General features: G+C 57.8%; 5 protein-coding genes across 14 annotated transcripts; 3 read left to right on the forward strand and 2 right to left on the reverse strand.

The window, feature by feature from the left end:
• The first annotated feature begins 2,679 nt into the window (after positions 1 to 2,679).
• TRIM3 (tripartite motif containing 3) lies at positions 2,680 to 26,262 on the forward strand. Of its 7 annotated transcripts, none has more exons than XM_053310088.1 (13): positions 2,680 to 2,791; positions 3,657 to 3,734; positions 6,233 to 6,411; positions 9,802 to 10,045; positions 10,344 to 10,495; positions 10,588 to 10,768; positions 12,739 to 13,462; positions 13,735 to 13,838; positions 13,921 to 14,088; positions 18,107 to 18,287; positions 19,216 to 19,286; positions 23,315 to 23,455; positions 24,688 to 26,262. In XM_053310088.1, exons 3-13 carry the CDS (start codon positions 6,281 to 6,283, stop codon positions 24,838 to 24,840), a joined length of 2,250 nt encoding a protein of 749 aa, XP_053166063.1. In that variant the 5' UTR covers positions 2,680 to 2,791; positions 3,657 to 3,734; positions 6,233 to 6,280; the 3' UTR covers positions 24,841 to 26,262. The 7 variants fall into 7 exon arrangements, with proteins under 7 accessions (XP_053166063.1, XP_053166064.1, XP_053166060.1 ...); XM_053310089.1 differs by having other exon boundaries at positions 6,236 to 6,411; XM_053310085.1 differs by lacking the exons at positions 2,680 to 2,791; positions 3,657 to 3,734 and adding an exon at positions 5,098 to 5,560.
• Positions 26,263 to 31,854: 5,592 nt separating this feature from the next.
• On the forward strand, positions 31,855 to 40,399 carry HPX (hemopexin). 2 transcript variants are annotated; one of them, XM_053307996.1, is made up of 10 exons: positions 31,997 to 32,148; positions 32,602 to 32,678; positions 34,028 to 34,108; positions 34,487 to 34,632; positions 34,779 to 34,932; positions 37,390 to 37,602; positions 37,806 to 37,922; positions 38,213 to 38,343; positions 39,146 to 39,290; positions 40,035 to 40,399. In XM_053307996.1, exons 1-10 carry the CDS (start codon positions 32,081 to 32,083, stop codon positions 40,316 to 40,318), a joined length of 1,416 nt encoding a protein of 471 aa, XP_053163971.1. In that variant the 5' UTR covers positions 31,997 to 32,080; the 3' UTR covers positions 40,319 to 40,399. The 2 variants fall into 2 exon arrangements, with proteins under 2 accessions (XP_053163972.1, XP_053163971.1); XM_053307997.1 differs by lacking the exons at positions 32,602 to 32,678; positions 34,487 to 34,632 and having other exon boundaries at positions 31,855 to 32,148.
• A 191-nt stretch (positions 40,400 to 40,590) lies between these two features.
• Positions 40,591 to 44,652, reverse strand: LOC128350186 (uncharacterized). Its single transcript, XM_053307998.1, has 2 exons — positions 44,550 to 44,652; positions 40,591 to 41,776 (listed from the first exon to the last, which is right to left on the reverse strand). Exon 2 carries the CDS (start codon positions 41,766 to 41,768, stop codon positions 40,644 to 40,646), a length of 1,125 nt encoding a protein of 374 aa, XP_053163973.1. The 5' UTR covers positions 41,769 to 41,776; positions 44,550 to 44,652; the 3' UTR covers positions 40,591 to 40,643.
• Positions 44,653 to 63,244: 18,592 nt separating this feature from the next.
• Positions 63,245 to 75,586, forward strand: APBB1 (amyloid beta precursor protein binding family B member 1). Of its 3 annotated transcripts, none has more exons than XM_053307992.1 (15): positions 63,245 to 63,370; positions 64,221 to 64,307; positions 66,281 to 66,867; positions 69,375 to 69,556; positions 70,387 to 70,443; positions 70,802 to 70,875; positions 71,147 to 71,213; positions 71,447 to 71,584; positions 71,795 to 71,922; positions 72,395 to 72,509; positions 73,201 to 73,285; positions 73,586 to 73,669; positions 73,996 to 74,111; positions 74,474 to 74,650; positions 74,903 to 75,586. In XM_053307992.1, exons 3-15 carry the CDS (start codon positions 66,285 to 66,287, stop codon positions 75,068 to 75,070), a joined length of 1,974 nt encoding a protein of 657 aa, XP_053163967.1. In that variant the 5' UTR covers positions 63,245 to 63,370; positions 64,221 to 64,307; positions 66,281 to 66,284; the 3' UTR covers positions 75,071 to 75,586. The 3 variants fall into 3 exon arrangements, with proteins under 3 accessions (XP_053163967.1, XP_053163968.1, XP_053163970.1); XM_053307993.1 differs by lacking the exon at positions 63,245 to 63,370 and adding an exon at positions 63,398 to 63,545 and having other exon boundaries at positions 74,903 to 75,584; XM_053307995.1 differs by lacking the exons at positions 63,245 to 63,370; positions 64,221 to 64,307; positions 66,281 to 66,867 and adding an exon at positions 67,857 to 67,998 and having other exon boundaries at positions 74,903 to 75,577.
• Positions 75,587 to 76,700: 1,114 nt separating this feature from the next.
• Positions 76,701 to 85,702, reverse strand: SMPD1 (sphingomyelin phosphodiesterase 1). The gene is made up of 6 exons (XM_053312404.1): positions 85,231 to 85,702; positions 80,104 to 80,864; positions 78,892 to 79,063; positions 78,609 to 78,685; positions 77,919 to 78,064; positions 76,701 to 77,685 (listed from the first exon to the last, which is right to left on the reverse strand). The coding sequence occupies exons 1-6, from the start codon at positions 85,462 to 85,464 to the stop codon at positions 77,270 to 77,272; spliced, it is 1,806 nt and encodes a 601-aa protein (XP_053168379.1). The 5' UTR covers positions 85,465 to 85,702; the 3' UTR covers positions 76,701 to 77,269.
• Between the last annotated feature and the right edge of the window lie 50,908 nt (positions 85,703 to 136,610).

Consider the following 136,610-nt stretch of genomic DNA (forward strand, 5'->3'; position numbering starts at 1 on the left):
GCGGCATGCGCGCAGGCGCTCCTCCCTGCCTGCCGCCGCCGCCGCCTCCCCTCCCCGGCCGCGCCGTCTGCTTAAGTGGAGCACTGCTCGGCTGCTGGGCTTGCCCTCCTTGCCCGGTTCCCGCCCGCTTTTCCCTTTCCCCATCGCGCGCTGCTGCACGAGCCGGCGAGCCAATCGCTGCCTGAGAGGAGTTCCTCGCGTCGCCGGCTTCCGTTCGCCGCAGGCACTGCACTGGCCGGCTCCTAGCACCGACGCAGAGATGCTGCCTGCTGCAACGCGTCCCTGGTGCGCACCCGCGTACCGTGGGCTGCCAAGCAAGGCGCGCGAGAGACGACCCCGTGAGACTGACAGGCAGGCAGAGACGGATGGTGCTCCTTTCCGACCCATTCGGACCACGGGCGGAGTCTCACAAACGTCCTTGCAAAGTACAGACGATTAAGCGAACGCGACTCCCTTCGAAGTGCCTTTCGTGTCGTGCTTTTCTTTCGGGGCCCAGTTTCCCTTTTTCTCTTTTTGCGCATAACATACCTTTTCCAGAAAAGCATGTTTGTTTTGTCTTTTAAAAGTATGTTCTGCTTTTGTCATGGGGGGCAGGATTCCCCCTCTAGAAAAACATTGTAAAAGTAAGTAGTTATAAGTATTAAGTGCATTTTGATACACTTTTCGTGTGATTTAGGGCAATATTTTTTTATATGTGTTTAGTTCCCTTAGATCCTGTCATTTTATTGATGATAAATAACAAATATTGTCTTTTGGAAAAGTTAACCACCTCTAGAAGTGCAGGCATATTTGCTTCTGGTAGCATTCTATTAGTGATGATCATCAAAGCATTGCAGAACAAGGATCAAAGTTTTATCCTGTGCACTTGCCTTGTAAAACTGTTGTGCTGAGGGCTAATCAGCAGCACAATCACTAATAAATAAACAAGATGATGGCTAAATAAAGAGAATCACCACATTAAAAGTTGCCTCTTTGCCCAGTTAGCAGGGGATTCAGCAATGCATTTTCCACTGATCCCAAAAATTAATATCCATACTGCATTCAACACATGGGACAGGATTTCTTACACTATGTGTGAGTAATTTGGATTTTTGCCCATTTTAATGTCAAAAACTGAGGGGCAATGATACAGCTAACCTCATGGCTTGAGTGGACCTGGATGTTCATCTGCTATGATACAGTAATGTAGGCCTGAGATCTACCATGAAGTTGCCATCTCACATTCTGATTCTGATGTTTGGGACACAATTCTGATGTTTGGGACACAAGCCTACTTCACAGGGTTGTTGTGAGGAAAAACCTAAATAAGTAAATTGAAATACTAAAAATAAATACTATTTTCTCTCAAAAAACAATAATAGCACCTCTGCTGACTGGAAGAACTGCAGGCACAACCAACCACAAACCAGTGCTTTGTAACAAGCCTTCTAATGTAAGTAAAGCACACATTTCTAACTCAAATGCAATTTGATGTTAAGCAGTGTGATTTATTGTAAATGAATTAATGGAAACACTTCAATCATGTCTTTCTCGAGTACTATTAATTGACTTGCATCATCCACAATTTAATAAACCTTAAAAAAAAAAAATTTAGGATGATGTTATATTGTGGTTTTCAGAAACATGTGTGTCAGATATTGGCGGGGGGAGCGGGGGGGGGCACAATTTCAGTGCTTGCCCTGGGCGCCGTTTTCCCTAGTTACGCCTCTTCGCCCGTCCTGCTGCTGCTGCTACCGATGCTCCACGTCTGCCCGAGCCCAGCACCCACCCTGCAGGGCTCGAGAGGCAGGAGTCCGTCCTGGTTGTGGCGCCTCCTCCTCTCTCCCTGCAGGGGAAGGGACCAGGGCAGAAGCCGCAGCCACCGAGGAGAGTGGGCCGGGCCGCCCCCCCCCCCGCTTCTCCTCGAAACTAAGCAGCAGCAAGCAGGCCCAGCGAGCCGCGTTTCCTTCGAGGGCGGGGGCGGCTCTGGTTGTCCCGGCTCGGCCTCTTTGGGGCTGGGATCCCGCAGGCAGGCTGGGCGAGACAGGACGTCACGTCGCCCAGCATTTCTCGCCGCTGTTGCGCAGGTGATGGGCCCGGCTTGGGGGAACTGCCTGGCTGGCGTTGAGAGGGTGTGTGGGGGAAAGGATGCGGCCCCGCGGCGAGCAATGGAGCCGCCAGCAGGGCCGCCTGTGTGAGCTTGCCGAGGAGGAGGAGGAGCAGCAGCCGCCCAGGAAAGTTGGCCCGCCGTCGTGTCTCCGAGGCCGAGCTGCTGCGGGTTTGCCAGGCAGCTTTCGGGCTACACAGAGCTCTTCGGAGGAGCCCCTGCTTGGCCTTCGCAAGGTCCCAGCCTCAGTCGCCTCCGGCAGCAGCATCCCGGTAGCAGTAGGAGGGCTGCCCGAGAGGGGTCCCCGGAGAGCCGTAGGTGCCCGCCAGTCTCGACGACAGACCGCGGTGCAACCGGCCGCCGGGGACCTCCTGCACCGGCAGCAGGGCCAGCTCCGAAGATGCCAGGCGGCGGCGGCGGCTCTCAAGTGCCCCAGCTGCGGCTGGACGGATCGCGGTGGAGGAGCGCGGCGCGCCCGCCCGCGAGGAGAGCGCCCCTGCTCAGGCAGGCAGCCCGCCAAGCGGGCGGAGCGAGGCAGGCGGGCGGGCGGGCGGGCGACATTCCTCCGCCAAGCCTGGGCCGGGACACCTGTGGGCGGAGGTCGAGCTGGTCCCGCCGCCGCGCAGGGAGGCTCCTCCCCCGCCCCCGCCCTCGCCTCTGCTGCCTCTTCCTCCGCCGCGGCTGCTGCGGGCCGGCCGACCTCTGGTGAGAGCGGGGGCGGCGTCGGCGGGCCAGCCGCCCGCCTGTTTGCTGCTTGGCCCGCTGCGGAAACCGGGGCGGGGAGGCCGCGGTCTTGACTGCACCCTCCCTGCCTTCCTCGGATGCAGGGAGCGCGGGGTGGGGCGCCGGCTCTGGGTAGGCCATAGGGGCAGGAGGCGCTGCCTTATCCCGAGTCAGACCTTGGGGCCATCGCGGGGAGTGTTGTCCACACGGACTGGCAGCGGCGGCAGGGTTTCGGGCAGGGGTCGTCCCCAGCTTCATCATCGGGAGACGCCGCTGCCTGCTTGCCAGGGTTGGAGGACCTCGGGCCGCCTTCCCCGACTACAACTACTTACATACCGCTTTCCAGCCAAAGTTCGCACCTCCCTGCACGCCAAGCAGAGGCGCCTCTGCCCCCCCCCCGTGATGGCTGTCTACACTGGCTGGCAGCGGCTCTCCTCAGGGTTTCGGGCAGGAGTCTTTCCCAGGCCTGTCTGGAGATGCCGCCGTGGATGGAATCTGGAACCTTCTGAATGCAAAGCGGATTCTACCACTGAGCTTTACAGGGGGCTAGACACATTCATGGAGATGAACTGACAGTCTCCATGATCACTAAATGGAACCCCCACAGTCAAGAGCAGTCTACACGAACACCAATTGCTGGGAGGGAACAGTGGGAGAGACCTGTTAGCATCCCTCTCGAGCTTCCTGGAGTCATCTGATTGGCCACTGTGGGAAACAAGAGTGCTGAACTCGATGGGCTCACCTTTTCATGGGAGGAGGAGCAGCGAGGGAAAGTCTCCTCAGGGGCTGCCCCACACACCGCTAGGGTACATGTAGCAGTGCAGTATTCTGTGCTTCTGCCATTCAGGTTCCAGCCCCATGGCTGTGGGGCAGAAGCAACAGGAGCCCTGACCCAGAGAGCACAACATGGTCCTGCTATGACAAGGTAAGGCTATGGGGCGGAAGCGGGGGAGGCGGGTGACGCCCAGGGGATTCGGCAGGCCCTGGCTTGAGGCCCCGCGCGGAGCCTGGTCGTCGTCTCCTCCTCCTCCTCCTGTGCAGGGGACTGGGACACCTGGGTTCTCTCCAGACAGCAGGGAGGGCGGCTGCAGGGAGCAGGTGAGGATGACTCACGATCCTTTCTATGCCAGGAGTTCCTTCCAGAGGAGCAACCTGGCCCTTCCCCTTTCCACGTCTCACCTGGTCTGTGAGTCCCCGTGAACATCGGAGTCCTGGGGGCGGGGGGGGGCGCAAATTCTGCCAAGGGAACATGGCTCTGAGGTGGGGGAGAGCTAGGCAGCGTTGGAGAGGTGCCGGGAGTGGGACATTTCCTGGCATGGTGCCTCTGCCTCCAAGACGCTCGGAACAGTGTACATGGCTATTTGTCCTCACAACAACCCTGTGTCGTAGGTCAGGCTGAGAGGGAAGGGTCGCCCAGTCCGTTTCATGGCGGAAGCGGGATTTGAACGGGGGTCTCCCTGGCCCGACATTCCAACCACCACACCCTGCAGGGAGGCTTTTGTAAGATGGCCGGTCATAAAAAGTCCACCCTTAGCTATCGATGATGGGCGGTCGAGAGCGGAGGGTCACCCAGGGAGGCTGATGGGCGAGAGCTTCCCCGGGAGAGCGAGAAGAGAGAACCCGGCCCGGGCAAAGGGCGCCGCTGGGGGCGCTGTTGCGGGATGCGGTCATCCCGGGAAGGCAATGGGGCGGACTCCTGGAGGCGGAGAGGGCTCGCCCTGGCTCATAGGCAGCGTGGCCTAGTGGAGCCTGTCCAGGGACAGCCCAGCTCCGCAGCATACCGAGTGCTGGGCGGCGGGGGGCGGGGGGAGGGCACAATAGCGAAGGCTCCTTGTCTTCCAGGCTCCTGTCCTGAGCTTCCAGAAGCTTCTGCTGGTTGGTCTCTGGGGCACGGAGTGGGGCACGCGGCTTTGACCTAATCCAGGAAGGCAGTTTTAATGGAATAGTTTCCTAGGCGAGGATAACTGCTTATGCAGTGGCTGACGCACTCTCCTGTTGCAATGAGTTCCGTAGGTTGCTGCTTTGCGGTGTAGACCTTCTACTTAAAGGAGGGGTGATAGTGAGAGGACCCTTCGTGGTGCAGAGAGGACCCCTCCCTCCTGCCACTCCCCTCTCCCTGCAGTATCCTCCAAAGCTACCCTAGCCTGGATGCAGTTCCCATGGCAACCACCATCACTGGTACCTTCAGCCCCCCACCGGGCTGGGGCAGGCCCTGCCCCCTCGCCCTCCGCCCACCCGGATCTCTCGGCGGAGGATCGCCCCCCCTGCGCTCCGCCAGTGCCAGCCCCCCCGCCCACCCCGCGCTCGGGCACTGCGGTGGAGCCGCAGCTGCTGCTGCATCTCTGAAGCGCCTCGGCGCGGTGGGCGCAACCATTTCGGCGCGGGGGGAGTAGGGGCGGAGACCATTTCCCCGATCGTCCTTCAGCAGGGGGCTTGTGCTGGCCAGGCGCTTCGGCAGGGGACTGCGTGAGGAGGAGAAGGGGGGAGCTGGGCCGCCAGTCTCCTCGGAGGGCTGCTGGGCTGGGCATCCCGGCCAATCCTCCCCGACCCCAAGCCTGCACTGGTACGCTCCGGCCCCGGCGGCGGCGGCAGCAGCAGCAGCAGCGGCGGCGGGGATGCGGTGAGCGGGGCGAGCCGCCCAGCTGAGCCGGAGCCCCCGCCTGCTGCAGCCGCAGCCAGAGGAGGAGAGCCCGGGGCGCAGCGGGCCCCCACGCGGGCCCCCGCCGGCGCAGCCCCCGCCCGGCAGCTGAGGTGAGTGACGCCCCCGCCGCGGGCGGCGCTGCGGCCGGGGAAGAAGCCCGTGCTGCAGGGCCAGAGAGGCAGTCGGCCTGGCCCGGCCCCGCCGCGGACCCCTGGCTGGCTGGCTGGCTGGCTGGCTGCCCGACCCTCGGGGTGCTGGAGCTGCTGCTGCTGCTGCTGCTCGGGGCGGCTTCCTGCCAGGCCCCCGCCCGGCCGCCTGCTGCCTCTGGCGCGCAGCTGCCCGTGCCCCCCTCCGCGCGCGGTGGCCTTCCAGGGGAAGGGGAGGAGCCGGCGGCTCCCGTCGCCCGGCCCGGCTCGGCGCGCCCTGCGCTGCGGAAGCCGGAAGGTCGTCCGGCGGGCGCTGGCCGGGCGGCTGCTGCTGGAGCGAAGAGTCGGACCCCGACGGGGCCCGCAGACGCTCGGTGTCGGTGAGCGCCCCGCCTGGTCTGCCGGGCCGGGCAGCGCCTCCATGCTGGCTCCGAGGGCGAGGCGGGCGGGGGGCCGCCCCCGCCACCTGGGCGGGCAGCTTACGCCGAGCCGGCGGGGCAGGGCCAGCGGCCGCTCGCTGCCTTGCTTGGGGAGGCGGCGGCGGCGGCGGGTGGCATCCTGCTGCTGCCCGCTCTAGTCCCCTGGCCGGGCGGAGCCTCCTTCCTGGGGCCCCCCCTGAGCTCTCCTTCCTCGCAGCAGGCCGGCAGCAGAGGGTGCCGCTCGGGCCGCGGGCCGGCCGGCGCCATGGCGAAGCGCGAGTCCAGCTCCAGCCCGGTGGTGCGGCAGATCGACAAGCAGTTCCTCGTGTGCAGCATCTGCCTGGACCGCTACCACAACCCCAAGGTGCTGCCCTGCCTGCACACCTTCTGCGAGAGGTAAGGAGAGGCCGCCGCCGCCGCCGCCGCCGCCGCGGCACCGGCCAGCCCCGGAGGGAGCGGAGCCTTTTGCTTTTCTGGAGTGAGGCCTGGAGGGCTTCGGGGTGGGAGCCCCGCTCCCCCCCCCCGCCAGGTGTCTCTTGCAGACCCTCTTCCTTGCCCCCACTTTTACCCTGGGGACTGCCATTCCCAGGCCCCCCCCCAGACTGCAGGGTGCTGCTGGCCAGGCCTGCGTTGCCCCTCCTCTGCTTGTGGGTGTGTCGTCTGAATGTGGGGTGGCCTTGAGCTGCATGAGTGGCTGGGCTAGCCATGGAAGAGACGCAGGCGCTGCAGGCTGTTTCCTGCCCGGGAGGGCTGCGCGCTCCGTGCTCCTGTCCCCAGTGTCTGGGCAGAGGCTGGCAGCAGCCATTGTCAGACCTGTTCCCTGCGAGGCCGGAGGCTGTTGCTGCATCCTCTGCGGTGGGGCGTGTGGAAATGCCGCCCCATCTCTTGGTCTCTGGCATTCCACCTCCCCCAAAGGTGATTGGATGCCTCCCCCTTCAAGAAGCTCTGGAGGAGGGACTAGGGATGAGCGTGGCACCGCCAGGGGCTGGTTCAGAGGCGGGGTGGTGGGTGGGGGGAGGTTAACTTCCAAGGGTGGAGGGGTGCTCACACCCCCCCGCTGCATTTCCCCTACTGGTGCTCTCTGTAAAACCAGTCCAGCAGGGCGGCAGTGTACCTCCCTGCTGCCCCGTCCTCTCCTTGGAGTGGAAGTAACCCATGTGCATGCACACGTTGTGCTCGTTTGTGCGCACATGCGTGGGTTACTTCCGGTCACTTCCAGTCCGAGTAGAGGAGGGAGAAACGCTGCCGCCCCGCCGGCCTGGTTTTGCAGGGGAGGGTCAGTGAGGACACCCTCCCCCCCCACTGCCTTGAACTGGCCGAACAGTTCACGGTGTCCGAACCCCTTGGGAGGCCTGAGAAAGGGCCTCTGGACAGGTCTGTGCCCACCCCTAGGAGGGCCCCCTTCTGACCTGGCGGGATTGAGGCTCCGGCCTGGTCCCCCTACGGGGGCGGCTCGCTCTGCCTCCACCCTGGCAAGGAGCGTGTCCGGCTCTTCTTTTGCTCTGGGCCCCACGTTGACCTCCAGATGATCTCCGGAGAAGCCGGGCACCCCTTCTGCTGGCAATGCTGCCGCCCCCCCCCCCCCGCCACAGGTTCTGGTTCTCCCAGCCGCTCGGGCTGGGCAGAGAAGGCCTGGCAGGCGTCCTGGGACCGGTGATGCTGAGGCTACAGCCCTCCCCCCAGGGAGCTGCAGAATTCCCAGAGCGTGGGTGCTGATGCCCCAGGCAGGGGCCGTGGGGGGGGGGTTGTGTCACAAGGGAGCTGTGAGCCCACTGAGCCTTGCTGTGTCGGTCTGGTTGGTGATCAGCTGGGAGGAAGCGGAGGGGCTCCTTCTGCCCAGATCCTTGCTGGGGGAGTTTGGGGAGGAACTCCTGCCCAGGCAGTGGGCAGTGGGTGCTGCCCCAAGGAGCCGCCGGGGGTGTGTGTGTGGCGTAGAAAGGTGCCAGGCAGCTGCACTGGGAGGTTGGGGGGAAGTGGGGCTGGAGTCTTCTTGCCTGGGGTGGGGACGCCCCGTGAGCACGCCTGCTGCAGGGAAGGTCCCTACCCGTTGGACCTGTGCGTGGAAACAAGCTGGGGGGGGGGGCGTTTGCCCGGAGGGAGAGCCGGTGGCGGCCTTGGAGGATCCGTGCTGGAGGAGCTGGAGAAGAGCTGCTGGGCGCTGCTGGGCGGGCCGTGGGTGTGGAGGGACCCCCGAGAATGGGCTGGGGCCCCTGCTCTGGGGCAGACCCCTGCTGCTGCTGCTGCTCTGTGCACAGGCTTGGGCCCTAGCGCGTTGGCTCCCTGGCAGCATCTCTCGGGGGGGGGCTGGGCGGGCCCTCCACTCCCTGGCCAAGGGCGCTCTGCCAGTCAGTGTTGGCCGGGGGGGGGGGCTGACTGGCAGAAGCTTGCTTGCTGGGCCCACCTCTCTTCACCGGAGGGGGGCGGGGTGGATGCCCGAGGGGGTCCCTTCTCTTGGTGGCTTGCAAAGGAGGAGAAATGGCTTCCTGATTCTCTCTCCCTCTCTCTCTCGGGGGGGGGGGGGGCAAGAGGCTCTCTGGCTTCAGACCCTGGGGAGGGAGCGAGCCATTCAGTGCAGCCTCCCCCCCCTCCCCGGCCCCGGGGTTGGGCCTGGAGAGTGGACCGTGCTCTGGACACATCTCCTCCGCGAGCCCAGCCGTGGCAGGGGAAGCATTGGGGTTCTTGCCCTGCAGAGTTGGCAGGAGGACTCCCTGCTCCTCCTGCTGCTTCCTTGTGCTGAATGAGGGCCGGGTGGGGGGGGGCAGTGGCTCCTCCTGTTCTCTACTCCCCTATCCAGGCAGCAAGAGAGTGGGGGGGGGTTGCGATTGGGGTGTCTGCCCCCCCCCCGTTGTGGAGTCTTTTCCGGAGACCCGCCAGGGGAGGTGGGATGGGGTCCTGGATCAAGCCTCTCTTGAGCAGGCTGTTAGGCATCCTGCAGTTTGGGGGAGGGAGGGGCTTCAAGGCAAATAAATGCCCCCCCTGCCCGGTCCCTGAAGAGGGAGGGGAGGAGATGCCCCAGGAAGTGGCGGGAGCTCCAGGGCTGGCTGGCCGGCCGGCTCCCAGGCAGGGCAGTGATGGGAGGGCAAAGGAGGCGTTCAGACCTTTGCCCGCCACCTGCCTCTGCATGGTCCGCGTGGTCTTCTCTGGGGCGCCCGTACGGCCTCGCAGGGCCACTTGCCTTTAGCAGCTGAAGCGGTGACCTCTTTGGGCCGGGGCGGGGAGGCATTTGCGGGGCGGGGGCTCTTGCGCGTTGGGTGGGCAGCTTTGCCTCCAAGGTGGGGAGTGGGTGTCTGCAGTGCCAGAGCCAAAGGGGGGTGGGACAGGACAGAGCCCCCCCCGAGCAAGCTGCCTCTACTCTGGGCCCCTCCTGCAGCGGAGCTGCTGGGATCGGCTCCCCCGCCGAGGGGGGTGAGCCAGGGTGAGGCCTGAGCGGGAAGTGCCTCCTGAGAACGTGTGGAGGGCAGGGCAGGGTTCTCTGGACCGCAGGCCCAAGGCGGAGCTCTGCAGGGAGAGCGCTGGGGGGGGGCTAGAAGACAGCACAGCTCTCTGAAGCCCCCAACCCTTTGTTTCCTGTCTGTCTCTCCCTCCGCCCCCCACCCTCTTGCCGGGTCCAGTTCAGAGACCGCCTCGCCCCCGTGTCTGCTGCCCCCCCGCCCCTTTGCAAGGCCGACGCTGGCTTGCCCCGCAGCCCAGCCCCCCCTGCTTCCTGCCCCCTTCCAGGACCAGCTGCCCCTTGGTCTCTGCTTGGCCCCCTGACCCCTTTGTCTCGTCTTGCCTGCTCTGCGCCAGGTGTCTCCAGAACTATATCCCGCCCCAGAGCCTGACCCTGTCCTGCCCCGTCTGCCGCCAGACCTCCATCCTGCCCGAGAAGGGGGTGGCCGCCCTGCAGAACAACTTTTTCATCACCAACCTCATGGAAGTGCTCCAGCGCCAGCCCGACAGCGCCAGCCACGAGGACGCCGCTGCCGCCATGCTGGACTCGGCCAGCGCCGTGCCTGGACAGCCGCTCTCCTGCCCCAACCACGAGGGGAAGGTGGGTGCCTCAGAGGGGCGGGGCGGGGCGGGGGGGAGGGCGGCAGAGGGGGCCCGCTCTCCTGGAGCCCCCGCCCAGGCCCAGCTCTGGCTCCTCCGGAAGCGGGGCGGGAGGGGGCCGGGCTGCGGCTGTGGCTGCTGCCCCCCGCCGGAGGTCCCCGTTGCCATCCGTGGCGGCGGCAGTGGCAGCGGCGGCAGCAGCGTCTCTAGGCCGGGCTCTCCAGAGGCCCAGCCAGCCAGCCAGCCAGCCCCGCTTGGGCCAGGCGGGGGACTCGCTCCTCTCCTCCCGCTCCCCCCAGATGATGGAGTACTACTGTGAGTCCTGCGAGACGGCCATGTGCCACGAGTGCACGGCAGCCGAGCACCGGGAGCACGTGACGGTGCCCTTGCGCGACGTGGTGGAGCAGCACAAGGCCTCCCTGCGGCAGCAGCTGGAAGCCATCAAGAGCCGGTAGGGAGGCCCCGGGGGGGGTGGGGGGTGGGGTGGGGGGGTGCGCCTGGCCCGGCCGGTCAGGGCCCGGCTGACCGAGGCTTCCCCGCTAGGCTGCCCCAGCTGGCCGCCGCCATCGGCCTGGTGTCTGACATCAGCCTGCAGCTGGCCGAGCGCAAGAACGAGGCCGTGGCCGAGATCGGGAGCACCTTTGCGGAGCTGGAGAAGGCCCTGCACCAGCGCAAGGGGCTGCTCGTCCGCGACCTGGAGGCCCTCTGTGGAGCCAAGCAGAAGGTAGGCTGGGCTGGGCTGGGCTGGGCTGGGCTGGGGGGCGCTGCGGCCTGGCCTCCCCCTCCCGACTCCGACTCCTTTCTCCCAGGAGACCCTGCAGGCTCGGCCTGCCCCTCCGGCCGGACTCTGCCAGCCCCCCCCCCCCCCCCGGAGCAGCTCCTGCCTCTGGATGTGGCTCTTCCGTTTCTCTGCCGTCCGTGGCCAGCAGCTGCTCACGCCGCCCCCCCCCGTCTGAGCCCCTTGGCGGGCCAGTGGCCACCTCCGGGGGCAGCAGATCCGTGGCTGGCGCTGCAGCCCTTCCACAAGGGGGGTTGAGGGAGGAGCAGCTCCGCAGGGTGCCCCCCCATCGCCCAAGCCCCAGGCGGGGGCTCGAGAAGGGAGCGTGGGGCAGAGGAGAAGTGGGGCAGCCCTACGGCGAAGTGCTGCGCTTGCCTGGAGACGCAGCCTCACTGGGCCCAGCGGGGCAGGAGGCCGCTCACCTCTCGCGGCCAGTAGCCGCTCCTCCTAGCCAGCCTGGGGGGCGCCCAAGGAGGGCTGCAGCTGCCTCTGCCTTGATTGAGAGCCACGCTGCCTGCAGGCTGGCCACACGACAGGGATTGCTGTGCAGTCAGTGGCCCAGCTCTACCTGATGAATGCCCGGTCTGCAGGCAGCATGGCTCCCAGGCAGGGCCGCAGAGAGAGGGGCAGCCGGCACTGCTGTCTCCTCAGACGCCTCCCTGGCATGTGATGTTAGGGCCAGCCCCTCCTGGCCTGGGGGAGCCCCCTTCTCCGCCCCCCTCCTTCGCTGGCATTGCTGCTTCTCTCTTCCTCTCTGTGTTCTGTGCTCCACACCAGGGGTTGGCAGGTGAGGAGTGGTCTGTGGGTCGGCCTGCTCCCCCCCGCTCTTCTCCCCTTCTTGGTGGGTGGATCCCCTCCCCGTCTCTCATGGCGGGCACCTGTAGTTAGTGTCCAACTCCAGTTGGCAGAGGGGAGGCATCGAGCGAGGCGGCAGTGCCTCCCTGACCAACGGAGGAGTCGTCGGCGTCTGCTACTAGCTTGCCTGGGCGGCTTCTGAGAGCTTAGTCCGGCCAGACGTCCCAAGGCAGAAGCCCGGCAGGGTCTGCCTCGGCAAGACTCCTCCCTCCCTCCCTCCCTCTTCCTTTCCAGACCTTTCCTGACGGGCTCCTTCTGTGTGCTTAGCTAATGCAGGCAGGTGGCGGGTGCGAAAGGCTCCACGCCCTGGGAGCTGAGGGTGGCTGGTTGCTTGACCATCCGTGATGAAGAACATTTCTCCTAGGGCGTTTACCCTTATGTCTGCTCTCAGACCAAGTGAGCAAAGAGAAACCCTTTAAAGTGGTGATTCTCTTTATGTTAAGCAGGGGGAGAGCAACTGCCCTTATCCATCCCCGGCACAGCATCCCTCTAGTAGCTGCTGCTGCTCTCTATCTTATATTTCTTTTTAGATTCGTGAGGCCTTTTTGGAACAGGGAACAGGTCGGGGCGGAGGCTGCTCCCGCCCCCTCCGCTCATTGCAAGTCCACAGGAGTGCAGCGTAGTGTCTGAAAAAGGCTGGTGCATTTATTCCAGCGAGAGTTGTTAGCCCTTTTCACCCGTTTGTGGTGGGACGGTTCAGCGGACGGATTGGTGCTTTCCGTGCTTCATCATGGGTGTCACTGGAAGGCACCAGTGGAGGGAGGCTGACCTTGGCAGAACGGAGGCGTTTTGGTCAGAGGATCACTAGTGGCGTGTGGGGCGTCTTTCAGAGGGTTCCCCTGAATGCTCTCCAGGCCCAGGGACTTGTTCCTGCCCTGCCCTTCGTCACCTCCGCCTGCAGCAGGCCGGAGGCTGCCCTCCCCCTGAGGGAGGAGTGAAGAGCTCTCCTCGGCGAGGCCTGGTGCCTTTGGTGCAGATGCGCTCACTGGAAGGGGCGCCCGGCCCCCGCAGGCGTCTCTCCCGGCCCACTCTCCTCTCCTCTCCTCTCCACCCCGCCCCAGGTGCTGCAAGCCCAGCTGGACACGCTCCGCCAAGGCCAGGAGAACATCCTGAGCAGCTGCAGCTTCACGGAGCAGGCGCTGGACCACGGCTCGGAGACGGAGGTGCTGCTCGTCAAGAAGCAGATGAGCGAGCGGCTGAGCGAGCTGGCCGGCCGGGAGTTCCCCGAGAAGCCCCACGAGAATGCCCAGGTGGACTGCGTGGTGGAGACGGAGGGCGTGCGCAAGTCCATCCTCAACCTGGGCGTGCTGCTCACCACCAGCGCCATTGCCCACAAGACGGTGGCCACGGGGGAGGGGCTGCGCCACGCGGTGGTGGGCCAGGCCGCCTCGCTCACCATCACCACCAAGGACAAGGACGGCGAGCTGGTGCGCAGCGGCAGCGCCTGCCTGCAGGCCGAGGTGACGGCCCCCGATGGCTCCGCCATGGACCACGAGGTGCTGGACAACAAGAACGGCACCTACGAACTGCTGTACACGCCGCGCCACGAGGGCGACCACCTGCTCTCCATCCGCCTCTACGGGCAGCCCATCCGGGCCAGCCCCTTCCGAGTCAAGGCGGTCAAGGCCTCCGACGTGCCGCCTTCCCCGGACGACGTCAAGCGCCGCGTCAAGTCCCCCAGCAGCGGCCACATCCGCCAGAAGGCCGTGCGCCGTCCCTCCAGTATGTACGGCAGTGGCAAGAAGAAAGAGAACCCCATCGAGGACGAGCTGATCTTCCGCGTCGGTCAGTGCTGGGCACGGTGGGGGCGGCAGGGCAGGGCCCCCCCGGACCGTCTGTGTGTGAGCGAGCCCCCCCCCCCGTGGCCTCGGCTGTGCCCCCCAGGGCCCTGGCCGTGTTTGGAGTGGGCCTGGCTCTACCCAGGGCAATCTGGCCATGTGCCTGTTGGGGCGGGGGGGGCGGGGCTGGCTGACGTGGGCTGCATGGGCGTGGGGGGGGGGCGCTCTTGGCTGCCTGCTCTTCATGGCCCTGGATTCTGTCTCCTCTGCTGGCTGTAGGAAGCCGGGGCCGGGAAAAGGGTGAATTCACCAACCTGCAGGGCATCTCCACGTCCAGCAGCGGGCGCATTGTGGTGGCCGACAGCAACAACCAGTGCGTGCAGGTAGGGAAGGCCCCCCCCGCCCCCCCTCCCGTGCCCCCGGCTGGCCGGGCCCCTCTGACGCGTTGCTGCCTGTGCCTGGCAGGTCTTTTCCAACGAGGGCCAGTTCCGCCTGCGCTTCGGGGTGCGCGGTCGCTCCCCAGGGCAGCTGCAGCGCCCCACAGGGGTCACCGTGGACCTCAATGGGGACATCATCATTGCCGACTACGACAATCGCTGGGTCAGCATCTTCTCCCCGGAGGGCAAGTTCAAGGTAAGCGGGGGCTGCAAGCGGAGGTGGGTCGGCCTGGGCCCCGCACGAGACGCCAGCTGACATCCTGCTAAGATTGCCAGTCGGCGAAAAGAGGGAGGCTAGTTGGGGAAATGTGGCACTGGGGGGGACAAAGCTGTGTGTAGCTTAAACTGAGAAAAATAACTGAAGAACCGGGCACATTTTGAAAGAAGTCTCTTGCATCCAAGCCAATTTATTGTAATACAGCAATTTATGTATTGATTTGAATTTTCTTATATACTGCCTCCTCCAAAGACCCTAGGCGGTGAACAACAATGATACCAATAACAATTACTTTAAACTAGCTGGGCCAGGTGCAGAGCATCTGCCCCGCCGGCCGGCCAAACCACCGCCGCTGCCTTTTTCTCCCCCAACAACTGCTCCAGTAGATTATAATAAAAAACCAGGCTGGGTGAAAGAGGTCGAAAAATGTAACCAACAAATGCAAGATCTAATAATAACACCAGAATTAATAAGTGAAAGAGCAAAGAAAATTAAAAATTGGACTGCTCCAGGCGATGATGAACTGCATGGCTTCTGGCTTAAACACCTAACAAGCCTTCATAAACAACTATCAAAACAGCTCAATCACATTTTGCGTGATGTTGAACAATGGCTAACAACTGGGAAAACTCATCTCATCATGAAAGACCCAGCAAAAGGTGCAGTTCCAAGTAATTATAGACCGATCACCTGCCTGCCAACCATGTTCAAATTATTAACTGGAATAATAGCAGATGAAGTGATGCAACACTTATTAACTAATAAGCAGCTTCCAGTTGAACAGAAAGGAAATTTCCAGAGGCACAGAAGACCAGCTGCTGATTGAGAGCTGAAATAGAGATAGATAGAGAAGAAAAACAAATCTAAGTGTTGCATGGATTGACTACAAGAAGGCCTTCGACTCATTGCCTCAGACATGGATACTAAACTGTTTAGAAACAACTGGTATCAGCAAAAACATTCAGCTATTTATTTAAAAAGCAATGAGCATGTGGAGTACACAGTTAACAATAAATGGCGAGACACTTGGACAGGTTAGCATTAGAAGAGGCATTTTCCAAGGGGACATAAGAACATAAGAACAGCCCTGCTGGATCAGGCCCAAGAAGGCCCATCTAGTCCAGCATCCTGTTTCGCACAGTGGCCCACCAGATGCTGCTGGAAGCCACAGACAGGAGTTGAGGGCGTGCCCTCTCACCTGCCATTACTCCCCTGCAACTGGTACTCAGAGGCATCCTGCCTTTGAGGCTGGAGGTGGCCCACAGCCCTCCGACTAGTAGCTATTGATGGACCTCTCCTCCATGATGTCATCCAAACCCCTCAAAGCCATCCAGGTTGTTGGCTGTCACCACATCCTGTGGCAGAGAGTTACACAAGTGGATCACTATTCCCTCTGTTGTTTGTAATCGCCATGACCCCACTTTCACAAATACTAAACAAAACAGGCCTCGGATACCAAACATCTAAAACATCAAATAAAATCAACCATCTGCTCTACATGGACGATCTGAAGTTGTATGGAAAGTCCCAGTCAGAAATCAAATCACTGCTAAACACTGTCCGTATATTCAGTAGCGATATAGCAATGGAGTTTGGACTAGACAAGTGTGCTGCATTAATAATGAACAGAGGGAAAATAAGAAAAACAGAAGGAATAGAACTGCCCAATGGAAGCAAGATCAAGAACCTGGAAGAGAAAGAACCTTACAAATACTTGGGCATTCTCCAGGCTGGTAACATCGCACACACTGAAGTTAAAAGAAAAATGGGAAGTGAATACATCAGGAGAGTTAGAAAAATCCTCAAGTCCAAACTCAATGGCAGGAACACCATACAAGCCATAAACACCTGGGCTATACCTGTTATCAGATATGCTGCAGGAATAATAGACTGGACCCAGGCAGAGCTAAAGACGCTAGATCATAAGACCAGGAAAATCATGACCATCAATCATGCTCTGCACCCCCGCAGTGATGTACATAGGCTATACCTCCCTCGCAGCTCAGGTGGAAGAGGAATGCTGCAAGTCCATCAAACAGTAGAGGAGGAGAAAAGAGGCCTTGAAGAATATATCAAGGACAGTGAAGAAGATGCACTTCAAATGGTCAATAACGCGAAACTATTCAACACCAATGAAACAAAGCAGGCCTACAAGAAAGAACAAGTCAAGAACTGAGCAGAAAAATAGGAAAATAAGCCAATGCATGGTCAATTTTTGCATAATATAAGTGGAAAATCAGACATCACCAAGACCCAGCAATGGCTTAAGAATGGCAACCTGAAGAAAGAAACAGAGGGTTTAATACTGGCTGCACAAGAACAGGCACTAAGAACAACTGCAATAAGAGCAAAAGTAGAAAAGTCAGCAACAAACAGCAAGTGCCGCCTTTGTAAAGAAGCAGATGAAACCGTGGACCACCTAATCAGCTGTTGTAAGAAGATCGCACAGACTGACTACAAACAAAGGCATGACCAGGTAGCAGGGATGATACACTGGAACATCTGCAAAAAAGACAAGCTACCTGTAGCCAAAAATTGGTGGGACCATAAAATTGAAAAAGTGGTAGAAAATGAAGATGCAAAAATATTATGGGACTTCCGACTCCAAACAGACAAACATCTGCCACACAATACACCAGATAGAACTGTAGTCGAGAAGAAAGAAAAACAAGTGAAAATAATCGACATAGCAATACCAGGGGATAGGAGAATAGAAGAAAAAGAAAGAGAAAAAAATCACAAAATACAAAGATCTACAAACTGAAATTGAAAGGCTGTGGCAGAAAAAGACCAAAATAAACCCAGTGGTCATTGGCGCCCTGGGTGGAATTCCAAAAGACCTTGAAGAGCACCTCAACACCATCGGGGCCACAGAAATCACCATCAGCCAATTACAAAAAGCAGCTTTACTGGGAACAGCCTATATTCTGCGATGATATCTATAATAATAACAGCAACAATACTGATTATAAAATTCAGCCATCCCAGGACCTTGGGAAGGATTCGATGTTTGGATAAAACAAACCAGTCAATAACACCTGTCTGGCTGTATACATAAATAAATTAATAATAATAATTATTATTATTATTAAAGGGCAAACACCTGGCGAAACAGGTGGGTCTTAAGAAGGGCCTTAAAAGCATCCAGGGAAGGTGGGGGGAAGAGTGTTCCAAAGAAGAGGGGCAGCCACGGAGAAGGCCTTTCTGTGGGCCCAGGCACTTGGAATAACTTGCCATTAGACCAAGTCCACCATAAATCAAGCCTTGTGCACTGAGCATTTAGAAGTGTTAACGAAGCACTGCAAATTATGGCAAAAGTCAGGGCACCAGGGAACGGCCCCAAAGTCTTGGATGGTCCAACAGAACCCCCTAGCATTTTCTTAAGCCTTGGAATGCCGTCACGCGGCCTGGGCAAGCAGTTTTGCTGCCCCAGATGTGGCGTATGTGACGCTGTCCTTTAACAGAAACAGCCACTTTCCTGGAAGCGATCAGAGTGGTCGGCTATCCTTTGCACGGGGGTCTCTGTACATCTCGCCTTCCAACTTAGAACGGAGAAGACCACCTTCAGGGGACTGGGGAGGGGATTGCAGAAGCCGAGGGGGTCACTTCTTCCCACCCTCCCATTCCACAAGAGGAAGACTGTTCAGTTGGGCTTGGGAAGCAGCTGTCCTTAGCGTCACATCAGCTCCCCAATGACACAATCCAGAGACGTAGTGTAAATACATAAATATAGAGAGAGAGCGAGAGCGTGCTTTGATACTGCCAACAGGAAAGAGAGTGCAGGAGATCCAGAACGGCAGGGTCTTGCCTGTGTGGTGAGAGGCAGCCCAGAGCCCAGCTTGTGTGTGTGTGTGACTTGTGCTTGGACTCATCTGTGGCCGGCCCCTGGGGGCGGGGGGGGGGTGGGGGAGGTCACCGTCTTGTCTTTCCACCTGCCCTGCCTGGCTGGGTGCGGGGGTGGTGGTGGTGGTGGTCATCTCTGCTGCTTTCCCGCCAGACCAAGATCGGGGCGGGCCGCTTGATGGGCCCCAAGGGCGTGGCTGTGGACCGCAACGGGCACATCATTGTGGTGGACAACAAGGCCTGCTGCGTCTTCATCTTCCAGTCCAACGGGAAGCTCGTGGCCAAGTTTGGCAGCCGCGGCACCTCGGAGCGCCAGTTTGCAGGTACCCTCGATGGTAATGCAGCGGCAGGTTCCCTCTCGTTACTGCATGCCTTTGGCTTCTGCCAGGGCCAGGCTGGGACCCGGCTGGTGAGTACGCGCTCGTCGGGGCTGCCCCTGCCTGCCTGCTGGCCGCGGTGGATCCCGTGCCGGGAGCAGGAGGCGGACAGGCCTTGCCCCCCCCCCCGCCGCTTGCAGGGGCTTTGCACTCTCTCTCGCTCTGCTAACTGGACCGGCGGCTGGTGTGGCCACTAACTTGCCTTCTCTCTTGCGTAGCTGCTGGCGCTGTGCCGGGGGTGGGGGGGGGAGGTTGCATCTCTCAGGGGGGAAATCTGTCCCCACCAGGAAGTGGGGCTGTAAGGCTCTGCAGCTCTTCTGTGGGCTGCTAATTCCAGTCGATCTGGCGCCCCCGTGTGGTGAAATGGAGAGGCCACTTCTTGGCGTTGCGGAGTCGAAATCCAAAGCGGGGAGCTCGGTCTTTAAACCTTCCCGCGATTCCTCTTTCCCCACATTGGGGAGCATTTATGCAAGAGAGTGACGATCCACAGAGAAATGCACAATAACCCCCCCCCCTCTCTTTTTCTCCTGAGCAGCGGGATTTCCTGGAGGGTCTGTCTGGGGGCCGGGGGGGGGGGTCCAAGGCCTCGCTCCCCTTCCCCCCGCAGCTGCTCTCTCCACACCCCTCCCTGGCCTTGGAGATGGCCTTGGGGGGGTGCCCTGTTGCCTCCTGGGGTTACAAGCCTTGGAGAGGGGAGAAACTGGTGGTCCCCCCCAGAGAGATGGGGGTCCCCTCTGGGGGGTGGGGGCCTGCAGGGCTGCACAGAAGAGGTGGCCTTCGCCTCCCCCAGCCAAGGAGTTTCCCGGCCTTGACACCCCTCCCGGGCCCCCGCCTGCTCTCCCTGGCGCAAGGCAGGGGGTCATGCTGGTCTCTCTTCCCTCTTCAGGGCCTCACTTTGTGGCCGTCAACAATAAGAACGAGATTGTGGTGACGGACTTCCACAACCACTCCGTGAAGGTGAGACCGGGACCGCGGAGGAGGGCCCCTCTGCTCCTGCCTGGGGAGTGGCTGGAATGGTCTGTCTGTCTGTTGGCTGCAGCGGTGCCCCCCTCCCCCCCCCGTGAGTGGGGCGGGAGAGACCCCAGTGGAGGTCCAGGGCCTGCTCTAATCCCCGAGGGGGCGCGAGGGGTCCTTGGCCCGGAGGGTTCCCTCGGAGGGCTGCGGCCCCCTGCTGGCTGGGCTGAACTGCCCCCCCTGCATAGATGCTTGGCCCCCCAGAGGAGGCAGGACTACAGCTCCCATCATCTGGGGACCAGCGTGGGGAACCTGGCAGCCACTGTGCCTGGGGATGATGGGCGCTGTAGTCCGGTAGCATTTGTGGGCCTCCCCCTGCCCAGCATGGCCGCTGTCCTCTGTCCACTCCAGAAGGGTTGGGAGGGCGCAAACGGCTGGCGCTGTCCTGGCTTTGGATCCGTGTGGGGCGAGAACGCTTTCCCCCCACGCTAGGAGGGCAAGGAGCGGAAAGAGGCCCTGGATGGGAGCCCACCCAGAGCACTGCTGACCCCAGAGGGCAGGGAAATGTCACGGAAGCGGAGGGGCAGAAGCCCCCCTCCCTTTGTGCCGTCCCCCCCCCCAAGCTCAAAGCGCCCTACAGAGTTCCACAGGGTGAGACTATTGAACAGACCCCTCAGGAAATGCTGCCCCACTCAAGGCCTTGGGGGTAAAAGCGGGGGGGGGGGGGCGGGGGGTTGGTTGCTGTTGGCGAAACTGCCTCAGGGGTGTTTGGCCAGCACCCCCAGTTCGGGTGAATGTGGAGAATTTAGCTCCAAAGGGGAGACCGTTCCAGTCAGCCTTAATTCGTTCAAGCTTATGAACTCAAGGAAATCAGCTTGAGAGGGGAGTTTTTATTAACAAAAAGGAGTTTATTGAAAGAAATATGTGTTTGTATTTGTTTGTTTCGGCCCAAGGCCAGCATAACTGAAAGAAATATAATTTACTAGGTGGCCCTAACGTAAAAGCAATGCAAATCTGTTTGAAAACAGACGATTGTCAGGCACATTTAGCTTAAAGTTCCAAATTGTGTGTAAATCCCCAGGCGGGCTAGAGAGGTCCATGAAGAGAGAGGGGCCAGATTTCAGAAATAAGAGAAGGGGATCGGTTCGGCCCTGAAGAAGCCGGGCAAGAGGCTCCCTCACCTGTCCTAGAGAGGGGGACACCAAGGTGGTCTGCGGGAGTCTCTTGTTGCAGTCTGCTGGGGTCCAGAGGGAGGGGCGCGAGGGGGCCCTGGGATGATTCTCAGGGGGAGTCCCAGGTGTAATATACACGCGGAAGCACCCCTGGGCCATGGAATTAGGGATACTTCTTTCCCAAAACGTGCCTTGAGGGCACCTGCCTTTTGTCCTGCTCTGCTGAACAGGGGGGCCCAGACAACCTTTGGGGGGAATGCCTTGTGTCTTAGTCCTTCCTGGGTATGAATGTGTGTGAATCGCCCATGGTGTCCCAGGCTGATTGTGAGGTGCAGGTACATTTAAAGCAGGCCTGCACAACATAAGAGACATAGGTTTGGGGCGGTGTAAAAATATGATAAATAAATAATAAGGCCCAGGGGGCAGATTCAGCCCACAGGGACTATTTTACTCAGGTCTCCTGCAGCAACACAGGAGCTGGGAACTGCCTGATGGCGCCATCCTGTGCCTGCCTGCTCAGAAATTGCGCCATGGTGTGCCCAGTGAGGCTGACTCCCATGTAAGCATGCCTAGGATTGCAGCCTGAAACTAGCAACCAGAGTTTAGGGAGGGGAGAGGGCATTTGTTTGGGGCTGGCAGGCACTCCAGCAGATTGAGCAGGGACAAGACCTTTTCTCTGGCCGCTATCCTTGGTTGAAACCATGGGTCCATTGACAGGGAGAATAGATCCACAAGTAACTAATAATATTTTTAATTTTATTGTAATAATGTGCTAAACATTGACTTCGGCCCCTGTACACCAAGTTGTGGATGGTTCCGGCCCTCCAGGGCATTTGAGCTGTGCAGCCCTGATTTAAAGAATCTCCTCTGCTGGGACTGACTCTTCCAATAGTTCCATCAAGAGTTTTGATGGGCACCTCTCTCGCAAAGAGAAACAAGGCTTGGCCATCAGGCCAGGGAGCAAAGACAGAGAAGACAAGTTCCTTATCTGCAGCCTCCATTGCAAGAGGGGTGCAACCCTAACCCTAACCCTAACCCTAGAGCCCCTGGTGGCGCAGTGGTAAAACTGCTGCCCTGTAACCAGAAGGTTACAAGTTCAATCCTGACCAGGGGCTCAAGGCTGACTCAGCCTTCCATCCTTCCAAGGTCGGTAAAATGAGTACCCAGAATGTTGGGGGCAATATGCTAAATCATTGTAAACCGCTTAGAGAGCTCCGGCTATAAAAGCAGTATATAAATGTAAGTGCTATTGCTATTGCTAAAGTTACATCAGTGACTCATCCCTCTTGCAATGGAGGCTGCAGATAAGGAACTTGTCTTCTCTGTCTTTGCTCCCTGGCCTGATGGCCAAGCCTTCTTTCTCTTTGCGAGAGGAAGAGGGTAGTTGAGATTTCATGCCAAGGCTGAAATGATCTGAGATGCCAGACACTTGCAGTAGCTAATCCTGGGAGTCTGCTTAGCTGGGTACCCCTCAGAGAGAGATCGTGAAGCTAATCCCCTTTCCAGTTTGTGGGGCTTGCAGCCAAATCTAGGGGCAACCAGTCCACTGCCTACTAAGCGACTTGTCCCCATGTAGAACATAGACTGGGAGCTCACATTGCAATGCAGCTCCTGAGCATAGCAAAAGTGCAATCTTCAAGCCTGGAGATGCAGTTGCAACCCGGGAGGCTTCTGAGAGTGGGCCGAATAAGCTCAGCTGGTAACATATCCCCTATTGACGGCCCAGGACTTTGGAGGCGCCGCCTCTAGAGATGGAGTTCTGCAAACTTTTTGAGAGTGCTCTTTAAGGTCCTGCTAATAAGCAGGCGAAGCCAATTCCTATCTGGATCTCTTTACATGCATCTGTTCACTCTCTAACAGGTACTTAAGGCACCTGTGACTCCTTAATCCCATGTGCGAATGTGAGTGATGTCGGTGTAAAGGCGGAAGGTTAGCATCAAAGCAGAAAAGTTAGTAAAGGAGTAGGCACACCTCTCTTGCCCGCAAGAGAGAGGCGTTTTAAACCTTTGACTAACCATACTAACAACAAAAACTAACCATCTACTTACTTGTAGTTCAAATGAGCATATGAGTTAACTAATAAATACTAAACACTTCTAATAATTACTGATATTCAAGTACTAGAGCAATTCTGCGTGGGCATGGCTGAAGCTAACCTCAAGGAGTGATAAGCATCATCCTTTAAACTATAGATACGACGAAAAGCAGTTAGTTTTTAAAAACTAAGAAATATGGTTAGACTATGCAGACATAACAGTGGATTACTAATCAGTAGTAATCTAAAGCTAAATTCTAAAACTTCTAAGTAATCCATGAATGATACAAAGCAATTGCAAAGCAACTGGTTCTCCAATGCCTAGCCTACTTCACAGGGTTGTTGTGAAAGAGAAACTCAAGTATGTAGTACACTGCTCTGGGCTCCTTGGAGGAAGAGCGGGATAGAAATGTAAGAAGGAGGAGGAGGAGGAGGAGGAGGAGGAGGAGGAGGAAGCCCGGGGGCGGAGCGGGCTCAGCATTTGCTCTTGTCAAAGGGTGGGGATGGTGAGAGGGGAAGCCGGAGGGTTTGTGACCCGGGGAGCCCGCTGCCCACACCGAGGAGTCTCCTTGTCCACCCTCGCGGGAACTGGGCGGGTGCCTTGGCTGGCTCTCCACTGCTCCTTGGGTCCCAGGAGGTCCTTCTGGCCGGTGATTCTCTGCTCCTTGGACCGGGATGCCCGAGCCCCCAAAGAGACCCCCTCGGGGCAGGTGGCCACTTCCGTGGGAGTGGGACGCTAGAGCCCCCCCTCCCCGGCCAATGGCCTCCCACTGGCTGCCCCAGAGGGCCAAGCTCAGAGCCGTGTGTCTGCTCCCCCCCCCCAGGTATACAGCGCGGACGGAGAATTTCTCTTCAAGTTCGGCTCCCACGGGGAAGGCAACGGGCAGTTCAATGCCCCCACAGGGGTGGCCGTGGACTCCAACGGGAACATCATTGTGGCAGACTGGGGCAACAGCCGGATCCAGGTAGGGGCCGGCGGGAGGAGGCTGCCTTGCCCTCCTGCGACGTGTGCCTGGTGGCAGGGGGCAGAGGTGGCCGCTGGGTGGGGTGGCCCCTTGCCAGAGCCAGCGGGCAGTTCCCGAGGAGATGCAGCAGGGTCAGATTCCCCCCCCTCCCACCCACCGCCCGCTTGCCATCTAGATCAGGGATTCTCAAACTTGGGTCCTCAGGTGTTCTTGGACTTCAACTCCCATAATCCCCAACCAAAGGCCCCTGAGGCTGGGGATTATGGGAGTTGGAGTCCAAGAACACCTGAGGACCCAAGTTTGAGAATCACTGATCTAGATGGAAACAAGCTCTATTAACTCAGGAAGGGAGAGGGGGGGAGGGAGGGAGGGAGGGAGGGGCAGCCACGGGAGTGGCAGCAAGGAAGGGCCCGGCCAGCTGCAAGGAGGAGTGGGGCTTGGGTGAGGGTGGGGAGGGGAGCAATCAGGTCCTGGCACGCAGATGCTCTGTGTGGGTTAAGCTGGTTCCCAGTGGATGCTGATGGACAGCGGGTAGGAAGGAGATCAACTCTGCTCATGCCGGGGGCACCATCTTTGCTTCGCTGTCACCCCTTTTGGGGTGGGGCCCTGGTACTACACGTGCTCCCAGGAGGAAGGCGGGGCTGCCCCCCTCTGGGGCACAAGGGGCCCCTTCCCAAGCACAGGACAGCTGCCCGCTCCAGCTTGTTGGGGCCGGGGGGGGAGGGGAGGCCTCCAGGCCCCTGCAAGAGTACGGCCAGGGGACCCCCCCCGACGCCTGTCACCCCACCTCAGGACTCTGCTCCCCCCTGTTCTGCCTGGAGTCTGTGGTGGCTTTTTCAGATCAGATCAAGGTTCCAGGCAACTGCCCCCCCCCACCTGATGACCCCCAGTTCCCTGCCAGCCTTCTCTGGGCCACGTGTAGCACTAGACATGCCCCCCCCGTCTTTCAACGGAGGAGCCCCCAAGGCTTGAGCCTGCCTTGCCTGGGGGGCGGGGCGGGGGCGGTGCTCCAGCTCGCCCCTCAGTCTGGCTGCCCTGGCCTGCCCCCTCTCCAGCCTCGCCGGACCTTCTTGAGAGGGGTGAGGGGCCGCAGCTGGCTTCACGAGTTGGAGGGCTTTGGGCCCCCCAAGGGGTGTGTGCTGCCCTCAGTCCCAGAGCGGAGCCGGCCCCCAGGGCTGCCCCCCACCCCCCGTGCCTCGCTAGCCCCGTTCCTCCCCCGCTTCTCTCTGCAGGTTTTTGACAGCTCGGGCTCCTTCCTGTCCTATATCAACACCACCGCAGACCCGCTCTACGGGCCCCAGGGCTTGGCCCTCACCTCGGACGGACACGTGGTGGTGGCGGATTCCGGCAACCACTGCTTCAAGGCCTACCGCTACCTGCAGTAACCGGGGCGGGGGGAGCCGCCTGCCGGCCTTAAAGACGATGGGGGGCGGGGCTCCTGCTGCTGCCGCCGCCGCCACCTCCTCCTCCCAGGTCCGGGGGGGGGGGGGCCCTCTGGCAGCTGAGTGTGATGGTGCCAACTGCTACCCAGGCAGCGACAGGTTCTGAGTCCGAGATGCTTCCTGGGGATGGGGAGGGGGGGAGGGAGCGTGGCCGGCTTGGTGCTTCCAGGGCTGCTTTAACCCTGGGGCCTCCTCTGAGGGCGGGGGGGGGGGGTTTTCTCCCAGGAGTGCCCCCCCAGATCTTGCTTCTTGCCTGCTTGGAGGTCCTTCCTGCCCCCAATTGCGGGGGGCCAGGGAGCTGTTCCCTTGCCTCACCCCTTCCGCCCCCTCTGCCCTCTCGCTTCCCCCCCTCACCTGGGTCTTCTCTGCACTTTATCTCTGTTCTGGCAGGGGTGGGGGGTGGGATGCCTGACCCCCCCCCACCGGTCCCTGGAGTTGGGCTGGTGGGGAGATTGGAGCCGCTAGCCCAGTCGGGGAGGGTGGGGGTGGGCTCTCCTCCTCCTCTGCCTGGGATTGGGACCCTTCTCTGGCTGGGCACCAGGAGCTCTGCGCCTTCAGCGGATGATGCGTGGACGGGGGGGGGGAAAGGCATGGGGGGTGGGGGGAAGGCATGGGGGGTGGGGGGCAGCAGCAGCAGCAGCGCCTTCCTGGTTCTGACAGGAGTTGACTTCACACCAGAGTGTGTGTGTGTGTGTGAGTGTGTGTGAGAGAGAGCGAGTGCTCCTGTGCCTCCCCCTCCCCCTCCCCCTGAGAAGCTATGCTGGGTGTGGGGGGGGCAGGGGAGGGGAGCCCCCGTCCCACACTGGCTGCTCTTCTTGGCACCTTTTGATTGTGTGAGCGGTGGGGGGTGGGGGGGTGAGTGGTCTTCCCCTTGCCCTGCCACGTGGGGTGGGCAGTTCCGCTTTTGCCCTGGCTCTCCTCTGGGCTGGCACCTGGCGGTTTGGGTGGTGCTGGTGCCCCCCCTCCTCTCTCCCGGGGGGGGGTCAAGGTGATGCCTTGGCTGCGTCATAACCTGCTGGGGCCAGACCTCTTGCAGTCCTGAGCCGCGGTGAGGGGCTGATTGCGGGGGGGGTCTGCGGTGTGTGCTCTGCCAGCTCGGTGTTTTCCTCCTGGGACCCCCAGCCCAGCCCGGCTCCCTCCCTCCCTCCCTCCCTCCACTCTGGCCACAGCCACCCCAGGCCACCAAGGGCCTGACCCCCTCCCCACCACAGTGGCTTCCAGCCTGCCACTCCCCCCCCCCCGCCGCCACCTCCTGGACACATTCCTGGCTGGCTGGCTGGGCTGGGGGAGGCAGCCACGTGCTCATAAAATGTATGTACAAATAAATAAATGGATGAATAAATAAAATAAAGATGTATTCTGAAAGGAGGCCTGCTCTTTCTTTCTTCCCTCTCCCCCCACCTCTGTAGGATGGTAAAGTTGGGAGGGACCCGGGAGGTCTTTTAACCACCCTCACCCCGCACTTTGCAGATGGCCCTCCAGGCTCTTGTTTGGAAACCGCAAACGGAGAAGTGCTCTCTCTTTCCAGAGGCAGACAGTTCCACTGTCCAACCGCTCTTGCAGTTAGGAAATTCTTCCCAATCTCCAGCCTGAATCTGCTTCTTAGTCCCCTCCTCCTCCTCCTCCTCCTCCACCAGGTATTTGAGGACGGCTCTTGTAGCTCCCCCCGGCCACCTCTCCTTCTCCACGGTAAACATGCCCAGCAGCCCCCTCAACTGTTCCTCACCGGTCTTGGTTTCCAGACCCCCTCCTCGCCATCTGGGTCGCCCTCCTCTACACCTCTTCGAGTTCATCCAAGTTGTCCTTAAACAAGCCAGCGTGGTGTAGTGGTTAGAGGGCTGGACTAGGACCGGAGAGACCCGAGTTCAAATCCCCATTCAGCCAGGAGACTTGCTGGGCGACTCTGGGCCAGTCACTTCTCTCTCAGCCTAGCCTACTTCACAGGGTTGTTGCGAGGAGAAACCTAAGTATGTAGTACACCGCTCTGGGCTCCTGGGAGGAAGAGCGGGATACAAGATGTGAAAATAAATAAATGACATGCAGGGCCCAGGGGAGGCCTGGCCCGCACAGAACAGAGGGCAGCAAGGACTCCTTGTGAGCTGGACTTTGGCTCTGTTGCTGCAGCACCACCCTTCTGGCTCCTGAATCCCCCCCCCAGAGAGTCCTCGGGGTGGGGGCACCAGCTGCTGTCTTGCTTTGGGGGATGCAGCCCCCGCACCCCCCTCATCCTTGGCCCTCTGCAGCTGCCCAGAGGCACCCTTGGCCAATGCGGATACAGAATGGGCGGAGCTGTGAGGATGGGTGAGTCCAGGTGGGGGTTTGGGCTGGCAGCGAAAGGGTGGGGATTTCGGCCTTGCTGTCCGCTGGGCTGGAAGCTGGCCACAGTCCATTGCCTTCCACGGAGACCACGCTGGGCCCTCCTCCGCAGACTGAGAGAGGACGGGAACATGCCAGAGTTACAGGGTCGAATCCTCCCCCCACGGCGGGAGCAAGCCTTGAGGTTGCTTGCTCCCACCCTGCCCAATAATTGTGCTGCCTGCAGGCTGGCCATTCACCAGGTAGAGCTCTGCAGTCAACTGCCAGCCTGCAGGCAGTGCGGTTCTCGGGTGGGAGGGCAGGAGAGGCTGGAGCCACCCAAGCTCCTGCCAGGAAGGAGACCCCGCTGTGCCTGCTTGGGTGCAACCCTCCCCCCCCCCGGTGCCTCCTGTCCTGCTGCCCTTCTGCTTTGCATCTAGGCCACGTGAGGCATGCAGGGCTTTGAGTCCGGGAAGGCTTGGCTGAGTGAGGTCTAAGGGCCGGGAGGGGTCTGACTTGACCATGGCGGTGGTAGTCCAGCTGTGAGGGTTGCAAACCTTCTCCACCCCACCCCGCGAGGGTCAGGTGAGCAAGTGGGGGCTGCAGTTGCTGCTGGATGCAGCAAAGGTGATGGATGTTCAACGGCCTCCCGCGGCTGGAAGCTCCTTTCCCCAACTTTGTCAGCCGGCTGCTTCCTCGCCGGCTGCTTCCTCGCCTTGAGAGAAGTGACCGGGCGCTGCCAAGCTGGGCTGCCCTTGGAGGCGTCCATGGAAGCTCTCGCTGGCCCAGAGGGTCGTGGCCAGGCGGCCGCCTCCTGCCCGCCACCGCCGCGTCCAGCCACGTGCAAAGAGCTTCCCTGGCTCTGCTTCCAGGCCGCCCCCTTCAAGGGCTACTTCAGCCCTCAATGGCTGCGAGCGGAGGAGGGCCTGAGGAGCCCCCAGCCTTGGCGGCCCTTCCTGGAGCGGGGAGGCAGGGGGCTGCCTGGCAGAAGAGGGCCCCGCGCCCCCCCCGCGCCCCGCCCCAGGGGGCCCCGAGGCGGAGGCAGCTGCCCACCTGTGCGAGGAGCTGCTGGGCTCAGAGGAGCTGCCAGGATGCCAAGAGGCCTTGCTGGGCGGCGGCAGCAGCTGCAGGCTCACTGCGGGAAGCAAGCGGCACAGGCCGCCCCACCTGATTGTGGCAGAGGGAGTCCTGGGTGGGGCCTGCTGGCTGGTGGGGCCCCCTCCTGCCCACGGCTGTGATTCTCAGAGCTGCCATCTTGATCTCTTTCTCCACACCTGCTGAGGTGGTTGATGAGGTGGGACGCCGGATTCCTGCCCACCCCCAGCCATGCTGGGTTAACGTTGCTGACCAAATATATTGTTCTCTCTTTTGCTACCCATATTTACCTGAATACAAGGACCTGGAACCTTCTGCATGCCAAGCAGATGTGCCCTCCCTGTGCTCTGGCCGCGGCAACCAGTTAATCAGCAACCATCCCCCGTTGGCTCCAACGGCCAAGCTTTCAGCTCACAGCCGAATGTGCTGACTGACTGAGCCACAGAGACTTGATGGGGTGGGAAGTGGGAGAGGAGGGGTGGGGGTTAGGGGTCCTCTAGGTTGCTGCTTGTAGATGTGCAAGAACTGCAAAGACCCAGCCAGTCTCCAACGCCCTCTCATCCAGAGGAGACGCAATCCGGGCAGCGCTGCCCTTCCCGGGGGGGCGGCTGGGGAGCTGAGCGACACGAATTCCCCTCCACGCCTGTCCAGGGGGAAGGCTGGTGAAACAGCCAAGCAGTGTCCTTGGGTGCCAGCTGGGGTGTGAGGGCCTTTCTTGCAGCCTCCAGCCCCGGCCGCCCCGCTGTCTCCCTGGCCGAGGGTCAAGGGCCTCTTCTCGGCTGCTTGTGCAAGCGGCAGCACTCCACGGCCAAGCCTGGGGAGAACGTCCTCATTCTGGCTGGCCTGCGAGAGCCAAGCCTGCCCCCATCCCAGCCTCTCTCCTTCCCCTGCCAGATTCTTGCAACATCTCCCCACTGGCATGGGGCTGCGTCTTCTCTGCCCTTCCCTTGTGTGTGCCAAGGTTTCCAGCCCATTCTTGGACTTGCTAATTGGCATGTCGGTCCCAAGAGACCGCTGTGGGAGCTCCAGTGTTGCTGGCTTGACCCTGCCTGCAACCAGGCTGCAGACGGAGGAGCTCTTCTGTCCAAGGCGTGCATGTTGCTCAAGCGACTGACTGAGCCGAGATCAGGAATCTCCACCTGTCTCCTCCTCTGGGGCCCTTCCTTGCTGTTTCTCCGTGTGTCCAAGGGAGGAGGAGGAGGAGGAGGAGGAGGAGGAGGAGGAGGAGGAGGGAGGCCCCTGTAAACCTGCCTTGGCGCTCGGAGCCTCCCCAGCCATTCGGAGGCAGGAATGCTGGACTCTCTGCGGGGGACGATCTTGTCTTGCCCAGTGACACAAATGGCGGCATGATGATGACCCCCTTTCCTCCTGCACGGCCGGGAGCAGGTCCAGCTCTGTGCTGAAGAGCCCAGCTGAGAGTGCGAGGCAGACCCTTTGGGACCAGGCCCTGGCCCTGCTCCTCCCCTCGCCACGGGCTTCCTTGCCATCTGGTGGCTACAGCGAAAGCTCCTTGCTCTCCAGGTGGCAAAAGCCCAATCTTGGTTTCCGTCAGTTTGGGACCCAGGGGTAACAGCTGCGCTTCCACCTCACAGGGTCTCCCTGTCTCACATTAGCAGCTTTCACACACAGTGAGCAGGAGAGGCTCAGGGGTGCGTTGGGGGGGGGGGTTCATGCGGAAGCACACCCACCCGTTGCTGCATCTCTGCTGGAAGTGACTGACCAAGCGAGGGCCATGTGTGATGCTTCAGAGAAAGCTCTGCTGCACTTTGAGTGGCTTGGCTCCTTTGGGGGTTTTGTAGAAAAGCTGCACGGGGGCTGCAGGGTTAATCCTCCTGATGATAAATGTTCTGCCCACATGAGCCAATGCTGGGAATCATCCCCTTTTGACGTTAGCTCTGCTGTTCAAGAGAGCTTCCTACTGGAAATAGCTGGACGATCTCTTGAACAGTGTTGACTGATTTCGAAAGAGACCTTGGGGACCCAGGAGGTCTTTAGATGCCTGCATTGGTCACAAGCAGTGGGCATGTGGGTGCCATCACAAGGTTTTTGGTGTCTGCTCAGTTAGTTTTAGATCCCGCTCAGGTTGAATCAAGAAGGCCCCACTTGGAGTGTATGTGCACACACTGCCTTGATACTGACTGTTGCCCAGAACAAAACTCATTCTGCACAAAGATACCCCAAAAATAGAAGGAACTCTGGTCACAGGACTCACCAACATGTCCTGCAGGTGAACCGGGAAATATCCCCCCCCCCTTTGGCATACAGCCAAGTTGCAGCCGCTGGGACCTGTGTGTGTGCGCGTGTGTGCATTCATGCTGCAGGTCAGAGAGGGAAGTCTGGTGTGGAGTGGCTGTTTTTTAGGCGTTTGGGAAAGTTTGAACTTGAGGGCATTTTGCCACGGGGGGGGGGCTCAACTTGAGCAGGGCATAAAGGGATGCCCTGTGTGGCAAGAGGGGAATTCAGTTCCGTCAAGGCAGCCAATGCTCCTCCTCCACATGGTTGAGGGGGCATCTTGGCCCCCTGGCCAAGTGGCTGGCAAAGGAAGCAGCGAGTGAGGCCCCCCCCCCAGCCCTCTTTCCCCACGGCTGCTGAGGCCAGGCCCTGTTGGGAAGGGATCCCACATGGGAAGCTGGGCCGGCTTTGTCCTGCCCCCGCCCCCGCCATTGCCCTGTGGCTCTGAGCGTCCACTCTCTTGCCCTCCCTTCCCCTCCCCATAGATCCTGCCCCCCCACATGGTCTAGCTGTCCAGAAGCGGCAGCTAAGGTCATCCAGTCCACCCCCCCACACACACCGCAAGCAGGACCCACAGGCTTCTGCAATTATCCCTTCCTTAGATCGCCGAGGCCTGCTCCTGCATCCCCGACCCCAGCCCTGGAAACAGCCATTTCCAACAGATAAGAAGCAGTTGTAACTTTTGAGTTCTAAGAACAGTAGTTGGAGCCACCTAAATAATTCAGGATAGTTTTGAAAGTACTTATATGTTCATATGGAACTATGGAAGTGTGTATACATGTAGTTATGAATGCCTATATAGAGTGTATACACACTCACTTGCTCGCTCACTCTGTGTGTGTGTATGTGTGTGTACATATAATACACATAAACACCTATGCACAGATACATTCATAACCACCGGTAAATACACACTTGCACAACAATGTTGAATAGTCAAATAATTTCATTTTTTTTAAAGCACTTATTCTCCATCCCCAGCCCAGGGAGAAATATTTTTAAATAGGTAAGTATATCAAGCAGAACAGCTTACAGGAGTTTCGAAACTTAAAACACATTGTCTCTACTTGAAGAACCTGTACAAATTGTTCTGCGCGAATGGAACTTGGACGCCGCGTCTGCCTCGCGATGGCGCTGGCTGCACCCGGCAGCAGAACACACACACACACACACGGGGCTCCTGGTCTGCTGCCAGTGTTTGCCTTCCAGGGTCAAGGGCTCCTCTGCGCGCCTGGCACAGGCAGGAGTCCGCCCGGTGCACGACTGGAGCACAGGAGCCCGGGGGTCCTCCTCCCCCAGCAGCAGCAGCCGTAGCAGCAGCAGCAGCAGCCCTCCCCTCGGGCGGGGGCGATGGAACTTCGCCAGCCCTTGCGTCCGTGCCCAGGGTCGGCCCGCGGCCCCGGGAGCGGGTTGCACAACAAGGCCCTGGCTACGTGCCGGGGTGAAATGCCGCCGCCGCCGCCGCCGCCGCCTCCCTCTATAAGAAGGGGGCTCTGGGGCGGGGCTGCGCGCTTGGGAGTCGGGCCAGGCCGGGGACAGCAGCAGCAGCAGCAGCAGCAGCATGATGGGCGGCCTCGGCGTCTTGGGCGCGCTCTGCTTGAGCTCGGCGCTGGCGGCGGCGCTGGCGCGGTGAGCACTGCGCGGCCGGGGGGGAGGCGCGCGCGGGGTGGCGGGGGGACCCTGCTGCTGCTGCTGCTGCTGCTGAGGCGGGGCTCCGTCTTCTTGGGCTGCGCGCCCCGGGCCTGTCGGGCGCCTGGTCGGAGGCAGGCAGGCAGGCAGGCAGGCGGCAGCAGGCGCGGGGGACAAGCACTCGCCCGGCGCCCTGCCCTGCCCTGCGCGTCGGAGAAGGAGCGCTCCGGCGGGGCGCCACAGCCCTGCCTTGCCGGCCCGGGGTCGGCCAGGCTGCCTCCTCAGACCCCTCGACCCGCTGCCTGCGCGCCCGCCAGTGCCCGAGGCGTCCGTTGCCCCCCCAGCAGCTGCCCCGGGGGAGGGGGGGGTCTGTGCCAGGCCGGCCCTTGGCTCTTGCCTGGCCCCGCTGGGGAAATGGCTCACCGGTGGGCTTCTCCTCCTCCTCCTGGACAGGGGCCACAGCGGCAGCGGCCGCCCCGGGGGCGCTTGGCACCACCACCCGGGCTCCCAGCCTCCGCCCAACGACACAGGTGGGTCCTTCTGCGGGGCCCTCCCCGCCCCCTCGCCCTGCTGGGGCCCAGCCCGGGGGGTGGCTTCCTTCGGGCCGCTCTGCTCGTCCTCCTGACACAGAAACCTTGCCGGGTGCGTGTGCGTGTGCGCGCGCCTCCGCCGCCGCCCCCTGGAAAGTTCCGCCCTGCGTGGGCTCTGCAGCCTGCAACCCCCTTCCCATGGCTGGCCTCATCCTGCACAGGGCCACTTCCTGGTTGCTTTTCGAGCCCCATGGGGGTGCCCCACGGACCTCCGGGCACAGAGGAAGCTGCCTTCTCCGGAGTCAGGCCAGCATCGGTCCAGCTAGCTCAGTTCTGCACACGGCTGGCAGCAGCTCTCCAGGGTTTCGGGCCAGAGTCCTTCCTTGCCGGCCAGGGATTGAGCCTGCCGGGGGCCTGCCAAGCAGGGGCGCTGCCACTGAGCAACAAACGGCCTTGCCCACCGGGGTGCCCTTCCGCTCCCCTGCCAAGCCCATGCTGGGGGGTGCGTGCGGGAGGCCCCCCGCTCAAAAGGGACCTCGGGGGTGGGGCTGGGGCGGGAGAGATCTGGGTACCTGTGCCTGGGTCCCCGGACAGCCCCGCCGAGGCCAGCCAGCGCTGGGCAGGCCAAGGGCTCCACTCCGCAGCTGCACTCCGGCCCAACTCCTGGGGGAGATTTAAGACTCTCCTCAGAAGTGCCTGGCTGGATCCGACCCAAGGCCTCTCCAGCCCCACACCCTGTTCGCCACAGTGGCTGACCATTGGAAACCCACACGCAGGAGCGGGAGGCAGCCCCCACCCCCACCCCGGTCTCCGGCTGCTGTTGCTGGCCTCCCCCTCTCAGCCTGGAGGTAGCCTGTGGCCACCATGACTAGTAGCCACCATTGATTCTCACCGTGAGAGAGATGTGGCCAGAGGCCACTGCTGCTATTCACGCTCATAAGCTCCTTGGTTGCCTCTGGGGGAGCCAGTTGGCAGTCTTACTGCTCAGCAGCAGCAGCAGGCCCAGCCAGGTCTTCGGAAGGGGCAACAATGCTGCTACCCCTGCCAGAAAATGCCGCCCCCCCGCCCCCGGCCGGCAGCTAGAGCGCGGTTGTTGCACTGCCCCCCAGCTTGCCGCAAGAGAAGGGAAGAGGGTGACAAGCCAGCACCCTTCTGGGGGTGGGGGGTTGCCCGTGTGCGCCTGCAGAGGCAGTTCTCCCCCTGCTGAGCACCCTCTTCCCCCACTTGGGCCCTGCCCTAGTGAGTGGACCCCCTGGCCCCACATCGAGTGGGCTACTCCTTCTAGTGCTGTTGGGGGGCCTCTTGGGCCGTCCTGACTTCAGCCCTCCTCCCCCTCCTCCTCCTCCCAGAGCTGCTGCAGCGTTGTGCGGACGAGGCTGGCTTTGATGCGGTCGCGCTGGATGAGAGCGGCACGATGCTCTTCTTCAAAGGTAACGGCATGTGCCGGGGGTGGGTGGGCGGAGCCATTTCCCCAGGTAGACCCTCCTCCCATGGGAGCTGAGGGGCGGGAGCAAGGCGGGGAGGGCTCAGTGTGGCCCCCGGGTGGGCCTGTGAGGAGGGTGCTGCGCGGGGGGGGGGGGGGCAGGCTGGGACCCCTGGGGGCTGAGGACTCCTCTGGCTGCCATGATGCCAGCCTCGTGCGTTTCCCTGGGAGTCGGTCGGCCCCACTTCACACCTGCCGTGGGGCTTCCTTGTGAGTAACTATGCAGGGAGCTGGATTCCCAGACTGCCTGAGCGCAGCTGGCTCTGGGGCTGAGGGCCGGCCGGGCCCCTGCACCTCCTTCTCAGGGCCTGGCCTCTTTCCCAAGGGGATTTTGTCTGGAAGGGATTCACCGGGCCCCGCGAGCCCATCAGCGCCTCCTGGCCTGAGGTCCCGGAGGGCCCCCTCGACGCTGCCCTGAGGATCCACCGCCAGGACCACCCGGAAGTGCACGACAGCCTCTTCCTCTTCCAGGTGGCTTCCTGCCCCAGGGGTGCCCCTTTCCCCGCGGGAGGGAAGGCTGGCAGGGGCCGGAGGGGGCTGGCCTTCTCTCCCGCAGAACGCCCTGCCCTAGAGCCGAGTCCATGGGGGCAATGGCCAGCGTGTGCTTTGCCCTGCAGGGCAAGCGTGTCTGGGCCTACGCGCAAGGGAAGCTGAGGCACGGCTACCCCCGGCTCATAGCGGAGGAGTTTCCCGGGGTGCCCGGGGACCTGGCTGCCGCGGTGGAGTGTCACCCCGAGGAATGCACGACTGAAACCATCATCTTCTTCCAGGGTGAGATGGAGCCAGATGGAGAAAGGGGGAGGGAGGGGGGGGCAAGCAGGGGCGGTTCCTTCCTGCGGCCAGGCGAGGCGGTCACGTTATTATTCTATCTGTCTAGTTGGCTTTTGTCTCGAGGCAGCTGACAACATATAACAAATTGAGACAGAAATTAAAAACCTTCAAACAGTTTAAAAGCACAAGTCTAGTTAAAAAGCTTGGCTGCATACATGTGTCCTTTAGGGACTTTTAAAGAGTTGCCAGAGATGGGAGGGGAGGCCCTTGTTTCGGCAGCCAGGGTTCTGACATTCCAGAGTCTCGGGGCAGCAACAGAGAAGGCCCGTCCCTGAGTAGCCACCAGACGGGCCGGTGGCAACTGCAGACGGACCTCTGCAGATGACCCCAGTGGGCAATGTGAAGACGAGGTTCTCTTAAGTGCCCAGGGCCAGCAGTGTGCCTCAGTCCCAAGGCTGCTTGCGACTGGCTCGTAGTCGTCATGGTGCTGTGAAATCCTGAGCCACCCTGGACAAATTGGTCATGAAGTGAGCACTGAAGTGTCCCGTCCCGTCCCCCCCCGCCCACCGCCACCACCACAAGCCAAGCCTGAGACCACGTCCGTCAGCTCAGTGAGGGACTCTGTTGGGCAGCAGGGCAGTCAGTACACCCACAGAGGTCCCTGTCTGTCCCTGGCCCCCAAACTTAGGTACACACATTCAATATGGCCAGACACTTGGACAGGGATCCTGGTGGCCGGGGAGATGTTGTTCTTCTAGACCAGAACCACTCCACCTCCCCGCCCCGGCTCCTCAACAGAGTACCCAGGCGGGAGAAACTGGGACCAGACTGGGCCGCCAGCCTCCCCCAACCGAGTCTCTGTGATACATGCCAGCTCAGCCCCTTCACCCCGAGTCAGGTCATGGATGGTTTCTGGTTTATTCTGGACCAGCCTGGCATTACAGAGGCGCAAGGTGAGGCGCTCTGGGTGGTTGGTGCTGCTCCCCAAGGTCAAACAGGAGGCAGCAATTAAATTTCTGATGCCCCTGCTGCAACGGCCTGCTGACCTGCCAAGGTTCCCCCCCCACCGGAATAGCTGCCCCATAACCAGTGGCGCTGCCCCCTGTCTCCCCATCCCCAGACAAGCCTAAAGCCATGATATACCATCTCACCCAAGATTCAAACGGAAGCTGGAAGGATAAGGACGAACCTTGGGCAGAGGATTATCAGAGCCTCATCAGCGTGGCAAGATCCACCCCCCCCCCAGAGCAGCTCCTCAGGACAGACCTGAGCTTGCCAGAGACCTGTGAGAAGGGGCCGCAGGCTGTCCGGCTGCTCCCTTGCCCCCCCCGCCCCCCACTGACTTCAGAGCTTGCCAGGCTGGGCTTCGAGAGGCATCCCGGTGAGGCAGCAGCTACAGGCAAAGAGCCTGACTCGTGTGCAGCGGCGGCAGCAGCCCTGCTCACCTGCATCTGACGTCAGGGGCGGGGTGGGGTGGGGTGGTGGTCTGGCTCCCGAATGGAGCCCAGCAGCTCCGTTTGGGAGTTGGGACGAGAGGGGCCGCGTGGCCCCTTCGGGAGCTAGTTGGGCTGGCGCTGTGTCCGTGGCGCCGCCAGGAGCGGCTGTGCTGCGAACGCAGCGGCCGTTTAATTCCCGAAGGGGGGCCCATGCGGCCCCCGCTCGGGAGCAAAACCAGCACCCCCACCTCTGATGTCAGACATGGGTGTGTTGGGGCCGCGAGGCGTGGCCCCTGATTGGGCGTGGCCCGGGTTCTTTGAACCCGTTCGCCCAGTGGTGGTTCTGCCCCCTAGCATCCGGCAGCTCCCCGAGCCACTGTGGCCACCCCTGAGGTTACCAGGGAGCTGCCTGGCGCTCGGACAGCAGGGCTGGGCACTTGGCTCCTTGCCCCAGTGGGCTGCTAGCGAGCCGAGGGGGCAGCAGCTTGCAGGCGCGTCTGGGGCAGGGCTCCTGAGCAGGCCACGGAGCTGGGGCTGGTGCCATGCTGCTGCCCCAGACAGCCTGTGCCTGCTCAACTCCAGCCCCGCCTGGCTGGGGGGCTGCCTCCCACCGGCCCACCCCGAGACAGGGAGACTCTTGCAACAGCCCCCAACTCAAGATGACCCTGCAGGCCTCGCAAGCCATTCTCTCCAGGTGCCCCCCAAAGCATCTTGGGAGTTGTTGCTTGTGAGGGTGCAGAGAAACTGCGAGGAGGACTCCAGGCCCCAGTCAGTCAAGGTGTGTGGCTGGGGCGGCGGTGGCGGTGGGGGGGGGGCAGTGGAGCACAGGTCGACCCGCTTCCCCAAGCAGGGCCGTGGGCGGGGCTGGGGGGATGTTGGCGCCTGCTGCTTCCCGGGACGAGGCTGCTGCAGCAACCTGGGCTCCTTTCCCAGACCTCAGAGGCCCTGCCTCCCTCCCTCCCTCCCGGCTGGGGGGGGCGGCCCCTGAAGAGGCTTCTGCTCCCTCCGCTCCCCCCTCCAGGCCCCGCGGTTCTCTCCTACGACCTGAAGACCAAGGACCTGAAGCGCCGCCAGTGGCCGGCGGTTGCCAACTGCTCTGCTGCTGTGCGCTGGCTGGAGCGCTATTACTGCTTCCAGGGCATCCGCTTCTGGCGCTTTGACCCGGCCACGGGAGATGTGCCCCCGCACTACCCTCTGGATGCCAGGGACTACTTCATGCTCTGCCCGGGAAGAGGTGGGTCGCTCCCCGGAGGGTCTTCAATCTGGGCGGGAGCTCGGCTGGCTAAACAGGCGAGAGCGAAGCCACTGCCGCCAGGGCCCTGGGAGGGGCGCTGTTCATCCCCCCGGGGACACCAGCCGATCCTGGGCCTCGCAGCAGCGGCCGCAGTCGAGGAGCTGATGCTCCCTTCTCTTTCTCCCCGTCCACCACCCTGGCAGGGCACGGGCACGGGGCGCGGGGCAATGCGACCCTCCGGGCTGTCACGGACCGCTGCAGCGGGCACCCCTTCCAGGCCTTCTCCTCGGACGACTCTGGGCGGATCTATGCCTTCCGTGGTAAGTGCTGGGGGCGGCCGCCTAACCCCAGAAGGGAACGGGGGGGGGGGCGGGGAGAGCGGGCTGGGACTGGAGTGGGACCCAGCCGTGCTCTTGGGGCAGGCTGGGCAAGGGGCCGCTCCCCTGCTGCAGCCCAAGTGCTGGCGGGTCTCTGCTCCCTTGGGATTGGGTCTGTGTGTAGCCAGCCAGTCAGACCCCCCCACCCCCACCCCCGCCACAGTGCTGTGAAGCTCCCCCCAGCCCTGATGGGAAGGGAATGCCTCTCCCCTCCCCTCCCCTCCTCTTCACAGGGGGGCAGTACTTCCGCCTGGACTCTGCGCGGGACGGCTGGCACTCCTGGCCTCTCAACCACACCTGGAAGGAGCTGGAGGGGAAGGTGGACGCTGCCTTCAGCTGGGAGGAGAAGCTCCACCTGATCCAGGTGCGGGGGGGGGTGGACATGGGGGGGGGATCCCATCCTCTGCCTGAGGGGTGGGCAAGGGCGGTGGGAGGAATCGGGCTGATCCTCGGAGGAGGGCAGCAGGGCGCTGCTGAAAGGACAGTGAGCAGTGGGGTGGCCCAAAGCCGCTCTTCAGGGGGAGGGGGGAGCCACTTGCTGGAGCTGGAGCCTTTCCAGGGCAGTGTGGCAAGAGCCGGCCGACAGACTCCTCTCACTGCAAGCCGGGAGTTGCGGGGTGGGGGGGGGCAGAAGCAGAGCCCCCCCCGCCTCACCCCACCCCACTGGGGTCTGCACTGGGGAGGGGGGCAGCTCTGCTCCTCAGCGACCGAGGGAGGCGGCCAGGGCCAGCTCCTCCTCGGGACCCCTCCCAGGGCCAGTGATGCTGCCGTCCATGCAGAGGCCTCGCAGAGGAGCCCCCACTGCTGGGACCTGAGCGGAGGGGGCCTTGCATGTGTGCGCGTGGGTGGGACAGCGTGGCAGAGAGCGCCACCAAAGCCACGAAGGTGGCCACGAAGGGAGGGCAAGGTGGATCCCCAGCGAGGGGGCTGGAGGGGTCCCCCTTGGGCCAGTCGGGGTGGGCAGTCTTGGTCTGGGATGGATCGCAGAGAGCTGGGAGGGCCCTCCGAGGGACCCGGGCCGGGGCCTCGGCCTTACCCAGCAAGGCTGCCACGTCTGGGGAGACAGCCGGGCGGGGGAAGCTGCTGGCCATGCCAGGCGTTGGAGCCGCCGCCGCTGCCGCCGCTGGCCTTGCGCCGGCCTCACTCTGCCCCTTCTTGCCCAGCAGGGCTCCCAGGTCACCATCTACCGGGCTGCCCCCGGCTACCCCCGCGTGGAGGGCTACCCCCGGGCCCTGCAGGCTGAGCTGGGCCTTGCGGGAGCCGATGCCGCCTTCACATGCCCTCACGCCCAGGAGCTCTACGTCATCCAAGGTACCCGAGGGCAGGCGGAGGGTGGCTGCATGGGGGGGGGGGCAGTGGCTCAGGCACCTCCGCCCCGGCTCCTTTCTTCTCGCCCGAGTGCAGGAGGGCTGCGGGACTCCGGGCGGAGCAGCCGCCGCCGCTGCTGTGCCCATGCGCCTGGCTCTCCCTCCATCAAGCGCCACCCTCCCCGCCTGGGATTCAGCCAGGCTGCTGCCAGTTTGGGAGTCAGAGGAGAGCTACTTTGGTGGGAGCAAGCAGGACTGGTCCCCGTCGCTAAGCAGGGTCTGCCCTGGTTGCACGCGAGAGGGAGAACGGGAAGATCTCCTTTTATAGGGGATGGCGTCACCCTGGGAAGAGCATCTCGGTTCCCAGTCCCCTCCCTGGCAGCAGCATCTCCAAGATAGCAGGGCTGAGAGAGATTCCTGCCTGCAACCTTGGAGCAGCCGCTGCCAGCCTGTGTAGGCAATCCTGAGCAAGATGGCCCAAGGGTCTGACTCGGTCCATGGCAGCTTCCTGTGTTCCTAATGTCAGAGTTCATCCTCCAGTTGCAGGAAGGCGTGTGGGCTGTGTGTGTGTGTGTAATGGACAGGCGAGCAGAGACCCACAGCCGGCCCCTCCTGGGCTGTGTGTGCCAGAGGGGGGCCTTGTGGGGGGGGGGGGCAAGGCGCTCCTGGGGGCCTGGCATGCAGCTCCTTTGCACGGGGCAGCGTCCCTCTTGGGGGCTTTGTGGGCCTGACACGCTTCTCCCTCTAGGAAGCCAGATGAGGCGTGTGGACCTGCTGCAGAGCCCCCGGGCGCCGGGACCAGCGGTGCCCCTCCCTCATGCCCAGGTGGATGGCGCCCTGTGCACCAGCAAGGGGGTGTACCTTTTCCATGGGGCTGACTTCCACCATTACGCGGATGTGGCTGCGCTGAGTGCCGCTCTGGCTCCGGCCCCTGCCCAGAGCACTGCGGCCATCTTCTTCAGGTGCCCGGCTGTGGCTGCGGGGAGCGGCCAGCAGGGCTCTCCCCAACAACGGCCCCCTCGCCAGCGATGAGGGCCCCAAATGGGCCAGGGCCACCCTGGAAGCCACTCCCTGCTCTGCCTCTCCAGGCAGCCAATAAAGCCCTTGCCTGCCTGCCTGCCTCTGCTTTTCGGGGGGGTGCAGGGTGCAGAGCCAAGGGGCGTAGGGAGCACAGGGCAGCCCCCTCCGAGCCCCAGAGCGCCCTTTCTCGGGCACAAGAGATGCCCGCCTCCCACTGACCCTGCTGCCTGCTTGTGCCCCCCAAGACCCCCCCCCCAAGGAAGAGACCAAGCCCAGGCCGAGGGTTCTGTGCAGGGGCCTTTTATTCGGGGGGGGGGCCTGGCCCCAGCTGGCCTTCTTAGCCAAAGAGGCAGACGGTGCCCGATGCCAGGCGGTGGCGGTACTCGTGCAGCAGGCTGGCAGCCGGCGGGAAGCTGCTCCTCATCTCCAGCTTGCCGGGGACCACGAGGATGGTGAGGCCGGGGCCCAGCCCCTCGGACAGCTTCTGCAGCATGCGGCGAGCCAGGTAGTCACTGGCCCGGGCCGGCTCTGCCTCCAGGCTGGCGTAGACCTCCGGGGGTGGGTTGGGCAGCTTCCACTCCAGCTCTCCAATCAGCTGGTGGGTGCGCGCTCGGTCGAGGGCTGAGGGGCTCTCCCCATAGCAGGCCACCACGTGCAGCCCCGCGGCTGGGGCCTGGCTGGCCACAAAGTGGCCCTGGGCCAGCACCTCCTGGCCCCCGCCCTGCCAAGCCATCACGGCCCAGCGCAGCCAGTCGTAGTTCTGCTCCAGCTTCCGCAGCAGGGTGGCGGCCAGCTCGGCGGGGGCCGGGGGGGCCGGGGCTTCGGCCAGGGCCTGCTCCACGTCCTGCTGGGCCTGCTGGCGGAAGTAGCCGGCGCACTGGGCCAGAGCCTCCTGCGCCCGCTTGTGCAGGGCGCTCACCCGCTCGTCCCACAGCCCCAGCAGCAGGACGGGGTCCCTCTGCCTCAGCCCCGCCTCGCTCAGCAGGCACAACAAGCCCGCCCCCAGCACTGCGTTCAGCTTCTGGCACAGCCGGGCCATCTCGGGGCGCCGCGGCTGGTGGAGCTGCACGGCCTGCTCCAGCAGGGGGCGCTGCAGGGCCACCACCCCGTTGCCCTGCACACGGCGCCACAGGCCCAGCAGGCGGCGCTCCAGCTTCTCGCGGGAGCAGCACTGCAGGAAGAGCTCCGCCTCCTGGGGGGCGTGGGGAGCTCCCGCCCGCATGGCCAGGCACAGCTGCCCGAAGGCGGCCGCCACGCAGTCCTCGCAGGTGCCCAGCCCCCCGTCCTCCAGCAGCCCCGGGCCCCCGGCCAGCTCCCGCTCCAGCAGCTCCAGCTCCCGGCGCACGAAGGTCAGCTCCTCGGGCGTGGCCGAGCCTTGCAGGTGGGAGACGACACCCAGGGCCAGTGAGCGCAGCGACTGCAGGAACCCCACCGGCTCCAGGCACTGGGAGAAGAGCGCCATGCCACGGCCTGCAGCGGGGAGGGAGGGAGGGAGGGAGGGTGGGCTCAGGCAGCCACTTGATGCCGGATTCCACCCGGAGGAGGGGGGCTGGGTTCAGGCTCCCTGGCAAGGCCCACCCTCGCAGCTTTGGCCCCCTTTGCTCAGGAACATAGGAAGCTGCCATATCCTGAGTCAGACCATTGGTCTATCTCGCTCAGTACTGCCTTCCCAGACTGGCAGCGGCTTCTCCAAGGTTGCAGGCGGGAATCTCTCTTAGCCCCATCTTGGAGATGCTGCCAGGGAGGGAACTTGGGACCTAGATGCTCTTCCCAGAGCGGCTCCATCCCCTGAGAGGGGGAGTATCTTGCAGTGCTCACACTTCTAGTCTCCCTTTCATATGCAACCAGGGCGGACCCTGCTTAGCTAAGGGGACAAGTCATGCTTGCTGCCACAAGACCAGCTCTCCTCTTGTTGGTGGGAGAGTGAGGCAGCCAGCTGCACATGCTCAGAGACACTCTTCCTCCCTCCTCATTGCTTTGCACAGCCCAGGCAGGGGAATCAGCTGCGGCCTTAGGATCTCCTGCTCACGGTTACTCCCCCGGGGCGCTCCCTTCCCAGAACCCAGTTTTGGGGAGGGTGTCCTTCCAGGGAGTTCTTGCCCCAGGCCTTCCTGTTCCAAGGGGGCCCTCTCCACCTCACTCTCCCAATTCCCACCCCTCACCATTCCTTTTCCTGTGGCAAGGTGAGGCGGCGGCTGCTGCTTCAAGTTATCAGGGGCCCACAGGCAGGCAGGCGTGTGCACAGACCATTTGTGGCGGTTCGGTCCGAATTCCCCACCAGCTGGGACCGAATTCGGTCCCCACATCATTTGGACTGAACCGCTGCTCCACGGACTCGTTTGGCCAGACCGACGGGCTGGGCTGGTTGAGCTGACAAACTCGCTCGAACCGGTTTGGAGCGGTGGGTGATCGAGCCACTCGGAGCACCGGCCTCTGCCCCGGCCTGCTGTCAGGGGGCCAGGTGCCTCCCCCCCCCGCAGGAGGAGCGGCTCTTTTCCACAGCCACTGCCCAGCAAAGAGCCCCTAAGCCCCCCCCCCGACCCCTCCCTGCGCTCCTCCTCGCAAGGGCCACCCTTCTGCTCTCCTCGCCTCTCTGACTCCTCCTGCTCGCCTGCAAGGAGTGCCTGGGGAGCAGAGAGAGGAGGCTGCTGGCAACCTGGGTTTGGAATGGGGGCTGGGGCCAAGAAGCCGTTAGTGTCCTGCCTCCAGCCCCACAAGACCTCGGACCACCCCTGAGGCCCCCCTGGCTCTGGAGAGGAGGGGTGGGGTGCTCCAGGTGATCCACTGTGTAACCGAAGAAGAAGACAAAGTCATGGTGGGCAGGGTTATCGCCTCCTATTCACCTTGAGAGCTCAGGAGATCCTCCACCCCCAAGGGCAGTATACCTTGAATGTCAGCTGCTTGGCATCACCCACAAGTGGGGAGAAGAAAGGGGCTGGGATGAAGTGCCACCCCCAGTTTAGTGGGGAGTGGCTTGCCAGCTGGCAGTGGGCCCGGTGCTCAGAAGGGGCAAGCGGCCCAAAGAGGCAGGCCTGCCCCTCTGGTTGCAAAAGACAGGCCAGGCAGCCCTCAAGGGAGGGAGGGAGGCCCAAGGGGCCTGGCGGGCAGAGGCACTCTGACCCCTGGCCTTGGGGACTGAAGTCCAGGGCCGCCCCCCCCCAATTCCTCTTTATTCTGTCCCAGGTGGTGTGGTTGCATTGGGGGGGTTAGGGTTGGGGGGGCTCCAAAATGGCCCAGGGGCACCTCTCCGCCCTGCTGCTCCCTGGCCACAGAGCCGCCCCAGGGGAGAAGCCCGGCCTTGCCCTTGCCTCAGGAGGCAGCCACCGCAAGGTGAGTGGGTTCTTCAAGGGCACCAGGGCGGGCGGGGAGGCCTGGAGCAGCTGGTGGCGCCAGGAACGGGCCCAAGCGGGCTGGGCAAGGTGCCAAAGGGCCGCCCAGGAGCAGCAGCATTGCCCCAAGAAGCATCTCTCCCCGCATCGGTGGGGCGGGGGGGGGAGTCCTGCAGCAGCCCCTCTTGTGTTCCTCCTCAGGATACAGAAGGCAGCCTTTTAATGTGGTTGAGCCACCGGAGAGAACAACTTGTCTTGGGATGGGTGGAAACTGACCGTTCCAGGTCGGGCTGGTGAAGAGTCCTGTGATGGCAGATCTTGCAGATTGCTACACCAACAAAGCTTGTAGCCAGAGAAGGAGACTTCACTGGGCTTCTTCTTTCTGGGTGCATCAGTGGGAGCAGGTCCTCCTCCCACACCTTCATCTGTGCCCAGGGTGGGTCCATAGCTGCCCTGCCCTCAGGAGAGGAGAGCTGGTCTGGTGGTCGCAAGCAGGACTAGTCCCCTGAGCTAAGCAGGGTCCACCCTGGTTGCATTTGAATGGGAGACTAGAAGTGTGAGCAGCACTGGAAGATCTTCCCCTCAGGGGATGGAGAAGCGCAGAAGGTTCCCAGTCCCCTCCCTGGCAGCATCTCCAACCCATGGGGGCTGAGAGAGACTCCTGCCTGCAACCTTGGAACAGCTGCTGCCAGTCTGGGTAGTCAATACTGAGCTAGATAGATGGACCCAGGGTCTGACCCAGTCTATGGCAGCTTCCTCTGTTCCTCCCCATTGGTGACACTGTGATGTCCTGAGGCCACCCTGTGCTCTGGCTTCTGACAGGAGCTGCCCCCCCCCCGACCTGACCTGTGTGGATGGTGCCTTTTGCTGCTGTGCCCCAGCCTCGGGGGGGGGGAGCCTTGTGCCCCGCTTACCTGACCACCAGAATGTCCTCACAGCAGCTGCCGCCTCTTCCCAAGCCTCCACCGGGACTGAGCTGCCTGCCTGGGCTGCCTGCCAGCCTTATCTCTGCCCTGCCGGAGTCATGTGGGAGCCGCCTACTCTGCCCACCCCTCCCTCCCCGCTGCCCTTGCTTGCTCTTGCCACAAGAGCATGGGAGCCCCCATGTGGAGCAATGGTGGAGTCTGCGTGGATTAAACCACTGGCTGCTTCGGCACCAGGCAAATCTCTCGGGCTGCCAGCAGCCTCCAAGCCAAGACGGGCGAGCTGGAGTCCTTGGCTGCAAATGGAAACGGGACACGGTTATATACCTGGAAACAAACTCTATAGGGAAGACGGGGAGGCACGGATTGCGGGTGGAGTCGCACTTTGTAGACGCCAAGCAGCTCGAAAACCCAGGAGGACCAGAGCCCTCCCTGGCGGCATCTCCAAGAGAGCAGGGCTGAGCGAGCCTCCTGCCTGCAGCCTTGGAGAAGCCGCTGCCAGTCTGTGAAGGCAATACTGAGCCCGGTGGACCAAGAGTCTGACTCAGTAGATGGCAGCTCCCTGTGTTCCTACGTAGAGTCCTCCACAGAAGCTTTTTGGGTGACGATACGAGGCCCAGGAAGAAACGTGTCACTAGGGACCTGCCATCAATCGTCCTCCAGATCAAAACCTTGAAGGCGCCCTAGAGTTGGAGAAGGAAGTCAGGGAGGCATCGAATGAAGGGAGACAGGGCCGCAGTGAAGGTGGACTTCAGCCACATCTCCTAACTGGAACCTGTGTGTGTGTGTATGCACATCTATACCTCAAAGCACAAACCTCAGTGTTCCAGGCAGGGAGAGAGGCTACTGCAGGCACGGGCTCATAGCCACCCTACCTTACTCATAAGCAGCCTTCTTGAAATTAATGGGACAGTTGACTTGTGCTGTTAATGTCCATGAGAGTACTCCCTGCTAATTTTCGGAAGTCTGTCAGTCAAGCTGAGTGGCGGGTGGGACGGCACGGGGTGGCTAGACTGAGCTTCAGCAAGTAGCCAGCCAATCAGGAGCAGAGGGGGAGGGTCTTTGTCCTCTCCCCTCCCCCTCCCCTTCTTGAGTGTCTGCTTGAAGCCCGTGGTCTTAGAGGAGCGGGGGAGGGGCAAGTGGCGTGGCTTCTGTGGGGGGGAGCAGGAGGGCTCCGGGTCCTACCCCCTGGGAGGCAGCCCTCCAAGTACTCCTGGGGGGCTAGTTCTCCCTGCTGGGAACCTCTGCCCAAAGGACTGTGCTGGTCCTGGAACCATCCCGGGAGCAGGTGGCCCAGGACTTAACCCTGAGCGGTGCTCAGGACCTGGTGCGAGATGCCAGTGTCATGGAGCTGCTCATATGGAACACAGGAGGCCAAAAACGGAGACGCTCAAAATCAGAAGAGGAACCTTCTCAAAAATGAGAGAAGACTGGGGAAAAGGAAGCTGGATGGCAAAGTCAGGCGGGTCAAAGCACTCCAGAACCACCAGAACAGGGAGGATGATCCTGAGTCCTCCTCCTCCTCCTCCTCCTCCTCCTCCTCCTCCTCCGCTCTGTGTGCCAGCGGAGGCTTTGGAAACAGAACTGGAAGGGACCAGAGACTATTGGAGACACTGGCAACTCCAGCATCTTCTACTGTCTATGAGATGATCTTCTGAGTCCCAAGTCAATGATAGAGGCACAAGCTTTCCAGGGGCGTAACAAGGCTGGAGTGGGCCCAGAGACAAAATTTTAAAATGGGCCCCACGCTCTCACACACACACACACACACACACACACACACACACACACACACACAACAAGTCATGTGACTTGCCTCTGGGGGCCTCCTCAAGGCATGGGGCCCCCCAGGCAGCTGCCTCCCCTTGCCTAATGGTAGTTACGCCCCTGAAGCTTTCTCCTGTGAAACAGGATGCTGGACTAGATGGGCCTCCTTGGGCCTGATCCAGCAGGGCTGTTCTTATGACTCCAAGATCCCTCTCCTGGTCAGTCACCGACAACTCAGACCCCATCAGCGTAGACTTGAAGTTGGGGTTTTTCGTCCCAATGTGCATCACTTGACACTTGCCAACACTGAACCGCATTTGCCATTTTCTCACCCTCTTCCTAAGGCAGTACAGGGCCAGGACAACATGGGGCATCTTTGCTGGTATTTATGAGTGTGTTTGCATGTTTGTGTTGTGTGAGTGCATCATGTGTTTGTTTCCATGTTTCCATGTTGTTGTTGTTGTTGTGTGTCATCTGTCTGTTTATGTGGCTGTGTGACAAAACACAGGTCACCATTTTCCCTCAGGAATGTCTGGCACTTCCACTGCTCCCTGCTGAGTGCTCTGGAGGGGGGGGGGGGCGCCCCCTCCTTTGTCCCTGAATAACGAGGACAGTCCTTTTGCCATCAAGCTGGAGTCCTCCTCAACCCTTTCCCACAAGAGGCAGCTGACCAGCAAAGTCCAGCCCTGCCTTGAGCCCTGTGACTTCCGACCCCCACATCCTGATGGAGGAGGAGGAGGAGGAGGAGGAGGAGGAGGCTCCAGTCTGGAGGGGAAACCTCCGCCTGGATCGGCCCGAGACCAGCCTTCCTCCAGGGATATATGCTGACCACTTGCATTGCATCCCAGAGGAGTCTACCTCTGGCAGGGAGGGAAGGTATCTCCCCTCTTTCATGGCTATGAGAGAGGGGCCTAGCCCCACCCCACCCCGCTATCACCAGTCCAGGCCTGAGTGGCCAGTAGCCAGGCACCATGTATGTAGAGTTTGAGGCGCTGGCGGCCAAGGACCTGCCTCCTGCTGTGCTAGACTCAAGTCACACGCGGTGCTAGTTAGTTACAGGGTTTTTAGCCTACTTTCCAATAGGCTTATGAGATCACCCGTCATTCCGTGTCCCGCCCCCCCCATCAACTTTGCAACGCCTGGACCAATATGAACCAAATTGGGTACAGTTGCAGTGAGTGACACACAGGGACACCTCAACAGCGTCGTTTGTGATGATGTCATCCACCCCGATTCAAGATGGCGGACATGTAAACTTTTGAGGCACAAGTGGGCTAACTTGTGAACCACATAACCAATTTGAACCAAATTTGCTACAGCTGTAGGGACCTATAGGGATGTCCCAATGGTGTAGTTTGTGATGATGTCATTCATCCCGATTCAAGATGGTGGATGCGTGAACTTTTGAGGCACAAGTGGTCTAACTTGTGGACTGTCTAACTGATTTGAACAAAATGAGGTACAGCTGCAGTGAGTGATACACAAGGACACCTCAGTGGTGTAGTTATTGATGGCGTCATCCACTCCAGTTCAAGATGGCAGACATGTGAACATTTGAGGTGCAAGTGGGCTAATTTTATTCTATCTATCTATCTATCTATCTATCTATTATTTCTCTGTGTAAACCTCCCTGAGCCATTTTTGGAAGGGCGGTATAGAAATTGAATTAATTAATTAACAACAACAACAACCTGTGGACCTCCTAACTGATTTGGACCAAATTTGCTACAGCTGTAGGGCCACATGGGAAAATCTCAATGGCAGTGGGTAAACTTGTAATTTTCGGGGAGATCCATGTCTTGTGTTAGCAGCAGGGCAGATCCTCCACATGTGGTGGCAAGCAGTGGGATAGACAGTTATTCCTCTACATGCAATGTCTCCAATCCTTGCATATCAAGGTTCCAGAATTAAGTCTTTTTGATATTCCATATCAAATACATGCTGCTTAATTATTGATGTAGCGTTATTGAAGCCAAATGGGATTAAATATTCTGGTGATAAACCATATGTCTTCAGCTTCTCAATAATAAAATTAGTCCAATCAGAGGAGGCATATTTGTCACTAAAGACCAAGCGAGGTAGTCCTATTGGGGGAAAAAAAAATCAATTTCAATCAAAAATTAAAAATTTAGATCCAGACACATCATGTCTCCTGACTGGGTAAGCCTGCCTCCAGTCGCAGCTTAACACTGGATACACGGTGAGAGGTGAGGGCAGGGTGTGGTGGAAATGGACCTGAGAAATCTGGACTGAACCCTCTCAAATGAGTGATAATCATCATACATACAAATCTGGGAGCCATACAGAAGCTGTGATAATACCTTCAACTGAAGAACCCTAATAGCAGCAGGAGGGATGTATTTACCCCCTGAAGAGGGGGAAAAATATCTCAGAATTGCAGTAGCTGATCTCTGGGTTTGTTACAGCAGAATTAATAAGCTCTTTCCAGCTGCCTGTCGCCTGAAAGATCACCCCCCAATACCTGCCCTGCATGGTTTGCTGGATCCTCACCCCATTTATTTGCGACTGATGCTGTAGCAAATTGTGGGTAGTGGAAAATCTCCTCTCCTTCCTACCTCAGCCAGTTAATGCATAACTCACTGACCAGTCTGAGCAAGCTCTGCAGCACGAGGAAAGACTCTAGCATGGAGCCATCCCTTTTCTCTGCTTGGGAAGCCGACTGGCTGGCTTTAAAACCTTTAGCTTCCCAAACTCAGACAGCTAAGGAAAAGACTCTGGTAGGGTAAACCTAGCTGACACCAAGTCACCGCTTTAGGAAGTCTTTCCCAATGGGGTTTGGGGTGACTAGCAATCCCCGTTTCCCTTTTGCTCCCCAGCAGGCAAGAATAAATCTTCCCTCCATGCATCTGCCTGCACGTGGCGTTAATTGTTAATTTGGCCAAGCTGTCTTTGAGATGTGTTTCTGCACCAGAGAAACCCGACCTCCTCTTTAGTTGTTGACTAACTACCCTTAGAAGCTTGAAAAAGGTAAAGAACAAAGAAAAAACGTTTATTCAGTTACAACAGACTAGTTCTGTCTGAGGCTTTTAGCTTTTAGATACACTTCAAAGTACTTAGTTGTTTAAAATAATTTAAAAATACTTTAAAAGCACCCAAAATGATGCTGGGGCAGCACACTTTCAAATTTTGTTGCAAATATCAGATATTTAGGAAATGCAAAGCACACACACAAAGAAATATAAGTTTCTAACACAAAGTCTGAGTAAACAAACTTCCCCCTACATTAACCTTCCTGAAGCCAAAGCCCAGGCTTCCTATCCTTGAACTCACCAAACTCCTGATGACAATCAAGCCCCTGCAGTTCTATCTTCCAAGAAGCTGCAGTCATCCTGTTGCAGCAAACTCCATTGCCATGTGTCCTCCTGCTCCTCCAGCAGAGAACTTCCTTTCTTCTTCCCAGAATTCCCAGCACAGTTCTCTAGGTCCCACCCACCTGTTGTACTGATTGGTTGCTCCCTGGAGTTCACAAGCCTGTCAGTCAAGCCAAGTGTTCACTTTCTGTTAACTCTTTAGAGGGAGCTGCGGCTGGTCACTACAGATGCACAATCGGCCTTCTAGCAAACTTTACAGCCTTTGTCTTCTGAGAGTTCATAGTCAACAGGCTTTTTTGACAGTAATCAGCCAAGGATGTGGTGTTTGTGCATTTATGACGTATTTGTGATTTTGAGTGTGTTTGTGTATGTGTGTTGCATTATGCTTGTGTTGTGTTTGTCTCCTCTGCTAACTGAGCAAAGAGGCACCTTTTTCAAGTGGTGATTCTCTTATATTTAGGAGAGAGCGAGCAACTGGCCCTCTCCATCCCCACACAGCAGAGGTGCACCTAGGTAATTTTGGAGCCTGGACCTAAAGGCCTTTAGCGGGCACTCCACTCACAGTATAGAAAGGATTTGGAGGCCCCCAGGGAGGTCCTGGACTTTGGCCCGGATATCCAGGGGTAAGAGCGCCTCTGCCACCCTGCGAGAGAGCTGGTCTCTGTGGCTATTGCTGGTGTACACTTCATGTTTCTTTTTAGATTGTGATCTCTCTGAGGACAAGGATTTCTCTCTCTCTCTCTCTCTCTCTCTCTCTCTCTCTCTCTGTAAACCACTTTGGAAACTTTGTTGGACAGCGGTATATAAATATTTAGTAGTGGTAGTAGATATAGTATTATGTACATTTATGCATTTGTGTTGTGTGGGTATGCACTTGTGTGCTGTGTGTTTGCTTCTTATGGCATGCATGTGTTTATGGCATGCATGTGTTTGTGCATTGTCTGTGTGTTGTGTGTTTATGCATGTTGCAAGTTCGTACATATCACACATGTTACACATTTGTGTGTGGTTTACGTGTGTGGTTTGTGTTGCATGTGTTTTGTGTGCGATCGTGTATTTGTGTTGTGTGTGTGGCATACATGTGTTCTTATGCTGGGTGTTTATGTCTTTGTGTTGAATGTGTTTATGCATTTGTGTTGTGTGAAATTAGGCACATTTGTAGACCTCATTGAGTAGATCACACACACCAAGTTCCAAGGTATTAGCTCAACGGATGTCATATTTATAAGCAACATTTTTGAGGAATACCTTTTTTTGTGTGGCTCACTTTGACTGAAGGGGCATTCCTGTGCCCTTTTAATAGAACAGGTCTTGCCTCTTTCACCTGACTTGTGATCGTGAACCCGCCATCTGTAACCAAGAGCAATGGTGGATTACCGCATAGGTAGTATAGGCAACTGCCTATCGTGGCAAATCTTGGGGAGTGGCATCTTGGGATAGAGTGAAACTTGGTTTTTAAAAAAATCTTTAAAAATGCCTCTGTGTAGTGGCAGAGGCTCTGCCCACCTTCTAAACCATTACCGGAGGTGAGGTCGGGCACTGGAGGCAGACACAGAGATGGCGAAAGAGGTCCTCACTCAAGCCCGGCTAACTCGCAAATGGCCCAGAGCGGGTGATTTTGGCTTCTGCACATGCGTGCACGTGCTCAGAGGCCCAAAATCGGCCGCTCTGTGTCATTTGCAAGAAAGCTGGGCTTGAGTGAAGACCTCTTTCGCCACCGTTCTCCAGTGCCCGACCTCACCTCCTGTGATGGTTTAGGAGGCGGGCAGAGCCTCTGCTGCCACACCGAGGCATTTTTAAAGGTTAAAAAAAGAATTACATTTCCCTCCCCGCCCCAAGCACCCTTACTCTTGTCCCTGGGGTGGCAAATCTTTGGATGCCTATGGGCAGCAAAAAGATTCATCCCCCCCCGACCAAGAGTTGGTCAGTTAAAGATGGCAGTTAGATGGTATACCCAAAAGGAGGAAAGGTACCACTAAGTCCAGGAGGATGCCAGCATGGATAACAGGTAAAGTCAAGGAAGCCATAAAAGGGAAGAAGGCTTCCTTCCAAAATTGGAAGGCCTGTCCAAATGAGGAAAACAGAAAGGAACACAAACTCTGGCAAAAGAACTGCAAGGTGAAAATAAGGGCAGCGTAAAGAGAGTTTGAGGAAGATTTAGCTAAAAGCATCAAGGGGAATAACAAAAACTTCTTTAAATATATCAGAAGCAGGAAACCTGCCAGGGAGGCTGTTGGACCATTTGACAATGAGGGAGTGAAAGGGATTATTAAGGAGGATTTGGAGGTTGCAGAGAAGCTCAATGAGTTCTTTGCGTCCATCTTCACGGCAGAGGATACTGAGCATATACCTGTTCCTCAAACAGGCTTTTTAGGGATGGAGGCTAAAGAACTGAATCAGATAGAAGTGACAAGAGATGATGATGATAAACCAGGGTTTCTTAACCTTGGGCCCCCAGATGTTGTTGGACTACAACTCCCAGAATCCCCGGCGACAAAGGCCATGTCTGGGGATTCTGGGAGTTATAGTCCAACATCTGGGGGCCCAAGGTTAAGAAACCCTGTTCTAAACTGTCTGGGAAAACTGAAAACTAGCAAATCATCAGGGTTGGACGGCATCCATCCAAGAGTCCTCAAAGAACTCAAATGTGAAATTGCCGACCTCCTTGCTAAAATATATAACTTATCCCTGAAATTGGGCTCTGTACTAGAGGACTGGAAAGTAGCCAATGTAAACACTGATTTTCAAAAAGGGATCCAGGGGTGATCCGGGAAATTACAGGCCAGTTAGCTTAATGTCCATTCCAGGTAAATTGATGGAAAGCATCCTCAAGGATAAAATTATAAAGCACATAGAAGAACAGGCCCTTCTAGAAGAGAACCAGCATGGCTTCCGCAAAGGTAAATCTTGCTTGACCAACCTTTTGGAGTTCTTTGGAGTGTCAACAAGTGTGTGGATAAGGGTGATCCAGTTGACATAGTATAACTGGACTTCCAAAAGGCTTTTGACAAAGTTCCTCATCAAAGACTCCTGAGAAAACTTAGCAGTCATGGGATAAGGGGACAAGTACATGTGTGGATTGCTAACTGGTTGAAAGACAGGAAACAGAAGGTAGGGATAAATGGAGAGTTTTCACAATGGAGGGAAGTAAGAAGTGGGGTCCCCCAGGGATCTGTACTTGGACCGGTGCTTTTTAATTTATTCATAAATGATCTAGAAGTAGGGGTAAGCAGCGAGGTGGCCAGATTTGCAGATGATACCAAACTCTTCCGGGTAGTGAAATCCAAAACGGATTATGAGGAGCTCCAAAAGGATTTCTCCAAACTGGGTGAATGGGCAACAAAGTGGCAAATGCAGTTCAATGTTGGCAAGTGTCAAGTGATGCACATTGGGATGAAAACCCTCAAATTCAAGTATACGCTGATGGGATCTGAACTGTCGGTGACTGACCAGGCGAGAGATCTTGGGGTCGTGGTGGACAGCTTGTTGAAAGTGTCAACTCAATGTGCAGCAGCTGCAAAAAAGACCATTTCCATGCTAGGGATCATTAGGAAGGGGATTGAAAATAAAACGGCTAATATTATAATAGCCTGATACAAAACTATGGTGTGGCCACACTTGGAGTACTGTATACAGTTTTGGTCACCACATCTAAAAAAGGACATTGTTGAACTGGAAAAGGTGCAGAAGAGGGCAACCAAGATGATCAGGGGCCTGGAGCACCTTCCTTATGAGGCAAGGCTACAACACCTGGGGCTGTTTAGTTTAGAAAAAAGATGACTGCGGGGAGACATGATAGAGGTCTACAAAATCATTCATGGTATGGAGAAAGTGGATGGAGAGAAACTCTCCTCCCTCTCACATAACAGGGGTCTTCCCATGAAGTTGGTTGCCAGTTAAATTAGGACCAGCGAAAAGAAGTACTTCTTTCACACAATGCATAATCCACTTGTGGAATTCTCTGCCACGAGATGTGGTGATAGCCAACAACCTGGATGGCTTGATGAGGGATGATTTCATGGAGGAGAGGTCTATCAACGGCTACTAGTCAGAGGGCTGTGGTCCAGCTTCCAAGGCAAGATGCCTCTGAGTCCCAGTGGCAGGGGAGCAACAGCAGGAGAGACGAGAGGGCAAGCCCCTTTCAACTCCTGCCTGTGGCTTCCAGCGACATCTGTTGGGCCACTGTGTGTAACAGGATGCTGGACTAGAGGGGCCTCCTTGGGCTGGGCTGTTCTTATGGCAGGTTCAGAAGCGCATGTTGGGTAGACTTTGCTGACATTGGTAGGTTTGAATGGCATGGCCAAGGTTGGCTTACTGCCCCCGGGAACTCCGGCTTGCTGCCCCACTCTGGGAACTGGGGGCTTGGCTTTTGGAGTGTCACCTGAGCCCCTCCCACGCCCATGCAGCCCAAGGCAGCCGCCTAAGAATCAATGGATGCAGGTGGAAGTGGTGCCCTTGGCTGCTTGCTTGATCCAGAATGTGTCCAGATGCATTGTGGGCTCGTCTCTCTACTGGTGGGCTTTTTGGGGTGTATGTGTGTGTGTGTGTGTGTTTCTGGCATTTATATCCCTCTTTCCAGGTGAACTTCTCAAAGCAGTTTACATCCAAGTTGCAGCCAAGAGTCCCGCATGAATGAAGCCCCCTTCTTTGTTGGATCTTCACAGGCGAAGCTCTTCAGGCTGAGGATGGTTCCTGGGTCGCTCTGTGGCGGCAGCCTGTATTGATGTATTTGCCAAATGGGGTTGTTATGAGCATTACGTTTTCTTTTTGCTTTCTTGTGTTTTAACCACAGCCCCTTAAACCTAAACTGTTGATTCACTCCAGTTTGTTTCTGCTGCTGTGCCTGAGTGTTCCTTGCTGAACGAGCTTCTTTGGGGAGCCCTAGATCAGTGGGGGGGGGGTTGCACGGAGCAGATGCTCAAGCCCCTCTTTGGGGTGTTTAGATAGATGGGGCACAAGGCCTGCCATGGTCAGGACTTTGAAAACTGATTCTGTTAATGGGCTAAAATCAGGAGGAGTCTCAAATTCTGTGCAGGTGAATCAAGAGTATTAGAGCCTTGAGGGGGTTCTGGTTTTCACATGACCACGTTGGGGGTGGTGGAAAAAACTTCCCCGTCTCTCTGTTCCTTTCCTAAAAATTTGCCTGCACTCTAGATAAAGAGCCTATTCACACGAGCGTGCAGAACTGGGCTAAGGGAGCCCAGCCCAGTTTTGTAAGCTTGTGTGAACCACCTGGATCGTGCCTGATCCTGGTGGCTACACGGCAGCAAACCCGCCAAAGTAGCCTCCTCCTGAAACCAGGTTAAGGGAGCGAATGTTCCCTTATCCTCATTTTTGAAAATTGTGTGTACACTGGGGGGGGGTGAGGGGGGTCCCAGTAATGCACCACACACTCATGTAGTGCATTATTTGGACTCCTGGGGGTGGGGCGACCTGCGGCGGTGTGTCCCGGCAGCCCGACTTCTGGAGCTGTCGGGTGCCGCTCATCCGGGTGGGCAATCCGCCTGCCCAGGGACTGCCAGCTGATAGTCTGCGGGGAGGGGAAGTAAAACCTGCTCTCCCTGCAGACAGCCACTGATTTTGAGAAGAGCTCAGTCTAGGCAGGTGGCTACATTTATAATGTTTCTTTGCAGTTTGCCCAGTGAGGTCGGTACGGGTTAGGTCTGACAGATGAATGGATGTATGCAGCATGCTGTGCAGATAAAGCTGCTCCCTTTAGGAGTATAAAGGAGACTCCCCTCCCCACAAAACACATTTATTGTGAAGCACAGTAAACTGGGGTGGGGGGGAGGAGCTTGGAAACCACAGACCAGTCAACCTGGCAAGATCCTAGAACAGATTATGAAAGCAGGCTGTCTGTGAGCACTTAGAAAAGAATCTGGTGATTAGTAGGAGCCAGTATCCTGCCACACCTTAACCTTCTCCCCACCATCCGGCACCACCTAGAGGAACTAATTTAGTAGATCATGGGAATGCTGTGGACATAGTATGTCTTGATTCATTTGACATCTCCCACGGTCTCCTTGTTGCCAAGTTGTTAAAATGTGGGCTAGATGATGCTATGGTGGGGTATACCCACAGCTGGTGGAACATCAATGGCTACTAGTCTGGTGGCTATAGGCCACCTCCAGCCTCAAAGGCAAGATACCTCTGAATACCAGTTGCAGGGGAGCAGCAGCAGCAGGAAAAGGAGGCGAGAGAGGACATGCCCTCAGCTCCTGCCTGTGGACTTCTCAGCGGCATCTGGTGGGCCAGTGTGAGAAACAGTGTGAGAATAGAGAGGCCATCTTGGGCCTGATCCAGCAGCAGGGCTGCTTGTATGTTCTTAATGGTCTCCAGCGAGTGCTCACTACTGGCTCTTGGGAGGGAGAGTCACCAAGCTCTGGTTGCTCTTCAACACTTTCACAAATGACTTGGAGGAGGGAGCAGAAGGGGGTGCCTATCCAATCTGTAGAGGACACAAAGCTAGCACGGATACTAGTTGACACACCTTAGGAGACAGAGTCAAGACTCCGCCTGATCTGGACCGGTCTGAATTCTGGGCTAAGGCCCACAAACTGCAGCTCCACAGAGACCAACATCGAGCCCTCCATTTGACAAGTAAAACCAAATGCACAAGTAGAGGATGTGGGAGCCCCATCTTGGCAGCCGGTCACTGGGAAAGGCCCCAGTGTCTTGGCACACCAGTTGCGAGCTGAAGATGAGCCAGCAGTGTGACGCGTCTGCTGAAAACGCCAAGGCCATCTTAGGCGGCATTAACTGAGGTGCAATGTCCGGGTCACAAGTATTCTGGGCCAGTCAAACCTCACTTGAAGTACTGTGTCCAATTCTGGGGCCCACATTTTAAGTTTGGAAAGAAGAACACTGATAAACTGGAACAGGTTCAGAGTAGGGCAGCTAAGATGGTGAGGGGACCAAGTCCTGTGAGGAATGGTTGGTTGGTTGATTAAAATTTTCTTGTATACTGCCTCCACCAAAGACTCTAGGCGGTGAACAATAGCAATATGTATATATTTCTAATCAAAGGGCAAATTCTGGCGAAAAAGAAGTCTTGAGAAGGACCTTGAAAGCCACTAAGGAGGTTAAAGGGCCTGAGGGCATTTAGCCTGGAGAAGAGAAGACTCAGGGGTATTCCCTAACACTAAAAGCTGTTTGCCAGTGGAACAGCCTGCCTCATGCAGTGGAGGGCTCTCCTTCACTGGAGGTTTTCAGACAGAGGCTGGGCAGCCACTGGGCGGGGGTACTGTGGACAATTCCTGCCCTGAGCAGGGGGGTGGACAAGAGGAGTTGGGCTGGGAGTGCGAGTCAATCATCATCATCATCATCATCATCATCATCATCATCATCATCAGCAGAAACTGTATTGGTTAGCTGTAACCAATTGTTTTCTAGAGGACCCCCAAGATCCCTCCCAACTCTGACATTCTCTGATTCTATGCCAGGCAATGGCGTCACTCATTTGCCACTCAGCTCTGCTCCAGTGACATATGCTGGGTTTGCTTTATTTGGCAAATGTGCTTCGTAAATAAGTATTCGTTTCTTTTCAATATCTCTTTACCTCCCATTTCTTCTGCCGTCAACACAACGTACCCACTTGTTTCAGTTGTGTTTGTGAGTCCTGTGCTGTAGAAAGACCTGCGTGCCTCCCCTTTTAAAACTGTTCCTTATAGCCTTATGGTCTGGCCATTATCCAGTTTTATTACTTCGGCTTTTATGTACTTCTGTCTTCTCATGTCTTTTAATCTTTTTGCATCCATGCCTTTATGCACTTTTATGACTTTTCAGGCTTTTATGCTCCCATGCTTCTGGTGTGCTTTCTAATGGCGCAGCAGGGAAATGACTTGACTAGCCAGCCAGAGGTTGCCGGTTCGAATCCCCGCTGGTCTGTTCCCCCGACACCTCTGTTGGGCAGCAGCAGCAATTGAGGAAGACGCTGAGAGGCATCATCATCTCATACTGCCCGAGAGACGGCCATGGTCAACCCCTCCTGTATTCTACCCAAGGCAACCCCAGGGCTCTGTGGGCGCCAGGAGTCGACACCGTCTTGATGGCACACTTTACCTTTAGCTTAAGTACTGTTCCTTATGTAATCACTTTTTGTCTACTCTCACTTTTGACATGTAATCACCCTTATACTTTATGCTGGTCTATGACCGTAAGAAAGACCGTAAGAAAGACTGATTGGAGTGATGTGCTGAGCTGAGTCTGCCTGGCTGTAGCGTTTCCCCACAGGACAGCAGTCACGAGGAAGGCCCCACTGCTGAGATCATGTACGGCCTCCTTGTGAGTAATCCAGGCCTGCCCCAGAAGCCTGTGGTGCGTCCGCTCCCCCGGCATGTCCCTGAGACCCCCTTCGCTCCCGGAGGCCTCTGCTGGGGTGGGCTGCTGCTGCTCAGATGGCCTTCTCCTTCCAGATTCTGCCATGAATGAGTTGTATTTCTAACAGCAGGCATCAACTGTTCCCCCACGATACAAGTGCATCCTACAAGATTAAAATAATAAAAGCCTATCATGAAATATAAGGCTAGGAAACAACTTAAGCATCAGGGTATGCAGATAAAACATTCATAATTTTAAAAACCCAGCAGGCATTGTGCAGGGTGTGTGTGGGGGGCAGGGGGTAGGATCAGATACCTATTTATTTATTTATTTATTTATTTATTTATTTGCATTTATAGACCTCCCCATCCAAACGGCCATGGGTGGTGCACAACAATAAAAATAAAATCAATCATTTTAAAAACAGTCATTACAGAACAATTTAAAAACAGCATAAATCCATTAACAATTAAAACATTTAAAACAGTTTAAAAACCTAAAAGACCAGGCCAAACAGATAGGTTTTAAGGGCTCTCTTGAAAGCCAACAATGAATTCAAGCCACGGATTTCTGCCGGGAGTGCATTCCACAGCCCAGGAGCAGCTACAAAGAAGGCCTGCCTCTGAGTCACCACCAGATGCACCGGAGGTAGCTGGAGATGGACCTCCTCAGATGACCTTAACATGCGATGGGGATCATGCAGAAGGAGGCACTCTCTCAGGTGACGTGGACCTAAGCTGTTCACAGCTTTAAAGGTAATAACCAGCACTTTGTATTTGCCCAGAAAAATATCGGCAGCCATGTTTCAAAACAGGCATAATATGGTCTCTCCAGGTTGCCCCAGAGACCAATCTGGCTGCTGCATTTTGAACTAACTGAAGTTTCTGAACAACGTACAAATGCAGCCCCACATAAAGGGGGCTACATATTGCAATATTACATATTGCAATGTAGGCATTGCAATAGTCAAGCTTGGAGGTTACCAGCTGATGCACCACTGTTTTGAGGTTGTACTCTTCAAGGAATGGACGCAGCTGTCGAATCAGCCAAAGCTGGTAGATTGGCCATAGCCTCCACCTGAGATACCAGGGTTAGGCCTGGGTCCAGAAATACCCCCAAGCTGCATACCTGTTCCTTCTGGGGGAGTGTAACCTCAGGAAGATCTAATTCATCCCTCAAATTCTGAGCCACTACAATGAGCACCTCCGTCTTGCTTGGATTCAGTTTCAATTTGCTATCCCTCATCCAGCCCATTACTGCCTGTAGGCAGGTGTTTAGGGAATGAATGCCATTTCCTGATGATGAGGATGACAAGGAGAAGTAGATTTGGGTGTCAGCAGCATACTGATAACACCCAGTACCAAATCTCCTGATGACCTCACCCAACGGTTTCATGCAGATTTTAAGAAGCATTGGTGACAGAATGCTTCTTAGGAGGCAGTTCCACAATCATGGGGTTGCTACCCAAAAGACCCCACCCCCACCAACTGCCCCGGGCTGAAACAGGCAGCAGGCAGGCAGGCTCATGTGAGGAGCAGGTAGGCTCCCAAACCTAGAGATGCACACTCGTTTATTTATTTAAGGCTCCAGGTGGTTCACAAAAAGAAACTCAACAAAAACAAAACAGAACAAGCTGTTGAAATAATTCAAAACATTCAAAGATTACTAAAAGCCTGGCTAAAAAAATGTGTCTTCAGGGCTCCTTTAAAGGCAGGTAAAGATGTTAAGCCACAAATGTCTCTGGGGGCGCATTCCACAGAACCAGGAGTGGCTACAGAGGAGGCCTGCTGCCAGACGAGCCGGTTAGGGTAGGGTTAGGTGGTATTGTATCAGGCGCTGTATAATTATGCTACTTGTTTGGGGTTTTTTGGTTGCATTTTTAACTGGCTTTTCTGCCTTGACAAAAGCACCCAAAGCCATTTACAATTTTAAAAAGCAAACCAAGAAGTTACATAGGATTTATTGTTCTCTCAGGCCATGGGTGGTCTCCTGAAGCCAAGAACTCTCAAGGCTGGGTACCTCCTTTCTTGTCTTCCTAACTGAGAGATAGACAGATAAGGTGGGAGAAGCCAAGAGGAGGTGGTCCTGGTTTGGATTCGAAGCAGAGATCCTGTGATCCTTAGGCTGTGACAAGAGCTGCCGGGGGCTTTTACGCACAGCAGGTTTTACCGTGAGTGTATGGGGAGGCTTTACTGCGAACTTGAAATTGTCCCAAAATACTGACACAAATAGTCAGGGGCATAACTAGGGTAGGGCAGGCAGGACACATGCCCTGGGCACCACTTGAAGGGGGGTGCCATTTTTTAAAATTAAATTTTTTTTAAAGGCTGCTGAAAACAAAATGGCCACTGCACATGCTCAAATGGCATCTGTGAGGCCCTAGGCCAGGGCTTCTCAACCTGTGGGTCCCCAGATGTAATTAGACTTCAACTCCCATAATTCCCAACCAAAGGCCACTGGGGCTGGGGATTATGGGAGCTGAAGTCCAATAACATCTGGGGACCTACACATTGAGAAGCCCTGCCCTAGGCCCTGCCAGGCCTTGCAGAGGCCATTTGAGCATGTACGGAGGCCATTTTGTTTTCAGTGGCCATTAAATTATTATTTTTTTTTTTAAAAAATGGCCTCCGCACATGCTCAAATGGTCCCTGTGAGGCCCTAGAGGCCAGCGGGAGGAGGGGGAACTTTTGCAGACCCCCATGCTCTTTAGGAAGCCCCCAGAAGGGGCTACAGGTAATTTTTTTTAAATTAATATAATCTAAGTCACTGTACACATATTCAGTATGGCACTATGTACAGAGAATCAGGGCTTGTGAATACTGAGCTGAAGCTTATGAGCTAGGGTTGTATTCATTTGCTCTTACTTTGTTTCTTGTGATAAGTGAGTTAAATGTGATGTCTTAATCATATGGCTATTAATGGTGAGTTTGTCTTTGAATCAGTGTGAAATCCTTAGTATTAAGGCCCACTGGGAGTTTCTTGCTCTCTTTCTCTCATTTGAACTGTCTTACTGAAAGACTTGAATATATTCAAAGCAGTGAATACAGTTTACTCTGCATATCCTTTAATTATTTTCCGAGTATCTCCGAAAAGTCAAATTCTCCATTTATTTTTAAAACTTATGTAATAGTGGTGCTACAATGCATAGCAGAGAATTAGACAGGCACTTCCGTTTAGTTTTCCAAGTACACCTCCATATAGTATTTAGATATTTCATGAGCCCCAGCATACTGAAATTTGTAGTTTTCCAGCACTTTTTGGTCTGGCTACATCCACAAAAAGTAGTTTTTAAAATATTAAAAGATTAACGAGCTTGACTTGTATTTTTGAGCTGATATTATGGTAAAGTTATCTGAAAGATGGGTGTCAGATGTTTGGACAGGGGGTGCAATTTCAGTGCTTGCCCTAGGAGCGATTTCCCCTAGATACGCCTCTGCAAATACTGGATTTTTTTCTACCCCAGATATAAATCGGGTTACACTCTAATGCACAGTGAAAAACTTGAATTGTGTGTGAAGTGCTCCCCAATAACTTGCAGGGACTTCAGGGTGAATCTGGTCAATATGTGAATGCACCCCCTCCACTCTGGAGGAGATGTGAGTTAAAGGGCTTCAAAAGCCCCATGTGAAAAGCTTCCTGGAGAACAAGGCGGGGCAGGACGCAGCCCCCAGAAATCCATGAAACAGAGACGAGTCACTCTGTGTGGATTGTGGCACAGAAAGAGCGGGATAGAGAGGCAAATGCTAAGAGGTCGTGGTCAGGAGCAGCCGCTGTTTTGGAAGGGATGGAGATCAGAACAGGAGAACAGCCCTGCTGCTGGATCGGGCCCAAGAAGGCCCATCCTGTTCCGCCCACAGTGGCCCACCAGATGCCTCCCAGAAGCCCACGGGCAAGAGGGGAGGGCCGGCCCCCTCTCCTGCTGCGGTTGCTCCCCTGCAACTGGGATTCAGAGGCATCCTGCCTCAGAGGCGGGAGGCGGCCTAGAGCAGCCATTGCTAGCCTGTCCTCCATGGATGTAGCGAACCCCCTGGGAGACGTACAGCCAGAACCCAAGAAGAGGACACCCAGGCCAGGGGAGAGCATAACCTCGGCCCCCACAGAGACCAGCTCTGGCCTGTGAGGACTGGTGGGGCAGCCCCCTCCCTCCCAGGAGCACAGAAAGACCAGGGTGCCCTGCGAGGAAGGCAAGAAAGGAGCCCCCCCCCCACCCCCACCCCCGGGAGCTCCTCTTGTCCTCCGCTCCTGGAAAGACCAACTGCCCGAGACAACTTCTTGCCATCTTCTGTGATGTGCTTCCTTTAATATTGTAAACCGCTTTGGGTGCCTTTGTCAAGGCAGGAAGGTGGTATCAAAATGCAGCAACTAACGAACGAACGAACGAAAATGAGAGGAGCCCGCGGGATCAGGCCCGGGCAAGCCCATCTAGCCGAGCGTCCTGTTCCCAGCGGCGCAGGGCAGCCCCCAGGCCAGCGGTCAGGGCACGGCCTCGGGGCTGGAGGGGGCCCAGCATAGCCCTCCGAGCACAGCAGGAGCTTTGCCAACTAGGGCCCGGGGCTCCGGCCCCCTGCGGTCGGCGGGCTGTGCGCCTGCAAGCGAGAGGGGTCCCGTGGGGTGGGCAGCCTCTGGGCCCCTCCGGCCGCAGCAGCAGGGTTGGGCAGAAGCCGGCCGGCCGGGGCCTCCCCATGGGCTCGTGAGCCCCCCCAGGAGAGACGCCTAGGCAGGCCCCGGCCCGGGCTGGCGCCCCGCGCAGCCGGTTCCCCGGGTGGTGGCGAAGGGGGCAGCAGCAGACCTGCAGGACAAAGGCCGGTTCCTTCCCAGCGGCTCGGAAGCGCAGCAGAGGCGCCTTGGACCCCCCAAGAGGGGCTGCAGCGCCGCCGCTTTTCTCCACCGGCCCGTCGGTCGCGACGCCTCAGAAGAGCCGGCCAGAAGTCCCTGCCCCGCGGCGCTGGCAATCTGAAGCCACCGTCGGGAAGCGACCGGATAGGGACACCTGGAGCCCGAAGAAGCGCCGGCGGAAGGAAAGCCGCTCCGGGCGGCACGTGCGAGCGCGCCAGCAAAACACGCCGAGCGCCGCTGCCCTGAAGGCAACGAATTAACGGGGCGGGGGGGCTGTGGGCCGATCAATCGCGGCACCCGACACGCTGTGGTCACAGTGGAGGGCTCTCCAGCCCAGCCATCCCTGGCGGTGACGGGGGGGCTGCCTGGGCACACTGACCCCCCCCGCACCCAATGGGCTGGGCTTGGGGCTCCCGCTTCCGATGCAGCGGGAGGGGCGGGGGCTCCTCTCTTGCCGGGCGGGGCTCCTGCGGTCTCGGAAGCGGAAGCAGCGCCCGCTGCCCCCCCCCGCTCCGCGCCCGCCTCTCCATCCTCTCGAAGCCGCCGCCGCCGCCGCAGGTACTGCGATGCGAAAGCGGGGGAGGGGGCCCTGCGGCGGAGAGGCCTCCGGGGCGGGGACCGCCGTTGCGCCCCTCTGCGGCCCCGCTCCCCGCCGTGCCTCCCTGAGCACCGATGCGGGAGGCGGGCCCTGGAGATGCAGGCCTGGGCGGGGGGCCGGCAGTGCCTCTGCAAGGCAAAAAGCATGGGGTGGGGGGGGGTCTGCAAGGAGCCCCCTACCTGCCCGGGGAGCGGAGGGGCGCCGCAGGAGGAGCGGGGTCCGTGGAGGCCTGGCGCGCTGCGGGGGGGGGGGAGGGTCCATCCCCTGCTTCTGGCTCCAGCCCCTCGGACTCCTGGGTCCCCCCCCCCCGCGCTCAGGGCTTTGAATGTGGGCCACCCCTGCTAAGAGCCCCTAGCTGGGCGGGTGGGAAGCAAGTAGGGCTGCCCCAGTGTGGCCCCCACCCCAAGGGGGCCCTGCCAGAAGGCCGGATGGTCCGTGGAGCAGGGCAGGGAGGACCTTCCCTTCCCGCCCGGCCTGGTGGCCATTGCCAGCCGCTGGCCAGGATCTGCAGGGGCCAGAGCCCTTTGCTGGGTGGTCTGCTCTGCAGGGAGGCTGTGCAGCGAAGGCCCCTGAGGGGTGGGGCAGAGCAGAGGCGTCCCTGCAAGGCGCCCTCCCCCCCCCGCTTGTCTTGCTCACATTTGGGGTCCAGTGTGGGAAAAGGGGAGGGGTGGAGGGGGGGGGTGTCTGTCCCTCTGCCCTGGTTCTTCCTGCCAGGGAAGGAGGGTGTGGTGGGGCTGAGGAGCTTCAGGCCAGAGTCAGGGAGGGCTGCCCCACAGTGCTGCTGGATCCTGACCCCTCCCTCTTCTGCAGGCCCTGCTCTGTCTGCTGCCCCCACCCCCGCCATTCTCCCCCAAAGCATGTAGGCACTCTCCGCTGTCTCTCTCCAGTGCCTGGCAGGTAAGCTCTGTGGGTGCTGGGCTTTTTGGGGGGGGTTGTGTGTGTGTGTGTGTGGTGTCTTGGCAGAGGGTGGCTGAACATGTGCAGAGCTCCTTTCTCTCCCAGTCGGCACCACTGAGGAGCCGCTGTAGCTCTGGAGGGGGGGGGGCTGGCAGGCCTCCGGGCCACCTTAGAAATCATGGCCCACCAGAAGGAGATGCCGCCGTTGTCCTCTCCCACCAGGGCTCCCTTCCTGCCGGGGTTCGGAGGCCCCCTGACCCTGGAGACAGCCTTTGGCCAGCCAGACCAATAGCCACTGAAAGACTTGTCCTCTGTGAATCCTTTTAAAGCCAACCAAGCTGGTGGCAGAGAGTTCCATAGACCAATGATGCAGTGTGAGCTGACACAGTGCACCTGGAACTAGGGGGCAATAGCTGGGGAACGAGTGCTGCTCCTCTTCCTGAAGGGGGTGGCCTCTGGGGTGGCCTGAGGACTGGCACACCCCACAGCCCAGTAGCCAAACTGCACCTTCCCCTGCCACTGAGGAAATGCACCCAGCAGCCACAAATCGGCATAAGCCACAGATAGGAGAGGTCTATTATAACCCATTACTTGGCTAAATTCACATATTTTTAAAAACCGACTGAAAGAGGCAGCCTGTTTATTTGAGCATATATAGATATAGGTATAGATATATACATATATATGTGTGTGTGTGTGTGTGTGTGTGTGTGTGTAGAGATATAGATATAGATCTATGACAAACACTGATAGAAACGGCAGGTGGCAACCCCACCTCCGGAGAGGCATCCTCTCGCGTCTCTCCATTAGGCAGGAGGGAATGCCTCTTCTGGCAGCCACTCTGAGAGGCCACCTTGGCAGAGGTGAGCTTCCAGATGGGGAGGTCCTGAGTCCCTGCTCTGCTGTGAGCCCCAGGCGGGGGGGGGCACCTTTGGGCTTCAGAACTCCCTCTGCTCAGTTCTGTGCACATCCACTTCATGTGATAGTGAGCTGGAACTCATAGGGTTAGCGGCGAAGGTTTTGTTACTCCCTTGACTGACAAGCCTCTATCTATCTATCTATCTATCTATCTATCTATCTATCTGATGTGTACACCGCCCCAAACTTTTGTCTCTGGGCGGCTAACAACAGCATAAAACAAGTTAAAATATATACAAAAACTTAAAACAATGTAACAATTTAAAAATCATCCACAAATTAAAACCTTAAAATTTTAAAGAACTGAAAAAGCTTGGGTGAAGAGGTGGGTTTTCAAGTGCTTTAAAAAATGGTCAGAGATGGGGAGGATCGTATCTCAGTAGGGAGCGCATCCCACAGTCTCGGGGCAGCAACCGAGAAGGCCCCGTCCCCATGTGGCCACCAGCCGAGCTGGCAGCAACTGGAGACGGACCTCTCCAGACGACTTCAATGGGCGGTGGGGTTCGTAGCGAAGAAGATGCTCTCTTAAATACCCAGGGCCTAAGCTGCCTAGGGCTTAGGCCCTAGTTATAGGGCCTAAGCCCTATATAACTAAGCCTTTATAAGTTATAACTAGCACTTTGTATTTTGCCCGGAAACCTGAACTGGGTTCTGAACTGGGCTCTCTGCTGGCTGGTGCTCCTGGTCTTCCGGCAGAGCCCTGGAGGGCTATCCTGGTGAGGTCCCGGCTCAGCCAGGGAGGGCGCTGGAAGTCTGGGGACCTGGAGCTTTTGCACCACGGCCAGCTCTGGATCGTGGGAAGAAGCCCTGAGCATGTGCAGAGGGCTTCCCTCTGAAGAGCTGCACCCAGCCCCTGCCCACCATCTGGTGCTCTGTGTGTGTGTGTGTGAGAAACCACTCTGGGAACATGCATTGAGAAGCAGAAAGTGACGAGTGGTAGTGGTGACGTGGGGAGGGGCTGTTGGGCTGAGCCTTGAGCTGGCCAGGGACTCCCCCTGCCTGCCGCACAGGGCCCAGGAGTGAGTGACGCTCCTCCCCCTCCTTCTCTCCCCCAGCACCATGTCAGGCTCCCTGAGCAAGAGGAGCGACCTGGCCAATGACAACAGCTGCTGCGTGGGACTGAGCCTGGCCCTGGCGCCCCCTGCCGCCGGTGAGGGGCTGCCCCACAAGGGCCGCTGCGGCTACAGCTGTTCCTCGGAGTTGCAGAGGGTGGTCCTGGTCTTGCCGCCCCCCACCGAGGAGCCGGCCAACACCAAGTGGGTGAAGGATGGGCAGAACCAGCTGCGGCAGGCAGCGGAGCGGGGCCGGGACCAGAACCGCAACGAGCTGGGCCCCCCCACGAAGGAGCTGAGCGCCCTGCTCATCCCGCTGCCAGGCGAGGAGGAGGAGGAGGGGGAAGAGGAAGAGGAGGAGGAAGAAGAGGAGGAGGAGGAGGAGGAAGAAGAGGGGGACTCCACGCCAGTCCAGAGCGAGCCTGTCACGGAGTCTGAGCAGAGCTCTGAGCGGGCACTGCCCCGTGGGGAGCAGGGCCGGAGTGCCAGCCTCCTCTTTGGGATGCGCAGCGGTGCCGCCAGCGACGAGGACTCCAGCTGGGCCACCCTCAGCCAAGGCAGCCCGGCTGGCAGCTCTCCAGACGAAGCAGGTAGGAGCCGGCGGGGGGGGGGGCTTGCGGGAGCTGCCCCCACCCCTGCAGGCCCAAGGGGGGCTCTGCGTCTTGGGGCTGGGGGCCCTTCCTGCCGGGTGCTGCTCACAGAGCGGCTGCTGCTGCTGGCTGGATCCCAAGGCTCAGCTGGCCGCTCCGCCCACCCACAGCTGGGGGGGGGATTTACAGGCCTGGAGCATCACTCGGCCAGCCCCCCCATGCCCCATGGCTGGCCATAGACGCCCCTCGTGTCCACCACCAGACACACTCCCCCCTGGCGGTCTCCTCCCCTCCAGCAGGGCTCGCCCATCTCAGGGCAGCCCCTCGAAGGCTGGCAGGGAAGTGCGGGGGGGGGAGGCACACACACGTGGAGTTGCCCCCCCCGCAGGCAGAGCCGGCCTCCCCTTTGCCGGGGAGGGTGGATTTGTGGCCGGCGGCGCTGCTCCCCGCGGCAACCAGCGCCTCTTTCAAGCGCAATTTGCCTCAGCACAGAGCCAGCAGCAAAGCGGGCCGCCCGGACGGGCTTCTGCCCGCTCCTCCGAGCCCCGCTGCTCTGTGTGCTGCCCAGGGGCCCTGGCGGAGGCCACCAGCTGCCCCCGGGGTTGGGGGGACGCGGCGGCCAGAAATAGCCTCATGCCGCCGAGTGACGTCTGCCCGCCCGCCCCCGCATCGTGGCCACTTTCTCCCCCTTCTCCTTTGCCGCCTGCTTCGCGCTGCTGCAGCTGAGCCCCCCGGGGGCGGGGCTGGAGATTGCCGGTCCCAGATGCAGACGACGAAGCGGGGGGTGGGCAGCGGGGGGGGGCTGAGCCGCGGAGCGCGGGAGAGGAGGCCGGCCGGGCGGGCTGGCTCTCGAGAGGGGCCACCCGCGGGGCTCTCCGGAGCCCACCTCCGAGCAGCCGGCACTGCAGGCGGACCGCGCGCGCCCCTCGCCCCCCACTGACGGAGGAGCGCAGCCGCCGCCGCCGCCGCCGCCTGGGTCAAGGGCCGGCTGGCTGGTGCCTGCCTGTGGGGCTGCTCCTCCCCCCACCGCGGGGCTGGCGGGGGGCGGGGGGGGCCGAGAGGGGCCCCTGCGAGCTGCCATGCACAGCAAGGGCCACTTCTTGGCCCCCCTCCTGCTGGACGCCTGCCCAGGTGAGCAGCAGGCGGCCCCCTGAGGGCGGGGTGGAAAACGGCGCGGGCGGGGGCGGGAGTCCGGGTTGCAAGGAGCCCTGAAGGCGGCGGCGGCGGCGGCGGCGGCGAGAGCTCCTTCCCGGCTGAGGAGGCTGCCCGGCGGGGACTCTGCCTTGGAGGGGGGCCAAGGCCTGCTGGGGGGGCGGGGAGACCACCGTGGCAGGATGTCAGGTGAGGGTGCCTGCGGGGGGCGGAGACTCGGAGGCGTCCCCGGGCATCCCTCTGGGGCTGCTCTTGCCGCCGCCGCCTCCCCCCGCGGTCTCCATGGCACCGCATGCTCCTGCAGCAGCAGCAGCAGCGACACTGGACCGGAGCTGGGCACGTGATCCCTGCTTGCTTCCTCCCGGGGGGGCGGAGCTTGCTTCCTCCCACCCCATTAGAAAATCCAGAAAGCTTTTCTGCACTCCACCCTTCTCTGCCTGCCCCACACCCAGCTTGTGCCAACTGGCCTGCTTCTCAGTTCCAGCTTGCAGGCCTCCATATCTGTGGTCATCTGCTCTCTGTCCCCCCCGCCCCCCCGCATCCCTTGGGGCAGCTCAGGCGAGGCAGTAAGAGGAGAGCTGGTCTTGTGGGAGTAAGCCTGACTGGTCCCCTTAACTAAGCAGGGTCCATCTTGGTTGCATTTGAATGGGAGACTAGAAGTGTGAGCAGCACTGGAAGAGATTCCCCATAGGGGATGATGGGGCCTCTCTGGGAAGAGCATCTCGGCTCCCAGTTCTCCTCTCCCTGGCAGCATCTCCAACCTGGGGGGGCTGAGAGAGACTCCTGCCTGCCACCTTGGAGAAGCCGCTGCCAGTCTGTGAAGACAATACGGAGCGAGATGGCCCAATGCTCTGACTCAGTAGACGGCAGCTTCCTCTGTTCCTAAAAGAAGTGGCCATGATCTGTTGACACCCATTGAGCTGAGGGACCAAGGCAGGGTGGGGCGTGCTGGCAGGAGGCTGAAGGGCCAGTCCCCCCCCCCAGCTCAGGATACCCCCACCCCCACCCCCTTGAAGCAGAAGGGGGGGGAGGGCAAGCTCCGAGTGGGCCTCGTGAGGGGCTGTTTTTGGAAAGGGTGTTGCTTGGTCCCTCCCATGGCTGCTACTGGTGTCCCCCTTGTGAGTCTTTGGAGATGGTGAGCCCTTTGGGACAGAGAACCGTCTGACTTGTTTGGTCTTTGCTCTTCTGCCTAAACCGCTCTGAGAGCTGTGGGCGGGAAAGCATCTTGGCGGCAGCAGCCAGAGCGAGGACAGGAAGCAGCCCAGCGCCTTCTCCTCTGGGGGCTCCAGGGTGGCGGCAGCGTCGGTGGCGTCTCCCTGACCCCCCCCCCGCATGCCTTCCCTCCCCCTCTGCAGACTCCTTCTGGCTGTGCAACTCGCTGGAGACGGACTCGGACCTCCCCGCAGGATGGATGCGGGTGCAGGACACGTCGGGCACCTATTACTGGCACATCCCGACTGGCACCACCCAGTGGGAGCCCCCTTTGGGCAGCGGCAGCAGTGACTCCGCGGGGAACACTCCCTCCAAGGAGGCGCAGGTGAGGGGAGCGTCCCCCGGCCCCCCCCCCGGGGCTGGACTGCTGCAGCAGGGGGGCCCTGGGGGAGGCGGCTCTCTGGGGCTGCCCCCCCCGGCTGGAGCGGGGGCCGGCAGTTCTCTTCCAGGCCCAGCTTAGGGGGCTGCTTGGGCCCCATAGAGCTGCCTCCCAGGGCTCCTCTGGAGTCCCCCTTCTGCCTGCCGGCTGCGGTCTCCTCTGGGGTCTCCCGCCTGCTGTCTGTGGGGCAGACGCTTCCCCCTGGCCCTTCAGTGCCCGGAGCAGGCGGGTGACGCCCCGGCCGCCGGATTCCTTGCGGGCTCATCCAGATGGGAACCCCGCAGCAGAAGGGAAGGGCGAGCCTCCTTCTCCGGGGTCCCCTTCCTGCCGGCCACGGCAAGCCCCCCTTCCCAAGCCAGGAGGGCCCTTGCAGCACGCGTGAGAGGGGCTGGGGTCGGACTTGGGAGGGTGTGTGTGTGTGTGTGTGTGTGATCGTGCCCGATTCAAGCAGGAGGTGGCTGCAGTCCAGAGTGACCGCAGGGCCCTGGGGAAGGGGGGAAGGCAGCCCCACACAGGGGCGTAGCTAGGGGAGAGGGGGCAAGGCTCATCCCTCTCTCTGGTGGCCCCCCAGAGGGATGGACCTGGAGGGCCCTCAGTAGCTGGGGGGGGGCTGTGTTCTTGGAACCCTTTTGCTCAATCTATAGCTCTATAGCTCCTGGCCCCACAGATGCCTTTGCTGGGCTGAGGGGGCTTGGAGAGGGGCGGGGCGGGCCGTGCCTCTTGCTGCTCTCTCCCACTAACCCCCCACCCCACTCCCAACCCACCCACTTTTGCAGCTCACCTGGATGGATTTTGGGCACCTTGAACCGTCTGAGGACTCCGACTTCTGGAAGGTGAAGAGCCAGCCTGGTGTAGTGGTTAGAGGGCCGGACTAGGCCCGGGGAGACCCGAGTTCAAATCCCCCTTCAGCCAGGAGACTTGCTGGGTGACTCTGGGCCAGTCACTTCTCTCCCAGCCTAGCCTACTTCACAGGGTTGTTGTGAAAGAGAAACTCAAGTATGTAGTGCACCGCTCTGGGCTCCTGGGAGGAAGAGCGGGAGATAAAATGTAATAAATAAAACAAAACAAATAAATAAAAGGTGCGTGGCTGGGCTGAGGGCGGGAATGGCAAGTGTGTGTGTGTGTGGGGGGGGGGGGGCCACTTTCACATCTCGCCCTCCCTCCTTGCTTCCTCCCCTCCTCTCCTTCCAGGAGGGCCCCTCGGAAGAGGCAACCCCTGAGCCCCAGCCAGACGGGGGCCAGCCTGCTCTGCTCTTGGGATCCCGGTGAGTTGGCGGGGGGAGGGGAGTGGTGGGGTCTCCCCCTCGGAAAGGGACAGATCCTTGCCAGTCAGGAGGGGCTCTGCTCCGCTCCCGGCACTGTTGGGCCGCCCCTGGGCGGGGGGGCCACTTTGCCGGAGGCGCGGGACCCCAGCCCCCAAAGGCTTCTGCCCCCACCAGTGGGGCGGCCTGGACGAGCTTGGGTCTCACGGGGGGGGGGGGGGCTCTGGAGTCTGCCTGTGAGTCCCGGCTCCGACCCCCCCCCTTTCCTCCCCAGTTCCTCCAGGGAGGAAGAGGAGGCCGAGACCGAGCGGCTGCTCCAGGACAGCCCCCCAGGCGCCAAGGTATGGTGGCCATCCCAGCAGTCCGCGGAGGGGCGGAGCAGGGACAGGGCTGGCGGGGGGGGGAGCCCGCTCCGCACCCCCCCCCCCAGGAAGGCGAGGGGAGGAGGGGGGCCGGTGAAGGGGGGGCCTGGGGGGGAGGCTGCTGTGCGCCAGGGGGTGTGTCTGTGTGTGGGGGGCGTTCTGAGCGGGGGCCCCCGCCACTCACGGGCCGGCCTCTCTCCTCCCCTGGCCAGTGCTTCTTGGTGCGCTCCCTGGGCTGGGTGGAGATGTCCGAGGAGGAGCTCAGCCTGGGCAGAAGCAGCCTGGCCGTCAACAACTGCATCCGGCAGCTGGCCGGCCGGGAGACCGACCCTGGTGGCTCCTGGGCCGAGGTGAGTGGGGGCAGGGGGGTGGGAGGGGGCGGGGGGCGGAGGGCGGGGTCCAGAGCCCCCCCCCGCGGCATGGAGGGAGCCCCAGGGAGGCCCTGGCCGGGCGGAGCAGCATCTTGGGGGTGCCTGGGCGGGATCTCGCTGGGAGGGAGGCCTGCCGGCAGTGACCCCCCCCTCCTCCTCCCGCCCCCCCCCCGCCATCTCCGCTTCCAGGGCAAAGCCATGCTGCTGCTCTTGGAGAACGAGGTGCTGCAGCTGCTGGACCCGGAGGAGCGGACGGTGCTGCACAGGCAGCCCATTGGCAGCATCCGCGTCTGGGGCGTCGGCCGGGACAGCGGCAGGTGCGTCCAGCGTGGCTGTCCCGGGGGGGGGGGGCAGCGCTTGAGAGACGCACTGGGTGGCCTTCTGGGGCGGGGCGGGGCGGGGCAGGGGCGGTCCCTCCTGCCTTGGGGGGGGGGAGGTGTGTCTCTTGCTTCAGAGCAGAGTCCTCTGCCCAGGAGTCTGCAGGGGAGAAAGAGGCGGGGGGGGGGCAGGGCAGGGGGAGAGCGAGGCAGGGGCTGCCCCCCACCCCCCTTCTTGCTGCTGCTGCTGCTAACCCTCAGTGCTGTCTCTCTCTCTCCTCTTGCTTCGCTGGGGCATCAGGGAGAGGTAAGTCCCTGCGGGGCCGCCTCCCCCCCCCTCCTCCCCAGCAGCCGGGACGCAGGCTCTGGAGCTTTGCAGAGGGGCCTGGCGGGTCCTCTCTTGCCCCCCCCCCCGGGCCTTGGAGGCCCGCCCTGGTTGTCACCTGACACCTCTCTCTTCTCCCCCCCCCAGGGATTTTGCTTACGTGGCACATGACCAGCTCGCCCAGATGCTGAAGTGCCACGTCTTCCGGTGCCACGCGCCAGCCAAGAATATTGCCACGGGCCTCCATGAGATCTGCTCCAAGGTGAAGCCTCCTCCCTGGCGCCCCCCCCGTCTTCGGCCTCTCCCCCCCGGCCTGGGGTAGCCCCGCGTCCTGCAGCGAGGCCTAAAGCAGGAGCCCGCCCCGGCCCCGGCCCTGGAGGGCTTCACCTTGCCTTGGGGCCCCCTGCTGCTGCCGCCGCTGCGTCCTTGCAGCAGTTCCCCAGCAAAGGTGCCAAATCCTCCCCGGGGGTGGCTGGGCAGGGAGCCGGATTCCGCTCTCTGGCCCGCCCTCCTGGGCCCAGACAGCATTTCCAGGGGGCAGCCGGGCTTGCAGAGGCCGAGGACATGCTGCAGATGGAACCTGGCCTCGTCGGCGGGGGGGCAGCTCTGGTCTCTCTCCTCGCCCCCCCCGGGAGGGGCACGCTGCCTACAGCCTCTGTGGCGTCTCCATGGGGCCTTTCAGCCGACTCGGCTGCCCACTGGCTGCTTGTCCGAGGGGGTGGGCTCTCGGGCCCCTTCCCAGCGGGGTTCTTGCCACAGTGCCTGACCTGGGCCACCTGTGCACCCCTTGGGGGCTTTCCCCGCCCCCTGGATTTCAGACTACTGTGGGGCCCCAGGCTCCCTTCCAGGTCTCCCCCCAGCAAAAGCTGCTGTGAGGGCTGGCTTGGGTGGGGCTTGATGGCCAGGGGGTGGGAAGGGGCCCACATCTCCCATTCTCCCCCTGACTCCCCCAGATCATGACTGAGCGGCGGAACCCACCGGCCCCACTGAATGGCCTGTTGCTGGATCAGTCCAAGATGGTGGAGATCCCCTTCCAAGGTAGTTGCGGGTGGGGGCTGCATGGGGGGATGTGTGGACTCCCCCCCCGGCCCCCGAAGCCAGTTCCTCCACCCTGGTCTAGCTGGTGCTGCTCGGGGGCCGAGTGAATGTCTGAGGGGCTCCTTCTCTCTCCAGGCGGGAGGGCTGTGCAGGAGAAGGGCCTGCCCAGCTGGTCCTGCGTCCCTGACGAGGGGGTGGGGTGGGGAGGGGCAAGGGAGGGCTGGGGCTGCTGGCCCTGCGGGGGGTGGGGGGCGGCTTGGCTCACCGCTGGGTCTCTCTCCCCCCGCTCCCCTTCCTCAGTTGAGTTCCCGGCGCCCAAAAGCGAATCCGTGCAGAAGTTCCAGGTCTTCTATCTGGGCAGCGTTCCGGTCGCCAAACCTGTGGGTGAGATGAGCTGGGGGCCCGGAAGTTGAGGCATGCTGGTGGTGGTGGGGAGATGCTCTGGGGGGGCCAAGGGAGGCGGGTGTGTTCCCAGGAGGGGGGGTGCAGGTGCCTGGGGAGAGGATCTGTGGGTCTGTCGGGGGGGGTCACTGTCCCCACAAGTTGCAGTGCCCGCCCAACCCCAGGGGCGGAACGTGGGGTGTGTGTGGAGGGAGCTTAGTGTGGATCATCTACCTGGGCCGGGGGGGGGGGCTGACCACCTTTCCCAAGGAGTCCTCCCCCCCCCAGTGTGATGGCCCCGCCCTGACCTTCCCCGCCCGGCTCCACAGGCATGGACGTGATCAACACGGCCCTGGAGATGGCGCTGGCGGCCGGCAGCAAAGAGCAGTGGCCCCCCGCCCAGGTCAGCGTGGCCCCCGCCACCCTCACCCTCACCCATCAGCAGGTAAGAGTCCTGGGGAGCGGGGGCCACACAGACCCCACTCAGGCACTCCGCGCCCCGCCCTTCCGAGGGGTCCAGGCAAGGCTGTCGCTACTGCTTTTGGTGAGCCCGGGGGCGGGGGGGGGCGGGGGGGGAGAGGCAGCATAAATCCCGCCTGTCACCACAGGAGGGCGCTGTGGTGATCGTCTGATGGCGGACGCAGTCAGCCTGGGAGGAGCTGGGCACCCTGCGGGGTAGGCCTGCCCCCCGAAGCCAGCCCCCTCCCGGCGTGGGCCCTTCAGGAGGGGCTGGCTTCCCTCAGAGGGCTGGAGCCAGCGGCTCCCCTGCTGTGCCCCACTGAGCCCGGGCTGCCTGGCTCTCCCCAGACGGAGGCGGTGCTGTGTGAGTGCCGCGTGCGGTTTCTCTCCTTCATGGGCATCGGGAAGGACGTCCGCTCCTTCGCCTTCATCATGGCTGCCGCCCCCAGCAACTTCCGCTGCCACATGGTCTGGTGCGAGCCCAACGCTGCGGGGCTGAGCGAGGCCGTCCAGGCCGCCTGCATGGTGAGTGGGGCTTCGGGCAAGCCGGGCGGGGGGGGCCCTTCCCAGGCCCGGGGTCCGCACGGCGAGGGGGGGTGGGCTGCCCGCAAGGCAGGATGACACCCACACCCCCCCCGTGGTGGTGGCGGGGAGGGGGCTGGGACAAGCCCCTGCAAAGCGCTTCTTCCGGGGTGGGGGTGGGGGGAGGAGTGTGGCTGCCCCCCGCCCGGCAGGCCCCTGTGACGGGTGGGGGCTGGCGCTCCCTCTGCTTTCCAGCTGCGCTACCAGAAGTGCTTGGACGCGCGGCCCCAGACCAGCAGCTCCTGCCTCCCAGCGCCCCCCGCAGACTCCGTGGCTCGCCGCGTGGGCTCCACTGTCCGGAAGGGGGTCCAGACGCTCCTGGGAACCTTCAAGCCCAAGCGCCAGGGGGCTCAGACGCCGTGAGCCCCTGGAGGGGCCCCTGCAGCCCCCCCCCCGGCACGGCTCTGCGGACGAGGCCAGCGGCACCAGCCCCTCCCGGATCAGGCCGGCAGCTCCCTCCCCCTCCCCGAGTGAAAGCAAGTGTGCAAGGTGTATATTTATGAGGCGTGTGTGTGTGTGTGTGTGTGTGTGTGTGGGCTAGGGAGAAGAGTTAACGCTACCTATTGGAGCCTGATGGGGAGGGGCCTTCTCACCCCCCCGCCCTCTCCAGGGGGCCTGGGGCCATCTTCCCCAGGGCAGCCGTTGCCCGCTGCTGGGCCTGCCCCCCCCCCGCCGGATTCTGACTTAAATCTTTGGCTCCCAGCTGAACAAGGTGGAGGGAAGAGACTTGGGGCCGGGGCGGGCTCTAGGCCTCTCCCCAGGCGGGGGCCTCTCGCACTGGCTAGCCCCACCGGACTGAGGCCCTGCTGGGGGGTGGGGGGGGAGGGAGGGAGGAGCTGCCATCCCTGCTGTAACAAGAGAGGCTCTGTGTTGTCCGACAAGCATCAATAAACTCTCTGTCCCCTGCCTCGGCTTCCTCTCTGGAAAGGAGCAGCGCAGGGAGGGAGGGAGGGTCCCTGGGGGGTCTGGCGGGCGCTGCTGGGCCTCCTCCTCTGCCTGGAGGGTTCAGGCCTTGTGGGCGCCCAGCACGAAGGGGCCAGCCCCTCTCCTCCTCCTCCTGGGCAGGAGGCCTTCAAACAAGGGGCTGCAGCCTCGTCCTGGGCGCGAGCCCCGAGAACACAGGAGAGCTGGCCCGGCGGTAGCGAGCTGGACGGGTCCCCTGAGCAGAGCAGCAGGGCCTGCCCTGGTTGCCCCTGGATGGGGGCCTAGAAGGGTGAGGAGCGCTGGCTGGGCCTGAGAGTCCCCTCGGCAGGGGATGGAGCGGCCGCTCCGGGAAGAGCCTCTTCTGGGTTCCCAGTCCCCTCCCTGGCAGCATCCCCAAGGAGGGAGACTCCTGCCTGCAACCCCGGAGAAGCCGCTGCCAGCCTGTGTGGAGGCAATGCTGAGCTCGAGAGGCCGAGGGCCAGACTCGGGACATGGCAGCTTCCTAACGGGGGCCAGCAAAGGCCCCTCCTTGGCACTGTGGGTCCTGGGACTCTGGGCAGCAGGCGGTGGGGCTGGCTGCTGGCAGGGAGGGCTTTTCAAGGGGGGAGACCCACTTGCTGGAGGAGACGGAGACGGAGCCCTGTCTGGCCATGGCTCATGTGGGCTCCAGAATGTCAGTGGTGGTGCTGTGGAGAGGGCTCAATGCACAGAGTGTGTGTGTGGGGGGGCTGGTCGCTTTGGGCATCTGCTGAGCCCCCCCCCCCGCCTTGGTGTGCAGCAGTCTTTGTGTGCCAGCTCGGGGGGGGGCATGAAGTGGCTCCTAGCAGCACTTTGCAGGGAGGGGGCTCAGAAGGAAGCCCCTGAGGAGCAGGGAGGGGCCCTCTTCCCAGGGGGTGTCGCTGCTGGGACATGCCCCAGATGGCAAGCAGCAGCTCCTGCAGAGTCTGATGGGGGGGCCACTCCAAGGCCAGGAGAAGCAGCAAGGAGGAGCCCCCCCCTCTCCGAAGGAACCGGCTGCAGCCAGCCCAGTGCGCCCCCCCCACACACACAGAGGGCACTTCACAGGGGAGGAGGAGAAGCCATTTATTTGGAGTGGGGGGGGAAGAAGATATCAGCACAAAGAACCTCCTCCCTGCTGCAAGAAGACTGGGCCATCCACACACGCAGGCCGCCTGCCAGGGCCTCCCCTCCCCAAAGGCTGGTAGGGGGCAGCAGAGAGGGCTCTGGCGGCAACAGCAGGCAGCCCGGCGTGTGGGTCACGGTCCCCAGCCCGAGGCAGGCTCCTGCTTTCACGTGGGGCCCTGAGCAGGCAGCAGCCCCCAGCTCATTGCTCGCCCGACCAGCGTCCGTCCTGGGGTCGGCCTTCCCCCCTCGGAGGCAGAGAACCTGGGCACGGCCCTGCTGCCGGGTCAGGCCCAGGGAGGCCCGTCCAGCCCAGCCTCCTCTTGCGCGCAGCACGGCGGCCACTGCTGGCAGTCTGGGCCTGTTCCTCCGCAAGGGAGGCCGCTGCCCGGGACCAGGCTCTTCCGTCCAGGCCGCGGCTGGCCCCAGAGGCAGCCGCGCACAGCTCTCCCTGCTCGGCGGAGGGGCCGTGGGGCCGGGCCCCCCGCCAGCCCCCCGCTGGAGCGCTGCCCTCCCTCAGCAGAGCTGACGCCGGCGCCGCCAGGCCTGGACCTCCGAGAAGGGCAGCCGGGCCCAGGCCGGCAGGGCCTGGCAGAGCTTGGGGTCGCCCGCGCGGCCCGTGCGGAGGGCACACAGCAGCAGCGCCTTGCAGGCCTGGAGGCAGGGCTGGCGGGGCGGGCTGCCCTTGTACAGCAGGAACCAGAAGCGCTGGAAGAGGCGCTCGTCCCCCTGGAAGCGCCGCAGCAGCCCGTCCCAGTCGGCGGGGAAGGCCGTGGGGAAGCCGTAGGTCTCCCGGGCCCCATAGAGGCGCTCCCAGCGGGGCACTGCGGCCGGCCTGTTGGCCTCCGTCAGGTTCAGGATGAACGTCTCGTGGTCCAGCACCAGGTAGGAGCTGCCGGGGCGGACGCCGTCCAGGTGGTAGACGCGGTACCCTGCAGCAGCAGGAGGAAGAGGCGGTGGTGTCAGCCCTGGCAGTGTCAGCGCAACAGCCGCTCCCAGCATGCCTCGCAAGGGGGCAGGAGCGCGCCTGGGAGTTCCCCACAGCACAGCAGAGCAGAAGGCTCCCGGGGGGGGGGCCCGCTCCTGCTGCCACCGCCATGGAGACCCGCGGGGCCACCTGCCCCCCCAGCCAGGACAGCCCTGGGGTGGGCCGGCAGCGACTCACCTGGGTTGAGGTTGACAAAGGTGGTGACGCTGGGGGCCACGAAGGCGACGCCCACGGGGCGGGTCAGGGTCTCCTCGTCATAGAACATCTCAAACTCATCCAGGTGGGTGTGGCCAAAGAACTGGCCGGCCACCGTGCCCTCGAACCTGCAAGGAGGGGGCGGGGCATTGGCATCGGGGGGGGGGGGGGACGGACCCTGCTGCCTGCCCCCAGGACCACCTCGGCCACCGGGCAGCGGGAGGGGGGTGCCCCGAGGCCAGACCAGTGGAGAGGCCAGAGGGCCGCCAGGAGCTCCGAGGAGGCCAGAGCGCCCCCCCCCCACGCGCAGGTGTCGCAAGTCCTTGTAGGTCACCAGAAGGGGGGGGTGCCAGACGGGGGGAGGGGGCTTCAGAGGAGGGCCATGGAGGTGGCGAGGGGGGTCCGGAAGCCGGGTCCTGCGAGGAAGCAGCTGGAAGGAGCTGCCCAGGTTGTGTGACCTGCCACGGCCGGGGGCGGGGGTCTCCCGAGGGCAGGGCGAGAAGAGCCCAGGGGTCGAAATGGCAAGGAGGCGGACCCCGGCTGGAGAGTGGGGCGGCCCTGCACGGGGCAGGGGGCCGGACGAGAGACCCCCCCCGCAAATGCCCCAGCTCCCGGGATCCCTGCCCAGAAGCCTGCCCCCAAGCGGAGGTGGCGCCCCAGGGCAGCTCTCACCTGTTGATGACGCGGTAGTAGTTCCAGCCCCAGGCGCGCATGCAGTGGGAGGGGGGGATGTGGCCGATGATGTGGACCTGCAGCCAAGGAGAGGGCGGAGGTCGGGGCGGGCGGCGAGAGCCAAGGCGGCCCCCCACCCCACCCCCCTGGGCCAGGAAGACCTGGGGGGCTGGACTGGCCACACGGCAGTTGGGGAACGGCCAAGGGGGCCAAGCCTTCCCCCCCCCCGGCAGATCCGGAGCAGGCCCCCTTCGCGCCCCCCCCGCCCCCCGCGCAGGCTCACCTTCTCGCCGCTCTCCTCGGCCTTCTGCAAGACGCTGACCAACCACTGCAGCTGCCCAGCCGGGTCTGTGGAGTTGATGAGGAGCCAGAAGTTGGTCTCGGAGCAGAAGTTCATGTTCAGGGAGACGAGGCGGAGGCCCGGCAGGACCCGGAGAGTGTAGAAGCCGCCCAGCCTGTGGCAGGAAGCAGCGAGGAGGGGCCCGTCACCAGCGCGCATGGCCTGGCCGCGGCGGAAGCTCCAGCACGGGGGAGGGCGGAGGCAGGCAGGCAGCAGCAGCGGCTGGCTCTGGCTTGGGCCCAGCGGGGCCCGTGGGGGCCACCTCCGCTCCTGGGGAGCAGCTCGTTCCCTGGGTGCATCTCCAGATAGAGCTGGGAATGGCTGCTGCCAGTCAGGGCAGACAGTCCTGTGCTAGATGGACCAAGGGCCGGACTCAGCAGGAAGCAGCTGCCAAGCGTGTGGATGCTGCTGCTGCTGCTGCTCCCTTCTGGGGCCCCGTCCTGCACCCGAGGGCCACGTGGGAAGGAGCTGGTCGTATGGAGAGAGCCCGGCCCCGGCCCCCTACACCAGCAGCAGGACCTCCCCTCTCCATGGCCCTCGTAGCCACACAGGGCTGCAGCAGCAGCAGCAGCCACGTGGCTCCTGGGACGCCAACACCCGCTGAACCTCCTCCAGGGGCCCGTCCTCTTGCAGGGAGCAGCCGGAGCCCAGAGCGGGAGCCGCTGCTTTGCATGCGGAAGGGGCCAGGTGTGTGCGCTCCGGCAGCCTCTCCAGCCCAAAGGATCTCTGGCAGGCCTGGGCAGCAGTTGCCAGGGTTAGGCTTAGGGTGCTCTGACTCTGCAGGAAGCAGCTTCGTGTGCTCAATTTGAAGCTGTCCGTTCTTGTGGCTGGGAGTTCCCAAGACTAGCCAAAGCTGGGAATTTCAGTGCTAGGACTCCCCGCAGACCAACCTACCTGTGCTGAGGAAAGCGGCAACCAACTCCACAGAGCCCTCATGACACCCCCCTATCCTCAGCCGCCTTTCTAGCCACGGCAGCCGCTCCCGCCTTGGCACGGAGGTTGCCCTGGCAGAGGGCAGGCAGTGGGTGTTCCGCCTGGGTTGCCCTCCTCTTCCCCACAGTTCTGTTGGAATCCCCAGGGGGGCCCCCCCATGCATTCGGGGCCACTTTTTGCTCCCTGGCGACCCCCCGTCCTCGCCGCTGCTCCGCCCCTCACCTCAGGGTCTCCAGGGCGGCAGGGGGCAGCCACCGGTGCCACGCTTGGGCCATGGCGCTGTAGAGCCAGGCCGAGGACTGGTTCCCAGGGACGTAGGGCGGGGGGAAGGCGTTCACGGGCACGGACTCGTGGTTGCCCACGGCAGGGTAGACCGGCAGAGGCCCCAAGTACTTCTGGATGAGGCCGGTGATGGTGCTGAGGGCGTGCAGCTGGTCCGCCCGCGTCTGCTGCCAGACGTTGTGGGCCGGGATGTCGCCCGTCCAGTAGGCCATGTCGTAGGGCCCGCTGGCCGCCAGGTGCTGCAGGAGGCTCTCCAGGGTGTGGAGGGGCACGTCACACTTGCCGTAGGTGCCCCAGTAGCCGGCCCCCGGCCCCCGGGCCCGCCCCCCCCGGCAGCACAGGGGGTCCTTGCAGGCGGGGTCGCTGCCCGGCCGGTAGTCCTGGTCCCAGTGCAGGTCGGTGAGGAAGAGGACCCGGGCGGTGGGCGCGCCGGGCGGCGGGGGCCCCGGGGGCCGCACCGGGGGCTTGGGCGTAGCCGGCAGCGAGACGTTCCAGTCGGCGTAGATGTCCCAGTGGCCGCAGGGCGAGCCCACCAGGAGCCCGCAGATCTCTGCCGGCCGCAGGATGGAGCGGGTCCAGGCGGTCAGCACGTCGTGCTCAAAGAGGCGGATGATCTCCTGGCAGACCTCTGCGGGGGCCAAGTGCAGGCTGGAGCACACGCTCACGGCCAGCTGCTGGATCCGGTCCACGCTGGCCCCCACCTACAAGGCACAGACAAGGGGGAGGGTCACACACCGGCGGGGGGGGGTGAGGCGAGGAGTGGGGCAGTGGAGGGCTCCCCCACCCAGAGCCACCAGGACCTCCACGGGCCTCTGGAGGGCGGCTCTGGGGAGCCTCGGTCTTTGGGGCCCCCGGCAAGGCAGCACTGCCCCCCGCGCCGCTATTTCTCTGGGCTCCCCCTGCCCATCCAGAGACATCAGCAGCTGCCCAGGCCCGGGGGGGGGGGCAGGGGGGGCGGTGTGTGCCCTGCCCTGGTTACCCCACCCCAGGTGACCCGGCCCCCAGCAGCCAGCCAGACACACACACACACACACACACACACCCCCCGCAGGCAGGAAGGCCCAGCCCCCTCCTTGGCCCTCCTCCCGATCCGGGCGAGTGGGTGCTCTGCTCCTGGCCCGGCAACCCTGTTGCCTCACTCGGGTTTCGGAAGGGAGGGGGAGGGGGAGGGAGGGGGGGAGAGGCCGGGCCGGAAGGGCAGCCTTGAAGGAATGTGGCTGACACACTCATGCAAACGCCGCGTCTCACGCCTCCAGTGCCCCTGCCCACGTGTGTGAGTGTGTGTGTGTGAGTGTGTGCCCGCACAGGCCTCAGGAGCCACAGGAAACCAGCCTCCCCACCACCCACCAGCTCTTCCCAATCGCTCTCCCCACCGAGGCCCCCAAACGAGAAGAGTGCCGGGGGGGGGGGCCATTGGCAGGGAGTGGAGCTACTGAGCGCCGCCCCCCCCCCCCCGCTGGGATATCTGAGCAATGGGAACTCCAAGCCTCACATTTGGCCCTTGGGGACTTCTGCCCCCCTCCCAGTCTGATCGCTACCCCAGGGTGCCCCAGTCCCTTCAGAGCTGGAAGGGACCTTAGAGGTTCAGCCCCCTGCTCAGCGCTCAGCTCTGCTACTGCAGCCCCCGACGGGATGGGGGGGGGCACCCAGACTCTGCTGAAGACTTCCCTCAGAGGAGGGAGGAGGGCTGCCTGCCAGAGCCCAGCAGCCCTGCCGGCCAGGAGAGCCTCCCCTCCTTCCCGCCTGACATCGTATCCCTGGACTTCCAAAAGGCTTTTGACAAAGTTCCTCATCAAAGACTCCTGAGGAAACTTAGCAGCCATGGGATAAGGGGACGACAAGTAACCGCCATGGGATTGCTTTTAATGAAAGGTGGTATATAAACTGAACAATAAAAATGAATAAACTACATGTGTGGATGGCTAACTAGTTGAAGGACACGAAACAGAGGGTATAGACCTCTGTCATGACTCCGGTAGAGAGCCTGATTGCAGGGATAAGTTATATATTTCAGAAAGGAGGTCGGCAATTTCACATTTGAGTTCTTTGAGGACTTTTGGATGGATGCCATCCAGCCCTGGTAATTTGTTAGCTTTCAGTTTTTCCAGACAGTTTAGAACATCATCCCTTGTCACGTCTATCTGACTCAGCTCTCTAGCCTCCATCCCTAAAAAGCCTGGTTCAGGAACAGGTATATGCTCAGTATCCTCTGCCGTGAAGACAGATGCAAAGAACTCCGTCGGCTTCTCTGCAACTTCCAGATCCTCCTTAATAATCCCTTTCACTCCCTCATTGTCTAATGGTCAACTGCCTCCCTGGCAGGTTTCCTGCTTCTGATGTATTTAAAGAAGTTTTTGTTATTCCCCTTGATACTTTTGGCTAAATGTTCCTCAAACTCTCTTTTTGCCTTCCTTATTGTCACCTTGCATTTCTTTTGCCAGAGTTTGTGTTCCTTTCTGTTCTCTTTGTTTGGACAGGCCTTCCAATTTTGGAAGGAAGTCTTCTTTCCTTTTATGGCTTCCTTGACGGTACCCGTTAGCCATGCTGGCATCCTCCTGGACTTAGTGGTACCTTTCCTCCTTTTGGGTGTACAATCTAACTGGGCTTCTAGTATTGTGGTTTTGAGTAAACTCTATGCACTCTAGAGCGAAGTGACTCTCTGATTTCCCCCCTCAGCTTTCTTTTCACCATACTCCTCATTTTGGAGAAGTTTCCTCTTCTGAAATTCAAAATGTCTGTGTTAGACATCCTTGGTGATTCTCTCCCCGCATGTCTGCTGAATTTGATGGCACTGTGGTCACTGTTCCCTAAAGGGTCGATGACACTGACGTCACGCACCAGGTCCTGGTGTTACTCAGAATTAGATCCAAGGTCGCCTTCTCTCTGGTTGGTTCCATGACCAACTGTTCTAGGGCACAGTCATTTAGCGTATCTAGAAATTTGACTTCTTTGTCCTGACTTGAATGTGAATTTCCCCAGTCTATGTTTGGGTAATTGAAATCACCCATAATTACAGCCCTGCCTCTCCTTGACGCCTCCCTGATTTCCTCCTGCAACTCCCAATCAATGTTGGCATTTTGATCTGGAGGGCGATAGCACGTCCCCAGTAGCACGTTCCCTTTCTGGCCTTGTATAGTCACCCACAGGATTTCTGTGGAGGACTCCAGTCCACTTAGGTTTTCTAGCTTATTAGATTCTATCCCTTCTTTAACATACAGTGCTACTCTACCTCCAAGGCGCCCCTCCCTGTCCTTTATATCCAGGGATAACAGTGTCCCACTGGTTCTCACTGTTCCACCATGTTTCTGTTATGCCCACTATATCTATTTCTGCATTAGCCACCAAGCACTCCAGCTCACCCATCTTAGTATTGTGGTTTTGAGTAAACTCCATGCATTCTGGAGCGAAGTGACTCTCCTGATTTTACCCCTTCAGCTTTCTTTTCACCATACTCCTCATTTTGGAGAAGTTTCCTCTTCTGAAATTCAAAATGTCTGTGTTAGACATCCTTGGTGATTCTCTCCCCGCATGTCTGCTGAATTTGATGGCACTGTGGTCACTGTTCCCTAAAGGGTCGATGACACTGACGTCACGCACCAGGTCCTGGGTGTCACTCAGAATTAGATCCAAGATCACCTTCTCTCTGGTTGGTTCCATGACCAACTGTTCTAGGGCACAGTCATTTAGCGTATCTAGAAATCTGACCTCTTTGTCATGACCTGACTGTGAATGTGTGGGTAATTGAAGTCACCCATGATTACAGCCCTGCCTCTCCTTGACGCCTCTCTGATTTCCTGCTGCAACTCCCAGTCACTGTCAGCGTTTTGATCCGGAGGGCGATAACACGTCCCCAGTAGCACGTTCCCTTTCAGGCCTTGTATTTGTCACCCACAGGGTTTCTGCGGAGGACTCCAGCCCAGCCAGGTTTTCTACCTGGTTAGATTCTCTGCCTTCTTTAACATTCCTGGGAATGTCCCTGGAAGAAGCAGCCCTTGCCCTCCCGGTAGCCATCAGGTCATGGGCAAGAGGCCAGAAGCAGGCAGAGAAGGACAGAGGAAGCAGCCTTCCACCCAGGAGGAGTCCGACCCTCGCCCATCCAGCTCAGCATTGTTGACACTGACTGGCAGCTGCTCTCTTCAGTTTCAGGCTCTGGGGTCTTGGCTAGGGCTGCCCGGAGATGACCTTCTGCCCATCCCGACTCCCCCCAAGGGGGGACACTAGCTGTGAAGCCGGCAGGAGGACTCCCTGAGGCAAGCAGGGCGATGGCAGGTGGGGATGGGGAAACCCGACTGGCAACAATCCCGCCCCCGCAGGCCAGAAGAGAGGCAGCATCCTCTTCTATACAAAAGCCGGGATTGGGCAAGGCCAGCACAGCCCGGACCACGTGGACCTTTGCTCAGGCCACACTGATTAGTCCTTGGAATTCACCACCACAAGGCGTGGCGAGGGCCACCAGCTGACGTGGGTGTGACAGGGCGCTCTCCTCCTGTCAACAGCTCCTGCCAGCCAGGATCCCTCCAGTGGGAGCGCCCAGCCTGCAGCCGGGCGTGGGGCGGAGGCTGGAGGTGCCTGGCTGGCCACCCTTGGGATTCACAGGGCCGGCGGGGGGCGAGGTTCAAGGGGCCGCCTCCGCGCTGCTCCCTGCTGGGGGCGCTTTCAACCCCCCAGCAGCCGCGAGGACTTTATGGGGAGCCGGGCGCTGTGGCTGCCCACGGGAGACTCCTCAGGGGGCCACCCTCCCACCCAGGGGGCCCTCCAGAGTCCCCGCCGGACCGCGTCACGGCCTCCCTTGCAGCGCAGACTCCCCCGGGGAGGCCCTCGTCTCCTCCAAATATAAAGGGCGACCAGGGGCTGGATCTCGCTAGCCACCTTGTGTGCCTGACTGCTTCGCCAAGCTCTCCAAGAGGGGGGGCGCGCGAGCCACCCGAAGCGCACGCCTGCTGCTCGTCGGGAGGAGTGGGGAGACCGCGCCCCGTCGCGGCTGAGCGCGGCCCCGGACTCGGAGGAGGGCAGCGCTGGTCTGCTTGCGGGGGCGCGCGCGGGGAGGGGGGGGGGCAGCTGACCCACCTGGATGCTGACGTCGATGGCGACGAAGAGGGCCTTGCAGGCCGGGCAGCTGAGGTTCCTCCAGCCGAAGCGCGCCCCGGCCCCCGACAGCGCCGCCTCCGGGCTGCCGGCGGCGAGGCCCGGCTCTCTCCACGGCACGGCGGCGGCCAGCGCCAGCAGCAGCGGCAGCCCCCCGGCCAGGGCTAGGCGGGGAGGGAGGAGGCGGCGGCGGCGGCCGCCCTTGCTGAGCCCCATGGCGGTCCGGCTGCGCTCCGCTCCGCGCCCGGCCTCGTCCCCTTCTCTGCGGCGGCGGCGGCAGCTGCCGGCGAGTCAGGCGGGCGAGCTGGGCCGGCCTAGGGGCGAGCGCCGCCCCCAGTGGGCAGGCTGCCCGCCCCCCCCCTGCACGCGCGGCTTGCAATGGGCTTCCTCGCGGGGAAGCGGCGGCAGAGGGAGGATCCGGCTGCCGGGAAGGAGGCCTCCCGCGGGCGGGCCCTGCAGCCCGAAGCCTCGCCTCCCCCTCCGCCGGCGGGGGCGGGGGGCGGGCCGGCCCGGCTCCAAGATGGCCGGCCCGGCGCTGGGCCGCGTGACGTTGGGGGGGCGGCGGCAGCGGAGAGAGCTTCCGCGGCCACCGGAGTGGGCGGGCAGCGCGGGGCGGCCGGCTCCCCCCTGGGCTCGGCGTGGCCGCCTGCAGCGGGGCAGCCGCGCGCTCCCGCTCCTCCCCGGCTGCCTCTCTCGGCGGCGCTCCGGGCGCTTTGCAGGATTCCGGCTGCACCCGCGGTCAAATGCCTGGGCTTGCAGGATCATATTCTCCGCGATCCCCAGAACCAAAAAAACGCCACAAGGGGAGAACGCAGCAACCTCTTTGCGAGGCGCATAGGACGTTAGTATAGCACTATATGGCAGCGCTTAAATCCGAAACCAGGCGTCCGATATGTGACCGGCACCCTGCTGACATCATAGTCACAACACAGGAAGTCCAGAAGCAGACTGAGCAGATCAGCTGGGACTCCATTGCAGAGTCTTATCTGGAAAGGCCCCAAGCGTGGCCCTAACCCCTACCACTGTGGCAAAGTATTTCAGCTTGGTGGGATCGAATTGAAAACGACCCCCAGGATCGACAACAGGGCGCTTCCCAGAGGCCAGGCTGCCACAGGGTCATCACTGTCCCTTCCGCCCTGCCTGTGTCTCTCCACTGCAGTCCGCCCCCCCCCCCCCGTCAGCAAGGTGCTGATCCCATTTCCCTGCCGCCTTTCCTGTGTTATTTATTGCTGCGTTGCAGCCCTTAGAACGTCCTCGCTGTCTTTGCCCGTTCTAGGAGGCGACGGATTTCAACTGCAGTTTTAAATTGGCACCACAAAACATTGTGGCTTGCAACACTTTTTGCGTGTGAAACTCGCTGTCTGGAAACGCCACCCCTCCCCCCATTTCCCTACAACGGAAAAATACAGCTACTTTTTTGCAATGGACATACAGTGAGAGCCAGCCTGGTGTAGTGGTTAGAGTGCTGGACTAGGACCGGGGAGACCCGAGTTCAAATCCCCATTCAGCCATAAAACTAGCTGGGTGACTCTGGGCCAGTCACTTCTCTCTCAGCCTAGCCTACTTCACAGGGTTGTTGTGAAAGAGAAACCTAAGTATGTAGTACACCGCTCTGGGCTCCTTGGAGGAAGAGCGGGATGTAAATGTAATAATGATAATAATAATGAATTGCAGTGATCAGATCTGAAACAAAGCATCGGAAAAGTGAACGGCACCCTGCTGTCAGTGCAGGGCCTGTGGTGTCACAAGACAGGCCCTGCGGAAGCACCCTTAGATCCGCGGCTGTAGGGGATAATGGTCTGGCCCCACCGAAAGGCCTGGCCTCCCACCTGTGCAGGGAAAGAGCCCTCTGAGTGGCAAGAGCTCCCCTCCCGCCCCTGAGATCTGGGGACTTGGCTAGTTGCCCAGCAGGGAGGGAAAGGCATTCTGCACATGGGCAGGGGCACTCTCAGCTGTTCCTTAACTGGCGTGCTCTGCGTGAGGGCTGCCCCCTGGCCTGCCCCTTCGGTCCAGGCCTGTCTCCTGGGCTTTTGATAGCTGCCACTTGCAGTCGTGCTTTCACCTTGTGGCTGTTACTACTAATGCTTTAAAAGCTCCATATGTTGGTCTCGTGCTGCCTGTCATTTTCTGCTGAAGTGCTAATCTCAACGTCCAATTACAGCTCTTAAGGGCAGTCCTTATAACTCTTCATTACCCAAATTGCGTAATTGAGGCGATACTCGCCTGTTCACCCCCAAACCCTACGGGGCTTTTGTCCTGTCCTCCTGCAACGTCTCAGTGGCTCTTTTCTGGAAAAACAGGCCTCTCTAGTGGAAGAGTCGGGTGAATTTGATCCGGATTCCGGCCCGCCACAAGCTGGTCCCCATGCCGAGAGTCGCCCCTGGCGCTACCAAGACGGGCCTGTCCTTCCCAGAACCTCCCCAAGCGTCTCCGTTCAGCGTCTGGTCTGCCCCCCCCCGTGCCTCTCCTTCTGCCCGATCTCCTTGTCTCCTCCCCCCACTGACCAGCCATCTCCCTCCCCTTCCCCCCTTTTCTGCCCCCCCCCCCCAGCCAAGAGAGCTCTGCTACAGGGAGGCAGAATTTCAACACACTCGCCTTTCTCGTCCTGCCGCCTCCTCCTCCTCCTCCTCCGGGCTTCGCCCCACTTCCCCCATTGCAGCAGCCTGGCAAGGAGGCCAGACCTGCCCCCACCCGGCACTGCTGGGCCAGGGAGGTTTGCCTGAGCCGCCCGCCTGGTGGGTGGAGGCTGGTGGCTCGTAGCCAGCACAGCCAGCCCTTCAGCTTCCTCACCTGGAAGTCAGGTTGCCAGCTGGCCAGAAAAAAAGAGACCGCGCTTGCTCCTGTGCCTCCGGTAATGGTTTCATTTGATTCGCCTCCCCGGTGTAGGCATGAGAAAAACTTCACTTGCAGCTAGAATGAATTTCTAGCTGGGCTAATACAGAGACAGCCCCATTTCTTTTGACTTCTCTGCCTTGCTGAGGAGCCCGGCGCCCTGGAGGCAGGTTGGAGTGTCCGCTGGGTTTCATGGTTTGGGACAAGAGGGAAGAGCCACCATTGTGTCTTGTCCCAGCCGGCCTCTGTGCAAACTCTGACATCATCTTGGACGGGTCATGAAATGAAGTCTGCATCAAAAGGGGAGCCGCCGGCTGAGCAAAACCTGACATTCCGTCTGAAAGCATCTTTCTTGATAAGAAAGCAGGGGCTGGCAGATGCCCGCGTGGAGCGGTCAAGAATGACAGAAGGGCAGATGTTGGAGTGGGAAGGGGCCCTGGAGGCCTTCTAGTCCACCCCCCTGCTCAGGGCAGGGAATTGGAATCTTCTGTCTTATCCCTGACGGAGGGCTGCCCAGCCCCTCTTTGGAAATCTCCCCCAAGGAATGCCCACTACCACTGCATGAGGCAGGCTGTTCCACTGGCAAACAGCTGCAGCAGCCAGGAGATCCTTCTGAATGCCTGGCCTGAATCTGCTGCCCTGCCATTGCAGCCCATTGGCTCTAGCCTGCCCTCCGGAGCCACAGAGAGAGACAACCAGGCCCGCCCCGCTTTCTGTGGGGCAGATGATCTCCCCCCGCCCCCCCGCTGCCTCTTGATCTTAAGGGATTAGGAAGAGGATGTTCATGCAACTTTGCTTTGTTTCAGAAAAGTATGTGGCAAAGGGGGGGGCAAAAGTATGTTGCCCCCCACCCCCCGCCAGGCTGAGGGGGGCTGGATTGCAATGCTGCCACCAGGCAGATTCAGAGCAGCTCAGACAGAGACTGTCGTGGTGCTGGAGGCCCCTTCCTCCCTGGCGCCCTCCCTGCAGCTCACCACCACAGACAGGCCTGGGCAAGGAGGTCTCAGCCCGCCCCCCCCCGCAGTCAGCTGATCGCCGCCTGGGAAGGGTCGGCCTCCTTGCAACACGCAGCGCTGGGACACCGAGTTCCACACAGACCCAGAAAAACAAGCAGCCGCAGGTGCTACACACACAGCAGCAGCAGCAGCAGCAGCAGCGAAGGGGAAGGCAAACAAGATGAGGGGGAGGCGGAGGGGGTGGGGTGCACGATACAAAACACGAGCGAGCTGTGGGGCAGCAGGGGGTGGCCAGTTAGGGGTCGGCTAGGCATGGGGAGCCTGCCTGGAGCAGAGTCAGTCACCCAACACGCGGACAGGCTGGGCCAGCCTGGGCCAGGGGTCCTGAGAGGGGTCTCAAAGCAGAAGGGCCTGCTGGGCCCTGCTGGCAGCTCACCTCCTGCTAGCTCGGCAGGCAGCAGCATCTTCTCTGCAGAGGCCCGTAACGGGGGTCTGGGGTGAGGGGGAAATGCAGTGTTGCTTTGCCACATGGTGAGGCTTCTGGTGGTCTTTCCTTTGGGTCAGGCGGGCAGACAGGCCCGGAGGCCACAGATCGCTTAGCTGGCAACATTGGTCCTGCTGTTCCTCTGCCGTGGTGGGGGTGGCCATGTTACGGCCAGGGCTGTCCTTGTCCGAGAGCCCTGGCAGGGGGCAGGGCCCGGGGCCAACCAGCCAGTGCAGGGCCCCGTTCCAATGAATTCTAATGGGGGTTAAAAGAGTGGGGCTGGGGGCGGTCACCCTGCTGGCCATGCCCAAAGGGCAGCCCTGATTACGGTGAATATTTATATACTGCTTTTCAACAGAAACCCCCAAAGCAGTTTACATAGATACAAATAAAAAAATAAATGAAATAGCCATGCCTCCATGGACTCGAGGCAGGGGGGTGAGAAGTTTTCTTTCACTTTAATTCCAACACATTTTTTGAACGGGTGCTGCAGGCCTCTGTCCTGGGGCTGGTAGACGCCAGAGGGGTGACCGAGGACTGGCGGAAAACAGTGGAGGAAATCCTCATCACATTTGCAAAATGGCGGGGGCGGGGCGAGGGGGGAGAAAAAAGTCCAAAATGAGCTGGACAGAACGGAGGACTGGGCTGAAACGGGCCACGTGAAATTCAGCTGAGACAAATGCAATGATCTGGACTTAGGCCAAAGTAATGATAATGATAAAAAAATTAAAAAATAGCATCAGAAGAGGTGTTTTCCAAGGGGACTCACTATCCCCTCTGTTGCTTGTAGTCGCCATGACTCAGGCTCAGACTGGCCCACAGGGCAGCAGGGCATATTTGCGGTGTGCCCCACCCACGGGGCACCCCTGTGCCCTGCCGCACTGGGCAGCAGCGAATCCTCCCACCCGGGAGCACCCATTATTCTGCTCAAAACCCGGCGCCCTCCCCACATACATGCCACCGCCCTCTCAGTGCCCCCAGTCCGGCCCTGCCATGACCCCACTTTCACAAATACTACACAAAACAGGCCTCGGATACCAAACATCTAAAACATCCAGTCAAATCAACCATCTGCTGTACATGGACGATCTGAAGTTGTATGGAAAGTCCCAGTCAGAAATCGAATCACTGCTAAACACTGTCCGTATATTCAGTAGCGATCTAGCAATGGAGTTTGGACTAGACAAGTGTGCTGCATGAATAATGAACAGAGGGGAAATAAGAAAAACAGAAGGAATAGAACTGCCCAATGGAAGCAAGATCAAGAGCTTGGGAGAGCAAGAACATCAAGAACAGCTGTGCTAGAAGCCCAATGGAGGAGAGGGAGAAATCCATCTGTTTCCCACTCACTGCTGCCTGGGGTGAGAGACCAGGTGGGTCTTGGGGGCTCCTTCTGCTGTTGCCTGCCTGCTCCTGCTTCCCTTGTGGGGCTGCAGCCTCTAGGTAACATCTGTGGGGAGTGTGTGTGGAGTGAGTGCAGGACTGGGACCAGCCCCTAAGTGACTCAGCTGTTCCTCAGGTCATCTGCTCAGTTTTGGGCTTTATAGGAACGCTGCTTGTGGCAGCAGGCCTGCCACTGGCGGGGTCGCCATCAAAGGGGCAACACCAAAGGGGATCGCCCCTTTGGGGGAGCCACTTCAGGGGAGAACGAGGGCGAGGCTAGAGGGCTTCTGTTTAATCAGTTTTTAGCTGTTTGGGAATTGGGTTGAAGTTGCTGTAATGTGCTTGGGTTTGTCTGGAGATGGGGAAACAGGGAGCGCCTTCGTTGACTATGGGGCAGTTATCCCGGTGGTGGTGGGCAATAGAAGAAGAAATGTTGGCAGGTCAGCAGGGCGTTCCAGGGGAAGGGTAGTCAGAAATGTATTAGCTGTTTCACCTTCTGGCTGTCCTGCCAGCTCTGTGACCTTGGGGAGCACTGCCAACAACCCACATAGCCTTTCCCTGCTCCTCTGTAATGCCAGGTCAGTCCAAAATAAGCCGGAACTCATCCATGATTTGATTATGGATGAAGGGGCTGACCTGGTATGTATTACCGAGATTGGTTGCGGGAGGCTAGTGGCCCAGTCTAGTCCCAGCTTCTTCCTCCAGGGTATTCTGTAGAGGAGCAGGTGAGGGGACCTGGGCGGGGAGGTGGAGTGGCTGAGGTCTAGAAGGATAACATCTCCCTCACCAGGGTCCCTGTTAGGGTATCAGACCATATTGAATGTGTGTACTTAAATTTGAGGACCAGGGATAGATTGGGACTTCTGTTGGTGTCAGGGGCGTAGCAAGGTTGGAGTGGGCCCAGAGACAAGATTTTTAAATGCCCCCCCCGCCCGAAGCTCAGCTCATGAAGTTAAGAAATCTTAAATGAGGCTGAATAGTGGTAACAAAAAGCATAGTAATAGTGGTAACAAAAAGCATAGTAAAATATATATATATAGGTTTTGTAAATTGTGGACGATGTAAGTCATTTAATGGTACCAGAGAAAGACATGGCTCCAGGTCTTAACACTCACATAGATTTCAGAGGATGAAAACAACTGACGGAAGCCCGGGCGGGTACGTGGCTGGGGGAGTCAGTCATGTGACTTGCCTCTGGGGCCCCCCAAGGCAGTGGGCCCCCAGACAACTGTCTCCCCTATAGTTACACCCCCGGTTGGTGTACCAATCCCCCTGCTGCCCAACTGAGTCCCTTACTGAGCTCACGGACATGGTCGCAGAACTCGTGTTGGAGTCTCACAGACTTTTGGTGCTGGGGGACTTCAGTGTTCATTTTTGGGACCAATTTGTCCGGGGCAGCTCAGGAGTTCATAGCGGACATCACAACTATGAGCCTATCCCAAGCGGTCTCTGGACCGATGCACATTGCAGGTCACATGCTTGATCTGGTCTTCTACTCTAATCAGGGTGGTGTTCCGCGGGTGAGGACTCCTGTGATCTCCCCATTGTCATGGACAGATCACCATCTGGTTATGGTTGGACTTACAACCACTTTCCACCTCCGCAGGGGTGAGGGGCCTATTAGGATGGTCCGCCTGAAGAGGTTATTGGATCCAGTAGGATTCCAAGAAGCCTTGGGGGGATTCAATATTGGCTTTGCTGGTGATCCTGTTGACAGAGGCGTAGCTAGGGAAAATAACGCCTAGGGGCCTAGGGCAAGCACTGAAATTGCGCCCCTGTCTAAACATCTGACACCCATCTTTCAGATAACTATATCATAATATCAGCTCAAAAATACAAGTTCAGACACTTTCAGGAGAAACAGGTTGTAAGCAACACACACATGCATTCACACATACAACCACACATGTGGCACATATGTGCCAGTCGCCTTCCCTAGGAAACGCAGCACATCCATGTGCTGGGCATGCCTCCATAGAGCTAAGCAATACTCTCTTCAGCAAATGCTCTGCCACCTCAGCACACCCCACGACAGGTTGCTGCCTCCAAGAAATTCAGGGATGGGTTTTTTCTGTCCAAACAGCTTTTGCCTTAAAGGGAGATGGTTGCAATGGGAAATCCTAGGGGCCCCAAACAATCTGAAATTATCCAGCAGTTTGGATCCAGAAGCCTGATCAGGAAGAAGGTGGAAGTTGCAGCTAGAAGATGGAAGTTGAAACAGCAAAACAGTGTGATATTTGAATCAGAAAAATGGTGTGCGTGTGTGTGTGTGTGTGTGTGTGTGTGAGAGAGAGAGAGAGTTTATGACAATAATCTACCCTGCACTACCGTCACCAATTTTCTGTCTCTGCCACACTGCAAAGGCTTGGTAGAAGGTTGCCCCTGCCCCATCCCCTCATTTCCTGGGCCTGAAGGTAAAAACAAAACAAAACACCCAATTCTATTGCACACATATTCCATTTCCGATCTGTCGCTGTGACAGATACTAAGGTAGTAAGAGCATATGGCCTGTGATAGTGTGTACTGGATGGAGGACACCAGCCACCTTCATAGCATTACAACCCTTTCAAAAGTGAGCTCTGCCATAGACGAACCAAGTAGGCACACAAATATGGTGCCTTGGATAAGTTACACCTCCCTTGTTCAATACGGAGGCAGGCAACAGGCAGACTGGACAGTAAACTTTAAGTCTAGTTTATCAAATGCACTAATCAATCAGAATCACAGCATGACTATTCAATGTGTCTTTTAAAAACAATTGTGTGCAAAGTAAAAAGGGAGTTGCGTTGATTTTTTTTTTTTAAAAGACATTCTAAAATATAACTTTTTTAGAAGGCAAGGAAATCTGAGCAAATCTGCTTGGGATGCACAGGCAATAAAAACCCGAGTACAACTCAGCAAAACTGAAGGGAATAATTTGCAGCACGCTAACCACTTATTTCAAAAGACAAGCCATTTCTCAGTATGGTAAGACTGCACAACACAGGGATGGCAATACATTGCAAATGCAACATTTCTGGGTGTGAATTCTTACAACAGTTGTTTTTCTTTAAAGCACCACACAAGTTAAAGGCAGGCACTTTAGGAAACATAGGAAACTGCTATATACTGAGTCAGTGCTGAGTCAGACCATTGGTCTATCTAGCTCAGTATTGTCTTCACAGACTGGCAGCGGCTTGTTTCCAAGTTTGAAATCCCACAAACCTTATAATCAGATTGCTCGACAAATATGCAGATAAAGATAGAGCTATGTATAGAGAATTAAACAGCATGTGAGTGAATATTTCCATTTTATTCTTTGCCCCCCCTTCAGTTTTGCCAGCTTACAAGATATTAAGCCATCTTTTTAAGGGAAGTTTTGTCCACTTACTTTCTCAGTCTAACAGAAAAACAATTTAAATTTAACAAAATTAAATTTAAATTTTTAAATTCAATTTTTAAATTTAAAAAAATTTAACAGAAAAGCAACAAGAACTAAAGCAAAAAATAACTGAGCACATGAACAAAACAAACACCAGGGTTTGACTTCCAGCTCTAAAAACAGTTGCCAAAAAACAACTTGCTCAGGCATTAAAAGATGTCAATGCTGCACTTGTAGAAATAACAACCAATAATTTGCAAGAAACAAACCAACTAATGTACAGTGCAGCAACAACAGCAATGCAAGAGCTTGGATATAAGATCAGAGGACCTGTTAAAAAAGAAAGTAGTACATCACCTAAATGGAGGATTAGAAAATAAAATTGCCAGGCTTAGATCAGATGCTCTCCATGGACGATTTGAAGTTGTATGGAAAGTCCCAATCAGAAACCGAATTACTCATCACATAATGAAAGACCCAGTAAAATGTGCAGTTCTAAGTAATTGTAGACTGATAACCTGCCTGCTAACCATGTTCAAATTATTAACTGGAATAATAGCAGATGAAGTAATGCAACACTTATTAACTAATAAGCAGCTTCCAGTTGAACAGAAAGGAAATTTCCAGAGGCACAAAAGACCAGCTGCTGATTGACAAAATGATTTTAGAAAACTGCAAGAGAAGAAAAACAAATCTAAATATTGCATGGATTGACTACAAGAAAGCCTTCGATTCATTGCCTCACACATGGATACTAAAATGTTTAGAAACAACTGGTGTCAGCAAAAACATTCAGATATTTATTTAAAAAGCAATGAGCATGTGGAGTACACAGTTAACAATCAATGGCGAGGCACTTGGACAGGTTAGCATTAGAAGAGGCATTTCCCAAGGGGACTCACTATCCCCTCTGTTGTTTGTAATCGCCATGACCCCACTTTCACAAATACTACACAAAACAGGCCTCGGATACCAAACATCTAAAACATCCAGTCAAATCAACCATCTGCTGTACATGGACGATCTGAAGTTGTATGGAAAGTCCCAGTCAGAAATCGAATCACTGCTAAACATTGTCCGTATATTCAGTAGTGATAAAGCAATGGAGTTTGGACTAGACAAGTGTGCTGCATTAATAATGAACAGAGGGAAAATAAGAAAAACAGAAGGAATAGAACTGCCCAATGGAAGCAAGATCAAGAACCTGGAAGAGAAAGAACATTACAATACTTGGGCATTCTCCAGACTGATAACATCGCACACACTGAAGTTAAAAGAAAAATTGGAAGTGAAGGTGGACTGGACATGATGAGGCAGCTGCATGAGCATATGATCCAGGCTGCTGCCTCATCATGTCCAGCTTGTTTGTGATCAATGACTGTCCCAAGTTCCTTGTTAGAACATAAGAACAGCCCTGCTGCGGGATCAGGCCTAAGCAGTTTGCTCTACGGAGCTGGGCGGAAGGGGGCACCAAAGCAGGCACAGCACTGTCTGCTCCCTGGCATCAGCTCCGGATGCTCTCCTCTCTCCCGTCCCTTCCGAGAGCTGTGCTGTGTGCAGGCTAGCCATCCGTCCGGTTAGAGCTGCATGGTTCACCACACAGCTCTACCTGACAAATGGTCAGCCTGCATGGCTGCCTGCAGGGGATCTGGAAAAGAAGCCCACGAGAACAGGTTGAAGGAACTGGGTATGCTTCTTACCCCAGAGAAGAGAAGGCTGAGGGTGGTGGTGGTGGGTCAGCATTCTCCAAACACCTGAAAGACTCTCACGGAGAAGAGGGCAAAGGCTCTTCCTTGCTGCCCCAGGGGGCCAGAGGGCAGGACTCAGTCAAAGAGACACAAGTTTGGGGCAGTATAGAAATATTTTAAATAAATTAAAATAAAATTAAAATAAAGGGGCTTAAGTGAAAAGAGGGCAGATTTCAGCTGGCCATTCGGAGAAGCTTCTTAAAGTGACTTGTCCCCTTAAGCTAAGCAGGCTCCACCCTGGTTTCTTATGAAAGGGAGACTAGAAGTGTGAGTACTGTAAGAGATTCCCCTTAGGGGATAATGGGGCCGCTCTGGGAAGAGCATCTAGGCTCCAAGTTGCTGCGCAAGAGGAGGCAATGGTCAACCCCTCCAATATTTTACCAACCACAGGCCTTCTCCGTGGGCGCCAGGAGTCGGAATCGACTTGACGGCTCCCTTGACCTTTCCCTTGGACTAGATGCGTGTGTGAGTGACAATACATACTCTCAGCCAGCAGGTGGCACCCTTGGGCAGGCATTCTGCTGGCTCCTAACTCCTTCTGGATTGGCTGACATTTTCTGGGGCGGCAAGAGCCAGAGGCCCAGGAGTGGGCCCTGGACAAGAAGTCAAGATGGGGCCCTCCGCTCCCTGCCTTCTTCAGAGAGACACAATGGGAAGAGCAAAGAGCCAGCTGGCACCCCCCCCGGGCTCTGGGGCAGGTGCCTCCCCCCTTTCCAGTTGTGGGGAATATATAATACACACCCGGTAAGAGTCCTGTGCAAAGGCAACCCTCACCCGCACGCCGCTCAGCCCACCCTCCGTTTCAGTGTGGGGCGGTGATGCCCCCCCCGGCCCCACCCACAGACAGGGGACAAACCCGGAGCGTCGCCCTCGGATCGCAGGGGCTCCCTCCCTGGCAGGGCACAGCCGCCACCCAGCCTTCCAGGGGCTTGCTGGCCTGGCCGGGATGCGGCAGAGCAGAGCAGCAGCCCCCTGGCCGGGCGCGCCCCGAGAGGAGCCGGGCAGGGCTGACCCTGCGTCCCGGCGCCCGCCCCCAGGGGGTTGCTGCCTGTGCAGGCGGCCCAGGGCTGCAGCAGCCCGCCTTGGCCTGATGGAGACCTCCGGCTGTCCAGGCGGAGCCTCACAGGACTCAGCGCGGGGAGGGCCTGGCCTGGGGACGGGGAAAGCGGGGCGGCTGATGCGCGCAGGAGAGGAGAGGCGGGCCGGTCCCCGCCGGCGCTGAACCAGGCCCGGAGGAGCCCGCTCCGCTGCAGGCTCTTGGTTAGAAAGCGACGCCCCGGCGTCCTCATGGGTCGGTCTGCTGCTGCCTGCCTGGGTCCCGACAGGCCGGCTGCTGGCGTCGCCGCAGCCCCTCCTCGCCCTCCCTGGCGGCGGCAGCGGGATCTCCTCCAGGCACGGCCGGGCGAGACTCCTGCTGCTGCCCGGAACGGAACCCGGAGAGCCGCCGCGGCCGGTCAGTGTCCCGCTTCCTCCGGTGTCGGTTTGCTGAGCCCCACACGCAGCAAGCGCAGCGCGCCCTGCTCGGCTCCCCGCCAGACCGCGACGTCCCTGCTGCCCCGCCGAGGCGCCCGGCCTGCTTCCCGGTCCTTGCGGGCTGGCCTCAGCAGAGAGGCAGACACGGCGGGCCAGCAGGAGCAACAACACACCGGGGACTGGTGCTGGGCTCGGGGGCAGGCAGGGGGCGGGAGGGAGAAGAGTGGGGCGGACTGCACCGAGGCAGCAGCCGGGCCACAAGCCTCTGCCCCCCCCCCCCCGCCTAGGAGGCCCTCCTGGGGCTGGCCCCCCAGCAGGCAGCCACACTCCCGGGGAGGCGGAGTGGGCAGCAACAAGACTCCCCCCCCCCGCACCGCCAACACTGGCCGGAGTGGCTGGGCAGACCCCGTGAGGGAGGGAGCCCCCACGGAGGCCCCTGGCCCCCGCTGCCCCCTCTCAGGAGGGCTGCTGCTTCTGACTGCCGGCTGTCCTGCCGGCTGGGGAGGGGGCGAGCTTCCCCAGGCAGGCCCTCGCCGCCGCGCCCTTGAGCACGAGCCTTGTGGCCGCAGAGCCCCTCCCTCTCCCGCAGACCGCTGGAGCCCCCAGTGGGGGCCACGAGGGGAAGGAGCAGCAGCGGGGGGGGGGGGTGTCAGCACGTGCCCAGCCGGCCCCTTCCTCTTCCTCACAGGGAGGCCGGAGTCTCTCTTCAGAAGGTCGGCAGCCTTTTCTCCCCACCCCCCGCTGGGCTGGCTTGTACCAGCCTCCTAGCCAGGCCCCAGCACGGCCTGCATCCTCGGAGAGGGGCCAGCAAAGGGATGGGTCAGCTGGGCGGGCCTTGCTGCTGGGTTTGCTGTGTGTTTGGAAAGCTCTTTAATTAGACCTGAGTTGATTTTTAAGGGATGCCTGGAATAGCCCGGCCTGCCACACATGGCTAGCAATGTAACTGAAGAAACACAAGCGAAGGTGCCGGCCTGGAACATAGCAGGACTGCCTCCCTCCGCCCCCCCCCCCAGACCCCGCCCTGCCGGGCTCCTGCCTCTCATCAGCGCTGCTCCTAGCCCTGGACTCTGGGGCAGAAGAAGTCCAGGGCCTCCACACCCCCTGCCCCCCAATCCTCTGTAGACTGTCCGAGGTGGTGTGGTCACCGCTGGCTCCTACTGCAGGAGGCGGCCGAGTGGGATTGTGACCTGCGCGGGTGCTTTAGAGCCAGAGGGAGGAGCGGAGAGAGAAAAATGTGGGATGGGAAGACGTGTTAAGTTGCGTGTTGAGATGCTTCTGCTACTGCGTGTTTGCATAAATATACCCCACATATTAACAATACTGTGTTTGTCACAGTGTGTGTGTGTAGAGGGATGATGCTTAACTTGCAGGGGGGGGGCTGGGGGGGCTCTCCAAGGGCCTTTAAGTCCAGGCTCCAAAATTACCTGTGCACTTCTGTACCTCACAAAGCTGTGAAAGGCACAGGTGTCTTAATAAATAAATAAATAAATAAATAAATCTGGCAGCCCTGCCCCCATCTGAGGGAGCAGAGACCAGGCCCCTCGGAGCAGGGGGGCAGCCTGCGGCTGAGTGGGGGGAGGGGCAGAATGGCCTCGTCCAGATGGTGGGGAAAATTGATATCCATCATCCAAAAAGTGGAAAGAGAGGATGCTTTTCACCCCCACAAAGCCTCCGAAACGTCTCCACTATGTATGTTTATTGGTATTATATAGGCATATTTTGATAACAATTGGATAACTTGAGACTAAATCCAGCTCCCCGCTGTGAAGCTGAGCTGTGTGTCTGCTCCGTCTGTTGCTGCTGCTGGGGAGCTGAGTTCTTAAGCCCCCCCGCCCACTTCTGAACCACTGTGAATTCCCCCCCCCCCCGCAGTCCTTGGCCCTCCTCCCCAGGGGCACCACCCAGCCAGCCTGCTGCCCCCAGCAAGGCAAGCAGCTCAGGGGCTGGGATCCTAGGGAGTGGGGAGGGGGCTGCCGAGCTGGAAAGCAGCCTGCCAGCGAGGAGGAGGGCAAGGCCCTCAATAGGCAGCTGGAGGCCTTGCCAGTGGGGCTGCCCCCTATCTTGACGGCTCTTCTTGGAGCCCCAGGGCATTCTGGGTAGCATGCCGTGTTCTAATTTCCCCCCCGTCTGTGTGCAGAATGAATTGTGTTCTGGGCGGCAGTCGCAAGGCAGTGTGTGCCTGTCAGGGGCATGTGGGGCTGAGGCCCCCGATCCAGCCTGAGTGGGATCTGAAATTACCTGAGTGGACATCAACCACCGTGTGAGCAGCACACGCAGGCCTTAGAGGGGACACTGGCAGCATGCCTGGATTACGTGTGTGTAGTAGAGCAAGCACCCCTTGTGGTGGGAGGGATGGGGCCAGTGAAGAGCGGAAAGGCCAGCAGGACTCCCACAGAGTCTGGGCTAGGAGGCCCCGGAAGGGCGGCCCATGTCAGGAGTCACCAGGCCCCAGGCAGGGCTGTCCACACAGATCGCTCCCCGCAGCTAGCCTCTGTAGTCCTGGCCAGTGGCCACGAGACTCAGGTTGCCAGGCACCCTGCTGCGGGGGACTCCGGCTGAAAGCAGGCCAGCTGTGGCCCACCCACCACCCCGGCTGCTGCCTCTCTCTCCGTTTCGGGGGGGGGGGCAGGACAAGCCAAGCAGCTCTTGAGACAAAGCACAAGCTCCCGAAAGAGGAACCCGAAAGAGGACACAAAAGCTGCTCCTTTGTTTGGGAGAGCCGGCCTGCCTGCCTGGGGCGGTTCTGCAATGGGAGGAATTGCCGGTCAAAGCTGCTTATGAAATGAGGCTGATTAGCCTCAGGAGGAGGAGGAGGAGGAGGAAACTCAGCTTGGAGGATCTGTTTAGGGGGGGTCAACCACTGGGCTCTCTGGCCGCCAGCAGTCGCAACGGCACACGTGTCCTTTTAGCTTTCATGTGGCTGGATTTCAGATCAGTCTAGGGAAGAATGTCTGTCTATCTATCTATCTATCTATCTATCTATCTATCTATCTATCTATCTATCTATGCATCCAGGCACTCTATTTGCAAACTTTTTTTTTTCCATCTCCAAACATACTTTATTCTTTTGACAGTTTAGTTAATGTCAAAAGCTCAGGTTAATTGCAGGGGCCTTCCTGAAAATCTGCTGCATATTGCTAAAGTTATGATGAGGTTTCAGAGCTTCAGTTTTAATCAACAGATCGTGATCTAAGGGCAAGCGATGATGCAGCACATGATTGTTTGGCAAATTGAGATTTCCGTGGTGGAGTCTGCTTCCCAAAAGAAAGATGGCTGCTGGCAGGCTAAGCAGGTTGCAGCAGTAGAGGGTGTGTGTGTGGGGGGCGGGAAGGGCCGTGTGTGTGTGTGTGTGTGAGAGAGAGTCATAGATCACATCATCTCTGTCTTTCTTCTGTCGTTCAAATGAGTAATGGTTTTTTAAGCATGTAGCATCCACATTGTGACTTCAAGAGTGGTCTGTGTTTTTGCTCACTTCCTTGAGCAAAGGTCTCTGCAGAAGCTTTGTGACCTCTGCCATCGGCTCACTTTACTTGCTGACTGTGACCCTTAAGGCCAAGCCAAAAGGTCTCTCGTCCTCCCTCCTGAGGAGAGCTTTTGGCTCGAATCTCCCCTGCCCTGGCTGGCCAAGTGCTGCTGTCTCCCCTCCCTGGTGGCCAGTGGCCAGCAACCCCCCCCCCGCGGGATGGTGTCATTCTGTGAGGGCTTGAAGGGGTGTGTGGGTGTGTATCACCACCACCAAGAGGGCCACCCTTTCACTCCCATTTCTTTCCCAGAGGTGCACCTGGGTAATTTTGGAGCCTGGTCCTAAAGGCCTTTGGAGCCCCCCTGCAAGTTAAGCATCACCCCCCCCTACACACACACACACACACACACACACACACACACACAGTGACGCAGTATTTAACGCATGGGTTCTTGAGGGCCAAACAGCAACTGAACTCGTAAGAAAGTAAATATAAAATAGGTATATTGATGCAAATCTGCATGAGCAGAAACAGAACATAAGAACAGCCCTGCTGGATCAGGCCCAAGGAGGCCCATCTAGTCCAGCATCCTGTTTCGCACAGTGGCCCACCAGATGCCGCTGGAAGCCTACAGGCAGGAGTTGAGGGCAGGCCCTCTCGTCTCCTGCCGTTACTTCCCTGCAACTGGTACTCAGAGGCATCCTGCCTTGGAGGCTGGAGGTGGCCTATAGACTAGTAGCCGTTGATAGACCTCTTCTCCATGAAGTTATCCAAACCCCACTTAAAGCCATCCAGGTTGTTGGCTGTCACCAACACACAACTTAACATTATTTCAACACACAACTTAACATATCTCCACCCCACCTATTTCTTTTCCCACCCCTCCCCCACAAGCTCCAGGCACAGGTCACAATCATGGAGCAGTGCAGGCCAGCACTGACCGTGACACCTGGGACAGTCTGAAGAGGATTTGGGGGCCCCAGGCAGTGTTCCCTCTAACAGGGATTCCCAGTCGTTGTGGACTACAACTCCCACAACCCCCAGGCAAAAGCCATTGCAGCTGTGGATTCTGGGAGCTGTAGTCCACAATATCTGGGAATCCCTGTTAGCGGAACACTGGCCCCAGCGGCTGTGGAGGGCCTGGACTTGGGTGGGATGTCCAGGGGCAAGAGCACCTCCAACCACTGCCTGCCAATGGGGCTGCAGCCTGCGGGGGGGGGGGACTGCTGCAGCTCCTCAGCCCTGGGAAACCCAGCAGGGCCTCTGCCCCAGGGGTGGGGAGGGGGGAGTCCAGCTCGGGGGCTCAGTTCATCCCCCTGCCTGGGACAATACGGTGGAAACAGCCAGGACTTCACTGTAGGCGCCGAGGACCATTCAAAGGAGGAGGACAGTAAGCGGGTCCTGGCTGCCCTCCAGACCCTTCACCAGGCACCAGCATTTTCTTTCCGGCAAAGAAGGGATTTGCAGAGATCCTTCCTTCCCTCAGGACATCTGTTTGGCAGGCACAGGCAGAAGCGGCTCGTCCGAAGGGGGGGGCGGGGGCAAAGGTGGCAGCCTGGGTTGCTTCTCTCTCCTGCCTTCCTGAGGGCCGTGCTGCGTGCAGGCCGGCCATTCATCAGGTAGAGCTGCACCGTTCACCGCACAGTTCTACCTGATGGACAGCCAGCCTGCAAGAGGCGCCCCGCCCCCGCCCCCCCTTTCAGACCAGGCGCTACTGGCGCAGGTGAAGGAAGGAGGAGCATCAACATTTTTACACACACACACTCCCGGTGGCAACACAGTCACACGCCGGTCTGGATGCCGGCCAATAAAACGGGCTTTGCAGGGCTGGCGTGATCCTCAACCAATAACTGCGGAGCGCTTCCAGCCTCGGAAAGCTCAGCGGGTGATGACGAGCGCTCAGGCTGTGCCCTGCGCAGGGAAGGCGGCCGCGGCTGCTTGGCAGGCCCCGCCGTTTGGCAACCCGCCAGCAGCGGGACCTCCGCGGCAGGCCAGGAACCGCTGTGGGCCGCGGGAGGAGCTGCGGGTCTCCCCGCCCGGCCGCCCCGCTCCGCAAGCGCGACTCGGCTGTCCCCGGTTCGCGCGCCTCCATCTTTCGCCGCGCACGATGCTCAAGCCGCCCGGCAGCCCCCCGAGCCTCTTGCTCCGCCTTTGCTGCGGAGGAGGCTGCCCACCCGGCCACCGCGGCCCCGCGGGTGGCCTCCGCTTGCTCGCTCCCTCCGCCAGCGGCGGCGTCCTTGCTGCTGCTCCCTGGAGGGGAGGGGAGGCCCCGCCGGCCAGGCCGCTTTCTTGACGTTACCCCCCCCCTCCCTCCCGCAGTTCCGAGGGGGCCCTTGAAGCAGCCTGACGGGCCTCGGGGAAGGTTGCCGTGACCCGCTGGCAGCGGCTGGCTGGCTTGTTTTCCGGCCCGCCGTCTCCGCAGCCGCAGCAGCACGCGATGGGGCGCGTGGACTGGAGGCGGCGGCGGCGGCGGCGGCGTTTGCCTGCCTGCCTGCCCGCCTCCAGGGCTGCTGCTGCCCTTTGGAGCCCCGGAAGGTGGGGCCGGGGGAGGCAGCCTTGGATGGTGGGAGGGCGCGTTGCTGATCAGGGGCTGTGTGGGGAGAACCCCGAGCGAGCCCCTCCCAGGGCCGGCCTCGTGCTGGTGCTCGGGGGTGCTGCTGTCCCCTCACCCCCCCCCCCCCTGTTCTGCCCCCACCCTCCGCCCCGGGCCTGTGCGAGCCACCCTTGCTCGGCCTTCGTTGTCCGGGTCTTGCGGCCAGCGGTGTCTTCCCTGGGCCTCCGACGCCCACCCTGCGCGGGGCTCCGGCTCCTCCAGATGTTCATATGCCGCCCTTCAGCCAAAGGTCTCCCCAAGCCGTTGACACAGAGAGCAAACACACACACACAGACATAAGATGGTCCCCTCCCTGACCGCCCGCAAAGGGCTCACGCTCTCCAAAGAAACGCCAGGCAAACGCCCGCAGCAGCCACAGGGATGGGAGGGCTGCTGCGATCCGGGCGCGGGGCGGCGGCGGAGAGGGCCAGTTGCTCCAGGCGCCTCTTTGCCCAGGGAGCGGGGGGGGGGGCGCAACTGACCCGCCGGGCTTGCTGCTGCGGCGGCTGCTTCTACGTTCCCTGCGGCAGGAGCGGCGGGGGCGGCCCTCTAGAAACCAAAGCAGGCCGGAGGGCCCCCCAGCCAGCACTCTTTCCCGACGGCGGCCCGGGGGGGGGGGGGGACGGGCTTGCTGCTGGGGCTGCCGCCGCCGCCTTGTGAAGGAGGCCCACCATGGGGTGGGTGCTGCGGGCGGCTGGCGGGAGGGAGGGGTCCTCGCCAGCCCCCAGAGATGGGCGTCTCTGCCTGCAGCACAGCCGCCTCATCATCCCCCGTGGAGATGGATGGAGGAGGGGGGGGCTCTTGGGAGGAGCTCGCTGCAGCCCGACTCGGTGCTCAGTTGTGCGTCTCCCCAGCAGCAGCAGCAGCATCACCAGCAGCCCCTCAGGCCGAGACCCCCAAGCGGCGGAATAACCGAGACAGTCGGCAGCCCTCCGAGGCGAGGGCGGTCGTCTCGTCTGGCGGCAGGGCCTCCACTCCTGACTGAACGGCGGTTTCTCTTGAACAGGGTGTGCACAATGCAAACGTCCCAGTGGGCCAGGGACAAGCAGGATGGCCATGTCTGGGGGGGGTGGGGGGCCAAGTCAATTTACAGCGCGTTGATTAATGCAGTAAACTTAATTATAAAGGTTTAATGTAGCTACTAGTTAGTTGTGGGTCCTTCCCCCCCCCCGCCCCGCAATTTTAACCAAGGATAGTGGCCAGTAAATTAATAAGCCCTGTCCTCCTTCAGTCAGTGGGCACCTGACTGTTCTGATTGATTAAGTGCCGTCAAGTCGGTGTGGACTCTTAGCAGCCACGTAGATAGATTCTCTCCAGGACGATGCTCTGTCTTCCACTTGGCCTTGAAGGTCTCTCGGTGGTGCATTCATGGCTGTCGTAAATCGAGTCCATCCACCTTGCTGCTGGTCACCCTCTTCTTCTCTTTCCTCCACTTCCCCCAGCATTATGGACTTCTCAAGGGAACTTGGTCTTTGCATAATGTGTCTGAAGTATGATAGTTTGAGCCTGGTCATTTGTGCCTTGTGTGAAAATTGTAGATTGTTTTTTTCTAGGATCCATTTGTTTGTTTTCCTGGCTGTCCATGATATCCTCAAAAGTCTTCTCTGGTACCAAAATTCAAAAGAGTCAATACATTTTCAATCTTGCATCTCCAAAGTCCAGCTTTTGCATCCGTAGAGTGTGATGGGGAAAACCATGGTTTGAACAATTCTAATCTTTGTAGGTGTAGACATGTCACGGCATCTAAATATCTTTTCCAGGGCCTTCATTGCTACCCTATCAAGTGTTAGTCTGCGGCGTATTTCTTCCATCTGGTTTTCTTGGTAAAATACAGGAGTGGTTTACCATGGCCTTCTCTTGCGCAGTATGAGATGATGCCTTTGTCGTCGTCACTGATGTGATCGTTCGCCTCCAGCATCTTCCTATATCGCTGCTGCCCAATATTGGTGCCTGCTTGCTTTAGCTGGGCAGCTGGGATGACCAGAAGGTTCCAAGTTCCCTCCCTGGCTTCTCCAAGATAGGGCTGAGAGAGATTCCCGCCTGCAACCTTGGAGAAACTACTGCCAGTCTATGAAGACAATACTGAGCTAGATAGACCAATGGTCTGTCTCAGTATATGGCAGCTTCCTATGTTCCTATGACCTTTGCACTTTGGGTGAGCCTACTGGGAGTATACCTCCCAGTGTACTTCGCTCATCCCTCCCAGGAATACCCCCCCACCCCCACCACGATGAGGCACCATAGCAGGACTTGGGCGGGATTTTCTTTCCCTTTCCTTTAAAGCAAGCCTTATTTCTCCCTTCTTCACAATATAAACATTTCTGGGATATGTCCTTGGGCTGCAGAGGCTGCCAGAACAGAGCCCAAGGGGTATATTCGTGGGTCAAATGGGCCGTAACCCAGAATTTGGCTTAAAATAAGACAAATCTGGCAATCACACAGCAGTTACTTGGGAGTAAGCCCCAATGAGTTCATTAAGGATTTGCTTGGAATAAACTGTATAGAATTGGCTGCCGTTCTAGGCAACATTTAATTGAGGGGATCTGGGGCAGACTAAGCATTTTGCGGCCTGTAGGCAACCCAAGATGTGCCGTCCTGGTGTGAGGGGCTGGAGGGACATACTGGTAAAGGGGAAACCAGCAAGGATCCCCCTTTACAAGTAAAGGGCTTGGGTGAGAGTGGGGGTAAGTTAAATCTCCTCCACTTTTATTTCAAGCAGCTTTCCAGGCTACAACACCTGGGGCTATTTAGTTTAGAAAAAAAGACGACTGCGGGGAGACATGATCGAGGTCTATAAAATCATGCATGGTGTGGAGAAAGTGGATAGGGAGAAATTCTTCTCCCTCTCCCATAACACGAGTCATCCCATGAAATTGATTGCCGGGAAATCTAGGACCAGCAAACGGAAGTACTTTTTCACACAACACATCATCCACTTGCGGAATTCTCTGCCACGAGATGTGGTGACAGCCAACAACCTGGGTGTCTTGAAGAGGGGTTTGGAGAACTTCATGGATCAGAGGTCTATCATTGGCTACTGGGCTATAGGGCACCTCCAGCCTCCAAGGCAGGAGGCCTCCGAGTCCCAGTTGCAGGGGAGTCACAGCCGGAGAGAGGGCCTGCCCCTCTCAACTCCTGCCTGTAGGCTTCCAGCGGCATCTGGTGGGCCTCCTTGGGCCTGATCCAGCAGGGCTTATGTTCTTATGTTTTAAAAATGCCACTTCGCAGTGGGATGGTGGTGGAGACCGTGGCAAGGGCTCCTTCCGTGGCCCGGATGCCTCTCAACTGACAGGGTGGGCCATTTTCAGCTCATTTCGGAGTGTTTGGGAGGCCCATGGGAGGAGCTCTTACCACTGTCCCCACTGCACTGCCACCCCACAGCTGTTAATTTTAAAAAGGTATAAAAAGAAGAATAACTCCCCCCCCCCGTTCCACTTGTTGGAAGTGAAGGACTTTGTGCTGTCTCTTGTCTCAGACAGTGGAGGACAGACTAGTGAGTCAGAGGGCTAGAGGGTCAAGACATGGGTCATCCCTTCTCTACTGCTCTGACACTATCCCTTTGATATGTAGATTGCTACTCTTAGGGACTTCCTTCCTTCCAGCCACTTCCTTCCTCTCTCTCTTCTCTTCCTGTTCCTACTACCTTGCAACATGGCAAGGTCCTCTCCCTGCCCCATGTGTGCAGAGAAGATGCAGAATCCATCTGCATCCAGCTAGCTAGCTAGATTAGAGATCCTAACTCCTCACTTTCCTGTCTAGCATGGAGTTCTCTAATAAATGCCATATATATTGATTTGAAACTATGAACTGGCTCCAAGTTCCTTTACTCTCCACATACACGCATGCCTAACTTATTTCCCCTGTGTTGTGCCTCTGTGCACTCTGCTATAATGAGAAAGGGATTCTCTACCAGAGAGAATTCCCAACACCACTGGCTCCTGAGGGCTTGGTTGAGGTCCTGAGTGAGGAGAAAAGAGCTGGCTTCCCGCTGGAGAAAGGTAGCCAGGGCTCTATTCCTACCTGTTCTGAATGCCATTTGCTTGCAGACATTTTGCACAAAGATCTCCAAAGTGGCTGCTCAGCCTGCTTAAAAGGATCCTGGGAAATCAGACAACTGGACTGCCTTTGTTTGCTGGTTGTTGGTGAGAATAGGTGCCTGTAAGCTATTCTGATTTATGATTGGTTGGGGGCAGGGCTAGCCCCTGACGTCCCTTAGGGGGAACAGAAAAGAAAAGAAAAGATAGCTACATCCTGATTGGTGCTGGGGGCACTAAATATGCAGTTTGAGTCATGACTAAGTATGGTAATTACTTAATTTGGGGACAATGATTTCATTTGGGTATTCATCCCACTGAGCACCCTAAGAGGGAAGACATGTTTTACAAAAGGAAGTTAGAAAAAAGAGCAAGAGCCGGCACATTGACTGGCAAGCCGGGGGCATGCAATAGCCACAGTCAAGCAAGAGATACAGACACACAGAGAGGAAGCCATGGCATGTTTGGCGAGAGAATGGGGGGCAAGAGTGTGGGGCTGGCAAGAAGGAGGGCAATACCCCCCTCTGCCCCAAACAAAGAGCTTCCTCTGCCTAAGACTGTGACAAGAAGCAGTCTTTGGGCCTTCAGGATCAGGCCCTGCAGAGGAGGAGGGCGTGTTGCTTCACAGCCTGCAGGGCTTTGGGGTGTCCTCCTCTTCTGGCGGGTCTCTGTGTGGCTTGTGCAAAGCCGGAGGTCCCACCTGGGACGCTCCTGGGCCATGGCCGGGGAGGGGCAGGAGCAAAGGGATGCCGACCCCCCCTTGGGGGCTCAGCTGAGGTCTGATCCCTGCCTAGAACCCGGACGCTCCTCCAGGGGCTCAGCTGGGCTGGGCTGCAGAGCCTGTTGTACCCACCCCACATATCCTGCCCCTGGGGAGGGAGGGCAAGGCAGTGGTGCAGCCCTCTGGCCTCTGCGGTGCCTCCAGTGTTTCCCCTGAAGCCCCCTCGTTGGCAGGCAGAACCTTGCCCTGTTTTCAGGGGTGAGTGAGTCTGACAAAGCGGTGCCCCCCCCCCGGCCATCTGCCCATCGTGTTTGTCCCTTGCCTCTGCTCAGGCGCCCGTTCCTTCCATCCAGCACACGGATCCACTGACACAGTGGTCTCTACACCAGCGTAAAGCCAGGAGAGGGGCGGCATGCACATTCAGCCCAGGGGGAGGCCTGTTTTGCAGGAATCCTGAAACGGGAGGATAGGATTACGCGCGGTGGGAGGAGAAGGTTGCGTCTGGGCGGGAGGCAGGGATGGCCTTGGCTGCGGAAGTTGCGCTCCCCTTCCGCCTTTCCCCGCTCGTTTTCTTCTTTCTCTTGCATGAAAATGGCGATGAGTCCCAAGCCCTTAGCAAAAGGCCGCTAGATCGCCCTGCACGGCCTTCCTCCTTTGGCGGGTGGCCCTTCGCCGGCAATCCTCACGGGGTCATTGGAGGGGAGTCTCCTGCTCTGTGGCTGGCGGTTGGCGGGAGAGGCCGCCCAGGCAGCCCGGCTGCTCCTCGCCAAGGGGGGCCTGCCAGGATTCCTGCTGCTGGGCTCCTCCCTGCCTCCGGCTGCAAGGGAGGAGGACGAGGGCTCTGCAAACAGGCCCAGGTTCAAACTGGCTCAATGGTGACCATGCCCAGTTTGAGGGTTCCACAGCAAGCTGGCCTTAAACGGAACCTGCCCCTGTTCGGCTTGATTCTTGAGCCAAACACCCCTGGCCACGCAGAGGCCCATTGTGCATGTGTGGCAGCCTCCAAAATGGCCGCTGCAACTACACAGAGGCCTGGAAGGGGCCGAAAACTGCCCAAACCAGGCCCTAGTGACACCAGGGGAGGCTGGAGGGGGGGGGGCTCTGAAAACACCCCCCCCCCATGGGCATGGCAGTGCCTTGGGAGGCAGTAAAGTTCAGTTAGCCAGCGTGGTGTAGTATGAGAGCCAGCGTGGTGTAGTGGTTAGAGTGCTGGACTAGGACCGAGGAGACCCGAGTTCAAATCCCCATTCAGCCATGAAACTAGCTGGGTGACTCTGGGCCAGTCACTTCCCTCTCAGCCTAACCTATTGCACAGGGTTGTTGTGAAAGAGAAACTCAAGTATGTAGTACACCGCTCTGGGCTCCTTGGAGGAAGAGCGGGATATAAATGTAATAATAATAATAGCCCCTGCATGGTCAATATTTGCACAATATAAGTGGAAAATCAGACATCACCAAGACCTGGCAATGGCTTAAGAATGGCAACTTAAAGAAAGAAACAGAGGGTTTGATACTGGCTGCACAAGAACAGGCACTAAGAACAAATGCGATAAGAGCCAAAGTCAAAAAATCCACAACAAACAGCAAGTGCCGCCTTTGTAGAGAAGTAGATGAAACCGTGGACCACCTAATCAGCTGTTGTAAAAAGATCGCACAGACTGACTACAAACAAAGGCATGACAAGGTAGCAGGGATGATACACTGGAAGATCTGCAAAAAAGACAAGCTACCTGTAGCCAAGAATTGGTGGGACCATAAAATTGAAAAAGTTGAAGAAAATGAAGATGTAAAAATATTATGGGACTTCCGACTACAAACAGACAAACATCTGCCACACAATACACCAGATATAACTGCAGTCGAGAAGAAAGAAAAACAAGTTAAAATAATTGACATAGCAATACCAGGGGATAGCAGAATAGAAGAAAAAGAAATAGAAAAAATCACAGAATACAAAGATCTAAAAATTGAAATTGAAAGGCTGTGGCAGAAAAAGACCCAAATAATCCCAGTGGTCATTGGCACCCTAGGTGCAGTCCCAAAAGCCCTTGAAGAGCACCTCAACACCAGAGGGGCCACAGAAATCACCATCAGCCAATTACAAAAAGCAGCTTTACTGGGAACAGCCTATATTCTGCGACAATATCTATGACAGCAACAACATTGACAATAAGATTCAGCCATCCCAGGTCCTTGGGAAGGACTCGATGTCTGGATAAAACAAACCAGTCAATAACACCTGTCTGACTGTGTAAATAAATAATAATAATAATTTCTTGTTTACACAGTCAGACAGGTGTTATTGACTGGTTTGTTTTATCCAGACATGGAGTCCTTCCCAAGGACCTGGGATGCCAGAATTTTATTGTCAATTGTTATAGATATCGTCGCAGAATATAGGCTGTTCCCAGTAAAGCTGCTTTTTGTAATTGGCTGATGGTGATTTCTGTGGCCCCTATGGTGTTGAGGTGCTCTTCAAGGTCTTTTGGAACTGCACCCAGGGCGCCAATGACCACTGGGATGATTTGGGTCTTTTTCTGCCACAGCCTTTCAGTTTCGATTTGTAGATCTTCGTATTTTGTAATTTTTTCTATCATCATCATCATCATCATCATCATCATCATCATCATTTATTTATTTACACAGTCAGACAGGTGTTATTGACTGGTTTGTTTTATCCAGACATCAAGTCCTTCCCAAGGACCAGGGATGGCTGAATTTTATTATCAATGTTGTTGCTTTTATTATAGATATCGTCGCAGAATATAGGCTCTTCCCAGTAAAGTTGCTTTTTGTAATTCATGTGCATGTTTTGACAGAGAGGCCCGATTTCTAGACATGTTAAATGACTGTGCCTTAGACAAAGGAGCTCTTACCCCTGGTCTTAACCCCTTGATGCAATGATTTGGAGGCTTCTTTTACAAGAAGTCAAGGATCACGTGGACTCTGGGGAATGTACTAGGCTGAATGGGTGGGAATGGCCACTGAAAGGTGCTGGTAGCTTCCAAAGGGCCACAGGAATGCCTGGCATTTCTGAGGAGCATTCTCCCTCTGGGGGGCTGGAGGCCCTTCCTCATGGGCTCCGTGCAGCACGGGGTTGCAGGCAAGCAGGCCTGCAGCACCACTCCCCCCACCAGCCTGGCTCTGGGTGCATCTTTACAGCTAGCCACAAAGCCTGTGAGGGCAGCCCACGTCTGTGGTCTGTGTGCAGTGGTGCCACTGCTCTCCAAAAAGCTGGGAACACTTTCCTGAGAGTTGATCAGGGTGGCACTTTCAGCCCAGGGAAGGACAGACTGGCCGTGGGTGGAGGGTAAGGCCCTGTGAGCCCTCCAGGAAGAGGGCGTGATCAAAGTGGGGCAATCTTGGGCTACCCCCCCCGCCCGCCCCTGTCTGGAAGTGCTCTGGGGCTTGGGCTTCTTTCTGCCCTTCCCTGCGGGGGCTGGGACTGGGGGGGGGGCTGAGAAGGAGTTTGCAGTGCACCTGGTGAACACCTTCCTTGCAGTCCCCACTGTCCCGATCAGAAAGCAGCCCAGCACCAGGTTCCCGACACTCGAACTCCTGAAGGTCCACTTCTTCCTAAAGGTAACGTTGTGCCGTTGAGTGGGTGTCGACTCTTGGTGACCGCAGAGCCCTGTGGTTGTCTTGGGTCGAAGACAGGAGGGGTTGACCATGGCCATCTCCCGGGCAGTAATAGGAGAGGAGTTCAGCATCTTCCTCTATCGCTGCTGCCCAATACAGGGTTTCCCCATAGTCTGGGAAACAGACCAGCGGGGATTGGAACCGGCAGCCTCTTGCTCTCCAGGCAAGTTACTTCCCCGCAGCGCCATTAGGTGGCTCCACTTCTTGCTGCTCACTGGAGGAGCCAGAGGCAAAGCTGTGCGTGGGGGAAGGGGGGCCAACCTGCTTGCCTGGGGAAGGTGCCGTAACTAAGACCAGGGAAGAAGCGGCCATTTCTGGCTGACACCTTGCTTCAAACGAGCCGTGGAGCAGCCAGAGGAAAGCAGTGCAGACACTTCTTGGGAAGCCTGCCTGGGACGGGGAGAGGGCTTATGGGGCAGGATTATTGGGCTGAAGGGAGAGGCTGGGCTGGGCAGTTGTTCTCCCCACTGCTTGCAGGCAGAGGCGGATCTCCCTAAGTGCAGGGATGGGTTGAGTGGCAGACCAGCATGCCCCCCCCTCTCCTGGGTGTGATGGGCACTCCAGTGGGGTGGAGTCACCCAGGCAGACCCAGGGAGGCTGGGGGGCCTCTGAGGTCCCTTTGAGCCCTTTGTGGCCCTGGGCAAGTCCACTGCCCTTTCCAGGAGAAGGGGCTGCAAAGCTCAGGGTGGGGCCGGGGTGGGGGCGCTTGGGGGTGTCGGTTTTCTAGAGGGGTTCTCCCAAGTCCCCCATCTCTTTTCTGCCGCCGGAGCCTCCTGAGTCCAGGCACCACAGCCCCGCTCCTAGGAGGCTGGGGTGGGCCGGCCCCTCTACTAGGAAGTCATTTCCTTGTCCCCCCCCCCCCGGTCGGTTTTGCACCTAAAGAGGGCGGTGGAAGAATGGCAGTGGGGGGGGGGAGAAAGTGGGGGGCAAAGCCAAGCCATGTCCTTGTGAGCAAGTGAGTCAAGCAGCCAGAGGCCTTTTCTCAAAGGTAAGCTCAGGCTGGCTGGGAGTGGGGCTGAGCGCCTTCCCCAGGAGGACTTCGTCACGGGCAGCAGCGCAGAGGATGGCCCAGGTGCCCCCCCTCCTCACGCTTTCTTCCCAGGGCCTGTCCCAGGAAAACCAGCCCAGGCAGATGATGGCCCGACCCTCTGATCCCATCCTGCCCCAACAGCTTCTCCCCACACGGTGCTCCCAGCAATGAACTGTCTGTGATTCCATCCTGTTTCCTTCCTGGCGCCTTGAGTGTGTGCCTGTGTGTGGGGGTGTGTGGGGTGTGTGTGTGTGTCAACAACCCCCCCTCTCTTTCACATATTTGTCCAGGTTGTTTGCAGCCACCATTTCCCTGAATTGCTGCTGTTTTGGTGCAACACACACACACACTCTCTCTCTCTTATTGAACTTGAGAGGCTTCCTCACTGCAAGATTCCAGCCAAGCAGGGGTGATGTCATTGCATCAGCTAACCACAGGGTTAGCCCTCCGAACTGCCCTCCCTCCAAAGAAGCAGAAGTTTCCCTGCTGCTGTCCAGGCAGCTGGGCTGACCCTCCCTTCTAGCCCGCAGCCCTGCTGTGCGGGTGGTTTCCTTGCCCAGCCCCCTCCAGGGCTAGCTCAGCTGCACACGCAGAGGCCCGGATTTCAGCAGGGAGAGCATGGCAAGGCCTCGGAGCAGCAGCAGAGAAGGCCCGTCCCTGAGTAGCCACCAGAGGATTTGGGGGCCCCAGGGGCTGTGGAGGCCCCGGACCTCGGCCCCGAAGACCAGGGGTAAGAGCGCCTTTGTCTAAGGCACAGTCATTTAGCATGTCTAGAAATCGGGCCTCTCTATCAAAACATGCACATGAACTTGCCCAGCCTCTGCGAGGGTAGTTGAAGTCAGCCATCATTACTGCTTTGTCTCTCTTTGGCGCCTGTTTTATTTGCTTCCCCAACTCCAGGTCACTCTCAGCATTTTGGTCCGGAGGACGGTAGCACGTCCCTAATAACGCATATTCCCTTTCAGTCTTCGTACCCTTACCCATAATGATCCTGTGGAGGACTCCAGTCCCGCGAGGTTGTCCAGCTTGTTGGACCCTATCCCTTCTTTCCTCTCGGGGGCTACTTACTCCAACCCCAATCCTCCCCTCCCCGCCCTTCCTGCAGAGTTGGTATCTCGGAATAACAGTGTCCCTCTGGTGCTCACCATCCCACCAGGTTCCTCTTCTGCCCACTGGATCTGTCTTCATGAGTGGCCAAGCACTCCCGTCTTCACCTGAAGGCTTCTGGCATTGGGCTGCAGACCCCTCTACTCGGAGTCTCTTCCCTGTGGTTGGCTGGCGCTCTCATCCTCTGACCTTGGGGGCCGGCTGTCATGCGTTTCCTTCAGATCGACTACTACGGAGCCTGCTCTTCCCCTCTCTGCACATGCATGCAAAACGCTGACACTCTCGCACCTTACGGGATTTTGCTTGCTGCACCAGGTACCGCCCAGTTCCTGCCGGCAACCCCCAGGCATCATTTTAAAGCTGCTGCTGCCGCCCTGCGGCCTTTTTGATCTCAAGCGCCAGCAGTCTGGTTCCATCTTGGTCCCAGTGAGCCTGGCCCTTTTACTCCGGCTTCACTGGCCCCAGACTGTTTCCCAGCGCCTAAAAAATCTAAACCCCTCTTCCCGCCACTACCATCTCATCCACGCATTGAGATTGTATGTATGTATTTATTTATTACATTTTATATCCCGCTCTTCCTCCAAGGAGCCCAGAGCGGAGTACTACATACTTAAGTTTCTCCTCACAACAGCCCTGTGAAGTAGGTTAGGCTGAGAGAGAAGTGACTGGCCCAGAGTCACCCAGCAAGTCTCATGGCTGAATGGGGATTTGAACTCGGGTCTCCCCAGTCCTAGTCCAGCACTCTAACCACTACACCACACTGGCTGTGCCTCAGCTCTGCCTGTCTCACTGGTCCTGCATGTGGAACTGGTAGCATTTCAGAGAACGCTACCTTGGAGGTCCTGGACTTCAATATGCTACCTAGCAGCATAAATTTGGCTTCCAGGACCTCCAGACTGCCTTTCCCAACACCGGTGGTGCAAATGTGCACCACAACATCTGACTCCTCCCCAGCACTGCCTAACAGCCTATCTAGATGTTGCATGATGTCTGCAACTTCACACTGGGCAGGCAAGTCATAAGAACATAAGAACAGCCCTGCTGCAGGATCAGGCCCAAGGAGGCCCATCTAGTCCAGCATCCTGTTTCGCACAGTGGCCCACCAGATGCCTCTGAGAAGCCCACAGGCAAGAGCTGAGGGCATGCCCTCTCTCCTGCTGTTGTCCCCTGCAACTGGGATTTAGAGGCATTGTGCCTCTGAGGCTGGAGGTGGCCTATAGCCACCAGACTAGTAGCCACTGGATAGGCCTGTCCTCCACGAATTTGTCTAAGCCCCTTTTTAAAGTCATCCAAGTTGGTGGCCATCAACACATCCCATGGCAAAGAATTGCATAGATTAATTAAGTGACCGTGAGGTCTACATGATGGGTCACCTTAACCCATCTCTCTATGCCCCCAATGTTCAAATCACCACTACTAGGAGGTCCCCACTCCCCAGAGGAAAATCATCTGTGCAAGAGAATATGGCGGGTGCATCACCTAAGGAAGGTGTCCCTCCTAAGGGAGGATTCCTCTCTTCCTCAGATGGCTGTCCTCCTTCCCTGAGAAGGTCATTCTCCCTGACAGCAGAGGAGCTGCAAGCCTGGGAGTGGGGTGCCTCTACCATGCCCCTGAGGGTCTCACCCACATATCTTTCTGCATCCCTGAACTTGTCCAGGTCAGCTACCTTGGCTTTGAGGGAATGAACTTGTTCCCTGAGGGCCAGGACCTCTTTGCACTGAGTTCACACCCATGACTTCTGCTGCTCATGCAGAGAGTCATGCATGCAACAATACACTGGGAAGCAGCCCCTCCCCTCCTGGCTTTTACCTTCATAACTTGTGTGTGTGTGTGTGTGTGTGTGTGTGTGTGTGTGTGTATTCACACATACACACACATACATATTTTTATACCGCCCAAAACCCACGTCTCTGGGCGGTTTACAAGAAGATAAAACATTAAGACATTAGTTAAAAACAAAAACAAGAAATTTAAAACACAACAATTTAAAAAATTTAAAACAATATTCTAAAACAACATTAAAAACAATAAAAACAGTATCAGTTAGAAGCCTGGGTGAACAGATGCGTCTTTAAAGACTTTTAAAAAATTGTCAGAGATAGGGAGGCTCTAATTTCACTAGGGAGCACATTCCAAAGCCTCGGGGCAGCAACGGAGAAGGCCCATCCCTGAGTAACCACCAGATGAGCTGGTGGCAAATGCAGATGGACCTCTCCTGATGACCTCAATGAGCGGTGGGGTTCATAATGAAGAAGACGTTCTCTTAAATACCCAGGGCCCAAGCTGTTTAGGGCTTTATAACTAACACCTTGTATTTTGCCTGGAAACAGATCAGCAGCCAGTGTAACTCCTTCAAGACAGGAGTAATATGGTCTCTCCTGGATGACCCAGAGACCAGCCTGACGGCCACATTCTGAACCAACTGTAGTTTCTGGACTATGTACAAGGGCAGCCCCACATAGCGTGCATTGCAGTAGTCAAGTCTGGAGGTAACCAGCAGATGTACCACTGTTTTGACGTCATCTGTCTCAAGAAATGGACGCAGCTGGTGTATCAGCTGAAGCTGATAGAAGGCACCTCTGGCCACTGCCTCAACTTGGGACACGAGGGAGAGACTAGGATCCAGAAGCACCCCCAGACTGTGTACCTGTTCCTTCTGGGGAACTGTGACCCCATCCAGAACAGGCAGATCAAAATCGTCTCCCGAGTTTTGACCCTGCAGAATGAGTACCTCCATCTTATCTGGATTCAGTCTCAGTTTGTTATCCCTCATCCAGCCCATTACCGACTCCATACAGGCATTTAGGGAGGTTATGCCCTCTCCCGATGATGCTGACATGGAGAAATAGATTTGGGTGTCATCAGCATACTGATAACACCTTGCACCACATCTCCTGATGATCTCTCCCAGCGGTTTCATGTAAATGTTAAACAACATTGGAGACAATATGGAGCCCTAAGGGACACCATACAAAAGTTGGAATTTTGAAGAACAGTCTCCAAGGGACACCATCTGGAACCGGTCCGAAAGGTAGGAGCGGAACCACTGCAGAGCAGTGCCTCTCACCCCCAACCCCCTCAGACGCTCCAGAAGGATACTATGGTAGATAGTATCGAAAGCCGCCGAGAGGTCCAAAAGGACCAACAGAGTCACACTTCCTCTGTCAATTCCCAGTTGGAGATCATCCATCAGGCCGACCAAGGCAGTCTCCACCCCATAGCCAGCCCGGAAGCCAGTTTGAAATGGGTCTAGATAATCCGTTTCCTCCAAGACTGCTTGGAGCTGGGAGGCCACCACCCTCTCAATTACCTTGCCCAACCACGGAAGGTTGGAGACATAAGAACATAAGAACAGCCCTGTTGGATCAGGCCCAAGGAAGCCCATCTAGTCCAGCATCCTGTTTCGCACAGTGGCCCACCAGATGCCGCTGGAAGCCACAGGCAGGAGTTGAGGGTGTGCCCTCTCACCTGCCATTACTCCCCTGCAACTGGTACTCAGAGGCATCCTGCCTTTGAGGCTGGAGGTGGCCCACAGCCCTCCGACTAGTAGCCATTGATAGACCTCTCCTCCATGAAGTCATCCAAACCCCTCTTAAAGCCATCCAGGTTGTTGGCTGTCACCACATTCTGTGGCAGAGAGTTCCACAAGTGGACCGCACGTTGTGTGAAAAATTACTTCAGTTTGTTGGTCCTAGAACTCCTGGCAATCAATTTCATGGAGTGACCCCTGGTTCTAGTGTTGTGTGAGAGGGAAAAGAATTTCTCTCTCTCCACCATGCATGATTGTATAGACCTCTATCATGTCTCCCCGCAGTCATCTTTTTTCTAAACTAAAAAGCCCCAGGTGTTGTAGCCTTGCCTCATAAGGAAGGTGCTCTAGGCCCCTGATCATCTTGGTTGCCCTCTTCTGTACCTTCTCCAGTTCAACAATGTCCTTTTTAAGATGTGGTGACCAGAATTGTACACAGTACTCCAAGTGTGGTCGCACCATAGTTTTGTATATGGGCATTATAATGTTAGCCGTTCTAATTTCAATCCCCTTTCTAATGATCCCTAGCATTGAATTTGCCTTTTTCGCAGCTGCCGCACATTGAGTCGACACTTTCAATGAGCTGTCCACCACGACCCCAAGATCCCTCTCCTGGTCCGTCACCGACAGCTCGGATCCCATCAGCATATACTTGAATTTGGGGTTTTTTGTCCCAATGTGCATCACTTGACACTTGCTAACATTGAACCGCATTTGCCATTTTGTCGCCCACTACCCCAGTTTGGAGAGATCCTTTTGGAGCTGCTCACAATCCGTTTGAGATTTCACTACCCGAAAGAGTTTGGTATCATCTGCAAATCTGGCCACATCGCTGCTTACCCCTGCTTCTAGATCATTTATGAATAAATTAAAAAGCACTGATCCCAGTACAGATCCCTGGGGGACCCCACTTCTGACTTTCCTCCATTGTGAAAACTCTCCATTTGTACCTACCCTCTGTTTCCTGTCTTTCAACCAGTTAGCAATCCACACATGTACTTGTCCCCTTATCCCATGACTGCTAAGTTTCCTCAGGAGTCTTTGATGAGGAACTTTGTCAAGAGCTTTTTGGAAGTCCAGGTAGACTATGTCAACTGGATCACCTTGATCCACACATTCGTTGACACTCTCAAAGAAGTCCAAAAGGTTGGTGAGGCAAGATTTACCTTCGCGGAAGCCATGCTGGCTCACTCCCAGCAGGGCCTGTTCTTCTATGTGCTTTACAATTTTATCCTTGAGGATGCTTTCCATCAATTTGCATGGAACGGACGTTAGGCTAACCGGTCTGTAATTTCCCAGATCGCCCCTGGATCCCTTCTTGAAAATCGGTGTTACATTTGCTACTCTCCAGTCCTCTGGTACAGAGCCCGATTTCAGGGATAAGTTAAATATTTTAGCAAAGGAGGTTGGCAATTTCACATTTGAGTTCTTTGAGGACTCATGGATGGATGCCATCCAGCCCTGTTGATTTGTTAGCTTTCAGTTTTTCCAGACAGTTTAGAACATCATCCCTTGTCACTTCTATCTGACTCAGCTCTCTAGCCTCCATCCCTAAAAAGCCTGGTTCAGGAACAGGTATATGCTCAGTATCCTCTGCCGTGAAGACAGATGCAAAGAACTCCTTCGGCTTCTCTGCAACTTCCAGATCCTCCTTAATAATCCCTTTCACTCCCTCATTGTCTAATGGTCAACTGCCTCCCTGGCAGGTTTCCTGCTTCTGATGTATTTAAAGAAGTTTTTGTTATTCCCCTTGATACTTTTGGCTAAATGTTCCTCAAACTCTCTTTTTGCCTTCCTTATTATCACCTAGCATTTCTTTTGCCAGAGTTTGTGTTCCTTTCTGTTCTCTTTGTTTGGACAGGCCTTCCAATTTTGGAAGGAAGTCTTCTTTCCTTTTATGGCTTCCTTGACGGTACCCGTTAGCCATGCTGGCATCCTCCTGGACTTAGTGGTACCTTTCCTCCTTTTGGGTGTACAATCTAACTGGGCTTCTAGTATTGTGGTTTTGAGTAAACTCCATGCACTCTAGAGCGAAGTGACTCTCTGATTTCCCCCCTCAGCTTTCTTTTCACCATACTCCTCATTTTGGAGAAGTTTCCTCTTCTGAAATTCAAAATGTCTGTGTTAGACATCCTTGGTGATTCTCTCCCCGCATGTCTGCTGAATTTGATGGCACTGTGGTCACTGTTCCCTAAAGGGTCGATGACACTGACGTCACGCACCAGGTCCTGGTGTTACTCAGAATTAGATCCAAGGTCGCCTTCTCTCTGGTTGGTTCCATGACCAACTGTTCTCGGGCACAGTCATTTAGCGTATCTAGAAATTTGACTTCTTTGTCCTGACTTGAATGTGAATTTCCCCAGTCTATGTTTGGGTAATTGAAATCACCCATAATTACAGCCCTGCCTCTCCTTGACGCCTCCCTGATTTCCTCCTGCAACTCCCAATCACTGTCGGCATTTTGATCCGGAGGGCGATAGCACGTCCCCAGTAGCACGTTCCCTTTCTGGCCTTGTATAGTCACCCACAGGATTTCTGTGGAGGACTCCAGCCCACTTAGGTTTTCTACCTGGTTAGATTCTATCCCTTCTTTAACATACAGTGCTACCCCTCCTCCAAGGCGCCCCTCCCTGTCTTTTCTACAGAGTTTATACCCAGGGATAACAATGTCCCACTGGTTCTCACTGTTCCACCATGTTTCTGTTATGCCCACTATATCTATTTCTTCATTAGCCACCAAGCACTCCAGCTCACCCATCTTGGCTCAGAGACTTCTGGCATTGGCATAGGCATATAAGCACCTATATGCTGCATCTCTCACCTGATGTATGCTATTCTTTTGACTCTTTGACCTGCTGGCACAGGCTCCTGTCTGCTCTTTATGCAGCTCTGCTCTGTTTCTTCTGTTTTATCTGAATTCTTTGCACCCTCGCACTTTAAAGGATGGCTTTTGCCAAATGGGATACTGCCCAGCTCCCATCGGCTGTTCCCCAGGTGTCATTTTAAAAGCTGCTCTGCAGCCTTTTGGATTTTAAGCGCCAGCAGTCTGGTTCCATCTTGGTTCAAGTGCAGCCCGTCCCTTTTGTACAGGCCTTGCTTCCCCCAAGATGTGTCCCAGTGCCTAACAAATCTAAACCCCTCCTCCCAGCACCAACGTCTCATCCACGCATTGAGACCCCTCAGCTATGCCTGTCTCACTGTACTTGCGTGTGGAACAGGTAGCATTTCTGAGAATGCTACCTTGGGGGTCCTTGACTTCAAAATGCTACCTATCAGCCTAAATTTGGCTTCCAGGACCTCCCAACGACATTTCCCCACATCGTTGGTGCCAACATGCACCACGACAGCTGTCTCCTCCCCAGCACTGCCTAGGAGCCTGTCTAGACGCTGCGTAATGTCTGCAACCTTCGCACCAGGCAGGCAAGTCACCATGTAGTCAACACGCGGGTCACAAACCCATCTCTCTATCCCTCTAATGATCGAATCACCAACTACAAGGAGGCCCCCACCCCCCAGAGGAGTATCCCCTGTGCAAGAGGATATGGGCTCATCATCCACGGAAGGGGTCCCTTCTAAAGGAGCATTTCCCTCTTCCTCAGACCGATGTCCTCCTTGCCCAAGACCTTCATTCTCCCTGACAGCAGAGGAGCTTCCAGACCTAGAGTGGGATGCCTCTATCACATCCCTGAAGGTCTCGTCCACATGCCTCTCTGTCTCTCTGAGCTTCTCCAGATCCGCCACCTTGGTCTCAAGGGAACAAATTTGTTCCCTGAGAGCCAGGAGCTCCTTGCACCGAGCACACACCCATGACTTCTGCCCATGGGGCAAATAGTCGTACATGTGGCACTCTATGCAATACACTGGGAAGTGCCCCTTCCCCTGCTGACCTTCTATCTTCATACTGTTTTTGTTGGCTGTTTACAGTATTTAGGGAGCTTATTGTCTATTCGATAGTTTATTAGGATAGGTCTCAGCTGTAATGGTCAACTATTTAACTGTCCAAACAGCCTTTCCCAAGAATATGAGGGAAACAAGGGAGGGATATGTACTTACGTTTTCTTCTCCACCGGGCTCCTCCAGGCTTCTCCACCAGGCCTATAGTTACTCAGCTCTGAGGGATCCAAGGTAGGCTTCTTTAGAAGCGGTCTAATAATTGCCTCCTTAAGACTAGGAGGCATCCTTCCTTCCCTTAGAGATGCATTTATAATCTCTACCAGGCCTTCTTCAACAACCCCCCTGACAGATAGTATAAGCCATGTTGGGCAAGGGTCAAGAGGACAGGTGGTGGGCCGCATCGTTCTAATCAACTTGTCCACATCCTCAGGAGTCACAAACTGGAACTGATCCAACCTAACCACACAAAAGGAGTTGTTGGACACCTCCACATCAGACACTGAAGTAACTATGGAGACAGAGTCTAAGTCAGCCCGAATACGAGAGATTTCCCCCACAAAGAATTCATTAAACACATCACAGCGGGTAATCAATGGTTCCAGATTCTGATTCAAGGGAGGAGGGGCACTCACTAGCCCTCTTACAACCCTTGACAACTCTGCCGGATGTGAACTTGTGGATGCAATATGGGCAGAAAATAATCGATTCTTTGCCGCATGTATTGCCTGAGCATAGGTCTTCAAATGAGCTCCATGTTGCAATCTGTCGGATTCAAGCCGAGTCTTTCTCCACTTGCGCTCCAGTCAGCTACCTTGCCGCTTCAGCCCCCGTAGTTCTTCCGTATACCAAGGGGCCAGTTTTGAAGCGGGTCGGAGAGGATGCTTAGGAGCAATGATGTCTACTGCCCCGGTGAGTTTGCTGTTCCAATTCTCTACCAGGCCATCAACAGTATCACCGGCAGACCCAACACTAAATCCCTCCAAGGCTAATATTATAATGCCCTTATACAAAACGATGGTGTGACCCACTTGGAGTACTGCATGCAACTTTGGTCACTGTATCTTAAGAAAGACATCGTAGAACTGGAAACGGTGCAGAAGAGGTCAACCAAGATGACCAGGGGCCTAGAGCACCTTCCTTATGAGGCAAGGCTACAACACCTGGGGCTTTTTAGTTTAGAAAAAAAGACGACTGCGGGGAGACATGATAGAGGTCTATAAAATCATGCATGGTGTGGAGAAAGTGGATAGAGAAATTCTTCTCCCTCTCCCATAACAATAGAACCAGAGGTCATCCCATGAAATTGATTGCCAGGAAATCTAGGACCAACAAATGGAAGTACTTTTCCACACAACGTATAATCCACTTATGGAATTCTCTGCCACAAGATGTGGTGACGGCTGACAACCTGGATGGCTTTAAGAGGGGTTTGGATGACTTCATGGAGGAGAGGTCTATCAACGGCTACTAGTCAGAGGGCTGTGGGCCACCTCCAGCCTCAAAGGCAGGATGCCTAGAGTACCAATTGCAGGGGAGTAACAGCAGGAGAGAGGGCATGCCCTCAACTCCTGCCTGTGGCTTCCAGCGGCATCTGGTGGGCCACTGTGTGAAACAGGATGCTGGACTAGATGGGCTTCCTTGGGCCTGATCCAGCAGGGCTGGTGTTATGTTTTTGAAATCCTATTGGATCCAATAACCTTATCGGGTGGCTCATCCTAATAGGTCCCTCACCCCTGCGAAGGTGGGAAGTGATTGTGAGGCCAACCTTAACCAGATGATGGTCCGCCCATGACAATGGGGAAATCACAGGATTCCCCACCCACTGAACACCACCCTGATCAGACTGAAAGACCAAATCAAGAATGTTACCAGCAATGTGTGTTGGCCCCGAGACCACTTGGGATTGGTCCATAGTCATCATGGCCGCTATGAACTCCTGAGCCGCCCTGGACAAATCGGTCCCAAAGTGAACATTGAAGTCCCCCAGCACCACAAGCCTGGGGGACCAACACCAAATCTGATACCAAGTCCGTCAGCTCAGTTAGGAGCTTGTTTACTTGAAAGCGAGGCTTAGGTGCAGTTGTCAGCTCTTTAAAGGTTTTAAGCTCTGTCCTCCAAGAACATTAGAAAAGAGGGGTAGTACTCACCTTCTCCTTGTGCTGGGTGTCTTCTTTGTGATAAAAGGGGCCCCATTGTGCACCTCCTTATACATTTTCCCTCCAATCTCCACGCAAAATTCCTTTTATAATTGTTAGCAAACTCCTGCTTGCAAATCTCCAGGTAGCAAAGTTCTCAGGAGCTGTTTCCCAACTGAGGCATCTCAGAAAGGTGGCCCTGATCCCAAGCTGGATGACTGGCCGGCAGCTAATCCCCACCCACTGTCTATCCAGGCACCACTGAAACAAGAACTGAAACTGCCCTGTTAAAAACAAACTGCTAGCCAGCCAGAAATCAAACCCTAGAAAATACTAGCCCTAACAGACTTACCTTGCCCCTTGCCCCTTGTTTGCTTGTTTGCTTGCTTATTGATTGATTGACTGCATTTCTATACCGCCTAGCATATAAATCTCAAGGCTGTGTACAGATTAAAACATAATATAAAACAAAACATTTAAAATTCATAAAAACAGATACAAATCACAAAAACACACATTAAAATTTAAAATTCAGTTAAAACCCTGGGAAAATAGGTACATCTTCCAGGTCCCCCTAAAAGCAAACAGAGAAGGAGGTGCTCTTATTTCAGCAGGGAACACGTTCCAAAGCCCTGGGGCAGCCACAGAAAAGGCCCGGTCCTGAGTTGCCTCCAAATGAGTTGGTGGCAACCATAACCGGACCTCTCCAGATGATCTTAATAGGTGACAGGATTCACGATGGAGAAGGCGCTCTCTTAAGTACCCTGAACCTAAGCCATTATGGGCCTTCTCGGTAATAACCAGCACTTTGTATTTTGTTTGGAAACCTATTGGCAGCCAGTGCAGTTCTTTTAGAATCGGTGTTATATGGTCCCTCCTGGTAAACCCAGAGATCAATTTGGCTGTTGCATTCTGTACCAATTGTAGTTTCCAAACTATGCACAAAGGCAGCCCCACATAGAGTGCATTAGAGTAGTCAAGCCTAGAGGTTACCAGCGTATGTACCACCGTTGTATGGTCATTTGTCTCCAGAAATAGACGTATCTGGTGTATCAGCCGAAGCTGATAAGAAGCACTCCTGGCCACTGCCTCAACCTGAGAAACCAGGGAGAATTTGGGATCCAGGAGCACTCCTAGACTATGAACCTGATCTTTTAGGGGCAGTGCAACCCCATCCAGAACAGGCAGGTCTAAACCATCTCTCGGATCCTGACCCCCTACAGACAGTACCTCCGTCTTGCTTGGATTCAATTTCACTCTGTTATCCCTCATCCAGCTCAATATCGCCTCCAGGCAGGCACTTAGGGGGGGTCATGCCATTTCCTGATGAAGTTGGTATGGATAAGTAGATCTGGGTGTCATCAGCATATTTATAGCATCCCAGACCAAACTTCCTGACGATCTCTCCCAGTGGTTTCATGTAGATGTTAAAAAGCATTGGAGACAGTATGGAGTCCTGTGGAATACCACACTTTAGCTCTTGCTTTTCAGAGCAATAGTCTCCAAGCAACACCATCCGGAATCTGCCAGATAGGTAGGAGCGGAACCACTGTAAAATAGTGCCACCCAATCCCACCTCCCTCCAGAGGCCCAGAAGGATGCCATGGTCAATGGTATCAGAAGCTGCCGAGAGGTCCAAAAGGACCAGCAGAGTCACACTTCCTTTGTCAATCGCCAATTGGAGATCATCCATCAGGCTGACCAAGGCAGTCTCCACCCCATAGCCCACCCTGAAGCCTATCTGGAAAGGATCTAAATAATCGGTGTCATCCAAGACTGCCTGGAGCTGAGAAGCAACTACTCACACAATCACCTTGCTCAACCAAAGAAGATGAGAAACTGGTAAGAAATTAGCTGAGGGATCCAAAGCAGGTTTCTTCAAATAAGGTCTAATAGCTTCCTTAAGACAAAGAGGCATCCTGTCCTCCCTCAGAAAATCATTTATGATATTTACCAGACCCTCTCGAATAATTTGACTGCCAGGTAGAGCAGGTGGTGGGACGTACAGTCCGAAGCAGTCTGTCCACATCTTCAGAAGTAACAAACGGAAAGTCTTTAGGAAAGAAAACAAAGGTTTGCTGCCTCCCCTGGCCTGAGCCTTGTCTTCTTGAGTTGCTTCCAGACTTGTAATGGGTGCTAGTCCTGCCCTCAGGAGCAACAAGAGCTAGTCCACTCCTTATATAGGAACATGGGCAGCTGCCTTCTGCCGAGTTGGGCCTTCCGTCCATCTGGCTCAGTACTGACTGCTCAGGCTGGCAGCGGCTTCTCCCAGCTTGCAGGCTGGCGTCTCTCCCAGCATCTCCTACAGGGAGATGCTGCCCGGGAGGGAGCCTGGGGCTTTCCGCATGCAAGCAGGCGGCCAGTGCTCTTCCACTGAGTGACGGCCCCATCGTCCCCTGAGGGAACGATCCGCCAGGGCTGCTCCCCCATGAGGCCTCCCCTTCAGATGCCACACAGCGAGGGCCCTGCCTGGCCAAGGGGACCACTCATGCTTGCGACCACCAGACCAGCTCTTCTCCTCCGTCTCCCGTGTGAGGAGAGCCCTTCGGATATTTGAAGAGGGCTCTCCTGTCCCCCTGCCCCCCCCCCCAACGCCCGGCCCTCCTCGGCAGGCCACGCATATCCACCTCCTTCCTGGGAACTGGTTTCCAGACCTCTCGTCATCTGGGTTGCCCTCTTCTCAACCCTCTTCTGAACAGTTCAGTCCATCAACATGATTTTCAAAATGGCACATAGTGGCCGGCAGGATGAGCAGCACTACGGAGATGGGACGTGGTGCCCCAGGAGTGCTGCAGAGCCCGACGGCAGCCTCAGCGCTGCTGGGGACGGGCGGTTGAGCTCCCTGAGCCCAGAGGCCCCTTCCAGAGGGGTGCACTCTTACCTTGAGCAGGGGGAGAGCCACCGGCCCTCTCCAGCCCCAGCACGGAATCCCTCCCATGGCGGTTGCTGGTGTCTACCCTCTGCTTCTTTTTAGATGGCGAGCCCTTTGGGGACAGGGAGCCAGTCTCGTCTCGTCTCGTCTCGTCTCGTCTCGTCTCGTCTCATAGCATCACATCACATCACTTCGTATTGCATCTATTATTTTTCTGTGCAAACTGCTTTGCGAAGGATTCCTTCATCTAACGCTGCCGCCGCCACCATCGTCATGGCAGCAGCTCTTCTGCAGCCTTCCGCTTTGTTGCGAATGGAGGGGGCTGCAGCCCCCCTTCCTGGCAGCGCTGGGGCTGCCTCCTGGCTCCGCAGCAGCCCCGGACTGGCAGCACTATATCAACAGAAGGACGGCCCTGGTGCAGGATCCGGCCCACGCAGGCCCGTCCAGCCCAGCCTCCTGTTTCCCACAGTGGCCCACAGGATGCCTCTCTGGGAAGCCCACAGGCAAGAAGGGGGGGCACGCCCTCTGCTCTCCTGCTGCAAGCGGTGCTTATGTCAGCCCTTGTTGCCGGTGAGGGTTGGCCAGCCCAGAGCCGAGTGGAATGTGGCTGACCTCCTGCACAGCGTCCTGCCGGTCCAGCAGCCGGGAGGGGCGTGTTCTGGCTCCACCTGACTCAGCTGCGAGCAAAGGCGGAGAGGCTCCCCCCCCCCACGAAGGATTGCCCCGTCACTGTAGCAGTGCTTCTCCCACTGGGAGGCAGAGGAGTCGGGCAGCCTCAACGCCTTCCCTGCTGCCGCCAAGTAGACGCTTCTGTTTTTTGTCTGGCTGGGTCCACTGAAGCAGCCTTCCAAGCCTCTCTCTCATTCAAGGCTAGGCTTCCAAGCATGGGGTGGGGAAACAGACAGAAGCGACACATTTTGAGCTTCAAAAGAAGAAAACTTTAAAACAGTTCAATTCAAAACAATAGTTCTTTTGGAAAATGTAGTGCAAAACAGCAACCATAAGGAAGAAATACAAGAGGAGCAAAACACATCCCATCTATCCCGCACCACCAATGCTGGGCCTCACTCAGAGTCCTGGCCCAGAATCCTCTTGCAGTCACCCCCCAGGTCAGCTTCTGCAGCAAGCCTGGCTTGTCCCTGACTCAGCTTCAGGTCCTCTTCCTCCTTCCCAGTTCTGGGGGTTCAGTCCCAGCAGGCTGTTCCTTCAGCTGCTTTGGGAGGGAGTCAGCCCTCGAGAGAGTCACGGCTCTTCCAGTGATTTATCTGCTCCCTTCCAGCAACTGCTCTGATTCTCTCTGATCCTGACAGCAACTTGCCCTCCTTGAACTCCTTCACTTGAATGCTCTTCAGCTCTCCAACTTGCATACCAAAACTCTGCTGAAGGCAGCCTCCTTAAATTCTCGTCCATGCCCCCCACCGCCACAAATCAAACCTCTCTCCCTCCAGAATTAAGCCAGTACAATTCTTCTCCCTCCAGAACCAGACTGTAGATCAGGAGCAGTGAAGGTTTGTCCCCTGCACGGCTTTTTAACGTAGGGAGTCAGCAGAGCCATTGAAATCCAGAGATCGTATCCAAAATGAAGAGGAGGTCCAGGCCTCACTCCTTCACACACGTCTGCCCCACCATCTCATGTCAAAGGACCCTGAGCTGGCTTACAGCCACGGGTCATGAGCAATATTTTGTTTAAAAAACCAGTCAAAACCAACGAAACAGAAGCAGCCATTTAAAAATGGCCACTACCAGCCTGCGGCAGAAAACCACAAATCTCAGAATAGCCATCCTGAAGCCCCCAGTGCCCTTGTGTGACAAGACGGGGGCGACTCTATGCTTTCCTGGGATCTACCCTTATTAGAGGGATTGCTCTGATCCCAAATCTAGGAGCACGCCGCTCCTTCAAGGTAGGCTGCCACCAGTTGAAGACTGATCTAAGCCACTGGCCAGGCTCAGACACGGCCTTAGCAACCTAGAACGGTCCGGCTTGGGACTTCTAGGCACTGCACAGCCAGAGTCCACACAACCCAGCTCCAGACAACAAGATCTTATTCTGAAAACAACCCAACAGTAGCGAGTGACCGCCTCAGCTGCTGGCGGCTGCAGCCACCAGGGACTTCTTCTCCGCCGCCACCCACATGGGAAGGAAGTGAGCCCGCGAAGGAGAAAAGAGGAAGCCGAGGGCTTTGGGACTCAGCAGCAACCGGCCTGCCTGGCGGGAAGAGCCTGATTTTTATGCCCTTCCAGTGTCACGTTAATTTGGTGTTTGTGGTGCATTGCTTTCATCCACATATATTTGTTTGTAGCTTTGAGCAGTCCTTTAGAAAAGTGGGGTGGGGTCAACATTTTTGAAAAGAAATAAATATAAATGAACAAGCCTACCCTGGTGAGAATGTGCATTCCAATCAAAACTGGCGTTTCCCCGCTTTCTGTCTCGCATTGCCAACATGCATATGTGTGCATATAAATATCATCCCATCAAAGGCGCTTCTAATGGGTCGGGTATATTAAAAAGCCTTTCACCCGAGAAAGAATCCCGCATTTCTGTTTAATGAGCACACTTGGGTGAGCCATAACAACAACCCAGAAGCCTTCATTACCATCTATAATACTTTGCGTTAAATGTTAATGGCACTGGCATGCCCTGTGTAAAAGAAAAGTAGCGTGTGTGGGAGGTCCGTTGCCAGAAGCAAAGGCAAAGGCACAGAGCTCCTTGGCACGTACAGGAGTCACGTTGCCCCCGGGAGTCCTTCGCTGCCTTCGCCTGGCTGCCTGGGTGTGTGCGGGAGAGCCTCCCCTCCCCTTTGCTCGGCTGCCTGGGTGTGGTGGAAGGGCTGCTCCCTCTCTTGGCCGCTGCCGCCCCCCCCCCAGCACAGTGAAATTCTCTGGCGGTGGCTGCTGCTGACTAGCCCGCCCGCCCCCCCCGCCCCGCTCTGAGTAATGAGGCTGTCCTAGCAGGAGAGGATGAAAAGGAGAGAGCAGGGAGAAGGCGGCAGAGCGGCGGCTTCCTTCTGCGGCTCCGGGGACTCCTTTCCCCCTCTCCAGCTGCGCCACCTGCTGAATTGCATCCCGGCACCTTCTGCTGGGCCCGCCCTGGCCAGTCCCCATAGAGGCGCAGGGAAGCTCTTGATTGGGTGGGGAAAGAGGGAGGAGCTTTGTCCCTTCACGCTGCTCGGGGCCCTCGGCTGGCCAGCGCTCCCCTCCCCTTCACTTGCCCACCAGCAGCCACAGCGGCACAGCAGAGTCTTGCTGTCCGAGGCCGGCCGCCTGTGCCAGCAGAGCAGAAGTGAGGGGCCTCCTGGGGGCCCCTTGAGGCAGCCGGGCGGGGAGACAACTGTCTCTCCTTGCCTAATGGACGGGATGCCTCTGGCACCCGGCAACCCCTCCTGTGGGATTGAATTGGATTACTTTCCGTTTGTGACTTCTGAAGATGTGGGCAAACTGCTTAGGCCTGTATGCCCCACCACCTGCTCTCTTGACCCTTGCCCAACTTGGCTTATTATCAGAGAGGGTCTGGTAAATATCATAAATGCTTCCCTGGGGCGGGCAGGATGCCTCCTGGTCTTGAGTCACCGACAGCTCAGATCCCATCAGCGTATACTTGGTTGGGGTTTTTCGTCCCAATGTGCATCACCTTACACTTGCTAACACTGAATCGCATTTGCCATTTTGTTGCCCACTCCCCCAGTTTGGAGAGATCCCTTTGGAGCTCCTCACAATCCGTTTTGGATTTCACTAACCGGAAGAGTTTGGTATCATCTGCAAATCTGGCCACATCGCTGCTTACCCCTACTTCTAGATCATTTATGAATACATTAAAAAGCACCGGTCCCAGTTCAGATCCCTGGGGGACCCCACTTCTTACTTCCCTCCATTGTGAAAACTCTCCATTGATACCTACCCTCTGTTTCCTCTCTTTCAACCAGTTAGCCATCCACACATGTCCTTGTCCCCTTATCGCATGACTGCTAAGTTTTCTCAAGAGTCTTTGATGAGGAACTTTGTTGAAAGCTTTTTGGAAGTCCAAGTATCACCTTTCTCCACACACTTGTCGACACTCTCAAACAACTCCAAAAGGTTGGTGAGACAAGATTTACCTTTGCAGAAGCCATGCTGGTTCTCTCCAAGCAGGGCCTGTTCTATGTGCATTACCATTTTATCCTTGAGGATGCTTTCCAACAATTTGCCTGGAACGGACGTTAAGCTAACCGGTCTGTAATTTCTTGGATCGCCCCTGGATCCCTTTCTGAAAATCAGTGTTACATTTGCTACTTTCCAGTTCTCTGGTACAGAGCCTGATTTCAGAGATAAGTTAAATCTTTTAGCAAGGAGGTCGGCAATTTCACATTTGAGTTCTTTAAGGACTCTTGGATGGATGCCATCCGGCCCTGGTGATTCGTTAGTTTTCAGTTTTTCCAGACAGTTTAGAACATCATCTCTTGTCACTTCTATCTGACTAAGCTCTCTAGCCTCCATCCCTAAAGAGCCTGGTTCAGGAACAGGTATATGCTCAGTATCCTCTGCCGTGAAGATGGACGCAAATAACTCATTTAGTTTCTCTGCAACCTCAATATCCTTTTTAATAATCCCTTTCACTCCCTCATTGTCTAATGGTCCAACCGCCTCTCTGGCAGGTTTCCTGCTTCTGATGTATTTAAAGAACTTTTTGTTACTCCCCTTGATGCTTTTAGCTAAATGTTCCCCAATCTCTCTTTGCGCCTCCCTTGTTGTCATTTCTTGTGCCATAGTTTGTGTTCCTTATTGTTCTCTACATTTGGACAGGCCTTTCAATTTCAGAAGGAAGTCTTCTTCCCTTTTATGTCTTCCTTGACGTTACCTGTTAGCCATGCTGGCATCCTCCTGGACTTAATGGTACCTTTCCTCCTTTTGGGTTTACAATCTAATTGGGCTTTTAGTATTGTGGTTTTGAGTAAACTCACTGCATTCTGGAGCAAAGTGACTCTCCTGATTTTCCCTTTCACCTTTCTTTTCACGATACTTCTCATTTTGGAGAGGTTTCATCTTCTGAAATTCAAAGTGTCTGTTTTCCTTGGTTCTCCCCGAATTTGTGCTGTGTTCTCTCCACATGAATGCTGGATTTGATCACACTATGGTCACTGTTCCACTAAGATCACTACGGATTGATGACACTGACATATTATACCAGGTCCTGGGTGCCACTCAGGATTAAGTCCAAGGTCGCCTTATCTCTGGTTGGTTCCAAGACCAACTGTTCTAGGGCACAGTCATTCAGCGTACCTAGAAATTTGACCTCTTTGTCATGTCCTGACTGTGAATTTACCCAGTCTATGTGTGGATAATTGAAGTCACACATTATTATAGCCCTGCCTCTGCTTGACGCCTCCCTGATTTCCTGCTGCAACTCCCAGTCACTGTCAGCATTTTGATCTGGAGGGCGATAGCACGTCCCCAGTAGCACGTTCCCTTTCCGGCCTTGTACTGTCACCCACAGGGTTTCTGTGGAGGACTCCAGTCCACTTAGGTTTTCTACCTTGTTAGATTCTATGCCTTCTTTAACATACAGTGCTAATCCACCTCCAAGGCACCCCTCCCTGTCTTTGCTATAGAGTTTATATCCAGGGATAAGAGTGTCCCACTGGTTCTCCCTGTTCCATCATGTTTCTGTTATGCCCACTATATCTATTTCTTCGTTAGCCACCAAGCACTCCAGCTAACCCATTTTGGCTTGGAGGCTTCTGACATTGGCATATAAGCACCTATACACTGAATCTTTCACCTGATGTAAAGCTATCTTTCTTTTGACTCTTTGACCAGCTGGCACAGGCTCCCGTCTGCTCTTTATGCGGTACTGCTCTGTCCCCTTCTGTTTTATCTGAATCCTTTGCACCCTTGCACTTTAACGGATGGCTTTGCTGAAAGGGATACTGCCCAGCTTCCAACGGCTGTTCCCCAGGCGTCATTTTAAAAGCTGTTCTGCAAACTTTTTGATTTAAGCGCCAGCAGTCTGGTTCCATCTTGGTTCAAGTGCAGCCCGTCCCTTTTGTTCAGGCCTTGCTTGCCCCCAAATGTGTCCCAGAGCCTAACAAATCTAAACCCCTCCTCCCGGCATCAACGTCTCAGCCATGCATTGAAACCCCTCAGCTCTGCCTGTCTCACTGTACTTGCGCGTGGAACAGGTAGCATTTCTGAGAATGCTACCTTGTGGGTCCTGGACTTCAATACGCTACCTATCAACCTAAATTTGGCTTCCAGGACCTCCCGACTGCATTTCCCCACATCCTTGGTGCTAACATGCACCACAACAGCTGTCTCCTCCCCAGCACTGCCTAGGAGCCTGTCTAGACGCTGCGTAATGTCCGCAACCTTCGCACCAGGCAGGCAAGTCACCGTGCGGTCAACACGCGGGTCACAAACCCATCTCTCTGTACCTCTAATGATCGAATCACCCACTACAAGGAGGCCCCCAACCCCCAGAGGAGTATCCCCTGTGCGCGAGGATATGGGCTCATCATCCACGGAAGGGGTCCCTTCTAATGGAGCATTTCCCTCTTCCTCAGACCAATGTCCTCCTTGCCCAAGACCTTCATTCTCCCATGGTGCTATCAGCCCTGGAGTGGGATGCCTCTACCACGTCCCTGAAGGTCCCATCCACCTGCCTCTCTGTCTCTCTGAGCGTCTCCAGATTCGCCACCTTGGTCTCGAGGGAACGAACTTGTTCCCTGAGAGCCAGGAGTTCCTTGCACCGAGCACACACCCATGACTTCTGCCCATGGGGCAAATAGTCGTACATATAGTGCTCTGTGCAATACACTGGGAAGTGCCCCCTCCCCTGCTGGCTTTCTATCTTTATAATTGGTTTTGTTGGCTGTTTCAGTATTTAGGGATAGCTTATTAGAAGAATAGGTCTCAGCTGTAATGGTCAGCTATTTGACTGTTCAAAACTCCTTTCTCAAGAATATGAAGGAGGGAGTAATACTTACCTTCTCTTCCCATCAAAGAGACATCAGAGAAGAGAGCTGGTCTTCTGGTAGCAAGCATGACTTGTTCCCATAGCTAAGCAGGCTCTGCCCTGGTTGCATATGAATGGGAGACTTGATGTGTGAGCACTGCAAGATATTCCCCTCAGGGGATGAAGCCACTCTGGGAAGAGCAGAAGGTTCCATGTTCCCTCCCTGGATTCTCCAAGAGAGGGCTGAGAGAGATTCCTGCCTGCAACCTTGGAGAAGCCGCTGCCAGTCTGTGAAGACAATACTGAGCTAGATAGACCAATGGTCTGACTCAGTATATGGCAGTTTCCTATGTTCCCGCTGGGCTCCTTGTAATCAAGGCGACTCGTTTCAGGCTCCCCTGCACACTTCCGAGCTAAAGTCCATGCAACACTCCAGTGTCCTGTTTGCTAAACTCTCTTCACTAATCTCTCAGGCCTTCACCCTTGTTTTCCAGACCAGCAGACAATCTGACTGTTCTCAGGCATGTGACCCCTCCCACAAGCTGAGGCAGGCCCCCACCGGGAGTCAATCCCCCGCTCAGGCTACTCTTCGGTCAAAGACACAAACACTTCCACTCAGCCAGAAATCAAACCCTAGAAATTTTTTGCACAGAAGTCCCGAAAACTACGACGGGTGGGGTGGGGGCTTGTTTTGCAGGAAGGGGTTTTCTCCACAAGTGGTGCCTCAGCTTTTGCTCTACAATGCAAACATTGTGCTCTGATGCCATTTCTTCTTGGGCAAAGGGACTCCAAAGGGTGAGTGGACCCTAGTCCCAGAGGGGACTGTAAATGCTCCTCCACATAAGAACAGCCCGGCAGGATCAGGCCCAAGGAGGCCCATCCAGTCCAGCATCCTGCTTCACACAGTGGCCCACCAGATGCCTCCGGGGAGCCCACAGGCAAGAGGTCTGTGCCTGCCCTCCCTCCTGCTGCTGCTCCCCTGCCACTGGGATGGAGAGGCCTCTTGCCTCTGAGGCTGGAGATGGCCTATAGATACTAAACTCATAGCCATTGATAGACCTGTCCTCCGTGAATTTGTCCAAGCCCCTTTTAAAGCCATCCAGCCTGCTGGCAGCCACCCCATCCTATGGCAGAGAATTCCACAAGGTGATTATGCATTGTGTGCGAAAAGTACTTCCCTTTCTCAGTCCTAAATTTCTTGGCAATCAATTTCATGGGATGACTCCTAGTTTTAGTGTAATGCGAGGGGAAGAAAAACTTCTCTTTCTCCACTTCCTCCACTCCATTCATGATTGTATAGACCTCTATCTACAGATGACTGCTGTACAACAGTCATCTTTTTTCTAAACTAAAAAGCTCCAGGGGTTGTAATTTAGGTGCTCCAGGCCCCTGACCATCGTGTTTGCCCTCTTCTGCACCACTTCCAGTTCTACAATGTCCATCTTAAGATACGGTGACCTGAATTGTACATAGCATTTCAAAAGTGGCCACACCATAGATTTGTATAAAGGCATTATGATACTAGCATTTTCATTTTCAACCCCCTTCCAAATGATCCCTAGCATGGAATTTGCCCTTTTCACAGCTGCTGAGCACTGAGTCAACACATTCAACAAACTGTCCACCACGACCCCAAGATCCCTCTCCTGGTCATTCACTGACAGGAAAGACCCCATCAATTTATATGGGAAGTTGGAGGTTTTTGCCCCAATATGTGTCACTTTACACTTGCTTCCATGGCCCCGTATTTGCCATTTTGTCGCCCACCCACCCGGTTTGGGGAGTTCGTTTTGGAGTTCCCCACCGCCCTCCCCCACCCACCAGTGCCCGGCCCTGGGGGTCGCTTCCTCCGGAAGGAAACTGGCACGTTGTTGCTGGGCTTGGGGCTCAGGCAGCAGAGAGACACAGGCAGGCCCAGCTGGCCTTGCACGCCACTGCTCTGCTGGGCTGCCTCCCTTCCTCTCTTCTCTTCCTTGGCCAGATGGGACCCCCATCTGCCCCTGGCCATGACTGAAGAGGGCCCCGCCCGGAGAGAGCCGGCCTTGGTGGCTTTCCAGGAGCTGGGCAGGAGGGGGCTTCACGTGGAGGCTCACCCAAGCCTGAGCTGGCTGGGGGCAGGCGGCCTCCAGGGGCATGAAGATCAGGAGGGCCAGAGGAAGAGCGGTGCGTTGGGGCAGGGGAGGGGTGTGAGTGCGAGCAGCAGCTGGCTCAGTTGCTACCCACTTCACGTCTCTGGAATAAAGTGGGCTACAACGGGAAGACCACAGTTCTCATGAACAACGGAGCCGAGTGGGTGGGCTCAGCACTGCCAACAGAGCACAGGAATGGCCTTGCGGGGAGCAGGAGAGTGACAGGGCCCTCTGCCCCCCCACCCCCCCCACACCAGGCATGCTTCCTTCAGGGCCTCCTTGAGCAGCTCCAGAAGCTCTCAGTTCAGGCCAGTTCAGGCTCTGCCCCTTGGCTGCCTGCAGCTGCCTCGCAGCAACCGAGCATCGAGCATCGGCAGACCCGGCTTCCAGCGAGGTCCCCCCTGCCACCCCCTCCTGTTCCTTGGGGCAGATCATGTAGCAGCCCCACTGGCAGGCGCGGCTCCCTCCTGGCTGCTGATTGAGAGCAGCTGCCAAAACAGCCTGGATCTGTGCCCAGCAGGGACTGGGCTCCGCGGCAGCCGCCTGCACATTGGAGCGCAGGGAGCTGTCTCCTGGCCCGTCCAGCCTAACCTTCTCCACTCTAACTGGCAGCAGCTCTCCCAGGCTTCGGGCAGAGAAGGGTTTTTCCCAGCCCTCCTGGGAAATGCTGCCAGGGATTGACTGCCCCTGAGACCTTCTGCCTGCCAGGCCGGAGCCAAGGCCCTCCTGTCCCTGCCCCCCCCCGCTGGGCCCCCGCTCGCCACGGCCCTGGCCTCAGATCCTGCCCATCTCCAACCCCCCTCCATCCTTTCCTGCTCTCTAGGCAACCCTCAGCACCTGATTAATCACAGTGTAAACAAATGGAAGAGACTGTCTCTGTCTCTCTCTGTGTGTGATCTGGATGGCTCATTTTCTGTACGCTTTGCTCAAGTGAGAAGCTCAATGGGCATGAATTACCCAGTCAGTAAAAGGCATTTTGTGCAAACCAGCTGTTCCTGCAGCAGTCAGAAAGTCTGGCTGCTGGACAAAGCCCCTCTGGGCTGCCATGGCGAA

The sequence above is a fragment of the Hemicordylus capensis genome, chromosome 3 (genome assembly GCF_027244095.1).
Source record: "Hemicordylus capensis ecotype Gifberg chromosome 3, rHemCap1.1.pri, whole genome shotgun sequence".
NCBI classification, from domain to species: Eukaryota; Metazoa; Chordata; class Lepidosauria; order Squamata; family Cordylidae; genus Hemicordylus; species Hemicordylus capensis.

Excerpts from the sequence above, each read along its gene's own strand:
- LOC128350186 (XM_053307998.1), bottom strand. The coding sequence starts at position 41,768 with ATGGCGCTCTTCTCCCAGTGCCTGGAGCCGGTGGGGTTCCTGCAGTCG.
- APBB1 (XM_053307992.1), top strand. The coding sequence starts at position 66,285 with ATGTCAGGCTCCCTGAGCAAGAGGAGCGACCTGGCCAATGACAACAGC. Across the intron at positions 66,868-69,374 it reads CAGCTCTCCAGACGAAGCAG|ACTCCTTCTGGCTGTGCAAC; the intron begins GTAGGAGCCGGC and ends CCCCCTCTGCAG. Across the intron at positions 71,923-72,394 it reads GTCGGCCGGGACAGCGGCAG|GGATTTTGCTTACGTGGCAC; the intron begins GTGCGTCCAGCG and ends TCCCCCCCCCAG.
- TRIM3 (XM_053310088.1), top strand. The coding sequence starts at position 6,281 with ATGGCGAAGCGCGAGTCCAGCTCCAGCCCGGTGGTGCGGCAGATCGAC. Across the intron at positions 10,769-12,738 it reads TCTGTGGAGCCAAGCAGAAG|GTGCTGCAAGCCCAGCTGGA; the intron begins GTAGGCTGGGCT and ends ACCCCGCCCCAG. Across the intron at positions 23,456-24,687 it reads GGGGCAACAGCCGGATCCAG|GTTTTTGACAGCTCGGGCTC; the intron begins GTAGGGGCCGGC and ends TTCTCTCTGCAG.
- HPX (XM_053307996.1), top strand. The coding sequence starts at position 32,081 with ATGATGGGCGGCCTCGGCGTCTTGGGCGCGCTCTGCTTGAGCTCGGCG. Across the intron at positions 32,679-34,027 it reads GCCTCCGCCCAACGACACAG|AGCTGCTGCAGCGTTGTGCG; the intron begins GTGGGTCCTTCT and ends TCCTCCTCCCAG. Across the intron at positions 37,603-37,805 it reads CATGCTCTGCCCGGGAAGAG|GGCACGGGCACGGGGCGCGG; the intron begins GTGGGTCGCTCC and ends CCACCCTGGCAG.
- SMPD1 (XM_053312404.1), bottom strand. The coding sequence starts at position 85,464 with ATGGGGCTCAGCAAGGGCGGCCGCCGCCGCCGCCTCCTCCCTCCCCGC. Across the intron at positions 80,865-85,230 it reads CCATCGACGTCAGCATCCAG|GTGGGGGCCAGCGTGGACCG; the intron begins GTGGGTCAGCTG and ends TGTGCCTTGTAG. Across the intron at positions 79,064-80,103 it reads GCCGCCCTGGAGACCCTGAG|GCTGGGCGGCTTCTACACTC; the intron begins GTGAGGGGCGGA and ends TTCCTGCCACAG.